The 144,179-nt window shown below is 36.4% G+C and overlaps 11 protein-coding genes, 1 non-coding gene and 2 pseudogenes across 14 annotated transcripts; 6 read left to right on the top strand and 8 right to left on the bottom strand.

Annotated features, from left to right (window-relative positions):
• The first annotated feature begins 9,514 nt into the window (after window positions 1-9,514).
• On the top strand, window positions 9,515-25,315 carry LOC127799297 (bet1-like protein At4g14600). The gene is made up of 4 exons (XM_052333214.1): window positions 9,515-9,864; window positions 10,070-10,193; window positions 24,746-24,802; window positions 24,941-25,315. The coding sequence occupies exons 1-4, from the start codon at window positions 9,806-9,808 to the stop codon at window positions 25,100-25,102; spliced, it is 402 nt and encodes a 133-aa protein (XP_052189174.1). The 5' UTR covers window positions 9,515-9,805; the 3' UTR covers window positions 25,103-25,315.
• Window positions 14,082-24,739, top strand: LOC127799296 (uncharacterized). The gene is made up of 2 exons (XM_052333213.1): window positions 14,082-24,265; window positions 24,439-24,739. Exon 1 carries the CDS (start codon window positions 16,891-16,893, stop codon window positions 17,791-17,793), a length of 903 nt encoding a protein of 300 aa, XP_052189173.1. The 5' UTR covers window positions 14,082-16,890; the 3' UTR covers window positions 17,794-24,265; window positions 24,439-24,739.
• Window positions 25,316-25,661: 346 nt separating the features above from the next.
• LOC127799295 (serine/threonine-protein kinase PEPKR2) lies at window positions 25,662-32,998 on the bottom strand. The gene is made up of 4 exons (XM_052333212.1): window positions 32,747-32,998; window positions 31,704-32,586; window positions 26,601-26,897; window positions 25,662-26,170 (listed from the first exon to the last, which is right to left on the bottom strand). The coding sequence occupies exons 2-4, from the start codon at window positions 32,464-32,466 to the stop codon at window positions 25,797-25,799; spliced, it is 1,434 nt and encodes a 477-aa protein (XP_052189172.1). The 5' UTR covers window positions 32,467-32,586; window positions 32,747-32,998; the 3' UTR covers window positions 25,662-25,796.
• An 11,471-nt stretch (window positions 32,999-44,469) lies between these two features.
• Window positions 44,470-55,250, top strand: LOC127800245 (phosphoribosylaminoimidazole-succinocarboxamide synthase, chloroplastic). Of its 2 annotated transcripts, XM_052334753.1 has the most exons (12): window positions 44,470-44,898; window positions 45,436-45,537; window positions 45,739-45,868; window positions 47,517-47,609; window positions 47,771-47,859; window positions 51,327-51,407; window positions 52,230-52,319; window positions 52,395-52,484; window positions 52,716-52,766; window positions 52,847-52,893; window positions 54,538-54,595; window positions 54,699-55,250. In XM_052334753.1, exons 1-12 carry the CDS (start codon window positions 44,584-44,586, stop codon window positions 54,756-54,758), a joined length of 1,206 nt encoding a protein of 401 aa, XP_052190713.1. In that variant the 5' UTR covers window positions 44,470-44,583; the 3' UTR covers window positions 54,759-55,250. The 2 variants fall into 2 exon arrangements, 1 of the variants encoding a protein (XP_052190713.1); XR_008022753.1 differs by lacking the exon at window positions 52,716-52,766 and having other exon boundaries at window positions 52,813-52,893; window positions 54,699-54,742.
• A 481-nt stretch (window positions 55,251-55,731) lies between these two features.
• LOC127800246 (glutathione transferase GST 23-like) lies at window positions 55,732-56,788 on the top strand. Of its 2 annotated transcripts, none has more exons than XM_052334755.1 (2): window positions 55,732-56,172; window positions 56,288-56,788. In XM_052334755.1, exons 1-2 carry the CDS (start codon window positions 55,855-55,857, stop codon window positions 56,621-56,623), a joined length of 654 nt encoding a protein of 217 aa, XP_052190715.1. In that variant the 5' UTR covers window positions 55,732-55,854; the 3' UTR covers window positions 56,624-56,788. The 2 variants fall into 2 exon arrangements, with proteins under 2 accessions (XP_052190715.1, XP_052190714.1); XM_052334754.1 differs by having other exon boundaries at window positions 55,741-56,172; window positions 56,255-56,788.
• Window positions 56,789-59,835: 3,047 nt separating this feature from the next.
• Window positions 59,836-60,011, bottom strand: LOC127800878 (small nucleolar RNA snR44). The gene has a single exon (XR_008022896.1). It is a non-coding gene; the product is annotated as a small nucleolar RNA snR44 (small nucleolar RNA).
• A 449-nt stretch (window positions 60,012-60,460) lies between these two features.
• LOC127799682 (uncharacterized) lies at window positions 60,461-64,953 on the bottom strand. Its single transcript, XM_052333905.1, has 10 exons — window positions 64,817-64,953; window positions 64,507-64,708; window positions 64,197-64,438; window positions 63,920-64,120; window positions 63,754-63,843; window positions 63,544-63,648; window positions 63,124-63,453; window positions 62,945-63,046; window positions 60,573-60,815; window positions 60,461-60,475 (listed from the first exon to the last, which is right to left on the bottom strand). The coding sequence occupies exons 1-10, from the start codon at window positions 64,919-64,921 to the stop codon at window positions 60,461-60,463; spliced, it is 1,635 nt and encodes a 544-aa protein (XP_052189865.1). The 5' UTR covers window positions 64,922-64,953.
• A 950-nt stretch (window positions 64,954-65,903) lies between these two features.
• On the bottom strand, window positions 65,904-68,506 carry LOC127799683 (uncharacterized). The gene is made up of 2 exons (XM_052333906.1): window positions 66,276-68,506; window positions 65,904-66,180 (listed from the first exon to the last, which is right to left on the bottom strand). The coding sequence occupies exons 1-2, from the start codon at window positions 68,504-68,506 to the stop codon at window positions 65,904-65,906; spliced, it is 2,508 nt and encodes an 835-aa protein (XP_052189866.1).
• A 5,139-nt stretch (window positions 68,507-73,645) lies between these two features.
• Window positions 73,646-76,008, bottom strand: LOC127800053 (purine permease 3-like). The gene is made up of 2 exons (XM_052334454.1): window positions 75,094-76,008; window positions 73,646-74,250 (listed from the first exon to the last, which is right to left on the bottom strand). The coding sequence occupies exons 1-2, from the start codon at window positions 75,805-75,807 to the stop codon at window positions 73,894-73,896; spliced, it is 1,071 nt and encodes a 356-aa protein (XP_052190414.1). The 5' UTR covers window positions 75,808-76,008; the 3' UTR covers window positions 73,646-73,893.
• Window positions 76,009-96,689: 20,681 nt separating this feature from the next.
• On the bottom strand, window positions 96,690-99,057 carry LOC127800055 (purine permease 3-like). The gene is made up of 2 exons (XM_052334456.1): window positions 98,260-99,057; window positions 96,690-97,090 (listed from the first exon to the last, which is right to left on the bottom strand). The coding sequence occupies exons 1-2, from the start codon at window positions 98,971-98,973 to the stop codon at window positions 96,734-96,736; spliced, it is 1,071 nt and encodes a 356-aa protein (XP_052190416.1). The 5' UTR covers window positions 98,974-99,057; the 3' UTR covers window positions 96,690-96,733.
• An 8,831-nt stretch (window positions 99,058-107,888) lies between these two features.
• On the bottom strand, window positions 107,889-108,780 carry LOC127799684 (cytochrome c biogenesis CcmF C-terminal-like mitochondrial protein). The gene is given in 2 exon segments (XM_052333907.1): window positions 107,889-108,143; window positions 108,145-108,780. Coding segments are annotated over 2 exon segments (789 nt in total). The 3' UTR covers window positions 107,889-107,990.
• Window positions 108,781-130,184: 21,404 nt separating this feature from the next.
• On the top strand, window positions 130,185-132,666 carry LOC127799685 (14-3-3 protein 7-like; annotated as a pseudogene).
• A 2,504-nt stretch (window positions 132,667-135,170) lies between these two features.
• LOC127799686 (uncharacterized) lies at window positions 135,171-135,881 on the top strand. Its single transcript, XM_052333908.1, has one exon. The coding sequence runs from the start codon at window positions 135,171-135,173 to the stop codon at window positions 135,879-135,881; it is 711 nt and encodes a 236-aa protein (XP_052189868.1).
• Window positions 135,882-138,491: 2,610 nt separating this feature from the next.
• The window catches only part of LOC127799687 (purine permease 3-like), a 9,822-nt pseudogene continuing 4,134 nt past the window's right edge, over window positions 138,492-144,179 (bottom strand).

A 144,179-nucleotide genomic window follows, 5' to 3' on the forward strand; every position in this document is an offset into this window, starting at 1 on the left:
CATGTCTCAAAATTCTCATCAATACCATATTGATTTCCTTAGACATCTTGGCTCTAGGGCACTCCCTGCAGTCGATTTGGTCATTCATAGCGGTAAGAAATTACTCTATATTCTCAATACTTCTGAAATTTCTATTTTTGCCCCAAGATAATTTACTCATGAGTCCTTTAGAAATTCTCAGGCATTACACGCACACTCCTGGACCCTCTAGTGACCTTCATCCAAGGGCGTAAGGCACCCCTGATCACCTTACCTAGGGTGCCCCGCGTGACCCTGCGCGACCGTGCACATGCTTGCACCCCCGAGTTCCCTACGCTCGCACCCCCGAGTGACCTCATCTAGGAGTGTCCTGCACGCCCTCATGTGGCACATCCCCAAGTGACCCTCACTCAGGGGGGGCCATGGGTGCACTCGAGTGCCCACGCTTGCAGTCCATGCCCCATCACCCTTGCGAGATTCGGTCAAAACTACCTCCGAGAAAATCGGGTCACTCAACACCTGGTAGCATTTTCCATCGCTATAATAAGGGGTCTTCCCCCCATTCGGTATGCAATCTCTAACACTCACACTCACTTCTTGCATTCAACTATCCCATACTTTCGAGAGGATAACTTAGGCATCAAAAGGTCTACGCAATGATCCTCACTCTCACCCCTAACTGATTCTCTTTCCAAACAGGTCACCCATCACTTAGAGAGGTCATCCATCACTATCACTCTCCCCCAGATGAGTCATCTATTGCTTGGAAGGGTCATCAACCACTATCACAGTCCCCCATGTGAGTCATGTATTGCTTGGAGGGGTTATCCATAGTTGTCAATCTCCCCCATGTGAGTTATCCATTGTCCGGACAAGCCATCCTTATGCCATCTTAAGATTGTTTCCCGTACATAAATTCATTATTGTAGCCATGCAAGAACTACTTGATTAATATATTTTTTTAGTTGACTAATGATACAAGTATAGAGACTTGTTATTTTGGTCCCGATTTTTTACTTAATTAAAAAATATAGTTACTCGACTAATGTATCACTTAGTTGATTAACTTATTGACTAATCGATTAATGCTATTTCATCACATATTCGAGCAATACAAGTAGGAAGAGTGGAGGCAGGGAGGGTAGGGATAAGGATGAGGCAAGTAGGATACACGGGGATAAAGAGGAAGAGGAGGAAAATGAGAGAGCGGAGGTTGGGTAGGATGCAGGACTCCTTTACAGTCCTCACTGTGGACATGAGGCTGGATATGATTATTATAATAATATTTTTAAATATATTTTTTTTTGTAATTTTTTATATTTTTTCCTTTTACAGATCACCGAGATGTTGACTCGAACGCTGGAGCTATTACAAAGGATGGATGGGAAAATCAGTCAAATGAGCACATGGTTTGATAAGGAAATGGGTGAAATAAGAACACGATTTGACAAGAAAATGGGTCAAATGAGCTCACGATTAAGGTGACTAGAGAGGAGGCAGGCAACATTGTTCACTCATTTACACGTCCTGCCTATTGATAATTCCCCAGATCACAGCAATGATGACGATCATCAGCATCGTGGTTGTGATCAGATAAATCCTGATTACCACGATGAGAAGGACCATGCATCTCCATCTAGAGTACTCTCCAAATTCATTTTTATACATTTTACATATCATTTTGAAATACCATTTTGTAATAGTTAGTTTTTGTATAGTTGCGGAGGAAGTGGATAGGGCTGGCAGGTGAACTGTGCGAGACCGATTACCATCGCAATTTCGTCAACCACCTTACACTGATCCTACTTGATGTGTATATGCATTATGGTTGCATTAGTTATACCAACTCTTGATGATGAACAACAACTAAAGAGTTTATTATCTTGAAAAAAAAAAATAAACTGTGGTTCCTTCACTAGAGAGGTCGACCGCTCGTAACTACATTAAATAACAAACATAATAATCAAAGTAAAGTAAAACCATGATACCTACCAACATCAATTGCATGAAGACACGACAGCTGATCTAGGTCCCACTTACGACAACTACATGTCTTTGCAGCAATATCAACTATCTCATCGCCTTCTTTAGCATGTTTAACAAGGTACTTGTTCCTGTGTACTACAGGAACTACACTACATTCTTGCTCCAATGTTTTGCATGAGCAAAGTTGATATGTATCATTACAGCAGATGTAACATCAATTTCGATTCTAGTAACAACAACACACCTATTACTGAATAATTTATGGAGCATATGCCTAAAAAATTCATGTGCACTTGTTATTGGCAACTGACGTGCTTTCATCATGTATTTGTTGAGAGACTCGACAATGTTGGTGGTTATCATGAAATATCTTCTTCTAGAACAATGTGCACATGACCACTTTTCTAGCCCATCTTCGACCAATATCTGATTCTTCATTGGATGCATCTATTGAATTTCTATCAAGTATGTATCACACTCTATTGTGGTGTAGCTATATGCTGCATGGTAGAATACTTCCATCACATCCCTTCGCTATCTACAAAGTCTCTTTAGGTTTTGCTTCAAGTGGAAGAAACAAAAGACATGTGGGACAGAAGGGAAGACATGACTCATTGCATTTGCAATGCTTGGGTGACGATTGGATATGATAAACAAATCATCCGGTACACCGATAATCTCTCTCAATTTCATAAGAAACCAAATCCATGATCTGTCCGACTCTCCATTGTCGAATCCAAAAGCAATTGGATAAATCATCTCTTCCTCATCTTTGCAAGTAGTAATGAAAATCACCCATTTGTATTTACCTTTCAAATGGATGGCATCAACAGCAACAACGGGTCTTATGTAAAATCGAAAACCCTGAAGGGAAGCTCCAAGCGTAAGAAATGAATAAAAGAAATGATTGTTTTCATCCATCTCGATTGTCGTGATAGTGTCGAGATTTGTTTCTTTTAGCATGTGAAAATATGAGGGTAGCTACTGAAACGACTCATCTGCATTTTCACATGTTAGTTTATTTGCATACTGTAAAGACCTCTAAGCTTTAATGTACATGATTTGCACATCATGTTGCTCTAGTAATTCTCTCATCACCATTTTAGGTGTATAATCACTACTCGCCACTCTTTCCGAGAACAAACTTCCCACGACAATAGCCTTCACACTCTGAAAATGTGAATTGTAGACATCCAGAATACATATGTGACTCAGCATAAACTTCACCACATGCCAAAATGAACAACCAAGTCTGCATCTTGCATGAATCAAAAACTTGCAGTTCACATCGTTACAACCGGCCTCAAATCGAACCTTGCATGAACGTCTAATTCGATATTCCATTTTCACATCAACGTAATAGTGTCCAAGGGCCAAATTCAGTTCCTATTTACTTTTAAAAAGTGTGTTCTAGTAAAATATTTCACCCTGGTAGGGGGTCAACACTTCGGGTCATGTTACCTCAATTGCATAATTTTCTATATTTAGAACCATCCAACTTTCTTGTAAAGGATTGTCTTCAAATTGTAAACCTGAAAATCTAACTTTTGGGTACTCCTGGCTGACTTCTCCATCATCATCATCATCACTTGTCTCATTATCATTTGTATCATCATCACCTGTCTCATTATCACTATCACCATCGTCATTATCATCATAGTTTTTCAAAAGACTACGTGCAGATATAAGTGGAACAACAGCAACTGAATCCCGATTACCACCACTATATGAACGAAATTGGTTTTCTGGCTGACTATGTAAGTTACCAACTCCAACATCTTTACAAATCGTATCAACATAAATCATTTTATATCTGTTTTCATCGAACATAATAAACCTGACACCATAGTCATCCGTGATGGGGACCTTACTACCTCGAACATTTCCCGAGACTTCGATTACATAATGAATGATGATGTTGTACCTTGTTTTATCAATTCTTATCACCGTGTAAACAATGTTAGCTAAATTGAAAAAATTTGCATTCTTGAAAGTCTCGACACACCTCCTATTACCCCTAACATAGTTATTGTCATTCCATTCCCCATTCCACTGGATGATCATTGTCGTTACATCCATCGATGCAAGATTCAAATGAAGAAATTAGTCTTATCATCACCATGGATGCAACGGGACACACATAGACAAAAAAGAAAAAAAAAAACAAAACAAAATCGGGGACCCATACACATAACTTGTTCGTCCCAGTAATGGACCACTAGCTGTCTCAAGGGTTATTCCCTTAACAAAATGATTTGTCCAACCCAAAGCTAAAGGGTTGCAATATTGTCAAATGACTACCATGAGAAATAAAGTTGCCCACGGTCAGCCTTATAATACAATAATTCAAACCATAAAATCAAAATAGCAGCAGACAGATTGGCATAAATGGTCATCCCGATTTTCTATCATCATAAATTTTAACCATTTAAGAAGTCAACATCCACAAGCCCATACTCAGGATCGCCCATTGTTGGTTCCTAATGATGGCTATATATGTTTCGAAATATAGCTCACTGTTTTACAAGTTTTGAAATATGAAATGTATGTTTCGAAATCTATTTCACTGTTTTGCTTGATTCGAAATCCTTTACCTTGTATTTCAAAATAATGATCTTTGGAAAATATGATTTATATATTTAAGAGTATACCAAGGATGTTTGTATATCAAAGATATGTTTTCTATGTATATGTATAAACTTATGCTTATGAAAACCTTGTTTTAGACTTTGATAACAAAGCATATGAAAGCATGTGCAATAGGCAATAATGATAAGCGAAAGTTAAAGAACACTTGCACACAAGATGTATAGTGGTTCGACACCCGCCTAGTCCACTACTTTCAAGCTTACCCACTTGAGGATTTTTCAATCCCAATAACTTTTTACTAGTGATCACCACAACAAGGGTTTTATTATGGTTCACCCTAAAACCTTACAAAGTGAGTTTTTACGAGCTTAACTCAAACCTAGCATCAAGTGAGTTTTTACGGGTTTAACTTAACCCTTATACCAAGTGAGTTTTAAGGCTAAACTCAAACCTTTGACACAATGAGTTTTAGGCTCAACTCAAACCTTTACACCACAATGAGTTTTAGGCTAAACTCAAACCTTACAACAATCAAGATAAATAAAGTTTATCTTTACAGCCCAACAAATGTATAGCAATAGAATGCCTTACCAAATGGCTGTACAAATCTATTAACTTGAGGTGATGAGAGCTAGAAGGATGATACTTTGGATTTCAGCTTGCTTCTCATTTTCACACTTGCGATGCATAAGAATAGGATGTATGTGTGGATCTTCTTTGAAAGCTCAAGCAAACATTTTAATCACCTCTTGTGCTTGAGTATGTGTCTCTAGTGTGTGCTATCTTGTTCTTGCTTGATCAATCTCTCAATTAATCTCTTGTTGTCTTCAAATACCTGCTATTTATACCAAGAGATAGAAATCTGGCCGTTTATAGCCGTTAGAGACAAGACAGAAAAGTAGGTTTCAAAACATACTTAATAGGTTTCGAAACATCACAATTTAATACATAGGTTTCGAAACATACTCCTCATGTTTCGAAACATACAGCCTTTCCAGCTGGATATGCACCAAGAGACAACAATGAGTGGGAGACATAATCTATTCCCACTTTGAAAAAGCACTCACATTCAAATTCAAATTTGAATCTCATAGCATGGAGAATGCATTAAACAAATGATTTTGAAAGAAGCAAAATTGCAAAACAAATGCATCTCGATTTTCAAATGATCTGCTGACAAAATGTCAGAGATTTCGAAACATACCTCTCTGGAAATGAGGTTTCGAAACATGCCATCATAGGTTTCGAAACACACCTCTTTGGAAATGAGGTTTCGAAACATGATATATAGGTTTCGAAACATAGTTCAAAACCTGAAACAAATGCTAATACATAGATGTTTCAAAATAGTATATGCACTTGAAAACATTGAAAACATTTTCAAAGGGGTTTCGAAACATGCATAGGAACATGATAGATATTCAGAAACATTTGCATGAAAGCACAATCCACAGCATGTATACACAGCTTATTTACATTTTCTTTTATTTATATTTTACCTTCATTTACTTTAATACATAAATGTAAATAACGAAGTATCCCCTATTTGGATTTAATAAAAATATCTAGAAAATCAAAATCCAAAACAATAAGAAAGTAGATTTTGGGTTTTAGTACAAACTCAAGATTTTGCGATTTAACCACCTCCAAAATATATACTTTCTATTTAATGAAAAATTCATTAAAAATCGTTTTAGTACTTATGAATGTTAGATATCAAATTACCGGGAGATAGTTTTCTAAAAAGAAAACTCTTTCTTATATGTCTCCTTATAAGGTGCTAATCTTCCAGATTTAGTCAAAACAAGGTTTTCATGTTCATAAAGTGATACATGATATTGAAATTGATATATATTGAAAACTACACACTTGACACATGACTTAGAGATTAAACCAATATATGTTTTTCATCATTAAAACTAATGTACAAAAAGTACAACAACACCCATGGTTTGGGGAAAGTTCCCAATATGCCAATATGAGCTAATATCGAGTGCAATCACCAAGTTCATGCCTAACACTCTTAAGTGGATTTGAAGACCTTTCTTGTGAAGAATTGAGTCCTCAGTAAGCATTACTAGAGTTAATGAGAAAAAGAGCCCCCGCCATCTCAAGAGTCAGGAGCACATGAAGGAATTGTGTCTATGCTCCTAGAGGATGAAAAATTGAACGCATGAACCCCTGTTATGAGAGTAAAAGCTTCAGCACGTCATGCGAAGCATTTGCCTCGTCATCTCTAATCCATTAGCACTTATGAGAAGTCGAAATACGAAAACGCCAAAACTACAAATGACACAGAGACGTGAAAAGTTGCCTACATGGAGAAGAGCTAAAAGAGAAAAAAAAGTAAAGGGAAGGCATGTATGAGATTAGCAGGACCAGATATTTTTCTGTCTGAGACACTCGAACAAAAGAGTAAGAAGTAATTGATATGCCTTGCAAAATAAATGGATAAAGTGGATTAACGAAAATAAGCAAAAGAATTGGAGGAATGAGATAACGCCACGTGGCCAAGCGAGGAGCCCCTGCGCTCATGGTCGCAACCCGCCACGTAGGCGTTGTAACACCTCCGTGTGTACTCAAGCCCATGCGCACTCCTGCACCCCCGGGTGCCCTGTGTGGCCCTGCACGATCATGTGAGCTCCCGCGCCCGTGCTTGCACCCCCGAATGACCCTTACTCGGGGCTTCCCCATGCCCACACCCTCGAGTGACCTTATTTGGGGGTGCCCCGCGCGTCACACCCCCGAGTGACCCTCACTCGGGGGTGCCATGGGCTACTCGGGTGCCTACGCCTGTAATTCGTGTGCCATCACCGCCGCGAGACCCAATCAAAACTACCTCCAAGTTACTCACCGAGAGAATCGGATCACCTAACACCTGGTAGCCTCTTCCATCACTATAAATAGGGGGCCATCCCCCCATTTGGTATGCAATCTCTGACACTCACACTCCCTTCTTCCATTCAACTATCCCATACTTTTGATATGCTAACTTAGGTATCGTAGGGTTTGCGCAAGGATCCACACTTGCGCCCCTAACCGATTCTCTTTTCAGACAGGTCACCCATCAATTAGAGGGGTCATCCATCGTCCGGACAAGCTATCCTTGTGCCATCTTAAGATGGTCTCCATACATAAATTCATTGTTGTAGCTGTGCAACAACTTGATTAATACATTTTCTTAGTCGACTAATGATACAAGTATAGAGACTTGTTATTTTTGGTCCCGATTTTTTACTCGATTAAAAAGTATAGTTACTCGACTAATGTACCACTTAGTCGATTAACATATTGACTGCTCGATTAATACTGTTTCATCACATATTAAAGTAATACAAACATGTAATCAGTTAATTATTTGAAAGTTATTGATCTTACTCTATTAAAAAGATAGATTAGTCGAGTAAAACACTTGTTACTCAACTAAAATAATTTTTTACTCGATTAAAAGAATGTTACTCTATCAAGCTCAAAAGTTAGTTGATTAAGCTTCTAGTCCTTACTCTATTGCAAATATGCAATTAATCTTTGTGTTACTTGATTAATTTATGACTTTTGCATTTATATTCTCATCATCAAAATATTTTAAAGTTTCACATTTGTATTCATCATCAAAACATTTTCAAAATCAAACTCAACAATACACAAATAAACCAACCAATAAACTCTGATACCACTATTACAAAAACTAGAATCATGTAGAAAAGCAAACACAACATAAAATAAAAACCAAACTAACAAAATTAGCAGGCAAGATATGCTTCTAACATTACTCATAAGGAACACCAAAGTTTACGGGAAAAAGCCCTCAATATGGAGGGAAAAATCACAAGACAAAAGTCCACTTCAAAATCTTCCACTATGTCAAAATAATTGATCTTCATAACAAAATAATCACTGAGAAAACAAATTTTTGGGAATATAATCGCAAAGAGCCCATTACCAACACTTCTTCAAAATCTCACCATCCAGATTTTAATGGACTTCTTCAAGAACAATTTCGTAAAAAATCAGCTCAATCGAATATGAAATTCCACCCGATCAGTTGCCGAAATCTACTGGATGCGAAGAGCTTTTGTGTAGAATTTGCCTTCTCTTTTTTTTTTTTAGTGGCTTTTTGTCTCCCTCTTTGAAATGGTTCTTTCTTCCCTAACCCAACAGTTGGAATTTATTCTTATATAAGAAGCCAATTAAAAACCTAAAATATTTCTCCACTTGGGCATTGGGCCAAAGCATCTAAGTAAGTATCACAACAACTACAACTTGAGCCATCCTCAACCTAGCAGGGAATACCACCCAACAATATTTATATAAATATAATAGTTTATATATGGTTTATTTATAAAAGTATACATATAGTTTATACATATATATATATATAAACTATATAAATATATTGCTGGATATATAAAAGTTATAATTGCTTTTTAATAAATTTATTTGTACAAGTAAGTGACATATTATTTTTAGTTATTTTACAACTTTTCAAAATTTGTAAGGTATTCTTTTATTAAACATATATTTTTTAATTAATAATTTAAAACACATTTTATTCAAACACTTCAATAATTTAAAATACTAATAGCTTAAAATTTAAAAAGAAATTAAAATTCTTTTTTAAAAAAACCTAGGAATCATTTCTAAACATGAGTGAGAATTTCTCGGAATGTAAACTTTATCCATGGAGAGCACCTAATTTAGTGCTTATAAGCCATTTAATTTTATTTTCAAAGTATTTGGATGATTGTCTTTGTGTGATTTTTAGTGTTCATAGCTTTGATTATATTAAGGGAGATAAATTATAGATTGTGTCTTTCATCTTTACACAAAATAAAAATTAAATTTACAATTCACTAAATTAATATTAATATATTCCACCGCATGAATACTTTATTTACATAGTACTTAATACTTATATCAGAATGTTCTAAAGCTCCCGCATTACACGAGCGTTTAGAATTCCTGAAAACAGTCACTGGACAACCGTTCGATCGCCAGATCCGACGGTGGATCACCGGTTTGACAGCGTCACCCTTCCACATAAATCCATCCCAACGCGTCGTGCGATTTCCATTTTCGTTTTATCAAAATCGAACGACTCGTAGATCGTCGTAGCCAGGGATTTGAATTCAATTCCTCGAGCAAATTCGTTTATCCGATCTAGGGTTTCTTTCGCTTCTATTAGTTGATATCTGATTCTGATTCAAAGCCTCGATCGATCATCTCGAGTTCGTCTTCTCCAAAGACTTAAATGGCTTCCAGTTCTCGTAGAGGCGGCGACTTCTACGGTGCGGCTCCGTATAGATCGAGGTATTGATATTTATTTTTTGTTCTATTATCGTGAATCTAGAAGAAAAATTAGGAAAGAACGTTTTGTTCAGAATTTTAATTTTTTCACAGAATTTAGCCCTAGCATAATTAGGATCGGTTTTTTTCCCCCTTTCTTCCTGTATGGTTGCTCGCCAGCCAAAACGGACTTCTAACTATATGTATTATTTTGGCATTTCGAGTGCAGAGAAGGGCTTAGCACGAGACAAGTTGCTAGCTCCGATGAAATCCAATTGCGGATTGATCCCATGCACGGGGACTTGGACGATGAAATTACCGGTCTCCACAAGCAAGTTAAACTACTAAGAAATGTAAGGTTTTGTCCCTCCCACTCAAACCAAACTGTGTTTTATTTTTGCATGCCTATATTGTTTTTCTGTGTCTGGCTAAAATTGTCATAATATTTTCCCTCTGAAAAGGGATGGTTGGCAACTGACGCTAAAACAATCCAGGAGGTTTCAACTGATATGGTCAGAATTTTATCTGGAGAATAGATAGGAGAATTATACCTTCCAATTTTCGGACTTGAAAGAAGAAAAAGGAACTAATTATCAAAGATGGTTATATGATTTGTTATGGGCCTGGTTTACAAATTTGGCTAGCTATATCTTGAAATAACACAGCACCACCAAGATTTTATTGGCTAATTGGGTCTTACTATTTGAATTCTTTAAGATCATTACGACCCAAAAGTTTCCCACCAAGTGTTTTTTCTTTCTCAACATCTTTTCTCATAAACTTATTTTCTTCCATCCACTTTCTTCACTGATGCATCTATCGGTTTGCTTCTTGTGCATCTGACCCATTCTAAATCTTAACCATCAAGAACGTATCAAGTGTTCCCACCAGGTGAAGTCAGCTATTTGAATTCTTTTGGTAAATGCTTGTTCCATTCCATCCACTCTCCTCATACACGCATCTATAGGTCTTCTTCCCACATAATTAAACCATTTTAATTATGTCTCGAGCATCTTATTTTATTTATTATGAATATTCTCATTTTTTACTTTTTATCTTTTTCTTATATGGTCGCCCATCCACTGTAACATCCTTATCACTATTATACTCATATTTTGTGCGTATTGTTGCTTTACCATCCAAAATTCTATGACACGCAATAAAGTTGGTCTTATAGTCGTTTTATAAAAAAAATTCTTTTTGCTTTAATAAAATCTTACTATCACATGATACATTGCCTACACTTCCCATTTTAACCATCCTGCCTTAATTCTATGGTAACATCATCATTAATCTTTCTATACTTTTCAATGATTGATCCAAGATATTTCTTTTTTTGGGATGACTTGATCTTCAAGTTCCACCATAACATCATTCACATTTATATTATTATTTATTACTTATATTTTGTACATTTGGTTTTCAATCTTTTCAACTTAAAACCTCTAGATTCTAAAGCATTCCTCCATATACTGAGCTCAATATTCTCGCTTTCTTGTCTCATCCACCAAGACAATGTCTTTTTCAAATAGTAGATGCCAAGGCACTTCTAGTGTATATGTTTAGTGAGTTCATCCATTAAAAGAGATAAGGGTTCAATGTAAATCCTTGATATAATTCATTTGTAGTTGAAATGTCTCATTATCTCCTCATGTTTTGACATATGTTTCTACTCCATGATAGATGTATTTACTAACCTGTATATAAGTAATTTGAACTCCTTTCTTCCTTCTATAAGATCTCGCTCTAGAACTTCTCCAGGGAATTTGTTATATAAGTTTTTTCTTTGTTTTTGGAAAAAAATCTATAAGCATATATGTTAAATGTTTTCGTTTATCTGTATATCATGCCATTAGGTGCCTTGGCAAGTATATAGATTTCATCGTTGACCCACCAGGCATGAAGCCAATTGATTTTCAGATACTTTGATTTATCTTCTTAACCTTTTGTCAATCATTCACTTCCAAAGTTTTTTGCTGTAGCTCATAGATTGATATCTTTATAATTTCTACAGCTTTGAACATCTTGTTTATTCTTATAAATAGGCACTAAAGTGTTCTTTCTCCACTCGTTCAACATCCTTTTTAATTTAAGGATCATATTAAATAATTTTTCTAACCAAAAAATGCCCTCTTCTCCCATTCATTTCCATGCTTCTATCAGGATTTATCTAGTCCAACTGCTGTACTATTCTTTATCTTTTCAATGATTGCTTTATTTCATTTGGACATATACATTTATAGAACATGTAACTCTCATCTCTTTTAGAGTTACTAAGATGTCTCAATTTGACACTTGTTTCTCATCTTTCATTGAATAACATTTAGAAATACTCATTCCATCTCTCTTTGATTGCTCCTCACTTGTTGTTGCCTTTTGGTTTGTCTTTTATGCACTTCCCTTGGCTCAAATTGCTTGTTTCTTTCTATGCCTTAGCTAGTTTTTATATATATACCCCCCCCCACACCTTTCCCTATCTTTTGTGTCAAGTTGCTAGTATAAATTTTCACAAGTTTTTGACTTTGCTTCACTAATTGCCATCTTTGCTTCTTTTTTGGCCAAAGAGTGTATATAAAGTCTTGTAGCAAGCTCTGTTAGTTTTGATTTTTTTTTCTTGTATGTCTTCATTCCACTACTAAAACGCTTTCTGGCTTGTGACTTTTTCCTTCAACTTGCCTAGGACCATTGGTTTCGTAGTTTGAATAACAGTAGCCACTTCAGTTCATATTCGGTTAGCCTTTCCTTCTTCAGTCCAATCTCTTCTGCCATGTAATTTATTTTATATATCTTATATTTATATTTACCGTAGCATCCTTAACTTAATTATGCCCATATTTTGTACATATTAGTGTTTAATTGCTCAACATTCTATACCATACTATCCTTATTTCGGTTTTAACTTAAAAGGAATTTTACAATTACATAAAATGTACAAGTACTTCTCTACTTCAACTATTTGAACTTATTTTTTCTTGGAATAATTTGATCTTCAAGTCCTGCGATAGTACATATATTTGGTTTTCAACCTACTATGTGCTAGTGTGACAAATTTTTTAAGGAATAACTCTATTTGGTATTTACCAACTTGTTACATAGAAACCATAGATGTTGTTCCTTAATTATGACTTGGCTACTCACCCTGTTCATAATTATCAAGTTTCACTTTCACAACTCGTATTGTCATTCAATCAAACAATAGTTGTGCATTTAGTTTAACAAAGCCGTTTGTGCAAGAAATAGAATTAATCTCTGTACTAGGGCATCCTTACTTCCTGGAAGATTTGGTGGCTAAAGAAGATTTACAGTTGTTGTTAGTATTTTGAAATTTATAGGAAAATGAATTGAGGTCTAGAGATAGTCTGAAAAGGCCATAAGAAAAGTTACCTATAGAAACAAAAATTATGTTTTAATAGCATACAGAGTGTCATTGGAGTATGGTGGTTGTACTCCAAGCCTTTTGGTAACACTTGAAACAGAAGAACAGGACCCAACACTTAATGTTGTTTCAGAGTCAACATTGTTGGTTGTGAAGCAACAGAATCACAGAGGCATGTCAAGCCACTGTCTGGTCATAACAATCATAATTGTAGGTTCCATGCAAGAAAATTATCTTCCAAAAACTCTCTCACCTCCTATTTACTCGAGTAGCAAACTAGATGATAAGGAGAAAGAGAATAAGAAATGCAAATGTCACATGAAATTCATTAGCTTTAACTCCGTATACACGTGGTCACTCTTAGATTTCAAGAAATTTCCTTGTTCAATTGAAAATGGGCATTCAAGTGCATGATAATTTCACTACTAAGAATTTGCAGAGCTACCCTCATGTATATATATATATAGAGAGAGAGAGAGGGGGGGGGGGGGCTTAGAATTTCTTGATCGGACAAGGTCACAATATTCTTGCTTAGAATTTATGGGGTATTGTACACTATTTTGGAGATGGGAAATAAAGAAAGATTCCTAGATATTAGTTTTGCTGTTCCCCCCCGCTCCCTGGGTCGCCCCCAACCCCACCCCACCCCACCCCAACCCCACTCAAATGGTGACTTGCTATGTACTGACCACTTAGTGACTTAGTTATGTGGCTTGATAGGATTGAAAAACATCAACTCTGAGTGAATTTGAATTTGCTTTGATTTCTATTTACCTAATCCTTTATCAAGGTTATTTACCTAATCCTGGCTATTGATGGTGATTGTTTCCTCCTTTCACAATACTCTACCCCCCTCCCCCCCGCCCCCCCCAAAAAAAATATATATATATATATATTTTGATCCTGCCAAAATGGTGGTTGTTGCTTCCTCCTCATGATCCCTCCTTCCAAGCAGGGTATTTTCTACATCTTCTTTCTTGTCTATTTCTTCTACACCGATGCTGCTTCTTTCATCTCTATTCTTTCAACTATTATTTCTTCACTACTGTGGTTGCATTCTGCTACTGTTGTTGTTACTTGATGCTACAAAGTATTCTTGTTACTCTTTTTCCTTCTCGGCCATTACTTTTTTGGTTGAAAAATGTTTATAGTGTCATGACCCTAGGAGCAATAAAGGGTTAATACGGTAATAGGCTTATAATTGTTGTTAGGGGATATTTTAACAATTGGTTAGAAGCACATGGGTGTTGTAATGCATTCAGTTAAGAGCTAGATATGCCTATAAAAGGCTACTGTAAATGGATGAGATCATTATGTTGAATAATAATTGAATTCATTCTCTCTCTCAAACTCTATGATTTCTTCCTTCTGTTCTCTCTCTCTCTCTCTCTCTTTGTTCTGATTTGCAACTCTCGCCCTCATTTCTATCTACTATCTTCCCCTATTTCTATCCAATTTTCACCTCCAATCATTCTGTTCTTGGTCCTAACCCATCAGAATCTTCCAATTTCCAATCCAAACCCTAGGTATGTGATAAATTGGTATCAGAGTAGTCATTCCTTAGCTGTGAGTTCGGTAATTCAATAGCATCCGTCGTCCGATCTGATTCGAAAATAATCAAGCTAGATTCGAAGCAAAGCTTGTAAATCACTACGGAGGTAGGCAGTTTGTAGAAGTGGTCTTAGTGTCGAAATTCTGGTGAATTGGAAGCTAGGAAATCAATGGCGAGCCAGCTAATTTTAGCAAACTTTAGTGGTGAGTCGCGAAGAAGATCCTAGTCTGAGTATTAAAGGCAAAGCTGACCGTTGACTCTTGGTCGAAAAATTCAAGAGGCATCGATTGCATCAGAGTCGTTCAATGTGTCAAACTGGCACCAACTGAGTAACAAAGCCAATCGAAAAAGGTGATTGGGAATGTCATTCGACTTTTGGAGGCGAGCGAGGATACAACTCTGTTATTGATCTCCAATGGTGATTTACGTTAGTGATTAAGTGAAGCAATTCCGGTGAATTCTGAAGCCGAGCTAGTGGTCACGGCCATTGGATGGTGATTGGGGTGGGTCGCGGCCGTTGTACATCTTGATTGGCGATGAATGCAACGATTCTTAGGCTGTTGATTTCTCCATTTTGTCGCTGCTAAGTTTCTACACAGTGAATCTGGTCATCCTTGTTCAAAAAGTGAAAGGTGAAATAGAACACAATAGTTTTGGCTCGAAGCGGTAGGCGGATTCTATTCGTAGAGACAGATTTTGCTCGCGAGATCCAACACCCTAGGTTGCCAATTTCCGATCACCTCACGATCCGAATCGGAAGGCATTTGAGGCGAGTATAGGAGACTTTTACATCAAGCGAGCCAGGAGGTGGAGTCGGACCCATTGCCTAGCAGTTCATTTTGTTGGGGAATTGAAGATCGTTGATCCATAATGAAGTGGATCTTGAGCGATAGCTGATTCGTAGTGACCGGCTATAGTGATTTCCAGAGATCGGCTTGGGTTAGGAAATTGTTGAGTTGCAGTTGCTTTCAGTCTTGATCGGCGATCAATTGCGGATCAAGGGAGCCTGATTGAGTTGCAGATCAGACGGGCAACTCAGTACAAATCAGAGCGAGGCGACTTGTTGGAGGTTGAATTGAGCCGATTAAATCTTCTGCTATTGAATTGGCTTTGGACAAATCTAGGTTGAGTCGCTTGAATTCCCGAAGCAACTTGAAGTAGTACATGAGATGGTTGATTTTATTGTTGTGTTTGCCTTGAGTTTGTGTGATAGGAGATCAATAAAATATTGGAGATGCATTAGCTGGAAGATTAGATCAATTAGTTTTAAATACCAAGTGTAATTTAGTTAGTATTTTGGGGGTCTAATTGTAATATCCCAATGATAGATGTCTGCCCTTTCTATAAATAAGAGGGCCTAGGGGGCAGTCGAGAGGCAATCCAATGAGAGTTTCTATTCATCTGTGATCAAGTACTGATTTCGTTCTTGAGAAAAGAAAGGCTAAGTGATTAGAATTTAGTCTTGTGCATTCTTGAGAGAAGAAAGGTTTGTACTCGGGGATATAAATGAGGGCCAAAAGCTGATGTACTGATCTTATTTCATCTGAATAAAGATTGTTCTGTGTGGGTGTTGGATTGCTGGATGTAGGTTTGCCTAAGGGCATTCCGAACCAAGATAAATCTCGTCTCTTACTGGTTCGATTTTATCTTTTTGTCATTGTATTTCATTATGTTATATCTGATTACTTAATTGGTTTCTAATTCCATAAGTGTGTAAGGATTCATGTGGAAGTTCTCTTCGGATTGGTCCATGGTTTTGTAAGTCCTAATATCAACATTTTGGAAATTGATTCTGATTTCTGGGGTGATAGACGGTTGTCGTAGCACTAAGGTTTGGAGTTCGGGATGCGAACTTCGTTGGCAAGCTTGCCAGGTGAATTTTGATTCATTTAGGCTATTGCCGGCCAATGTGGTTAACTTCCAAGCGAAAGAGCAACCCTCAATTTGGACGTTTGAATTTGGTAGGTGAAGCAGGGTGGAAAGAGCTCTAATTTCTGGGCCTGTGGATTGTTCCGCCCGTGAAAGTTTTGTCAAGATAGGCAATGCACACACGAGGCCATGGGAGCCTCAATTGCAGCAGAAGAATGTTGTATTTTTAGTGGGATCTCCTGCTTGTGAGGCTATGGGAAGCAGTGCACGCATGATACAATTGGAACCTCAATTGCAACAGAAGAATGCTGATAATCAGTTCAATCAAAGGCGCAAGGAAACAAGCAGTGTGATACATGAAACGTGCGAGGGGTTCGACCGTATGTTACACGAGCAGCTACAGGAATTTGCAATGATACTGATTAAGAAGTATCACTCCAGCTTTTTCGCTGAATTCTTCGATGATTATTGCGGAAGTTTTAACCCAGAGGAATTCCTTAAAATGGAGCAATCGAATGAGAAGTCAAGGTGGCAGGAAATCGATTTGCTGCTTACCTTCAATGTGGAGTGGAAGAAGTATACCGGTTTAGGCGGAATTGACAAGGAAGGTGACTATAACAACAGTGCTGGCAGCAACAACAACAATTCTGGGGCTTTGGTCCAGGGTGTGTGGGCAAAAGGAGAATTAAAAGAACACACCAATTCCTTTGGAAAAGTTCTTGATGAGGATGTTCCAAATGATAATCATGGAAGTCCAAAACTAGAGCTGAATGACGCAGTCAATCAGATGACAGGGATAACAAGAGGCAGCAAGGGGTTTCTGGAATTGGAGAGGAGTTCTCCTACTGAGATGGAGAAGTTAGAAGAACAAATAACACCTCAAGATGCACCTACTAAAAGGTTGCAAGGGAATAATGGGGAAGCATTTGATGAAGCGAGGGAGGAAGCCAAGACCAACTTGTTACCCCTGGTGGCTCGTGCATGGGCCGAAGAATTTGGTGGTGTTCTGGATCAGAAGTTTGTGGAAAATGGAATAGCATTGGATCAGGAAAATCTGACTAAAGGACCATCAATCTATACGGATATTGGTGCTGGAATCCTTCCTCCGATTTTGGAACGAAACATTGGTCCATTGGATAAGCTGGTTATAAAATAGGTTGGAGCTGAGAGTGGTAATACCTGCAACATCTATCCTAGGTTGGGTCCAGATTGTGATGGACCACATGCCGTTAAAGAAGGTCCTAAGGACATTGCTCCTTTGACTCTGGTGCTGAAGCAGGCTGAGTCGTCCTTGACAAGGGTTAAAGTAGGCCTCAAACAGTCTCCAGTGCTGGTTTTGGTAGGGAAGGAATAGCTTAAGTGGACAAAACAGAAGGATTGCCATAAGGTCTGGGAGAAGATGGAAGAGGAAGTTGCTGCTGGATTGCATGTTATTACAACTCACTGGCATGATCTCTATATAAGGACTCTTGAAGAATACACTCTACATTGGCACGAAAGGCAAAACAAAAAGAACATAAAAGTGAAAAGAAAGTGTCCTAGAAGGAGAGAGAAAGAAAGAAGGATAAACCAGATAGAGAAGGTTGGGATTAGATGTAGAGCAAGGCTATTTGCTGTAAGTTCTTGGGGACAAGAACTCTCTTAAGGAGAGGGGAATTGTCATGATCCTAGGAGCAATAAAGGAGTAATATGGTAATAGGATTATAATAGTTGTTAGGAGATATTTTAGTAATTGGTTAGAAACACATGGGTGTTGTTATGCATTTAGTTAGGAGCCAGATATGCCTATAAAAGGCTACTATAAACGGATGAGATCATTATGTTGAATAATAATTGAATCCTATCGTCTCTCTCAAACTCTCTAATTTCTTCCTCCCGTTCTCTCTCTCTCTCTCTCTGTGTTCTGATTTGCAACTCTCCCCCTCATTTCTATCTGCTATCTTCCCCCATTTCTGTCCAATTTTTCCCTCCAATCATTCTGTTTTTGGTCCTAGCCCATCGGAATCTTCTGATTTCCAATCCAAACCCTAGGCTAAACCCTAGGTACGTGACATATAGTAGATACTGATTCCCACAAGGAAAATTGCACACACCACAAAATATATATTATCAGTGAATATGAATTAAGCTCTAAACTGTCTGTAGAATTGTTGCCTAATAGATCAATAATTTACTTCAACAACCTGCAGAATTCACACAAGAGATGCCAAACTTTAGATGGATTCCTCTGGAAAGGGTGGAAAACAAAGTGTTTGATACCATGACCAAGAAACAAAACATAATGATTGGCAATTACAAATTATATGAAAATATAATTACACTATAGATGTTATATCAATCATATCCTATGTCTTTTTGCTTGCATTGCAAGATAATTTCCCATGCCTGATTTGCCATCAACACTTCTAGTGATTGCCACCTTGATCTCAAGTCTCAAATGTGGTGAAGCACTCACTCAATTTGGCAAAATAATCGACCCAAGGATGGTGGAGGTTACCCAAATAGCACTATTGATCTCAAGTAGTATTATAAATGTTCTCTTGGAGTATTGTAACCACATTAGATCTAATTAGGTCATTTATATTTGCTCAAGTGAGTGGGAATTCATAGATTGGATACCAAATTGAAACCAAGATTAGTGGGTTTGGTTTGGCCTAGTTCTACATCTCCATGATTCCAGATGTTGGTGACTCCCATAACTCCTGTTTGGTCTAGTTCTACAACCCCATAGGTTAGTCTTATTTCCAGGCTCCTGATAATATATCCTAACAAGTTACACCTTCGGTTGTTGGCTAGATATACCAACTCAACCTATAACAATGGCTTCCTTTATGAGTAGACTTCCAGCTTCCCAATATCAGTCGTTTCTATTTCTTCTCTTCCACAGTTTGCATGGTGGAATCTTGGAAATTCTCTGTAAATTCCTTCCAGAAATCAGTTTGCAGGTTCCCATCTCCAAGCTTCCAGTGAGAGTTACCTTCTGTCCTCCCTTCTTGAAGGTAACCTCCATTTTGTTGAAATCAAATATTATTGGACTGAATGTTCTCATTCAATCCACTGCTAACACCATGTCACATCCATCTAACTTTAATAGTGGTAATTCAGTGATATATTCTTCCCCTTGAATTTCCCAGCTGAAGTCAACACAGTTGGATTTTCTATACACCTTGCTTCCATTTGCCACAGTGACCGACAAAGGAAACGTTTTGTGCAACTCACACAACCCAAGTCCTTGGCAGTTTTCTCATCAAGGAAACTGTGTGTATTGCCACTGTCAATTAATATCATTAACTTTTTATCCCTTACCTGACCCTCCACTTTGATGATTTTGTTTGTGGGACACCCCTTTAAAGCATGTAATGAGATTCCTCCTCCTTCTCCCTCATCAGTGGCTTCCATTTCTTCTGTTCCTTCTTCATTTCTGCCTTCCAGAAGTAACAGATGCTTGTTACAGTGATGACCAGGAGAATACTTTTCTCCACATTTGAAACAAAGTCCCATCTGTCTCCTTTGTTCTGTAATATCAGCTTTTATCATATTTGGATGATAGGATGAGGATGGGTCTTGGGGAGGTTTTTGTAGGAGTTTTCCCTTATTGGTTCCATAATTTGAATTTCTAGCAACCGAGGACACCTGTGCTTCCCCCAACTCAATTCCTTTGTATGGGATTATGTTCTTTCTCATTAAGGCTTCTACTGTAAGTTCTTGCAGCCTAGCACTCTCTGCTGCCTGTTTTACTGTTCTTGGCTGCAACATCTTCATTGTTGGCCTTAATTCTTCAATCAAGCCACTAATGAAGCTTGAGACGAAGTAGGCTTAAGTGAAATGTGGGTTGAGGTTCAACATTAGGGATTTCAGCTCCTTGAATTTCAGTTGATAGGCATGCACTGAATCTTCTTGCCTTAATTTGTAAAATTCTTCGACAACTTCCATCATACTTCGGTCTCCGAACCTTTCACACAAATCTTCTACAAACTCTTCCCATTAGCAGCCATCTCTAACCTTGACCCGCCCTGGAACCAGGCATCCCCTACATCATTGAGGTAAGCAGAGGCCAATGTGACCTGCTGCTGCAGAACATTGTACAAGATAAACATTCTCTCACATCTTCTCACCCACCATCTCAGGTTTTGGCCTCCGAACATCAGAATGTCTAGCTTTTGCATAGGAAAACATGGCTGATTTTGTGTAACCAGTGTTCCCTGCCGCCTTCCAACAACTCTCTCCTCTAAATTCTCTCCAAACACAGCAGGTTCCACCTCCAATTCCACGGAACCAGCTGTCCTAGGATCTGGTCCAAATCCTGGAAGGATTGGATCAGCCTGTTCCCTGGGAGGAAATTCAAGAGATAGCCTTACCGGATTTTTCCTTGTAAACATCACCATGAATTGCTGCAGTTGTTCGTGAATCTGATTTCCAACCTCACACATTTGACCGACAGCACTGTCCAACTTCTGTTCAAGCTTCCAATCCATGGAGACAATTGCCTCATGGTTCCTGTTTGATTCGATCTCCTATGAATCAACCCTGGTTTGCTGATCAGAGATCATTGAGTGGAATTGGTGCAGCTGGGGCTTGAAATTCTTCGTCCAGGTGCCATCTGCCATCAGGGTTGAGATCGCAAGTAGGAATCGCCAGCTGAGGATGTGCTCTGAATTTTCTTCCCCATTCACTGCAACTGTTCGCCGCTGATTGCGATCGCTGCAGATCAACAATCCTCCAGTTCTGAAGCCTCAATTTGTTGGAACCACCTATCTCAGCATTGCCCTTCAAATCTGAACAAAATTACCAACACCCACAGCCGAGAGCCAATTCTCTTGCTTCGCCTTCAAAATTTGATCAATCGCCCCAACAATCGCTGTTCCTCACAACAATTGCTGAGTGATCACTGCACAATTGCCCGGCTCACAGCCAAAGAACGATTGCTCTGATACCACTTTGTCAGGATCTTGAACCTGACAGACCAATTCTCTTCAATTGATGAGAATCAGAACAGAATTTGGGTGAGAAATGAGAGAAGAATGGAGGGAGATAAGAAGAACAGGAGGGAGCGAGAGAGAAAGAAGGTTTGGGGTTGGGAGGGAGAGAAGTTGAGAGAGAGAGATCTGGAGTTGATCGGAAGTTTTGGATAATTCTCGATACCTCTCATTTAAATGGGTTAGTGTTTATATACTAAGCCTAGTTGCAACATGACGTTGGCACCAAGCCAACTACAAGCTACACTTCAAGCAGCAACTTGAAGGTACAATTGCATACAACTTCTATGCAAAAATAAATAAGGAATCCCTTTTTAGAACATGAGGGTTCCTGACAGCCATATAGAAAAAGGGAAGAAAGAAACACATATAACGTAGACATGGATTTTCAATTGTGCATTATCCTTCTAGTTTTTTATGTGTCTATTAGTGGTGTGTGATATGTTCCACTTCTATGCAATCATGCTCTCATGTTGAATGCTCAATAATCTATGTATAACAGTGGACAACACCTATATTATGGGAAAAAGAAGAGGAAAAAATAAACTACAACCATTAAAATACTGAAGAAAATAATATAATAGACTGCCTCCTGATTCTTTCTAGAGACAATTGGGAGACGGTATGAATTAGATCAAATGGGAAATAAAAGTCGGGAATACATAGTGATCCATCTTTTCATGCTTTTTACTTATGAAGGTCAACAAATCCATTTATTGCGCTTTTCATCAAGATAAGTCAAGTCAGTAGAGATTACATATGAGGAAGAAGGCCAAGCGTGTGGAGAAAAATGCACTTCAAAGAATATGAGAAACACCAATATTTTACTCTGAATACTCTCATGTAGTAATAAGAAAATCTTAACTATCTACAAACAATGATTTAAACTAAAAACAATTGCACCTATTTATAGACTAAAATAATCTAAAACTAAATCTAACTAGGATCCCACAACTATTTATAGTTATGATCTTACTCTAACCTGGAATCATTATCACATACCAAATAGTTGGCATCTCTAACTTATCAAAAAATCAACTTGATCAATTCAATGCTCCTCCTTTAAGTGATTTTTTGAAAGCCAGGCTAAGATGGACATGAATGGACTCAAATTGACTTTCTCCCAGCAACTTGGTGAAGATGTCAACAACGTTGTCTTTGCTTTTTACCTCCATAACGCTGATGGTGCCTTCAAAAACCTTCTCTCGAATGTAATGATGCTCCAATTTGATGTATTTGGTTCTAGTATGACAAACTGAATTTGTCACCAATTTTAAGGCACTATTATTATCTCCAAAAAGTGTAGTCAGCTCCTGAATCGGTGGATGAACATCTTTCATAAGTCTTCACAACCATTTACACTCTTTGAGCTGCAAGAGTAGCAAGATATACTAAGTCTGCTTTGGTTGTTGATTGGGAGACCAAGTCTTGCTTCTTACTACACTAAGATATACCATCTATCTCCACAAAAGAAGACATTACCTAGATGTAGATAATCCAAGACCCCACCAAGATCAACATTGATGTACCTAAATTTGGGGATATTAACTTCCTTCTTGTAATGATGTCATGAATCGCATAAATGGGTGTCAATCTCAACTACTTATAATAGAGATCACACCTAGAGAGTAGGAAGATCTGAAGAATGCAGATTTTTCTAGAGATATCTAGAAAAATTCTAGAGAATTCTAGATGCTTCCAATTATTTAGAACAGTCTAGAATTATCTAGAATATTTAAGATGCTACTAGAAGGTTCTAGAAATTCTTAAGATTGCTGGAGTTATCTAGAAGGTTCTGGGGTTCCCTAGAAGATCCTAGAGAAGAAGTATTAAGGTATTGAGATGCTTTTAGTAGGTTGTGTGCAAATATCTTTAGCTATACCATTTTATGTTGACATGTGACACAATTCTAGCCACATAATCTTTCCATGGATGCCTATAAATAAAGGAAGGCCTCATTTGTAAAGGCATATGAGAAAGGTGTACTATTTTGAATTGTAATACAAGAGCCCTTTCCAAAACACCCTTGAGTGTTTCCTTTGCCATTCTCTTCTATGTTCTTTTAATCTAACACTACATTTTGAAGAAGTAAGGCTGAACTTAGGCCTTTTCTAGTGAAGGAATTGAGAAGCTTCAATGTCGCATGGGTGCTAGAAAGTTAAGTCTGCTGCAATTGGTATCAAAGCCAAGGTTTAAGACTTTGTGAAAGAGATATGGTAGATTTGACGGCTACCGAACATGGTGAGGTTTTGGAGGCACCAACAACAATCACTATACCTCTCAAATGGGGAGGATGGGGATGCTCTAAGGATGTCCAAGCATACACTAAGTCACGATTTGAGAGGATGGAGAAAGTCATGGCACATATAATGGAGAAACTCAAGGAGTACCCAAGCAATGAAGGACTTGAGACATGGGGAGAAGACCTTAAGGGAGAGTTGCAAGGGATCCTCAATGCTTGTATGGACACCCTTAAGGAGGAGTTCCAAGCCAAAATGGATGGAGTTTTGGCATAAGTTGCAACTCTCAAAGAGAAAATGAAGGTTATTCAAGAGGATTGGACTTTTTGCAAAGTAGCAGTTGCAAATAAGGCAATGAATGCTCCTAAGGAAGTGTTGCGGATAGACCCACCCAAGCACAAGCCATACATAGGTAAGAGGGATGCCAAAGAACTTGACACATTCTTATTTAACATAGAGCAATACCTTAAACATCTTTGCTTGGAGGATGAGCCATGAAGGTGGAGGCAACCACATTCTTTCTCATCAATTCAGCATATTCATGATGATCCTCCTTCACTATGCACATGGAAAGTTGTTTTGCAGGGCACATCAAGTAATGGTTCTTTCTTGCCCCCGTTTGAATTGAGTATAATGGAACAAGATGCCAGGTTTTGGATCTATCTAGTGCATTTAGACAACTCCATTGGGACCACTTTCAAAATTTTTGGTTGTACACGTTTGTGGATTTAATGCCCTATCATTTTAGGGGGCCCAAAAAGTTTACCAAATTGGAGAAGAGAGTTCAAGTCTCATCAAATTATCTATCATAACATGAACTATTTAACAACACTTTCAGTGTCGTCATCATTTACTATCATTCAAAATTCTTATCCAAATTATGATGTTGCAGGTAGCTCAAGAGATAGAATCGGAAGCTAAGTTTCAGAATGACTTTCTCAATCAGCTGGTATGGTATCAATTAACAACACGCCCCCCCCCCCCCCCCCCCCCCAAAAAAAAAAAAAAAAAAAAAGAGCTGCTTTTCCTGTTTCTTTAATAGCGTAAAATAGTTGTTGGTTTGACAATCTTGTCTCGTACGTGACAGCAAATGACATTGATAAAGGCTCAAGCTGGGGTGAAGAACAACATGAGGCGGTTGAACAAGAGCATAATCCAGCAGGGGTCAAATCATGTTATCCATGTGGTTCTTTTTGCACTTCTCTGCTTTACAATTGTCTACTTCTGGTCCAAATTTTCAAGAAGATGAAGTTTGCAATCTGCCTAAGCATTTGGCACGACAAGAATCTTCTCCTGTGAAGGTTAACAACAGGGTGTACGTAACTTTCTTAACATCCGTCCTCTCTCTCTCTCTCTCTCTCTCTCTCTCTGTAGAGACATACCCAAGGTTATCCATGAAAATATGGTTATTGTTTTCTCAGAATTTACTTCCCCTAATAGACAATACAAATTCTTTCTCTGAGACGGAGACCGTGTTGGTAGCAGAGGCGATGCTGTATGTGAAATATGACAACGCTTGTGAATCTTATTAGAGGAATCCATTTGCCCTTCATATTTGATCGCTTGCATTCACAACACTTCTTGAGTGATGAAATGCCTGGTATTGGCAGTTTGAATAACGTCCACTGCACTTCAATATTGCGTACTAATGCTGCAATGCGCATAAGACTTTAAATATGCAATAGAATAATGGGCTGGTGATGCAATTATCCGAACGCACTATTTACACATTACCTGTACATCAGATTATTCAATTGTCAGGTTAGGGAAATTGCCAGGTCAAGTAGGTTACTACTACAAACACCAAATGAAAATGGAACAAACATATTCCAAGAGGGGTAATATTCAGATCCCCAATTAAAAAGGGGGCGGTGGCCGTGGCGGGGGGTCTCGGTTGGAGGGCGGCAGCATCAGTTGGTCAGCTGTCTGTCTATGTGTCAGAATCAAAATGCTTTGCAGAGATTGTTAGCCTTCATGTTAGATGAACACTGCTCTCTTATAGGGTTCGTTGGGCTACACAGCCTGCTCCTCTTCGGTTCGGAAATCCTCACGTGTGAAATAGCTACTGCAAGTGCATCGACTAAATCACCGTCCTCCTCCTCCTCCTCTTCTGTCCTGCAACACGAAATGCCAGGCGACAATGACGATGTACTAGCACCGTCCCTGGAAAATCCACGGGCTGTCCTGCTTTGATCCTGCCCGAGTCTGTTTGTATGGGATAGTTGCTGGGACGGTTGTATCGACTGACCTTTTGATTTTGATTTGATAGATAGTATCCTTAACGTGCGCTCAGTATAGAACAATATCCATGGATGCCCTGAAAGAACACAGATGGATCGATGGGTAAAGACCTAAAAATATCATAAAGAACTGAGTGATGCTTAAAGATGTTAAACGCAAGTGGAAGTGTATGAGGCAGCCAAAATTACTCGGCAAAAGGTGACGCCAGTTATTTTTCATTCTCATACTTGCCATGTTAAGTGAACGAAAGCAGCCTATTCTTCGTTTAAAATGATAAACTGGTCAGTGGAGGTGAATGAGGTGAGCAAAATGGCTTTGGCAAGAGGAGGGGTCAGTCCTTTTCCGTGCAACTTGCCATATTAAGTGAAACAGGTGGGCAAAATGGCTTTGGCATGAGGAGGGGTCAGTCCTTTTCCGTGCAACTTGCCATATTAAGTGAAACAAAAGCAGCTTGTTCTACACTTGGAAGTGAAAACATGGCCATCAACTAAACAAAAGCAGCTTACTTAGCACTTCATCTGCAGTTATCCTTGCTGCAACATCCCTGGTAAGAATGCGCTCAATCAGATCCCGTGCAGGTTTAGATATAGATTCCCATATCCCAGAATGGAAATCAAGCTTCACATTCTTGATTGCCTCAAAAACTGCTTCTAATGAGTCTCCTTGAAATGGGAGGGCACCAGTCAGCAGCACGTGCAGCAGGACACCAGCACTCCATATATCCACTTTCTCAGAATAATTGCCTAACAACACTTCTGGGGCAACATAAGCAGGGCTCCCAGCCAAACCAGTCAATCTCTGGCCTGTAACGTAGAAACCACATCATTTTACAAGCAAGTTGGAGAGGAAAAAAAAAAGGCAGAGCTATTCATTAGATGGGAAAATACGGAGCCATGTAGACTGGGTTTATCCCCATCTGTAAAATTTGTTAACTGACTTTATATTCAAAGTATTAGCAGTTTATTGATGATATTACCACAAGTATTATCTAAGATCTTCTATAAATGAACACTAGAAGACTGAGACAAGACATTGTAGTGCAAAATATGTTCAAAAACAACAATGTACAGTTCATGAAGCCCATATCCTACACAGCACATATCACAAGACAGCCAATGGGAACAATAATAATAGCTTGTACAGCATAAAACGCATGCGATAGCCTGTACAGCATTAGAAAGATTCATAGCAGATTAGCAAATAAAGAAAGTAAGAAACCCTTTCTCCCCCAAAAGAATTCAATGTGCATGATAATGCTGAACCAAAAAAAGGTAGAAATATGCATGCACAAAGCTACACTTAAAAAAAAAATAAATGGAAAACTAATACAACCACACTCAATTTCCTAAAATTTGGTCATGAACAGAGACCCTGACATGGACTTCTTGTTAACGGATAAGGGGTGCCCACTCTTGTCAATATAATGTTAAGAACATACCGAGAACAGCTTAAGTATACTTTTGTTCCTAAGAACATATGTCACAACTGCCACAGTGATGCAAGGAGAGGACAGCCTATCTTCAGTTGCTAACTCTTTAGGACTTTAAAAGCTTCTGAAACTTCCTTGTAGCATAAACAATTTTCCTAATTTTTACAGTTTAACTTTGGGATCCTCAATTTAAAGAGGGCCAAGCAAACTCAATCCTGTCTCTATTGGATTCTTCGTGATCACATAGCACCTCTTCATTTCAAAATATACAATGATTACCACTTATTTCCAAATTTTTTAACAGTTTATCTCCCATTAAGGAACAGTCAATTGACCAAATGATATTCACCTAGTCAGCATACAATGTTTTTATAACTTCCAAATCTACCCTACAAAGTATAATTAACCAACAAAATCTTTTAATTAACTTATGAACTAAAAAACTAACCAAAATCATCATCAAAAACTCACCAACAATCATAATCGCTCAACCCAATGCAGCACAGATGGTGGGGTTCACCAAAAAGAAGAAACAGTAGCAGCAAATAAGCAGGAGGATTGGCCAACTGAACCCACATCTAGTATGCCAGCAGTGGTTAACTCTTAAGTCTTAACACATCCAAATCGGCATCTAAGCTTGCAAACCAGATCATCGGGATTTGGGTTCAACCTGAATATGCAATAGGAGTTCTTTGTGAAACTAGATCAGGATCTAGGTCCAGCTAACCCACTCTGGGTTCTGAGACAATGAAGAAAAAGATGAAAGAAATGGACAAGGGACAAAAACAGATGAGAGAGAGAGAGAGAGAGAGGATCTGGTTCATACTTGGTTTGCTGGCAGTGGAAATTTTAACTGGAGGAAAAGAAGGTGAAGATAAAATAATCAATTAAAATGTATTTTGTAATTTTTAAATACTTTTATGTTTCTCAATCTTATATGAAGCCTAATAAGGGCAAAATAATCTTTTCATAGTTGCCATTAAGTCCATCAGTCAACAAACACTAACAAGCATGGTTAATTTTTGAAGACGAAGGGGTGTCGTGTAATTTGGCCATATACCTTAAGGGTACTTTATCTAATTTACACAATAACAAAATATAGACTCCTCTTATGCATTTTTCAAAGAAAATTGAAGAGAGAAGGAGGAGGAAAGGGAGAAAAACATATGAAATGAGCATGCCAGTGGGACTGGACTTCATGGCAGTCCAAAGGTTCCTGAATTTGGGAGATACTGAGGAGAAGGTATAGAAAAAACAGATGTTTTATGTAGGGACCATAAAAGGAATTAGGTATATGCTGGTAAGAGCATTGTGTAACTAAAGAAACATCTCACTCCTGCAATCTCAACAAAACACCCCTAAGCTAACAACCACTAACCCCACAGTAGGGAATTTAAAGGAAAGGACAGGATATTCATACATTATTCACAGGAAGCAACACCAAAATGATGTGAAAATGACATTTTTGTAATTATGAGGCACGGTCTCTCTTTTGCAGTAAGTGGATGAAATAATAGCCACATCATTCCAGTTGGAAGTTTCTGCAACATCCATACAGAAGGTTTATTGTTGGATACATCCACGCTAAGATGACAATTTCTCTACAAAGGATAGTGTACATAACGGACTTATTTGTGCACTAAGACTGCACATGATAACCAAGGTAAACAGCTTGAAGCATTGAACTCTTAAACATGTCACAGAGGAGATGCAGTCTATAGAAAAGCAAATTATCATTTCCAATTGCAGCCACTCCAGGATTGCTATTCCATCACATTGCTTTTATTTCTTTACTCCAGTAACCCTTTAAGGGGGAGAGATTGTCAGAAATCAGACCATAACACCCTCTCATGGCTTGTGTGCCGTATGCTAGCATGCATGCTAAGAAAAAAAATGGAGTGCTAGCCACAAGATGCTTACTTAATGTGTTAGCTTAACTTGTAGGCATGCTTGCTTGAGGTGCTTGACATACTTGTCTATTACTTGTGCCAAACAAGTACAAATATGAGAGACTTCATGCATATTTTCCCAAGTAACCCAGGCCTGTTAGATTTAAGACTTTTTTCTGTATATAAGATATAACTTAATTTTAGCACACCAACAATATTGCAAGCCTTAATTCCATTAGGCTAGGTCAGCAACAAAATTCTAACTCTCTGGTTATCTCTATACATTGTTGTATCTTCCATAAAGCCATTTTAAGAACATTTTTCACCAAGACTTTTTCTTGGTTTCCTCTACGTGTTTTACTACAAACTTTCCTATTCCATCCACTTGCCGCATAGGTACAACTACTGGTCTTCATTCTCAAATAGCCAAATCATCTTAATCATGTCTTACATTTCTTATCTTCAATAGATGCCACTCTAACTTTATTACAAATAATTTTTTGTTCATAATTTTGTCTTTTCTTATATGGTTGTACATCCAATAAAACATGTCCATATTAATTAAACTTATATTTTGTGAGTGTCAGTACTTAATTACCCAAAATTCCAAGTCATACTATAAAGATAACTTTATATAACTGTTTGATAAAACTTCTAATTTAACTTTAGAAGAATTTTATTATCACATAAAATTTTAAATGCACTTTTTCATTTTAATCATCCGATTTTGATTTTTCAACATCCTTTTACTATACCATTCCTTTCTTTTTGAACAATTAATTGAGAAACTGATTTTCTAAGAACAAATCTTCAAGTCTTACCACAAGTTTACAACATTAACCACACTTCTAATTTCATTATACTTATATTCCATATATTCAAGTTTTAATCTACTTACCTTGCATTATAAGGAACACTTCTTAGATGTGCTTTATGAGTTCATAAATCACAAAAGCAAAAAGAAAGGTCCAATGCCAATCCTTGATGTAATCTAATTGTAATTGGAATAGTCTTAGTATCTCTTCTACAAATTTTAATACACATTTCTAAACAAAGGTATATGTCTTTACTAACGTGAATATGAGCAATTTGAAAGCCTTTCTTCTCTAAAACCCTCTAAAACTTCTTGGCATACTCTGTCATAGAATTTTGTAATTCTGTAAACACCATTTCCAATTTTTTTCAACTTCTCTGAATATTTCCATTCAACGCCTTAGTAAGTAGAGAACCTTCATTGTTGACCTGCTACGCATAAAACAAAATTAATCTCTAAATACCCAAGTTTTTCTCCTCAACATTTGCTCATCATTCCCTTAAAGTTTCACATGCGGTTCATTAGTTTGGTCAGTTTATAATCTTTACAAATTTCCATCTCCTTTATCTTCATAAATGGGCATTAGAGTGCTCTTTCTCCACTTGTCAAGCATCTACCTAATTTTGAGCTTTATATTTTATTTTATTTTTTGAAGAGTCATATGATTCCTTGAGGAAGGGCATCTTTTGTTCTTGTTACTCTTGGAATAACTAAAAATGTTATTAATGGAGAGTGTAATGTTTGAAACCCCTCTTCACCAATTGTACTGTTTTTATTGATTTCTTTTTATAAGAGTTTGACAACCTTGTTTGATGTAAATTATTGGTTCTTTGTATTATTTTCCTAGCACTGCAGTTATATCATAATCCCAATGTGCATATGTGCTTGCTGGCATACTAGGAGTTAGAGCTGATTGGCAAGTGCCACATGTAGCAGTGCAAGTGACACGTTGCAGTCTTGCTTATGCTGGTAGAAAATGAAGCACCTATAGCTAAACTTCCACCTTCAATAATATAAAAAATGCACAAAGAAATGGAGAACAATACATCCTGCCAAGGGTAAATGGAGAATAACACACACTCACCAGGGTTAAAATGACAAAAATCCTTAGACCAAATAATGATTTCCGTTGTGAAACTTCTACTGTCAGCTTATTATCCAAAAGAATCATATTAAATTACATAACTCAGTGGAATTTCAGTTGAAGGCTCCAAAAACTTGTAACACTTTTCTTAACAGCAAGTCACAGAATATTTTATTTGATTAATTGATAAGAATAAAATGCAGAAACACTAAAATGACCCTAGGGGTGCGGGATGGGGGAAGGGGAGAAAGAAGTGGGCAAGTGCAACGGAAAAGAATATTAGTCATATTAAGATCAATAACCAGCGCCCAAAACTGCAGCTTGCAGAGTGTTAAGAATATCAAGAACAAGAAAATATTACAACATTATGTAAGGGAGGCGTCAGATACTTACCATTTGCAACCCTCATGGCCAAACCAAAATCTGCAAGCTTTATCTTCCCTGAAGTTGTGAGAAGAATATTCTCAGGTTTTATATCCCTGTGTACAACTCCCATCTCATGACAATACTTAATCACCAGCATCAATTCCTTGAATATATTAGCAGACCGGTGCTCAGAATATTGAACCTCCTTGGCGATCTGATCAATCAACCGACCACCCGAACACAACTCCATCACAAGATGAAAACATTCTGAATCCTCATAAACTGCCTCCAATGTCACGACACCTGGATGGCCTGACAAATGTTGCATAATCTCCACTTCACGGTGAACTGTCTCCTCCCCTTTTATAAGAGTCTTACATGCAAATTCCATTCCGGTAGCCCTATTCGAACACAACGAAACAGAACCGAATTTACCTTTCCCAATTGTGGCACCCATTACATAATCATCCTCAATCTTATTTTTGTTACCTATTTGAGTGGCCACATCAATACACCCTATCTTCCTCTTCAAGCCCCTTCCTGGCAAGACCAATGAAGATGTTCCACAAGGTGGAGCTGTAGCAGCAATACCCACGAGTCTACTTTTACATGATCCAGCAGGCTCGTCATCCACATCTTCCTTGCACCTCTTCTTCAACCTTGCATAATCTTCCAAGGAATAATGGAACTTCAAATTCGATAATGATAATCGCTTATCACGGATTGATTCAAAAATTTCCGCCTCTGGATTAGGGTTTAAAATTTCACTGCCTTTCCTCTTCTTCCTCATAATCGCATAACACTTCGAATAATCGTCCGACCAAATGAAACCAACTTCAAATAGATGTCACCAATTCAGTTCCTTACAGAAATCTCCCATGTATGCTAATTTTCTACCATTTCTGCTAACCTGAAATTAAGGGTAAAGATGATGATTAAGTACATTCATTCAAAAACACCACAAAATTACCCCGTGCGTCAAGAATAGAACAAAACAAAAACGTTGATCAATGTCCAGATACACCGAATAAATGAAGAAGATGTGAAAAAACTAGGGCAAGAGAAAGAACCTTTCCTGGCAGATCGAGAAGACGCGGGATGTGAAAACGCTGGTGGGATCGAAAATCGGCTGCACGCTGGAAGATCGACGAACCGGAGAGAGAGAGAACAGTAGAAATCTCCGAAGGCTGGTTTGGAGACTCGATTTATCATCGGAAATGAAGGGGCCTGTATAGGGTTTGAAGGTTTGGTATATTATTTTCTAGAGAGAGAGAGAGAGAGAGAGAGAGAGAGCGACTCGTGTCGATTACATGTTTTGTCCTTTTGGGGATCATTGTGTCTGTTACGCCTTAAAAGTGACTCATTCTTTTTATAAAGTATTAAACTTTTATACAGTAGTAAGTATTATGACAATAATAACTATTAGGATTAGAATTTTAAATAAGTTATTATATTTTTTTTTATTTGAGGTTAAATTGAACATTACACATTAAAAATAATAAAATAAATCATTATATTTTTAAATTTAAATATTAATCATTAGATATATGTCTCAACATCATTCACAGTATTTTAACCATATTAATCTCAAATGTTTAAATTAAACTCTAATTTAGATTTAAATAACCATACACTGTCACAATCACCCCAATCCAACTTCAAAGGACTCACACGGTCATAAACACATAAATTATTGAACCCCAAATCCAAATTTGAATGAATCTCACACACTTGCAAATGTTTCATAACACAAAAAGTCTAGATAATGATCATTAACACCCTCTTATCTAGTGGATTTGGAAACTTATTTCAAGTCTTATTTTTGTAATAGGGTTTGATTATAAATAGAGTGGACATTCTTAATGCCGTTAGTGACATTAAGATTATATCTATCATAATTGTCAATGTGATTTTAAATTTAAAATATAATGATTTTACTTGATATTTTATCTTATAATATATGCTTAATAATAAAAAGAAGCAACCATCAACACGATAATTCAAATGACATGTGATATGCCCTACAAAATAAAAGATACAAAATAGATAAGCAAAAAATAAGTGGAGGAATTAGAGGAGAGAGACTGCGCCACATGGCCGCCAACGAGAAAAACACAAGCTTGTTGCCTCACTAAAAATCTAATGAGATGAAAACTAAAGACTTGTTGTCCCGTTAACAACTCGACAACGAGGTAAAAACAAAAAAACACGTTGCCCTACTTATATCCTGTTAATGAAGAGAAAAACAAGCCTATTGTCCCGTGCATAGCCCGACAATGAAGGAAAAATAAAATCGTTGCCCCGCGCACAACTCGATAATGAGGAAAACAAAGTCTACTGTTCTGCACATAACCCGACAATGAGAAAAGGCAAGCCCATTATAACCCAACAACAAAGAAATGGAACATCAATAATTTCATAAGCAACATACTTTGCTTAGCCCTGATGAAGAGTTAAAAATGGCCCTGCCAAACAACATACCTTATTCGTCTTAGTAATGAACCACTAGTTGTCTCAATGGCTCTTTTGTTAACAAGACGATGTGACCAACCCAAAGGCAAAAGGTCGCAAAATTATCAAAGGACCACCATAGGAAATAAAGTTGCCCATGGTTAACCTTGCGGTCCAATAATTCAAACCCCAAAGTCAAACTACTGGTGGATAAATTGGCATAGAAGGTCATCCCAATTTTCTATCGTCATAAATTTTCGATCATTTAAGAAGTCAACTAACATCCACAAGCGCCTACTCAAGATCGTCCATGGTTTGGGGAAAGTTCACAATATGCCAATGCCCATCCCAACGAAATATAGACATGTATATGAGTCAACACCGAGTTCAGTCACTAAGTCTGTGCCTAATACTTTTGAGCAGATTTGAAGATCTTTCCCGTAAAGTATTTAGTCTTCAACAAGCATCACTAGAGTTAAGAAAAAGAAGAGCCCTTGCCCCCTCAAGAGTCGGGAGCGCATGAAGGAGTCGTGTCTATGCTCTCGGGGGATAGAGTATTGAACACGGGGATCTCTACTACGAGGGTAGAAGCTTCAGCACAACATGCATCTTCCAAAGCATCTGCCTCATCATCTCTAAGCCATTGACGTTTATGAGAAGTTAAAATACGAAAATGCCAGAGCTACAAATGATTTAGAGACTCAAAATGATTTAGAGAACTAAAATGACCATGAGACCTAAATAGTTACTTACATTGAGAAGAGCTAAAAGAGAAAGAAGTAAAAGGAAGTCACGCATGAGATTCACAAGGCAAGAAACTTTTTCGTTCGGGACTCTCGGACAAAAGAGTAGGGAGCAATTGATATGCCATGTAAAATAAAAGATACATAATAGATCGGCAAAAAATAAGCGAAGGAATCGGAGGAAGGAGATTGCGCCACGTGGTCATTTGCCCTTTAATTAGGGTAAACATAACCCCCATCAAAAAACTATCGGGGCCTCTCATCTCTTCTCATATTTCCTCTCTTTTCTATCCTATTCCCTTTTCTTTTCCAACAAGCCTATCATCGCATTTCTCTTGTCACTGCTTTGTCGTCTCTCGCACGTCGACTGCCACGAAGAAGGAGGATGCAACGATGGTCAGCAAGGATGCAATGACGAGACTAGGTGTGATGTCCTGGCCCTACTACCAGGTGCCACCGTAACTCGCGATTACAACCCCGGCCTATCTCGAATGACGGTTATGCCCTGTCGACATAAAGTATAAAAATAATATGGGCACCCTGGGTGGGGTCCAAGCTTTGCCACCTTCAAGTGTTGAGAACTCAGGTGTAGAATGCATAGGTAGCGAAAATTCACCCGATTCTCGTACCCGATTAGGCCATTAAAATATAAATTCAATTTCAAATAAAATAAATAAATAAATACCAACACGCCCAAGAAAATACTCCAACAGTTAAGCATATCTTATAATTCCGACCGCGGTTGATCGGTTCACACACACACTTTGAATTACTCATAGTGGGAACCTTAACTTGATCTTAGGAAAATTTCATTTAAATCGAAGTCGTCACCTGTAGTTAAACACAAATCAAGTTAAACACAAATCATTTATATATTACATAAGTGACACAGGAATTCAACCCACGTTCTCACCGTTTGCAATCACAGTTAACCGATTACTCTTCTACCAACACCGTCTTCCTTTCCTAGACCCTGAGCCACTTGTTGGGTTAGTGGGGGTAAATGGAGTGAATTTGGGGACTCAGTAAAGGCAATATGCAATGTAGTAAATTAATGAGCATGACATCATAGATAAAAATGAAGTGCAACATGGATACAAGCCTGTCCACCGCACCTTGGTCCGACTTTTGGTGGCCCCACCAATTCCATCTAGGACCTCATCTCGAGACTCACACGATCCATTATCTATAGCCCCATGCCTAGACACTTCCTCAATGTCTTATGCAAGTCATGATTAAAGCAATTTACACACAAAGCATATTAAACCCTTACCTCGATCAATCTGGTGAAGAAATCGAGAAAACATCCACTTGGCGCTGCCTTCTAAACTGCCATCTCGTGTCCAAATCCCTATTTTCGAGCCTTTGGCACGTTCCTCGAGCCTCAAATTAACTTCTAGAATTTTTCTCAATTTTTCAATTTCTAGTTATTTTTCCATATTTTTTTTCATTTTCTTTTATTTCTTTTTTCCTTTTTCTTTTCTTTCTTCCCTCTTCTTCTTCCTCCTACGCGTGCACCAGTCCGCTCGCACCCTGCCACCGCGCGACCATCAATCGCAGCTTTGGGTTGCCGTCGGCCACCATTGACTGCAGCCTTCTGCGCATAGCAGTGCACTGCTGTTCGACCACCTCTCGCGGTGGCTATGGCCTCTGCTGCCCTTGCTGCTCCAGCCACTGACGTCGCTACCACCACAGGCCACCACCATCCTGAGCTGCTGCTCCACCCAGCATCATCGTCAGTCATGGCAGTTTCCAGCGTTGCCTCCGGCTATCACCTCACGATCGGCCAGCCACCAGCCTCTCCAGCTTTATCACTCTCCCTCAATCTCTCATCTCTCATGGCCAAAAGCTCTGCCTGAGCCTTTATCGCTCTCTCTCTCTCTATTTAAATTTCAAGAAAACTTGGCCTCCAAGTTCATGCACCGCCATACATATATATATTTTACACTTATATAATTTATATAATTCATTATATAATAAAAATTACATATAACCCATAAATTAGTTATTTTAAAGTTAGGGGTGTTACACTAGGTAAGACGGTGAGGGGCTTATTGGAAAAGAAGAGGGAAGGGGAAAGAGAGGAGAAATGAGAAATGAGAGGAGAGAAAATGAGGAAGAATCTTAGTATTCAAAGCATTAGGCCCCACAAATTTGACGGAGGTTATGTTCACCCCCGTTAAATGGGGTGAACAAAATTGCACAGTATGTCGTCTCTTATACTCATATTTTCTTTTTGCATTCAATTATTCCATACTTTTGAGATGCTAACTTAAGTATCGAAGAGTCTGCGTGGGGATCATCACCCGCGCCTCTAATTGATTTTATTTCTCGACAGGTCATCCATCACTCGAATGAGTCATCTATCATTATCGTTCCACCCCGGGAGAGTCATCAATCGCTCCAGTTAGTCACACATTGTAATATCCAGTGTTCAATATTATAAGCATTTTTAGAAATTATGAGATCAAAATCGGTATTTATTAAAGTTTCGAGCTTTTGTGTAATATTCAAAATGAAACCGAAGGATGAGGGACTATGTCAAGCAAGCCAATAAAGGTAAAATTGTTCAAATAAGTGATATTCGACAAAATCAAGAGAGTTTTGAAGGTTTGAAGTAAAAAAACATGCAATTAGGGGCATTCGGGCAAAAGTGCAGATTTTGTAAATTACCCGAGGGAGGTCGAAATGGCAAGTTCTTCAAAATTTTTTAAGGAAAATGAAAAATATGGAACTTATGGGTAGTAGTGAAAGTGTTAGATAGTCTAGAGGTATCTAGGATTGGGAGAAAATGCAATTAAAAGTTAGCTAGGGGCTAAAATGCAATTTTTCAAAAATTGCATAGTGTGAATCCGACCGGCCGCACTGTGGCCATCGGCCAGCCACTTGGGGGCATCGAGAAGGTTGCCTGGAAGGGCTAGGGAGGTCTCCAAGTGATGATGGGGTGGTTTGTGGCTACCATTGGCCGAAAAATGGCCTTGATGTGATTGGAAATAATGGAGAAAAGATTTCTGATTTGGCCGAATTTTTCGAGAGTTCTAGCTCTCGATTTGGTGCTTCTTAATTGGTTAGGAGGCTAGATCTAGGGTTAAGGGGATAAGAGCAATCGATTGGTGGTGAAAAATTGGGTCGGGATCGAGTATAAAAGCGGGAGGAGGCCGAGGGTTTCAAAATCAAGAACGACCAAAATTTCTCTTGTTTTTGCTTGAATCGAGCTTAAGGGATAAGGGGCTTTTGATCATTGGGTTGTGAGGATAATTTCTGGGAAATTTGGAGGCTTTTGGTATAGGATAAGTGGGGTTTTAGGGGGTTGGCCAAAAAATTGGGCTTCGCCGGACCGCGGCCTGCAACCGCCCTTTAAGGCATTTTCCTGCGACTGTTTTGGCCGTGCAAAGGTTCCATCGAGGTCGCCTCTCCAAGAGCTTCAAGGCCTTGCAATCAGATCGAGCATCGGTCACCGTCGCTGGAGAAGAAGGCCGGAAAAGACGACTTGAAAAACCAGACGCATGTGTGCACGTGCGGGCCCCAGCTACACCTATGCACCAGCGCGTGAGGGCGCGTGAGATCCAAGTTTTCATTGATTTTAATTTTATAATTTTTATAAAATTATTTTAGGATGGTTTATGTAAAAATATTTGGAAAAATTGGGTGTTTGGTATTTATTATAGTTTTCTGAGAGGGAAAAATGTTTAAAAAAAGGAGAAAATAGGAAAAATTAAGGAAAAAAATAGAAATATTGATTTCTAAGGTCCTAATGGTGAATAGGAGACGATTGCTATATTGAAAAGAAGGATTGCACGATTTTCGAGGAGTGACACATTTTTCGAGGCAAAATCCAGACTTTTCCAAATTGAGGTGAGTGGTTTGATTCTAACTTTATCTTGTCTTGAATATGTTTTGGAGTGTGTGTAGTGGGTTCTAGTGAGTGGTTTTACTCTCCCGAGCTTAGGATTCACATGATCGGACCGGTTTTAGTGAGCGGTTATACCATCCTGAATCTGGGTTGTTTTACAAAGGCGTTACACTTATGTACATTGTGGCGTCATTTGCATATTTAACATGTGATATATTGCGTCAATTGTCTTTACTTTTAAAAACGAGTCGGTGCATGGCGTGTATTTTCATATCATCGGGGTGTCGATTTTCGTGTCGTTGTTGGGTCCGTATGGGACGGGATGAGGTCTTCTTGAGAATGAGACAAGGTTAACCCTGGTGAACGGGTGACACGGTAGGGCACCCGAGGGATTAAGTATGTCGCGGCAAGGTCAACCCCAACGGTGTATGGAATGGATTTTCCACAGGAGGTTGAGTATGTCAGGGAGATTTCTCAAGTTAGACATGTTGCATGTTGTCATTGTCTATATATGCCATGCTCATATATTATTCATGCATAGTATAAACTGTTTCATGCCATCACTTAGATGTTTTTATCATCTAACTTGGGTTATGCCCCTGAAATATTCAATTTTCCAGTCAGGGACAGCTGCGAGGTCGAGGATATGGCCGGTGGGGCCAACGATGTTTAGTGGACAATCTTTGTACCATTTTGGGAGTGTTAGTATTTATTTTGGTATATGTATGAACAGTTGTATGACAACGCTGTATTATTTGATAGTTTGTATTACATATTTCGGTATGGGAACACCTTGTATGAAACTCGTGGTAGGCCACGACATTTTGATGTATTTATTCCACTGTGTTATATCATATCTTGTTTAGTTTTAAGTCTATTGATCTTGTTAATTAAACGAGTAAGACTGAGGTTCTCGGGATTTTTACCTGCATGTGAAAATTACTCTTGGAGTCATCGCGGGTGTCGGCCATTGTATGTGACGGGTGTTTCATTTGCATGTGAAGATTGTTATCATGGCGCCGTGTGTGACAGTCTTTAAAAAAAAAAGATTCCCAAAAATTTCCTTATAGTGACGTGCCCGTGTAAGGCGGGTGTTACACACAATCATCCGAATAAGCCACCATTGTGTTATCTTTAGATCGTCTCCCATACGCAAAATTCATTATTATATTTTAACAACAACAACATGAAATTCAAGATATTCAAAAGTGATCTTATCTTTGAGTTTCCTCTTAGTAGCATTTTTTTACAACTTATGCACCTATTTGATTGTTTGCCATGAAACTCTAACAAATTTATATAACCCAATTACGGGTACTATTGGTATTGTAGATATTCCCTAGGTTAGGTATGTGAATGGATTTGGTATTTTGAAATTGATCTTGTTGGCCCAAATAATGAGGCAACCCAAGAAAGGATAAATTAGGTTTTTGAAAATTTTGCTTTTCCCTCAAATATTAGTGAAAAATAAGTTTGTGATGAGTAAATTATAGAAACAATAAAATTAAGTATTCAAATTTAAGGAATGAGTGGATTGTGCTTCAAAAGATTTTACAAGATTAAGGTAAGTAACAAAAATGAATAAAAAAGAAAAAATCAAGCAAAGACAATACAATATTTATAGTGGTTCAGCAATCTGCTTGTATCCACTACCTTGACCATTTGTCAAGGATTTTCAAATCCACTAACAAAGTATTTTTGGAAAGGGTAAACACTATTTTCTATACAATCACTTTTTAGTGATCTTATGCTTTTTAACATAGAACCAAGCACTATCATTCTTTATGCTTTTTCTTAAGCTCAAATATTAACCTTTACAATACTCTTTAAAAGGATGAAGCAATAACCCACATATAATGTTTTTTCAAGATTGAAGTAATAAGCTTACAAGATAGAACATGAAGTACAAATTGAGAGACAAACTCTCAACACTTTAATCCTAGAAAATAGACTCAACCCAAATAAGATAATACTTTATGTATCTCATAGAGAAAAAAATAAATAAAGTTGAAGAACTCCCTTTGTGGATAAAAAGTATGAGCATCAGTTTGGCTCTTCTTCTTTTTAAACTTTTTTCTTACTTCCTTGTTCTTTTTTCTCATTATCTTTTTTTGTGCAATTAGTATGGATAATATATATGTGAACTTTCTTTAACACTTTTAGAAAACAAATTAGGAGCAACGACTCTTTTCCTTTTCCTTGGAGATGATTTGATAAAATATTTTTTTTTTTCAAATAAATCTTGTTAATGCACTTAATCTCAAGGAAATCAAAGGCACATTAAAAGGAGTGTGATATACTCAATTTCGAGAGCATTAAATGCTATTTCAGACTGTATTAAGTGAGACCTAACAGTTATAAATACAAAATTTCAAGTTTCATGAGTCGTATTATTCTAGTAATGTATGAGTGTTATTCAATTAATATCCTTAACACAGTTTAAGTTCTTTTCAACTTAATCGAGTAAAAAATATTTGTTATTCAATTAATCTTTTGATGCTTTTTGTTTCTCTACAGGTTACTCGAGTATAAATACATGTTATTCAACTAGTTTTTTGAGTCTCTCGGTTTTTATAGATTATTCGAGTATAAATATATATTACTTGATTAGTTTTTTTTTTTTGCTTTCAATTTTTATAGGTTACTTGAGTAATCTAAAATTATTACTTAACTAATACAACATGTTACTCGAGTAATGTAAAACATTACTCAACTAATACTCTATGTTATTGAAATAATATAAAATATAACTCAACTAATTCTTTTTCTGTTGCTTTGTAACCTTAATTTCTTAATGCAATTACTCAACTAATAAACTTCGATATTTGAGTAATGTCCTCAAATGAAAACTACGCTATATTTTATGGACAATACTCGATTAACATATGATCAATTGTTCGATACTTGATTAAGTTATTAATCTTCTTAATTTTTTGTTAAAATACTCAAGTAATATGCCTTAATACTTGAGTGAGACTTTACTTTTATAACATTTATCTCAAAATTTGCCTAAATTACTTTAGTGATATATTTTTGATTTGGGCAAATACTCCAGTAGCATTTATTAAAGTCTTGATATGTGAGATTATCACTATTGTGCGGTCCTCCCCTACTCGTGTTCTTGATTTTATTAGAGGAGATAAATTACATGTGGAGACTTTATCTCACTGCGTAAGGTAAGGAATCGAACCCATAACCTATTGGTGCAAATCTCAATTTATCGTGACTCAACTACTTAACCTGCACCCTGGGAGCATTAGAGTCATGATACTTGATTACATGATCAGATGCTTAGTATCACTCAAATTGTTAACAAGTTATGAGAATAACAAAGATTAAACCTTGAGAGAGTTTGTTTCATAGCCTTTAAATTTGTTTTGTTAAACACTAACCACCCTTCAAACCTATAATTCTTAAGATTTAATAAGATAAGTTGAGTAATAATGTCTAATATTCAAGTAATAAGTTAAAAATCAAGGTTAACATATGTCTTACTCGATAGATATAGATTCAAACACTTAAGGTGCGTTCTCTTTGTTTTTCAATTTTCAGTTTTGAGTTTTGAATTTATTTTCAGTTTTCTGTTTTGCTAGTCTGTTTTTAGAAAATTGAAAACGCGTTCTCTTTATCATTTTGAAAAATTATTTTTCAAAACAAAAAAATTAGAAAACGCGTTCTCTTTAAAATTTTGAAAATATTTTTTTAATAATATTTTATTCAATAAATTTGATTATTAAGTAAATTATAAATATTTAATGTTAATATATTATTAAAAATATATATACATTTTTAAGTTAATAAATTTTATAATATTTTTTTCCCATTACAATAATAAAATATAAATAAACAAATAAATAAATATGTTTTGAGTTTTGAGTTTGTTTTGGATGAGAACACTCAAAACAACTTTTTTTTTATTTTGAGTTTTCTTTATTATTTTTTTTTTGTTTTCAAAAATATATTTTTAAAAACAGTAAAGAGAACGCGTTTTCATTATTTTAGAAAATTAAAAATTAAAAATGACTTGAAAACAATAAAGAGAACACAACCTTAGAATTTCATTTCAAATCATTTACACGTGTCTTTAAACATGTTCTAATACTCTTAACTTGTCATAAGACACTCAATTTTGCTTTTTAGTTATGGATACATAGGTAATCTTGAGAGTTCATTTAAACACTAAACAATATTTTATTAGGTACCAAAATCAATCTAATTAGGGGTTATGCAATGAATTTGACATATTTGTCATTGATCTATTTACAAGAGATTTTAATACTAAATATATTTTCAATTACCCTAATTTTATTTTAAATTATGTTGCAAGTATAATAAACAATTCATGTATTTTGGCCCAATTAGAATTCATAAATTTTTAAAATTAAATATATAATATATTATAGAAATGTATATTATCTGAGTAGTAGTAATAATAAATATAAATAATTAAAAAATGAATAACCCATTGTGACTACCCGATCTTAAACTCAAAGACTCAAAGCCATTAAGACATAAAAAGAAGAAAATTGTTATTATCTCTCATTTCAAACTCATCGTTTAAAGTTTAAATCCCAATACATAATTACTGCCTATCTTTCTTTGGCTCTCTCTACAATACACAATCTAAAATTTCTTATTCTTACTCACCTCTCTCCATATCTTTATAATGATAAACATCACCCCCCCCCCCCCCCCCACACACACACACACACACACACACTCTCTCTCTCTCTAATTTTTATATTTTTTAAGACAATTTGAAAGAAAGTAAAGTTAGTAAAATATTAAAATTTAATATTTTATATTCTTAAGATAACAAGATCAAATTTCAATGACTAAATTTTATTTTTAATTTTTTAAATAAAAATATAAAAATTATTTTAAGAATTCACGTATTTATACCCCTAAAATGTTCAATTTACTTACATAATAGTATAGAAATATATTGGCTGTTACAATTATGAACCCAAACTCCGTTGACAAATTAAGAATAGATCTAAACTGAATCTAATTCTAATTTATCATGAGTGTGATATTAAACATCTATTCAATTTTAATTATATATGTAATAAACGATCAACTATGATTTATTAATCTCAACCCAATTAGCATTCATTGATGGGGCTACCTTAGGTGTGAGGGAGAAAGTTAGTTAACTATAGTCTTTCGGAGCCTATCTTGATAGGTGGGCACAAGATGTTAAGTCCACTTTTTATAAAAAAAATGACTTAAAATTTTAATGTAAAATAATATATTCCTTTAAATTGACAGACAGGTTGTATGATGAAGCATTTATCATCTGATTAAAAGCTTAAAATCTTATTTTGTAGCAAATCATCACATTATAGTTTGACTGTGACTTGGCCTCACTGTCTCTACCATGATAAAAGTTGGACTAGATCCAACATATATGTACTTTTCATCTTTAAATTTAAATCACAAGGATATTAAAAGGCATGTGTAAATGGTTGGGTTGACCCAAGCCCGCCATTTCATCTTTATTGTCGACCCAACTCGTTAATAGAATGGAGTGAGCTTGGGCCTAACCCATTAGTCCGAATTTGCCCCATGCATCTGCCTTAACTCGATGCATTGGGCTCCTGAGTAGAGTCGGACTCCGCCTTGTGAGCTTTAACCGGTCGGTTGCCTGAGCTTGTTTATTTATTTAATTAAGTAAATAAATGAAAAAGTGAGTAATCAAATAACCAAAATGTAGACGGCTTGTACCGAATTTATGCCATTCCCATATGTTCATTTCCATTGAATCCCTCTGCCCCCAATGGCACTGTTGCTAACGAGTTGGCGCCCGCGGTGGCTCGTATGATAAACGCTAAGCACAGATAACCCAGAAACGAAAACGATGGCTCGCTCTGTCCCAACCCCAAACCCTCCTAAAACCCTCAACTCGAATTTCTCATCAACCAACCACTCATTCCCATCAATCTCCTTTCCGTTATCATCATGTAATCCAGGTTCGAAATCCAAAACTTACCCAAAAATATCTCTCTCTTTGATGTCAAACCCCCATCCGGAACAGCCGTCGTTGGTCGATTTGAGTGGCGGTGCCCGCAGAGAAGAAGTTATTGAAGCCGTAAGAAGGTCGATGTCAAACTGTCTCTCGGAAACCAATCTTGATCTCAGTGTCCCCGGACTCAAATCCAAGACCAGAGGCAAGGTAATTTACGTGCCGTCGCTTATTCAGTTCAAGAAGATGGTTGTCCGTTGTTGGTATGTTTGTGTTTTGTTGTTTCATTTGGTTGCTGGCAAAATGCAGGAAAAAGAAAAGAGAAGTGAATGTCTGAATCTTTTCTGATTCTCCATTTTTATCGAGCAGAGATCATACATTTTTGGTTGTGAAATTGAAGAACCTTTTCCTTTTATTTCCTCTTTTTTTTTTAATTATTTTTTGCTTGGATTATTTCCTTTTCAAAAGTTGGATGCTTTTTTTTAGCGAGCCAAAGAAGTATTGTTGTTTATAATGGAAAACCTACCGTCAGCAGAATGCAAAATTGGTGAAATCTTGAATCTTGCATAGTTGTCAGCTCGTGACTGGCAGAACTCAATTATTTTCTTTTAACTACATTAACTAAGGACTTCACTTTTTTTTCTTTTACCCCTTTTCATCTTCAATCAATTTTGGTGCATTTCTTTAGCAACTCAGAAAAGCATTTCTGTATATAATAGAACATTACTATGAGCTTGATTCTTGAAGGTCAGAGATATATATGACGGAGGAGACTATCTTGTTCTGGTTACAACGGATCGGCAGAGTGCATTCGATAGAGTTCTTGCTTCAATTCCTTTCAAAGGCCAGGTGATGTCCCTGTTTGATTTTCTTTCGTCCTTGTTTTTTTTTTTTCACTGAGTGACCTGAATCAAGTATGTGGGAACAAGAGTTTGGTCTGGAAGTTAATTATGAATGTAATTACATAGTACGCGGATAAATATTCTATTATGATTCATATTTGAATTTTGAAGGAAATTTTGTGTTTGATTTGGGTTATATGACTTGCAGGTTCTTAATGAAACAAGTCTATGGTGGTTTAATAGAACTCAGCACATTACTCAGAATGCAGTAGTGTCAGCTCCAGATAAAAACGTTACAATTGCAAAGAAATGCTCAGTTTTTCCTGTTGAATTTGTTGGTAGGATGTTATCATTGCAATAAAATTCTTCTTAATTCTCCATCACTTCTCTCATGGCCTATATGGTTTGCAGCTCCTATGGTCTACTTCATTCACATAACCAGGATGTGTAATGGGACCGCATAATTTACACGTGATTTCAATCTCTGCAGTTATCTTTTAGTTAATCATCATGCAAAAAATATGGTAATATGTTTTTTCTTCTCATTAGGATTTTAATTAAAGTCATGCTTATCCAAAAGCCATGGATGTTGATAGTTGGAGGTCTAAAATTCATATAGCTGACCAACCTAGTGAGATTTAGGCTTGTGATTGTTACTGATGTTATCCACAGGCTACCGATACTGGTGGTACTAGTTTAAAATGTTTTACCTTCTGTATATGCACATGCATATTTTCAAGCTTAAGCATCTGACTTAGATGGTTCATGTGGAATCCTGATACCATTCTTTCAATCCAATGATCTTTCTGAAAGTGCTATTTAACCTTTAACTTGGATGCCATTCATTATCAGCTAGGCATGCTGTCATGCATGCATCGTGAGTTGATAACTCACATTGCAGTTGTGAATGGATGATGGGATAGGTTTGACTGGACTGTTATGTAACACATTGCATTACTGTATTGTTGATGAAGCCATTGGGATTGAAAATCTTAGTTGAAGTTGTTGAACCAACTCTTGCAGACTGTTATTATACATACTATGGCTATTGGGGGGAAAAGGTTCATTTATGTGCATCATCTTTTTCCATATTCTTTAATCAAAAGATGCAAATATTTTTCTTGTCAGATATCCAGTTGGAAACTACTTTTGTTGGATATGGGAGGAGATAATAAGGTTTTTCTAGTTGCAATTAGACCACATCAAGAATTTGCAGTAAGAAAAATTCAGTGGGAAACCCCTAAACATGACTTATGGTATAATGGCTTTAGAAATTATATGAGTCATATGACCATGGATAGAAATAATTGGAAAGCAAGAACTTATGTGGCCGATCTCACCTAGTGAGACTAAGGCTTGAAGTTGCTGTTGCTTCATGTGCCAAATGGTCTTTGAACATTAGGGAACATGCATTTCTATTATTTAGATACACAAGAACCGTGTTACAAGTTTGAGGAAAGTAAATATAGAAGATGGAAGATGATCATGTACAAATACGAAAATGTATTTATTTGTTGACAATTACGTAACCTTTTTCTTTTTCTTTTTGAAAATTCTGTATTGATTTGTCTACATTTCATCGTTTTTGTGCCTTGCTTTCATATGTTTCTCGGTACTGTGCTTCACAGATCCCAAGTGATTGGTCTCCATGTTTGACAAGTGGAGTATACAAGTAGTACATGGGCAGATTTTATTTATTCTTGTATTTAATGTTAATAAACTGTTGTTTTCAAAGCTGTTATATTCTCTATGCTAATCATCAGTTTCAAATTTTTTGTGTACAGTCTATCTTCCATTGAGAAGTGTTTTTGTTTTGTTGGGTAGTGAAAAGATAAATGCTATTTCTTGCCTGTTATAATATTTGCATGTTGCAGCATGAAAGCATATGATGGTAGTGATATTTCTAATTTATATCAAGATAAGAATACTTTAGTTCATTTCGGGCATCAATTCTTTGATGGCTGCTAATTATGGCCGCATATGTAGTCAGAGGTTATGTGACTGGAAGTACTGATACATCGCTATGGACTGTCTACCAGAATGGTCTGCGCAATTACTGTGGCAATATACTCCCTGATGGTACATTTTATGATCTATTTGTTTTACTTCAATAAATAGCCTTCCATTACCAAAGTGTAGTCTTGAAGCACAAAATTATTATTATCTATTACTACGAAAAAGATAGGGTCCTTAATGACTCTAGGTTTTTGCTACATGATGATCTATATTAACTTTAATAGGCTTGGTGAAAAACCAAAGACTGCCTGCAAATATACTCACTCTGACGACTAAGGCTGTGGATCATGATGTTCCTGTAACCCCAGATGAGGTTTGGCTCACTTTTTCCCTTAATTTTTATACTTTCCAAATTATTTTGTGCCCATTTCATTTTAGTTTTTATTCTTTATGTTAAGTTATGATGCGGTCACCAATCAGGACTCGGCCCAAGGTCGACCCAAGCAAATCAGAACAGTATCACCAAAATAGTAGTGCCATAATGTTATTTTAATACTTCTTAAGTTTTAGAATTCTACTTGATTTAGGATTCTACTTTATATTTCTACTTGATTTAGGATTCTACTTCATGTTTCTACTTGATTTAGGATTCTAGTTCATGTTTGATTAGGGTTTTATTTTTATTAGGATTCTAGTTTACTTTTATTTAGGATTTATTTCTATTAGAATTCTAGTTGGATTTTGTTTTCCAAATATTAGATGGATTTGGATTAGCCAAATACTATAAATATGCCTAGAATCTAGAGTTTGTAATCAGGTTTTAATCAATCAAATTTCAGCAACCTATTTGGGTTTTCTTAGCAAGACAGTCTTGTTTTTTCGTCTTCTTGAAAGCCAAGTTTCGGCCATTGAAGTTTGCTCTTTCAAGGGTTTATTTTGGTGTGTTTTTTCACACACGCGCTACACGCTGCGTCAGGTGGTATCAGAGCGGTTAATCAACCAATCAGATGGCCAATCTTGAAGGTAACGGTAGCAACCAGTCTCGTGACGGTGATCAGGGGTTGTCCGCAGTTTGGAGAGCAATCGAAGAACAGCGGGAAGTAATTTGTACTATCCAACAGCGATTGGAGCAACATAACAATCAATTAGGCACCTTACTACGAGTTGATGATGACAAGAACCTGAATAATGGGGTGAATCAAGCCGGAGCGGGAAGACCACCCATTAATCATGTCCTTGTTAATCCTAGAAGACCAGTGATTAAAGATAGCGATGAAGAGGAAGATGTTGTTGAAGAGGAAGTATATTGCGGGCCTGATGGGGAGGATGACGAAGAAGATTATGGACATGGGCAATATACTTGTGTAGTGAGGAAGTCAATGCTATCTCAAAAGAATGAAGATACTACTCAACGGCATAAGCTTTTTCGCACGAGGTGTACGGTGAAAGGAAAAATCTTTGAGTTGATTATTGATAGTGGAAGTTAGGAGAACATCATAGGAAAAGACGTGGTGGCAAAGATGCAGTTAACTCCTGAAAAACATCCAAGCCCTTGCATGATTGGATGGATCAAAGAAGTTGGTGGCATACATGTGGATGAACGTTGCAGGGTGCCTTTCTCTATTGGTAAGTACTCCGACGAAGTCTATTGTGATATTGTTGATATGGATGCTTGCTATATTTTATTTGGCCTCAGGAGGCCTTGGCAATTTGACTTGGATGCTACGCACTCAGGTAGGAAGAACACATATCAGCTTGAGAAAGAAGGTGTGCGTTATACTTTGTTACCCATAGTGGAAAAGAATCAAACCAAAGCTTCTAAAGTGGAGCTTGATTTCGAAGATTATGTTGTCCCAGCAACCTCAACGTTTGCAAACTCATGTCTGATTTATGCTGCTAACATGACAGAAACTCCAAGGTTATTGACTCATACTGGGGTATTTTCCAGTCCCGATGGCTCAAGCATTGCTTCGCAACCCAAGGATGGTGGTGTTTATTTTGATTGACTTGCGACTGTAAAGGAGATGGAGGTCATGGTAGCAAATCCTTCTATAGTTTATTCAAGATCTGGCACAGTTGAATCGAAGGCAATAAGATCTACTAGATTAGAGAAGCGCTCAAGATGGAAGGTTCAACGTCCTCAATCTAACAGTAATAATGCAATGGAGGCAGAAGGGAACAAACATGGCAATGATTGGACCCATGCCAATGCTGATATGGCTAAGAAGGGGAGGAATGTCTTTGCTCATGTTCCCTTAGCAGAAAAGTTCAAGCGGTTCAGGAAGATGTCAAGTAAAAGTTGCACAAATAAGAAATATAAGGCGACAGCTGACAAGCATAGGAAGCACAAGGTATTTGAGCTTGGAGATGAAGTCATGATATTCTTGAAGAAGGAGCGGATTCCAGCAGGAAAACAGAACAAGTTCAAGCCAAAGAAGTATGGTCCTTATAAGATTCCAAAGAAGACCAACGACAATGCTTATGTTGTGGATTTACCTAATCATATGGGTATTTCTAAGCATTCAAAGTGGCTAATCTCTCTTCGTACTTATCGGATGTGGATTTATCCAAACAGGATCAAAATTCGAGGCCGAATTTTTTCTCAAGTGAAGGTGAATGATGCGGTCACCAATCAAGACTCGGCCCAAGGCCGACCCAAGCAAATCAGAACAGTATCACCAAAATAGTAGTGCCATAATGTTATTTTAATACTTCTTAAGTTTTAGAATTCTACTTGATTTAGGATTCTACTTTATATTTCTACTTGATTTAGGATTCTATTTCATGTTTTTACTTGATTTATGATTCTAGTTCATGTTTGATTAGGGTTTTATTTTTATTAGGATTCTAGTTGACTTTTATTTAGGATTTATTTCTATTAGAATTCTAGTTGGATTTTGTTTTCCAAATATTAGATGGATTTGGATTAGCCAAATACTATAAATATGCCTAGGATCTAGAGTTTGTAATCAAGTTTTAATCAATCAAATTTTAGCAACCTATTTGGGTTTTCTTAGCAAAACAGTCTTGTTTTTACGTCTTCTTGAAAGCAAAGTTTCGGCCATTGAAGTTTGCTCTTTCAAGGGTTTATTTTGGTGTGTTTTTTCACACACGCGCTACACGCTGCGTCAAGTTATGACTTAATTTGTTACTTTGAATAATCCTGCTTGAATTTAGCCAAAGAAGTGTGTCATGTCACATTATAGTTGTGATATTTATATGAAGTACACATCCAAAGGTGGATCAGAGAAAGAAGGAAAAAAGTAACAAAGGGGAAAAAAAAGAAATGAATGAAGCTGCGGTTTCTAAGGTCTATGCATATGAACAAATATTTTCACGCAGACTTTAGACTTTGTTGTTGTTTGATGCTGATTTGAGTTACCTATCTTCCTAGTTGCCGAAAAATAGCAGATATATTGACTAATGCCAGCTTTACATCCCCCCCCTACGGCCCTACCCCCCCCCCCCCGGCTGCTGCTGCCGCACGGCACAACACACACCCTGTATATGAGGATGAAACCATTTTGTAGTCGTTGACCCAGTCCATGAGTTTAGTTCAGTCACTCCTGGATGTGCTCCATCCGAAAGCTCAAACTAATATAACTATAATGTGTGTGTGTGTGTGTATATATATATATATGTTATTGCTTTCCAACCAATCATGGCCTAAGATCCTTAAGTTAAAGAATTGATGATGAATATCCTTTTTCTTTGTTTATACCTTAAATAGGTATATTTGCATGTGTAAAGGAATGTCGATTAAGTTCTTTTGGTGGTTGTAATTTTTGATCTCACGTCAACCTCTGACCTGCATGTTTACTTTTTTGATTTGCTTTTCAGATAGTTCAACGTGGGTTGATGACTGAAGCTGATTATGATGAAGCAAGTAGAAAAGCATTAAGCTTATTTGAATATGGGCAGGTGCACGTCTTATTTTCTGCTTCTTTGGCATTTTCTTTCTTCCATTATGAAGTGAAAGCTTGGAAGAATTTTGCCGGACCACATCAATGGTAATTGAGTAGTTTCTTTTAAATTGTTCACCCAACAGAATGGTGGCTGAAATAATAAGCCACTGGAAGGAGATCTCAAAATAGAATAATTCTTAACAAAAAAGTAATTATCAACTTAAAGAGGTATAATGTTCCTGTCCTGCTATAATTTTTTTGTTGTGTTTTCATGTTGTATTGGGTAGATTTCATAATATCAACTATGTTCTGGAACACTGCCATATTAGTTATCTTCATTCATTGCAATCTCATGAAACTTCCCATATGAAGGTGGTATTGAAGCTTTATCTCATCATGCCATGTCCTTGCTAGAAGGATGTGTCAAGATGGGCATTTTGCCACATTGTTCTTTTGCATGGATTTGTGGATTTGTAATGTCAATGTGACTTTTAGAAGTTACATTATGAATGCCATGCCAAGACCTAATTTGGTTAGGATAAGGTGTAGTTAATTATGAAATGCAAATAAATCTTGAATTCTCAATTAAAGAAAACAGAAAATAAAAAATGAAAAATTAAAAGCTTCTACAAATGTGGATCTCTATCTGGCCACAATGCAGCATGGTGGTTGTATCAGTAAGTTACCATCATTATTGTGATTAGATACTTTGGATTTCTGGTCTGGGCTTCTAGACATGGAACTTTGTTTGGTTTGTTAATATGGGAAGGACTTATTGTTTTACATGTGCCCTAATGACATCAACATTGTAATGAGCGATGTGCATCTGAAATTGCAGCGTGTGGCTTCAGAACATGGCTTGATACTGGTAGACACGAAGTATGAGTTTGGAAAGGGAGGTGATGGTGCAGTGCTTTTACTTGATGAGGTAAGTGTTAAAAGCTTTAGGTGTTCTCTCTCTCTCTCTCTCTGATACATTAGCAGTATCTTTGTGCAATTCTAGGTGCATACACCGGACTCTAGCAGATATTGGATTGCCCATTCTTACGAGGATCGGTTTCAGAATGGACTTGAACCTGAAAATGTTGATAAGGTCCATCAGCTTCTCATGATATTTGCCTGTTCTTTTTTATGTTTACTCATATATTGATTTTGTCCTAGTAAAAAAAGGATGGTTGGTAAGTCATCATGTCCCCCATGATGCACAGCACTTTGGTCCCATTTTCCTTATAATTAAAAGCCCTTTAATCAGTAGAAGAATTATAAGATCCTCCATAGACAATTGGCAATTTGCTGACTACCAGTTTAATTGAATCCTTGTTAGGAGTTGCTGAGGTTGTGGTTCAAAGATAATTGCAATCCATATGAAGATAAGGTAAATCACATCCATATATATGATTGTGTTTGCTGTTGTTTCATAGTTTCAGGTCATAACAGAGTCATATTTGTACTCAGATTCTCCCTAATGCTCCGGAAGAACTTGTCTCAGAATTGGCTTGGCGGTATGATTTTATGTTATTTTTTATGAATTTTTTTTTGAAATAATAATTAAGGACGATTAGAAATGGAGAACAAAGATGTGGTGAATGTCCTTTTTGCTGAAATTACAATTCATTTATTTTGGTAATTGGCTACTCCCTACTGTGGTAGTTCTATAGAATAATCATTTAATGCTCCTAATGAAATTTGCTAAGAAGCTATTTTCCATGAATTAATTTTACTGCTTCTTATATTGCACTTAGTTTGTGCGTCCACTTAGACAAGCCACATCAAATTGCCCAGTTGCTCCTTAGCTGGGGCCCTCCTCCCCCAAAAAGAATAAATAAATAAATAAATCTTCTGGCTGGTCTAGGTGTTTAATCTTTCTGAGAATTCTCATTTCTCAGTGAACAATTTGTTCTGTGTGAAAATGTCTTAATCATTGGTTGCTTCTTGGTTGTTAAAATAACTATTGGTACTTGGAAAATTTGGATTCATTTTAATTCATGCTGTCAAAGGCTTACGGGTAACTAAATGCGGTACAATTGATGACTGACTTTGAATTATCCCCAAAATAAAAAAATATCAAACCATGATTTATTTTCGCGAAATCTGTACCTGACCAGTCTTATAACCTTCTGCATGAGATTTGATCTCATTAATTTAACTTGGTGGCTAGAGTTCAGAATTAGGAAAGGGTTAATATCCTCTCTTTTGTCTTGGCTGCTATTACACAGTGATATCTGAATAGAAATTCTCCAGACAAAACCCAACTACATGGTGTTCTCTACTTTAGGTGCTTGCCTCACTTCTACAGCTTTGAAATGTCTTGTACATATCAATGCTAAGGTCAGCTGAAGCCAGCTAGTCCTTTGATACATCAGGAACATGGCCACTTTGAGCTGTGTTCATGGCATGATCAATCTAGTTATAAGGCTTCTCCCAATCTCACAGTAACCTTCTTGTTTTGAGACATTGATTCAATTCCAATATCTCAATTAACCCCCTCCCCCAACACACATGACACAAATAAATAGATAAATAGTGTGCATATTTGAATGCCGCCTTTTCCTTTGTTCCTTTGTTCCTTTGTTTTGCTTGTTTGTTTGTTTTTTTTTCAAAGAGGATGCCCTTGACCTTCTGGTAAACAAGAAGGGGGCTAATTTTGGTCTCAGCGGCAATCTGGGTGATCAAGCGTAGCTCAGTGCTGGTCATACTTCGCCAGAAATCTCAATCCACAATTCAACTCACCTTAACTGCCAAATCGTCCTTTAGTCCCAAGAAGTTAATTTGGTCACTTGGTTTGAAGCTTAGTAGGCATTACCAAATTTCTTTTCGCTTCATTATGTTGTTCATTTTTTGTTTTATATATATGCCTTTTAAATTCACTGTATTGGTGGTGCATCAACTCTCGCTGGGGTGGTGTATATGTTGCTCATCTGCTCATTTCCTTCGGAGTGTGACCAAGTGTTGTGCACATAATGCAAACTGATTCGGTCTTTGATTGAATTGGTGTTTGTGTTTTCGTTTTTTTTTTTTTTTTTTAAGGTTTATGATTTTGGCCATTTTGTTTAAGATTCCAAGTATTTGTTGGAGTGCTTAATTTTTGCATTCAACATTATGTGTAGCTTGCTACTTCTGAGTTTTGCATTTCCCTTGAATAACAGATACATTTTCTTGTTTGAGACAATTACAAAATCGAAGTTTGAGATACCACTAACCGAGGTAAAAGGCCCTACGCAAGATTCATTATTGTTCTGATGAAGGGCGTAAAGATGCTTTAATATTGTAGAATATAAAAAGGGCCCTTGTTAATTTCTTCTTGCAGGAGCCCGTACATGATCGAATCTCTCGAAATGTTTCACTTGCACTATCATCTCTACTTTAGTTCAATTGGACGCCTGGAACCATTGGCCTCATCATGGGTATGCTAATATTGTTGTGAGATGATCAACTCAAATTACAGTTGAGTCGATGCAGATGGAATAAAAGAGAGAGATGTCTGATGAGTTAAAGTTGATTCCACCAAGCTTGGTATATTGTTGAATTCTTTGAAAAAGTTGTGGCAGGTTAGATCTTTGCCTGGAAAGATGAATGCAATTTGTGTCTGTCCTGGAGTAGTATTTAAAACCTGATTGATTGTGTTTCAGCCAACCCGCAAAACACATGTTTTGATTGCTTTAGCCTGTTGAATTTTCCAGGAATCCTGATTTCTTGTTTCCATTATTCCTTTACCTTGTTAGTTTCATTTTCATTGGTGGGACCGGAGACAGCGCTGCGGCGTGCCATGGTTAATGTTGTAGACATTGATATATTCAAATCTTCGTAGGGCTCCTCATTTGACAATTCAGACTTTTAATTACATAGATCTTTTAATTAATCTATTTACGACGTTATTGTCCCGCCAGCTTCTTTTCTTCCAACAGACTTTTCTGGGTCTATATTGGCGGCCTCATCATGTCACATCTCAGCCCCAATTTTGATTGAGCTCACAATATCTTATAGGGATATTTTTAATGTTGTAATTTAGAATATTTTGATTTTAAAATTTGTCATTTGAAATGACACTTATACATGTAGGTGTAATCCTAAATTTTTTTATTTCTTAAGTTCAAATTTAGAGTGAATTTTGAACTCAATTTCAATTTCTTTCCATAATCACATAAATAAATTTAAATAATAGATTTCAAATTGACAAATAATCGGACCAAATCACCCTATCAAACAAAAAAAGAAGTGATTTTTTTTTTTATATGAAAGATGCTATTAAATTAATTAGCATCATTTTAGTAAGTATTTTTTATTTAATATATTATTTTTGGGTTAATGAAAATATTACAAAAAGAAAATTACAGGAAAAATTCAAAAATAACCAACCAATTCCATCCCCTTCCCCAAAAGAGAAAAAGAGGATATGTAATAATACATATATGCTATGCGCACGCGTTTGTATGTAATTGTAGTTGTGAAGTAGGAAGTCGAGGATGGCTACAGGGGAAGAAGTGAAGGTGCTGGGTTACTGGTCAAGCCCCTATGCCCTGAGGGTTAAGTGGGCTCTGAAACTGAAAGCAGTGGAGTTCGATTACATGGAAGAGGATCTCACGAACAAGAGTGCCCTCTTGTTGCAGCTCAACCCCGTCCACAAGAAGATTCCGGTGCTCCTTCACAATGGCAAACCAGTCGCCGAGTCGCTCGTAATAATGGAATACGTCGACGAGACATGGAAGCAAAACCCTCTCCTCCCTCAGCATCCCCATCAGAGAGCCATCGCAAGGTTCTGGGCCAAGTTCGTCGATGAAAAGGTATATATATATTTCAAGTAAGAATTGCTAGGCGTTGAACGCCTACGTACGTCTCTACCTTTTAATGACGTTTATACGATAGTGTGTGCCGGCTCTCATGGCCACGTTCTCCAAGGAGGGAGAAGAGCAGGAGAAGGCTGCCAAAGAAGCCAGAGAGCATCTGAAGACGCTGGAGAGCGGGCTGGAGGAGGGGAAACCATTCTTCGGAGGGGAAAGCATTGGTTTCGTGGACATCGCAGCGGCTTGGATTGGGGTGTGGGGAGAGATCACCGGAGAGATAGTGGGCATCAAACTGGTAGACGAAGAAGCCATGCCTTTACTCACTGCGTGCTTCCAAGCTGTGCTTCAAACTCCCCTGCTCAAAGAATGCTTGCCCCCTCGAGCCGAACTGCTGGAACACAGCAAACGTTTCCGTCAGAAGTTGATGGCCGCGGCGGCGGCTTCGACTTGAACACAGCAAACGTTTCCGTCAATGCTCCCTCGTCGCTGTAGTGTAAACCATAATATTGGTTATATAAATAATAACAAACAATTACACGTTATGCTTATAAATCGTACAAATCTCATATAAATTATGTAATGCAGATAAATAAATGTCTACCTAGATCTATCAAAATTTTAAGTCATAAGAGATGTTATATTTATGTGAAGCTTCAAAACATTGCATTTAACGGAGGGGCAGGATGGTCATTTTGGCAACCCTCGGGACCACCCAAAATGGCAGCGTTTTGGGCCTTGGGTAGATGGCCAAAACGGCAACCCCCTTTGCCGTTTTACTTGGCGTGCTTACCTTGTCGTTTGCCTACTACTTACTTGATCGTCGATGTTGCCTGCTGTGCCTTTATATATACGACTTGATCTCCACCGTTGGTGTCTTCTTTATATCCTCTACAGTGGCCTCGAGATCAGCAGCGCGCACAGCCTTCGATTACATTCCTCGTGTTTGCTTTGCTCAGTTCATTCTCTGTGTTGTTTTTTCTCTCTCTGTATAGTTTCGAATGTATATTTTCTCTCTAGGGTTTGTGCTTCTAACCTTTAATTCTGTGGTTATGGGGTCGATTTAAGGTGAGAATTGTTTTCGTACAGTGAGATTTGAGAGTGAATCTGTGTATACTGAGGTTGTAATCGTTTTTGTTCCATAGTGGACTGAGCTCTTTTTGCCGGAGCTCAACGTGGACGTAACCCTCATTAACGGGTGAACCATGGTAAAAATTTTCTAGTGTTTTGTGTTTGCTTTATTTTGTTTAGTGCATGCTTGCAGGGTTGAATCTTCTGTGATTAATGCTTTGAGTTTTTTGGCCGAGAGTTATCTTGTCAGAACAGTGGTATTAGAGCCATTTCTCTAGTATTCACCGTTAGGGTTTTCAGAGCTTGTGCTATTTCATCTTCCGAGTCATATTTTTCCTTTACTTGTGTTGGTCTAAGGCTCTAGGGTTTGCTGTGTGAGTCTCTGTTAGCGTCTAGGGTTTTAGGGTTCCTTCGTGTAGAGCGAAGATGACAACAACCCGATTTGGAATTGGTATATTTGATGGAAAAAGCGACTTCGATAGTTGAAAAAAGAAGATGAGAGTCCTACTCTCTCATCACAAAGTGCTTATTGCACTTGAGCTTGACGACAGAAAATGGTCAGCAGATCAGTTGGCTAGAATTGATGAGGTAAGAGAAGAAGCATTTAATCTTATTTTCTTACATCTTGGTGATAGTGTTATTCGTAAAGTTGATGGCATGAATACCCCTATTAAACTGTGGAACAAACTGGAATCATTATATTCTGTATTGTCTGCTCCTAATTTAGTTTATTTAAAGGGTACGTTATTCAACTTCAAAATGAATGTTTCTAAATCTATGGATGAAAACATAGATGAGTTTACTAAGCTTGCCTTATTATTAAGAGGAACATATCAAGCCCTGGGTGATACCAGTGATGCTATGATTCTTTTAAACTCATTGCCTGAAAAATATAATGTAGTCAAGCATGCTCTTCTATATACTGGAATTGTACCTAATCTAGACTTAGTCATATCTGGAATTAAAGCTAGGGAGCTTGAATTAAATGCATCTAAGAGACCTGTTAATAACTTGTGTGAAAGGAAAATTTGAAAAGAAAAACAACATGGGTAATGGAGATCAATCTGGGGGTTTTGGGAATAAGGGTAAAAACAAAGAAAAGAAGGGCAAACAAAAACCTAAGTGGAAGTGCTATCATTGTGGGAAAGAGGGATATATTAAAAAATATTGTTATGATCTTTTACGAAAACAGAAACAAGGAGGTAATGCAACCATAGCTGCTAGTAATTCTAACACTTTAGTTGAAGTTCTGACTGTGTCTGATGAAACTGTAACTAATGAGTGAATTATGGACTCTAGGTGTTCTTTCCATATGTGTCCTAATATTGCATGGTTTCAAAACTTTAGTGACAAAGAATCTGGCACTGTTTATATGGGCAATAATCAATCATGTAGTATAAAAGGAATAGGTGACATAACCCTTAAAATGCATGATAATAAAGTTAGAATGCTCACTAAGGTCAGATATGTGCCTGGTCTAAAATGAAATTTAATCTCACTTGATACTCTTGATGAATTAGGCTATTCTTATATTGCTGAAAATGGTTTCATGCATGTGTTTAAAAATAATGACCTAATCCTAACTAGTACCAAAAGGCATGGCTTATATGTGTTAGATGGTTGTTCTCTTTACCCTGTTCCTTCTGCATGTATTGTTAAAACTGATAAGACAAATCTCTGGCATTTGAGACTTGGTCACATGAGTCAGAAAGGTCTGCAGGCACTCTCTTCTCAAGGTTATCTTGATTCAGTGACTGTAGAGTCCCTAAACTTTTGTGAGCCTTGTACTCTTGGCAAGCAACACAGGCTGAGTTTCCATAAAGGAACTCACCTAGTGAAGGTATGCCTAGAGTACTTGCATGCAGACTTATGGGGTCCCTCTCAAACACCAACTCTTGGTGGCAACATGTATTTCTTATCCATTGTTGATGACTTTACTAGAAAAGTGTGGGTATTCCCTCTTAGGATCTAAAGACCAAACATTAGAAAAATTTAAGGTATGGAAGGCCTTAGTCGAGAATCAGACAGGTAAGAGGGTTAAATTTTTAAGAACAGATAATGGGTTAGAATTTTGTAATAGAGAGTTTGATGAATTATGTAATTCACAAGGCATTACTAGGCATAAGACTGTCAGGAACACACCCCAACAAAATGGGGTTGTTGAAAGAATGAACAGGACTCTCCTAGAAAAAGTTAGATGTCTAATGTTCACAGCCGGTATGCTTAAAACCCTTTGGGGAGAAGCCCTATCCACTGCTGCCTACCTAATTAATAAGAGCCCTTCAATTGTGCCTACCTAATTAATAAGAGCCCTTCAATTGTTTTAAATTTGATATGCCTTGAAGAAAAATGGTTAGGCAGAAAATTGAATTTGAATCATTTAAAGGTCTTTGGGTGTCAAGCCTATGTTCATCAATCTATAGGAAAATTAGACCCTAGGTCCTCAAAGTATGTCTTTGTAGGGTACTAAGAAGGAACCACTACAAGAGATTTGAGTTTTTCCGGCGGTTAAAAAACCGCCGGAAAAAGTAAAAAAACCGCCGGTAAAATTTTTACCGACGGTAATTATTCTGCCGGAAATACCTCCGTCGGAAAATATTACCGGCGGTTTTTAACCGCCGGGAAAAAAATTTACCGACGGTTTTGTTGAACCGCCGGTAAAAATAAGAATTCCCAGCGGTTTTAGAAATCCGCCAGCAAAGTTTTAATTTTGCCGGCGGTTTAAAAACCGCCGGTAATGATATTTTACCGGCGGTTTTAAATCGCCGGTAAAATTAAAACTTTGCCGGCGGTATAAAACCGCCGGTAAAATATCATTACCGGCGGTTGAAAACCGCCGGCAAAGGTTTTTCCTTTGCCGGCGGTTTAAAACCGCCGGTAATTCTATTCCAAAAACGTTATTACCGGCGGTTTTTAAACCGCCGGTAATACTAAAATTTTTTTTTTGCCACCCATACACTGTACATTAATAAAATGCAAAACCTGTATAACAAAAAACTACTAACAATTTTAAAAGATTCACCCACTACACAATAAGTATAACAATTGTATATAATAAATCTATTTAAATACCATTACAATTTTAAAAGATCGATCTTATCTCGTCTCATTACACAATACCATTTTTATACATACAAATCAACCCTAAACTAAAACATGTCCAAGTGACCTCAGATAACTATTTATTACACCACCATGCTGCTCCAACCAAAATTGTATATCATATTTTTTCGATCTGCATTGAAAAACAATAGATTTATAAGTATGGACATTAACTATGAAATTGCATAAAACATGATCAAAATTGCATAACTATATATAAAAACACTTACATCTGAGACCCTCCATGGTATCGTAGTTTTACTGTTATTAACATCCCTCAAAACACGCATCCCAGAAAATTGTCGAGGCAATGGATATAAAGGCTTAAGCACTTTCTGAATATTAATTTCAACAAATTCATTACCTAGCTCTACTCCCCCTACAGACTTGGTTGGATCAATGGACACAATAATTGCCTCAGCAACAATGTGGTGAGGTATTCGTCTATTCATCAAGTGAACAAATTCACTAATCTGATCATACAGAATAATAAGAATTACTTATATAATATCATGAGTATCCATGAGAACAAAGCAAGGTTCAGTTTTGATTTTTCCAATTGAAAACAAAAACTAAACACAAAATTTGAAAACTTAAACTAAAAATGGATACAGTTTTGTGTAACACAGAAATAAACACAATAATAATGGGATAAACATTGCATATTATACAAAATTTGTAAAACAGTAACGGCAAAGTCATGTTGTTATTGCTGTTTCAAAAAGAACATAAATTTCAAACTTACAATGGGCTGTTGGCAATAGTATATTGATATAAACTTCAATTTCACAACTATAAATCATTCTGTTAATTAAACTGTTTCTTCCATGTTAACCCCACGTGAATTCAAGATAAATTTCAAACTCACATCTCTCTATATATATCCATCCCATTATAACATAACCTATATATACATACACGTATATGGCATTACCATTTGCAGGCTTGGAGCCTAAGTCTTCCAATTTCATCTCCTCCCAGGCGCTATCATGCACTTCTGCCACCTTCTTTTCCTTCCAACTCTTCACTGCCTTTTCTATTTTATGTGTGGAAGAAACTTCCAAAGAAACCCATATATATATATATACATATATCCACTTGATTTTTATGTCCCTTAATTCAATAATATATATATACACAAGGCACACATATATTTTTATTCAAACAGCAGCTGACTACATACAGCTAGCTTTCCTGGCAATTCGAAAGAAGAAAACAAGCAGAAAATGTTCAGATCATGATGCGTTATATGTATAAAGTCATGTATTCAATCAATTAGTAGGTCAGATTTTAAGGGTTGTGCATCCACATGCAGCCAGGAAACTGCACCATACAAATTAAGAATCTTATACTATATAGGAATAAAATCATGTAAGGTTGGAGAGAAGAGATAGGCAGATGGGATAAACATGACTTTGTTTTCTTTTTAGAGGGTTTTGACAACTGCTTATGAAAGGAAGCTTTTGTTTGTCATTTCTATGGTAAAATCATTTATAGACAATGATATATATATATAGAGAGAGAGAGACAGACCGAGAAAGAGAAAGAGAGATCCATTGACTTATTTCTGGATCTTGTGGGCCAATTGGAGTGCCAAACATGTAGGTACTTTGGCTCGGGATCTCTGGCCGAAACCAACAAGTTGGAAGGATTGAGATCGGGTCTCTAGCTGCTTGTAGCTAGTAAGTTGCAGCAAGTAGCCTAGTAGTGTTGAATGACTGGAAAGTAAATGGAAGTGCATGTGAAAATCAATTTTGTATATGATTTTGGTTGCCCCCCCTACCATTTACTGTGTTGGCCTATTATGATTGCCTCATTTTGTCATGTTGTAATGCTCGTCACTAGTGAACAATTGGATGGACCACCAGATGCGATGCTTTTTACTGAAAAAACATGGCAGCTCGGTGGTCAAATTCAAATTTGCTCTCCTAGTATATTCATGGGTACATTTAAAATATGTACGAGGAACAGCATATTTATATGGAGGGAATTCTTATTTTATCCACTTACAGAGGAAGCGTGCAACACCTAAATTAGATGCCAATTGCTAGGAGGAATAAAAAATGTAACTAATATGCAATATGCTCTTTTTAGACACTGTTGCACTGGATATGAATGATGTGGTGTCTATTTGAGCTATACTAGCTGTAGTTGAACTACAGCTAGATAAGAAGTATCCTTTTTCTTTAATTTTCAATCTTGTTCGCAAATAGATCACAAGACAATTGCCAATTTCTTATTATCCCAAGCAGTCAAATCATTTTGCTAAAAAAGAAAAGTGCAAAACATAAACAGCATCACATTAATGGGACAAAAAGAGTTTTGAGTATATGAATAAGTCTAAAACTAAAAAGTGTTTTGAGATAAAATGCAGAAAACTAAAAGTGTGTTCTTCAGCCCCTCCAAACAAACCAAAACGAAAGTGAAATCCAATTGCCAAATAAACAAATCAAAATTACCAAATTTCCACAAGCACAGATTATCAAAGCATGATTAAAGTTAATGGGTTTTAATAGTGGCAGGCTTGGTTTTTGCAAGGAATTGGGCAAGATCAATAGTGCATTTGATTTTGAAGTATATTAACTATTTGATAGCGAATTACCTCTAAATGATGATCACATTCTGGTATCGATAATCCAGCGCATTCAGCTTCGGGTGATGGTGTGCTTGCATGTGTGGCAGAAGCACTAGCATATGAAGATGGCTATATTTCAAAATAGTTTAGTTAATATATATAGTAAACATGTAATTTTAAATCAAATGCACTAATGAACGACATACCTGTCTCGGTTGTGGTGTATTGTCTGGAGCTGGTGGTATATGTCCCATTGCCTCAAGTATTGCACGAACTTGCATTTGAACTTGACTTTGGATTTGAACTTGAAATTTTTCTTCTAGCTCGGCAGTAATTTGTGCACGCATTTGGTCATATTGCTCTTGAGGCACTTGATACTGTTGTCTTTGTCTAACCTTAGTTGGGCATGTTCCAAGTCCTCCCATCCTTACCCTGCCATGCCCATCTTTGCCTAGTATTTGAGTAAAGACATCCTCTACCGAATCTGGGGTTTGTTCATCTGTGGGTATTTGTGACAACCTTTCATCCATTTGTTCCTCAAGAAACATTTCACAAGTTAGTTACATCAGTCGACAAGTAAAAGAAACAAAATATATCTACAACTTTCAAATTTTAAAAATACATACGATTATATATGAAGATGTAGAGTCTACTATCTCTCCGCTCTTTTTGGTGTGTGTCTTTCTAAAGAGCTTGATTCTATCTGGCTCATCTCCACTTTCAATAGTCATCTAAAAACATATATAAGATATGAAATATATTAAATGTTTAAAGTTTAGGCATTACTAATTAAATTATCAATAAATATATATAACTAATATCCATTCTATTCTTACCTGGTGTCTAACCTGAGGATGTGATCGCCTACCGCTGGTGTGACCCATCTTTTGCTTATCTCGATTGGCACGATTTGTCACACTACGTTCCTACTTGTAATATGATATTAGAACTAGGCATAGAGAATCCATCTGATATATCCACCCATACATAAATCATACATACCTGTGCTTGCTCACATCCCCAATACTCCACAAGAACCTTCCACTGTTCTGGGTCCACCCCAGGCGGTATTTTTGACAGGCGAGCCTTATCTGTCTCATGACAATCATAATGCCTCTTCAAGGTGGCTTTGTATTCTCTCCACTTCTTGGAAGCATGTTGCAAGCAAATTGATCTCCATGTTGTGGGTACATCAGTGTTATCCTACAATGATATCCTTATTAGAGTATAAAAGTTTAGAGTCAAATAACTAAGAATCAGAGAGACGTTATTTACTCACCAAGACCTCTTGCCAGATGCGCTCCTTATATGGTTCCATCCCCGGTGATCTCCAATCAGTAAATGTAAGGGGAGCAATATTCCTTACCATCACACCTAGTTGGGTTTCCAACTTAGTTGCCATCTCCCCAACTGGTTGTCCTTGAGCATCAAATTCAATATGAATCTTCTCCTTTCCCCACTTTGAAATTTGTCTTGATATTCCTCTTCCTTTCTTGGCAGTAGATGACATAGAGCTTGTACCTGCTAAAACATAATACCACAATAAATTCAGATTGAATTAGGAAAGAATAATAATTTTTGGTATTTACCTTGCTGACTATGTGAGTTTTGGGGGTTGGATTGTGAGTGGATCAAGTCCTCTTCGGGATGATGTAGATGTGGCGGGACTGGGTTTGGGTTTGGATGATGGGATGGAACTGATTGTGAATCATCGTGGTGTGAATCTATACTACGTGACATGGATCCAAATGGCCAACGAGTCTGCCTCTTAGGTGCCATCAATGTAATTGCCTATTATTGATTTGAATGTAAAAACAATCTGTTAGCATATCAATTTAGGTTAAACAAAAATAACAAATCAAAACATAAAAAGCTAAAAACATAAACATATATACATACCACATCATTAAATATTATGCAAGGAAGACATATACATGCCACTTCAATATTAGAAATCATTATCATCACTGTGTGCAGTATAAGGAATGGAATTGTCGTCATCATCTGATATATCGACTAGCATACCATCCTCATCAGATTCTCCAGAAGAGTAGTCTTCATCAGATTCTCCTAACTCTGCATGTAAGGACTGATCATTGTTGATTTCAACATGATTACTAATTAAAGCATCTTCCTCGTCACAGCTCCCTACCACATTTCTTTTACCCATGTTATACAAATCTCTAGGTGTCATCTTCATGACAACATACCATTCTTCATCAAGAGGATCAGCCACATACCACACTTGTGATGCTTGAGTTGCAAGTATAAAAGGTTCGTCTGTTGGTTTATTCTCTTGATACATTAAACAATTAAAATTTACAGTTATGAAATTCAAACTGTCAACCTTCATCCCTCTATTATTGTCAACCCAATCACACTTAAACAAAACAAATTTGAATTCGTTAGAGTATCGTATCTCAACAACATCTGTTAGGACTCCATAAAAGGTAACATCACCACTGATAGGACGTTTATCTTTTGAACTAGCATAACTTTCAGTATTTGCATTTAATAATACTCCACTGTTTTGAGTCATTCTTCTCCTTTCTCGACGCCTCGTGTGGAATTTGAATCCATTTACGATGTACCCAGAATACTTCCATGCCCATGAGTGAGGCCCAGCAGCTAATGTTTTCACTTCATTGGGTACATTGTGACCACTTACTTGCAATTCATAAACCTGTTTTGTAACATGTTTATAATTCATTACGCAAATAAATATATGCAAATTCTAAAATGAGTAGATATGGATGTTTAGGGTGTGGTGGCAGCATGTTAAGACTTACATGTTTTTGAAACCATGATGGGAAGTTTTCATGGTGTTTTTGTGTAATTTCACGATTGCTAGCACATCTTCTTTCCAATCTAATGGATTGTAAGTGTGTCCTGCATTGTATGCAAATGATAAGAATTATGAAATTAAAGTACACATTTTTTTTTATTATGAAATAAAATTGATTAACCAGATTAAGTTATAATAATCTTACTCTCGATAAGATGAAATTGTACTACAATTTGCTAGCACATAACGATGGGCTTGTTGCAATGAAATCTCATCCAATGTGACTAATTTCCCCTTTTTTGGGATAGGTTGACCATGTGCACCCTCATAATTTCGAACCGGCCTATTAAACTTTGTTTCCACATCATCCAAATACCTTGCACAAAAAGTCAAACACTCTTCTGCCAAGTAACCTTCAGCAATAGATCCTTCTGGATGACTTCTAGTCCTTACATACTTTTTCAATGTCAATAAGAACCTACATGATAAGTTACATTATCAAGTAAATTCACAATATTTACTTAAAAACGAACAAACAAATTCACAAATTAAAAAAATCATGGCTTAATATACCTCTCGACTGGATACATCCACCGAAACATTACCGGTCCCGCAATTTGGACTTCGTCAGGCAGGTGAACAACTAAATGCTCCATTATATTGAAGAAGCTCGGTAGAAATATTTTCTCGAGGTGACAAAGCACCAATATAATGCGTGACCTCAATTGGTTACACTCGTCAACTGTAATGTTTTTAGAACACAACTGTTTAAAGTAATTGCATAATTCAATCAAAGTTTTACTGACATACTTTCTCTTGAACACCCTCCTAATTGCCAATGGAAGCAAATGTTGCATCAAAACATGATTGTCATGGCTCTTAAGTCCACTCATTGTGTGTTCTTTGAGTTGGACACGACGTGATATGTTTGATGAGAATCCATCGGGTGATTTTATACTTTTCAATACTTTCAAAAATATATGTTTTTGTTCTCGATTCAACGTGAAAGATGTAGGAGGTAAATACTTCTTCCCACTTAAACGATCTTCAGGATGCAACTTTTTTCTTATCCCTAGTTCTTTCAAATCAAGACGTGCTTTCAAGTTGTCCTTTGATTTACCTGAAACATTTAATAACGTCCAAATTATGTTGTCACAAACATTTTTCTCAATGTGCATGACGTCGAGATTATGTCGGATCAAATTGTCTTGCCAATATGGAAGCTCAAAGAATATACTATGTTTTTTCCAACCACCCATTCCTCTCCCAACACTAGCGCCAGAATTCTCACGGTTTCCATACATCTTCTTAACAAATTCAACATCTTTGAATACATCGTAGCCAGATAACTGAGGAGGAGCAACACGGTTTTCAATAGTCCCATCAAAATTCTTCTTGTCTAACCGAAAATGATGACTCATGTCCTCCAAGAATCTACGGTGACCCATATAACAAAACTTACCACCATGTTTTAACCATTTGGACTCTATCTCTTTCATGCAACAAGGACAAGCAACTCTTCCTCGAGTACTCCATCCAGATAAATTAGCATACGCAGGAAAATCATTAATCGTCCACAACAATGTTGCATGCATGTGAAACATTTCTTTTCTTGAAGCATCATAAGTTTCTATCCCTTCGTTCCATAATTCTTGTAACTCTTGAATCAACGGTTGCAGAAACACATCAATATTGTCTCCTGGTGCACGAGGTCCATCAATCAATAAAGACAAGATGAAGTAAGGTTGTTTCATACATAACCAAGGCGGTAGATTATATGGCATTAACACAACTGGCCAAATGCTATAGCTAATGGTCATTGTTCGAAACGGATTAAACCCATTAGAAGCCAACCCAAGTCTAACATTGCGACTATCTTCAGCGAATTTTGGATGTTGTTCATCAAAAGATTGCCAAGCTAATGAATCAGCAGGGTGCCTCATTATACCATCCTTTGTTCTACCTTCTTCATGCCACCTCATTAACGATGCTGTTTTGTTAGACATAAACAATCTTTGCAGTCTCGAAATCAAAGGAAAGTGTCGTACTTGTTTAGAAGCGACTTTTTTCATCTTCGTTATATCGTCGTCCACGTGCACCTCGTATTCTTTATACCTTGACTCTCCACAAAAAGTACATATATCCAACTTTGATGCATCTTTCCAAAAGAGCATACAATTGTTAGGGCATGCATCGTACTTATAGTACTTAAAACCTAAATCCTCACTCAATTTCTTAGCCTCCCGATACGATCGTGGCAATGACACTCCTTCTGGAAATGCCTCATTCAACAACTCAAGCAACATATCAAATATTTTATCCGACAACCCACCCAATACCTTCAAGTGTTGTAAACGAACAATAAATGATAATGTCGTGAAGTTCTTACAACCAGGCCATAACTCTGTTTCTGCCTTCTCCAACAATTCATAGAATCTCGTAGCTTCTTCACTACTTCCAGCATTGTTTATGGGAACTCCATGTGCATCATGTATCATTCCCACCATATCATCTCCAATATTACATTCCTGATCTTGAAATTCTTCTCGACTATGACGAGGCACATATAACTCTCCATGAACCGTCCATATTATGTAATTAGTGTCAAACCCATTCAAAATGAGATGTTCCTCCACAACATCTCGTTTATGAAAATATCTGTTAACACATTTAATACACGGACAATATATGCTTGCCCCAGGAGACTTATGTCTATAGGCAAACTGAATAAACTCCTGAATTCCTTGTTCGTATCGAGGATCTAGCCTGTTTGATATGTTAATCCAACTCTTATTCAGCTCCATTAAAATAATTTATATATCAAACCTGCTAAAAATAAGGATTCAAAGATTGAATTATGCAACTTTTATAAGAATAATATATTTGAAAATTAAACTATTATTTAAAAAATAAAAAAATGTTTAAAAAAAATACTTTATTGACATGACAGACCACCCCCCCACTTTTGAGATATCCTATCCGTGAGCCACCAAATCAAGAGCCAAACAAGGCCTAAAACATGCATGAGCCACCGAATCAAGGCCTAATTAGGAAATTTGCGAAGAGTGATTATGGGACCCAATAATATCTTTCCAGGAATATATAGGAAAGGCATTATTGAAATAGAGGCAGTGCCCTCAATCAAAAAAATCCCCACTGAAAGGAAGAGGAGGTCTCCCTCCCTGCTGACTAATAATAAAGAACCTATATATATAGTTAAGGTAATTGAAATCTATATATATATAGTCTTTTATTTAAGAATCAACCTAATGGTGACGATGGTTTTTGCTCCAAGGCAGCTGTGAGGATGAGATAGGATTAGGAAGCCGCCTTTCATTTTTTACTAAATTACACTTAGCCCTCAAATTTTGGTACACCTTCTGAGAATTCCTCACCTTTCAAAATAATATTACCTTCCCTTACTATTTAAGAGTTCTGCAAAATTACCTTTTGATATTAGCTTTTAAGTTAAAAGAAGTTTTACAAAATCTTATGAATTTTTAAACATTTATTCGATCGAGTCGAATGGGATATCAATTTGGTAATGCATATAATTTTCAAAGATCATTCACTTTCATCTTGCTCAAGATGCTCTAACTCAAATAAATTAGAGTTACATGTGCATTTCAAAATAATAATTTTTCAGCTCCATTAGTGCGCATTCATTAATGTTGCTGAAAAAAAAAATTAATTGGGCCTTTTGACTGCCATTTTTAGGGTTTGACAATGCCCGAATAAGAAACTACTGCAAACGTATATCATAGCATATCATAGCATCACCACTAACTGGTAAAACAAAATCAAAGCACAAAGCAGAAGCATATCATAGCATCACCACTAACTGGTAAAACAAAATCAAAGCACAAAGCAGAAGCATATCATAGCATCACCACTAACTGGTAAAACAAAATCAAAGCACAAAGCACAATCAAATCATAACATAGATGATGCTACTGATCTGGAACGGAGAAACAGAGGATCTGGGATAACACGCAAGATTCATACGTATAGAGATACATTATACACAAGCTGGAGACAAACCTGATCAAGGAAGAACAACTATCGCGGAGCAATCGAACTGTAATTTACCCCAATTCCAATCACCACTTCTCTGATTGCATGTGCGACTGATCAGTAAGCGAGGGAGGGCGAGGCCGAGGGCGATAGCGCCTGAGAGTGAGCGAGGGAGGGCGAGGCCGAGGGCGATAGCGCCTGAGAGTGAGCGAGGGAGGGCGAGGCCGACTGAGAGTGAGCGAGGGAAGGCGAGCCAAGGCGAGCGAGCGAGGGAGGGCGAGGCGAGGCGAGCGAGAGAGCGAGGGTGATCGAGGGAGGCAGCGAGGCGCGAGGGTGATCGAGGGAGGCAGCGAGGCGCGAGGGTGATCGAAGGAGAGAACCGGTTAGGGTTTGCAGGGGGGGGATTTTGGAAGAAATCGAAGGGGTTAAGGACGGGATTATATAGATACTATCCCCGGCGGTTTTAAAACCGCCGGTGAAGGGAAAACATAACCGGCGGTTTAAAAACCGCCGGTTATGGTCAAAATCACCGGCGGTTTTATAAAACCGCCGGAGATGTGTATGCTATAACCGGCGGTTTTATAAATCGCCGGTCATGTTGACTCCATAACCGGCGGTTTTATAAACCGCCGGTAATGCTAACGTTTTACCGGCGGTTTTTAAAACCGCCGGTAATGGTGATGTTTTCCCGACAATTCATAAAACCGCCGGGAAAACTTCGCCGCCAATACCACTTTTCCTTGTAGTGAACTAAAAGCTATAGGTTATGGGATAAGAGTTCTGGAGGAGTAAAAATAATTATAAGCAGGGATATTATATTTAATGAAAGTGTTTTCCCTTGCAAACTAGAAAACATAGAAACAGATCCTAAACCTAGTATCCTAGAAGATGATGTGATAGGAAGTAATACCCACTTTCAGGTGGAGCAACCATCAGGAATGCCTGATTTGCCTGCTACCCCAACCTCTGTCAGTCCCAACCCTAGAAGTGACTCATCCTCTGATCATGAAAGTGATAAGGAGGAATCAACTAAAGTCCCTGAGGCTGAGGTGGAGCATCATGACTCCCCTTAGCAAAACTCAAGGGACTATCAGTTAGCCCGAGATAGGAGTAGGAGGTCTGTAAGTCCCTCTACTAGGTATGCATATTCAGACCTTGTTTATTGTGCCTTGGTGGCAGGCATGGAATTGAGAGGCAATGAGCCTACCTCTTATGAGAAGGCTATCAGGTCTCAAGACAGCCCAAAGTGGCAGTATGCTATGGAGGAAGAAATGACATCCTTGATAACCAACAACACTTGGGAGTTGGTCCCAAGATCTTAGAAACAAAAGCTGGTGAAGCGTAAGTGGCTGTTCAAAATCAAAGAAGGTATGTTACCCACTGATCCCCTTAGATTCAAAACTAGATTAGTTGCTAAAGGTTTTACACAGAGGGAAGGCATTGATTATACTGAATTTTTTTTACCTATTGTTAAGTTTAAAACCATTCGTATGATGTTTACAATAGTTGTCCAGTATGATCTAGAATTAGAACAGCTTGATGTTAAAACTAGCTTCTTATATGGAGATTTAGAAGAACTTATCTACATGGAACAGGCTGTTGGTTATGTTAACAAAAAAATCCTGATTATGTTTGTTTGTTAAAAAAGTCTCTGTATGGTCTAAAATAATCCCCACATCAATGGTACAAGAAATTCGATAATTTTGTAATTGGGATTGGCTTTGTGAGGAGTGAATATGATAATTGTACTTTTTACTACATTCTCTCTGATATCCTTGTATATTTGTTACTGTATGTTGATGACATTTTATTGATTAGCAAATCCAAGTCTAAGATTGATGAACTAAAATCAATGTTCAACACAAACTTTGATATGAAAGATTTAGGATCTGCTAGGAAAGTTTTAGGGATGATAATTGAGAGAAACAGAAGTAAAAATTGTCTAAAGATTCACTAACATGATTACTTATTAAAGGCTGTATAGAAATTTGGAATGTCAAATTGCAAACCAGTAAATACACTTTTAGGAGGTCACTTTATTTTGTCTAAAGCCCAATGTCCAACGTTAGATTCTGAAAGATTAAAAATGGAATCCATCCCTTATGCTAATGTAATTGGAACTATCATGTATTCCATGATTAGTATTAGGTTAGACCTTACTTTTTCAATCTCTTTACTTAGTAGATATATGTTTAATCCTGGGAAACATCATTGGGAAGCCTTAAAATTTCTGCTAAGATATATTAACGGCTCTTTAAATGTTGGTTTAAATTACATGAAAAGAACTGATGCACTTGATTTGGTAGGGTTTGTAGATTCTGATTTTGCAGAAGATCGAGATTCAAGGAAGTCCACTACAGCTTATTATTTTACCCTAAGTGGTAATTGTATCAGCTGGAAGTCTCAGTTACAGCCTCTGATGGCTCTATCCTCTATTGAGGCTAAGTATGTCGCTGTAATTGATGCTTTTAAGGAAGTTATTTGGCTTCAAGGCATCTTGACAGAAATTCAGATGTTACGTGGTAAGGTGGTAGTTTTTTCTGATAGCCAAAGTGCTATACATTTATGTAAGAATCCTGTTTACCATGAAATGACAAAACATGTAAATGTAAAATATCATTATGTAAGGGACCAAATGGCTAAAGGAAAGGTAATTATCCAAAAGGTCCCTACAGAAAACAACCCAGCTGATATGGGAACAAAGATTGTGACTACAGCCAAGTTCAAACACTGTTTGGGCTTGCTGCATGTCACAGTTGGTTGAAGGAACAACCAACATGAGTAATGAAGGCAAAGATTGTAGCATACTGCATTGTTGTGGACTTGTCCCTAAAAGGTTGAAGCTTCAAGGTGGAGATTGTTATATTTATGTGAAGCTTCAAAACGCTGCATTTAACTGAGGGGCATGACGGTCATTTTGGCAACCCTCGGGACCACCCAAAACGGAAGCGTTTTGGGCCCTGAGCGGATGGCCAAAACGACAATCCCTTTTGCTATTTACTTGGCGTACTTACCTTGTCGTTTTGCCTGGTGCTTACCTGATCGTCAATGTTGCTTGCTGTGCCTTTATACAACTTGATCTCCACCACTGGTGTCTTCTTTATATTCTCTACAGTGGCCACGAGATCAGCAGCGCGCACAGCCTCCGATTACCTTCCTCGTGTTTGGTTTGCTCAGTTCATTCTCTGTGTTGTTTTTTCTCACTCTATATAGTTTCGAATGTATATTTTCTCTTTAGGGTTTGTGCCTTTAACCTTTAATTCTGTGGTTATGGGGCCGATTTAAGGTGAGAATTGTTTTTGTACAGTGAGATTTGAGAGTGAATCTGTGAATACTGAGGTTGTAATCGTTTTTGTCCCAATAGTGGGGTGAGCTCTCTTTGCCGAAGCTCAACGTGGACGTAGCCCTCATTAATGGGTGAACTACGGTAAAATTTTTCTGGCGTTTTGTGTTTGCTTTATTTTGTTTAGTGCATGTTGCAGTATTGAATCTTCTGTGATTAATGTTTTGAGTTTTTTGGTTGAGAGTTATCTTGTCATAACACGAGAATTATAGGTTGGTGAGGAAAATATCCGGAATTTGATTTTTCGCCTTTCAGACAAACTTTAATGATAGATGTAAATATAACTATAATTTATTTTTATGTGTCGACTCGAATTGCTGAAACACAACAAACGTGTCCATAAGATGATGGCCGCGGCGACGGCTTCAACTCGAACTACTTTCAATGCTCTATCTCGCTATAGATCTAATTACCACTCGGCTTGTAATGGATCTTTTAAGTATCGGCTTAAAAGTTTTGTATTATTTTTTAAGTTATTAAAGTGTTTGAATAAAATATATATTTATATTTTTACCGAAAGACTTATACAAGCTATGCCATCTCCAGCCACCTACTTTTACTTTTCCGTGCATGGTGTTGCACAGAATAAGAAATCCATAGACACGATATGATATATAAAGATATAATTACATTAGGGAGGATATGACCGCAAACACATATGGTCATTAATTACTTTAAGGCTTGTGATTATCTGTATTTTGAATTAATTTAGTTGTGGCCGGAATTGGTCTTTTACAAGATACCCTTCCGATACACTCGAAAAAGTTGCTTTAAGAACTTAAATGGCTTTGTTCTATATTCAATGACACGACAAGACAGGATCCAACCAACCGTTCATGGGATATTGGCCACAGTGCTCTGTGACATCTCAGTCTCCAGCGGTTGAGTTTCGGTACTCTTCTGATTGTCATGTTTGATCTCGCCAAAGAAGTAGGAAACAAAACCCCACAGAGACAGAACCAGAGAAACGCCTTTCTCCGCCTGAAACTTCTCTTTGTAGAATATGACGGCCAAGACTTCTGTCACCGGGAGAAGAACGGCGATAACGATTGCAGAGAGTAGAGACGAGCCGGAGAAGATGACTCCTATTGCGCCTAGGAAGAAGCACTGCCAGATTATGCCACTGAAAAACAACACCACGTAATACTTGGTCTCTCCCAGCTCAAACCCTCTTCCTTCTCTCGCAATGGCCTGCATTGGATGGGAGATCGAGGCTAGGTTGTCAAGACAATTCAAAACTCTATGAATTCTTATTAATAAAAAGAAAAACTTTGTGTTAGCTAAAACTTCACCTCTCGTAAGTGTGAGAAAAGGTTACTCAAGTGATAAAGTAATTATAATGACTTCTTCTAGATAATTTTACTTAAATATGTGCAAAGGCAAGTGAAGCAAATTAACAAGTTCTGATAATCTAGATTAAAATGCACGGGCAAGCTTCGCCATTGGGCTTGCTTAAAGAGACCCAGTGCCACTTCCACTGGTGCTCTTAACTCGTAATTGTTTTATTTCAAGGTGTCATCCCACCTTGCACTACCACTGCAATTAGTGATTTGTTATAATTTTTTCCCTCATTAAAATTGAAAAATTAAAGAAAAAAAAATGTTGCAATCTGTAAACATATAAAATAACATATAACTACAAAAATGTAATAAAAATAAAATGTAAAAGTATCCGTAAACAAAAATTAACCTAAAATGTTACAAAAATGCTGCAATCCGTAAACAAAATTTGTAAAAAGTATCCCCATTTTCAGCATTTCCCATTTTAAAAGATTTCAATCAGAACTCATATTTTAGAATTTATCTTTAATTAATCTGTTTTATTTTAACATTAAAAACATTATGTCACTCAAGGTATAATGGTAAACATTAAAAACAAGTAAAACTCACTAAGATTCCAATTTAACATCTTGGGATTATGTTTTTTTGCGGACGTCCCACACCACTGAATTCCAATAGATAGTGCAGGAGATGAATTAGGAAATTTGGTAGCTAGAGAGAGAGAGAGAGAGAGAGAGAGAGAGAGAGAGAGTACCCTGAAGTCATTGTTAATGGCCATGCCGACGGTACAAACAAGAGTGGCAAAGAAACACATGACCACCTGAATTTCCAACACCAGCGTGTAGGTCACGGCCTGCTTCGCCTTCTTGTACGTCAGCTCCACCATCGGCAGAATCAGCCCGTACAACGCCGACGCGGCCACCGTCATCGCGAACCCCATGGAGTAGTCCTTGTTCGACTCGCCCTTCGGCCTATCGCCGCTCGTGTGCAGAGCCAAAACTCCGGCACCGATGGTCAGCAACACGATGGCGTTCACGGTGTACGACGTGAACTTCTGCTTCACCAGGAGGAAGGCGAAGAGCGCCGTGAAGCCCAGCTGGGAGGCGATGATCAGCGACGAAGTGGACACCGGGAGCTTCGCCAGACCGTAGGCGTAGAGGTAGTCGTCGAAGCCGGTGAGGACGCCGATGACGGCGGCCGCCCAGAAGACGGGGGGCTTGATGAGGACGGCGGTGGCGGCCAAGCCTTGCTTGCGGCGGCGTTGGAGGTAGGCGGCAAGAAGGGGGATGAAATTGATAGGCCAGCCGCCGGTTTCGAGCCAGCTGGAGAGCCAGATTCGAGCGCCGCCGTGGAGGAAGTAGAGGCGCATGATGAGAGGGCCGCCGCAGTTGCCTATGGCGAGGAGGATGACGTTGAGTACGAGGAAAACTCTTCTCATCTTCCTGCTGAGGCCTTGATCCATCCCCATGATTAGTGTATGATTAGTTAATAAGAAGAACAATTAAGAGGCAAAGGTAAAGCTGGCAGAATGCACGAAGAAGAAGAAGAAGAAAGAAGAAGAAGAAGCAGCTTAATTTAATATCTCTATCCCCCCGGCTCTGGCTATGGAACTTCTCTGCCGCTTCAAGTTAAAAATTGTTAAGACATGTAGGATCTAATGTTTAGGGGGCGTTTGCCTTGCTTTTTTTAGAGGGCTTTTTAAGTCTTTCTAATTGAAAGTCTTTTAAAATTGATTTTAAATTGATAATATATTTGAATAAGTTTGCTTTAAATTATCATTTATATAGTTATGTATTTAATTTAAAAAATCTAATAAAATTATCAAAACTTAACAAAAAGACTAAAAATGATATATTACTGAATAATACAAATAAAATTTATAAAATATTATTTTTAATAAAAATAAATTATAAATTGATGTTCAATTGATACAATTTTTACCATTAAATGTTGATAAATTATATATAATTATTAAAAATATATTAATATGTTTAAATTTAGATTTAATTTATAAAAACATTAAATATATATGTTGAGATATTAAAATATATATGTTAAATATAATATATATACACATACACATAGAGAAGGGTAGGGGAGAGAGGAGGTGACGATGAAGGCAATGACTGTGACGGAGGCGATGATTGCGATAGAGATGGGTGGCGATGGCGATGGACGAAGATTGAGGCGATGGTGATGGGGATGAGGTTGGAGGTGGCAGCTGCCATGAAGGATGTAATACCCCCAGAGCCCAGAGAAGGGTAGTGTAATACCCGAGAAATTTGGGTTAATTAAAAAGAAGCAATTTATTAGAGAAATGGGATTTCAGAGAAAATTGGTATCTGAATAGCCCAAAAAATTGACCAAATCGACTGCCGGGAGTGCTCTGGAGCCGAGATGCCAAAGGAAAATGATGTGGCATTAACAAGTATCCCGAGATAGGATTTATGGTGCCGAAAAAAATTGGATCGGGAACAGTTTTCGGTACAGCAAAACTGCAGCTGCCAATTAGGCTACAATACCGAATTGTTATAAACGACTTCCTGGAAGTCAACGGAAGCTTGAAGAGGCTTCGATTTTTCATAAGAAACAACCCTTCAGTGGTTTCAGGAAGAAACGAAGAGGTTTAGGGCCAAAACGAAGATTTAGGCCTAAGTGTAATTTCTTAATTTTGCCGGAAGGAGGTCGAAATGATATTTTTTTCAGAATCTTCGGGGATGCAATGAAAAGTATAGAATTTATAGGTCGCAATGGCAGTATTGGGAAGTTTAGGGGCGTCAAGGAAAGGACCAAAAGTTCAAATGAGAAAAGATAGGGGTTAAAGTGCAATTTTCAAAAGTTGAAGATGGAGCAAATCTGCCATGGCCGACCAAGCTTTCTCTATCACCTCCCATCACCGAATTCAGTGGTGAGAGACTCGAGGAAAGTGGCCTAGGATGCTCTTGGGTCGAGTTTAGGCCGACATTGACCAAGATGATGACTAATTTTGCATGATTTTTGGCTGTTTTGTGGATGAAATTCCAATACGTTGAATTCATGTTTGGTGGCGTTTTTAGACTAATCTGGGGCAGGTAGAAGCCTCAGGGAGGTTGGATCGACCAACCATAAGCATTTGGAGGGTCAGGGTTGCCTATAAATAGAGGTTTTTGAATAAACCGAATGGAGTGAAAAATTAAACTCTCAGATCTGAGAGTTTGGGCAAAAATTGAGAGCAACAGATAAGGGGCTTTTGTTCCCCATGTCCAGAGGATCATTCCTGTGAATTTTGAGCAATTTTTGTTGAGAGATGAAGGAGATATGGAGCTTCGTCGAAAAAATCGCCGGAAAATAGCTTCGAGCAGTCTGAAAATGGCTCTGTTTGTGGGATTTTTTGGTATCATCTTGTAGAGGATTAAAAGAGGAAGCCATAGGTTCAAACGGGGGGTCAATCGGAGGTCGGATGAAGGAGATATGGCCATTAAACGAAAGGCAGCGCACCAGTCCGACGAGTTGGATGTTGAAGAAGACTGGCGCGTGGGGCACACGCGCCAGCTGGGCCCTGCGAGTGGGGGCACGTGGAGAACCTTGTTTGGGCGAGTACGGGCGTGTCCTGACTCCAAAAATTCTGAAAAAAATTCTAAATTCCTCTAAAATCGAGATTTAGGTCCTGTAAAAACATATTTCAATTTGGAGTTCTATAGGTCTCGATTCTAGCATCAAAGTTCCTTATTTTGCATGAAAACGCACCATCCAGGTAAGTCCAGTATTTTTCCTTTGAAGTTCATAGCATATTATGAATTTTTGTGAAGATAGATTTGAGGAAATAGTCTTGATATAATTATTGGGACTTTTAGAAGGAAAAATGAAGGAAAATGAAGGAAAATAGGAAATAAATGGAATATTGAGGATATTTAGGGATTAAATATTATTTTATGATTGAGGTGATCGAGATGATGTGATTGGTGCAACTTTTGAGAGTTGGCACAAAAATCAGGGCGGGGCACGCATATCAAGATGATGCACGCTTTTCGAGAAAATGTAAGTTTATCTCAAAAGGTGAGTTGTTCTATCCTAAGTATGATTTAGTGAGTGGTTTTCTCACAAGAACTTATATTTATATGATTGTTATATATGCATGCTATTTATGAATATAATGTTCATTTTGTCATATTACATTGAAAGTCGTGATAATTACATAGCATGATATTATTGTCATATTGATATCTGTGCATGGGAATGAGATGTCGCCCCTAGAATGTAGCCGTAATTACCCAAGAGCGTTGAGGGAATAACGTTAGGCTTATCCTACAGAAGTTCGGGATTTGCCTAGGATTCCTAACCCGGCTTGCGGGCTAGGAAAGTTACACTAAGGGCAAATGTCGTTCATGTTATTACATCATGCATTCATATATATGTTTTAGACCCTCACTAGAAGTTTCATCTTCTAATGGGTTATGCCCCTGGAACATTCCACGTTCCAGTTTTAGACTTGCAGTTAGGGCAAGGAGCAGGTTGAGATATGACGGCATGTGATGGCGTAGCCGATGGATTCAGAGAGCTGGCTCGGATATATTTTAGCTTATGCTTTATTGATGTTTAGCCTTGTTAGAATATTATGGAATCTCCATGTATTTATGTATTTCAATATTGAGGATATGATGTTAATTATGGTACGAATTCTTATGTTATAAATAAAATGAGTTGATTATGTACCATATCAGGTTTCAATTATCGCTTCCGCATTTTTAATGATTTGCTGGGGGTTTTGTTTGAAACTCGGTACTTAAGGTTTAAGTTATGTACCGGGAAAGAAAGAAAAAAATAAATTATGTATGTTTTGGGCCCCAGCATAGTGACACTCTCGGTAAGAGAAAAGCGGGGTGTTACAGGTAGTATATATCGAAGATAAGTAAGGAAGAAAATAACACTATCTAAATATTTTTTGGGTTGAATGTAGGTAAAGAACTCCCTGATGAAGCGTGTTTGAGTTGGGGAAACTCAAGAATAGATGACCCTCTGGGAAGTTCGCGTAGGCTCATCAGGGTAAGTTGTTCTGTTCCTTCATATCGCTCGATACGGGATGTTACAGGTGGTATCAGAGCTGACTTTTGGGGAAGACGGTCCGATGAGGGTGGGGAGTGGCGCCGGGGCTCGAGGGCCTATACAAGGAACGACTTCTGGCATGCTTCTAGGATGGCAGCCCCCAAAGGGGAGAAAATATGGGACCAGTTGTAAGGTCGCATGACAAGGACGTCATGTATTTAAGGGGGGGAGAATGTAATACCCCAAGAGTCTAGAGACGGGTAGTATATATTGAGAATAAGTAAGAAATAAAATAACACCAACTGGATACCTTTTGGGCTGAATATAGACAAAAAACTCTCGATTTAAGCGTGCTTGAGCTGGGGAAGCTCAAGGATGGGTGACCCCCTAGGAAGTTTGCGTAAGCCATCAGGGTAAGTTGTTTCGATCCTTCATATCACTTGATGCGGAATGTTACAAAGGAGATGGAGACGGTGACGAGAAGGAGATGGGGGAAGGGCATATAGAGTTTTGAGAAATACGGAGGGAGGAAAGATGGAAGGAAAAAGAAAAGATGGATAGGGTTGGAAATATGTTTTGAGAAATATAGAGGGAGAAAAGATGGAAGGAGAAGGAAGAGATGGATAGGGTTGGAAATATGATAATTGTTGGGGGGCAAAATTGTAAAATACTTGGTTAACTAAATAAGCTATGAACAACGTTTTGAGAAAAACTAGGGGGAGCTTTTCTAAAATGTTGTTAGATAATATTTAAGCTCTTTAAGATAGTGTTTGGCTTAGCGTTTTTTAAGATGGCTTATAAACTTTTCTACTTAAAATCTAGGTAAAGTTTTTAAGTTAACTAGTGTTTAAGTTGATAATATGTTTAGATAAATCTATTTTAAGCTATTATTTATATAGTTATGTGTTTAGTTTAAAAAATCTAATAACTTATCAGAACTTAACAAAAAAAACTAAAATGAATATGTTGCTGAATAATACAAATAAAATTCATAAAAATACTAATTTTTAATAAAAATAAATTATAAATTTATGTCCAACTAATAAAAATTATACTATTAGATGTCGATAAATTATATATAATTATTAAAAAATATATTAATACAATATTTTATGTTTAAATTTAGGTTTAATTCATAAAAATGTTAAATATATTAATACAATAGATATTAATATATATATATAGAGAGAGAGAAAATGATGACGGATGGAGATAGAGAATGCGATAATGCAGGTGAAGGCGACTTGGTGGAGGCGGTGATGCCGCGATGGAAGCTGGAGACGGCAATGGAGGTGACAAATAAGGAGATAGAGGTGACGACGATGGGTTGAAGGTGGCAATGCTACGATGGAAGCCGGAGGCGATGATGGGTTGGAAAATGTTTAAGGGCAAAGAGAGTTGGAAATATTAGAGTTCTTGTAGGGTAAAATCATAAAATATTTGGTCAACGAAATAAGCTGGTAACAACATTTTCAGAAAAGTTGGGAGGCGGAGCTTTTCTAAAACGTTATTAAAATAGTGTTTAGGTTCGGTAGTGTTTAATCTCTTTAATTTTTAATAAGCGTGTAATTAAATAATCTATACAACATTTAACCTGAAGGGACGACTTATAAGTGTTAGTGATGTGCCCTAATACTAGAGTTGGGTAATACCCCATGTTTTCAAGAGGTTGCCACGTAAATTAAACGAGTTTGTATATCGAAAAATTGGTTTAATAGAAAAATAAATTGCCGAATCGGTGGCAAAGAGTGCCCTGGAACTTAGATGTCTAAAGAAAAGGACATGACATCAACGAGTGTCTCTAGACGAGATTTATGAAATTGAAAGCAATTAGAATAAAGACAGTTCCCGATACAACTAAGCTATAGCCTGAAAGACCAAGTGATGGTAAGAGACTTCTAAACAGTCCACGGAACCCTGAGGAGGCTCTAATTTTGTGAATAGAATAATCCTTAAGTGGTTACGGGATGAAATAAAAGGGTTTGGGATCGAAACATGCATTTGGGGCCTAAGTGTAATTTTGATTCTAGTTGAAAAGTGGTTGAAAATGATATTTTTCTAAATTTGTTGGGCCAATTGAGAAGCATGGGACTTAGGGGTTCACGTGGTAAAAATATCAAAGCTTCATGACTTAAAATAAAGGCCTAAATAGCATTGGGAAGAAGCTTGGGGTATTAGCGTAATAAATTACCTTGAATTTCAAAATTTATTCCAATATAGTTTTGAATCACTTTGGATTTCAAAACTCATTCTGATATAGATTTAGATTTCAAACAACATTCCATTATAGGTTTGGATCACTTTGGAGTTTAAACCTTATTTAAATCAAGTCTAGAGATAAGTGGTGACGCGTGGTTGGCCCGAAAAATCTATAAATAAGGCCATGAGGTTGCTCACAAACCATTCCAAGTGAGTTTGAGGATTGAGAAATTTTAAGGTGAGGATCTTATTCTTGAGGGGGGGGGGGAGGAGAGGAAATTCTACAAAAAGAAGGGAAGAAATCGGAGGAGAAGCAAAGGAGAACGAGTCTCATTGGAGTTTTGGGTCTTCGTTGGAATTAGTCCCAAATAATCAGAAAAACAACGAGATAAGTTTGATTTTTTGTAATATTCCTATAGAAGGGGAAAAGAGGGACCTGTAGATTCAAATGGGAGGTCAAATTGGAGTTATAATGAGGGAGTTATGGTCGAAATACAAAAACTATGCAAAGGTGTTCGAAATATAAGGGCGACGCGTGTAATACATGTGTCGGGAAGGGGTTGCATGTGAAGGCGCATGGGCAAACTTCTTAGGGCATGTGAGGGGTTCTCTTGCCTTGAAATTTTGTAGTTATGTCCCTCATTTAATATCCTTCAACCTTATGTAGAAAAATTGAGGGTTTGGTTTATCGAAACTTATATTTTTTGCAGAAACCTAGGTCCGCTGGCTGTGAACAATAACTTCCAAAAGTAAACCTTCAAGGTAAGGCTCCTATACTCCAAACCTTATTTTTCTCTTATGTGAGAGTCCTATTGCATGAAATGTGTTTTGTGTAAAGACTCCTGTATGCAAATTCCTATTGTCCTTTTTACGTGAAATTGTGTGGCATATTCGAAATGTGTTTTCTTGAAAAATATATGTTGCTGGCTTTCAAATTGTTGCATTCATAAAGTCCGTGTGGCTATACTATTGTATCTATCTGTTGTTGCCTGAGGGTAAAAGTCTGGATATCCCTCAAGATGCGCTATGCGTGCACTGTGAGAAAGTTCTTGTGAGAAAGAATGTGAGTCTAAGGGATAACGGATGTGGTGTTATGCATGAGTTTTGTAAGGTTGGGCCGAGGTGACATGATTAGGGATCTCCCGAGAGGTGCTATGCACGCGCCATTGAGAAAACTCTCGTTGGAGGAGGTTGACACGTTCACGAGGCACTTCGAAATAGTTATTGTTGTTTTCTCGTACATTTTATACATGTTCATGCATGTATATTGATATTTTACTCTTAGTAATAAAATGGTTTTGATAATGACTATATGAAAATCAATCTCTACAATATGGATTATATAAATGAGAAAATAACTTTTTTAATATGTGAATTTTGAAGCAAGGTATGGATTATATAAATGAGAAAATAACTTTTTAATATGTGAATTTTGAAGCAAGGTATGGATTATATGAATGAGAAAACAAATTTGTAATACATGAATTTTGAAGCAAGATATGAAATCCTATAGAAGAAATATTGAGTTTGGTTGAGTGATGTTTATTTCAAAATATACTTTTGATAATCTCAAATTGCTTTCAAAAAGATCAAAATGAGGATTTGTTAAAGTTTTCTATGTTTTCAAAAGGATAGTTGATTATATGTTTCATTCTGTTGACTATGCCTTAGAATAGTCGACTATGCTGTTAAGGATAGTCGACTATGTATAAGGATAGTCGACTATGCTGGTTTGATCTGTCGATTATGTGAGGCATCTGTCGACTATTTTTTAATCTGTCGACTATCAAGTAAGGATAGTCGACTCTGGCTTTTCATCTGTCGACTATTTTTGTTCTGTACATTCAAAATTTTCTTCACATTTTCACATCTGTCGACTATACATTTGTATCTATCGACTATGGGATTTTTGTATTAAAAAATAGTTGACTATCACTTTCTGTCTATCGACTATGCTTAGCTTTATTTGATAAAATAGTCGACTAACCTATTTTCTCTGTCGACTATGTATCTCACAGAAACTTATAACGGCTAGTTTTTAGCGCATTAAATGCTCGCCCAACCACCCACAACGGTCCAAATTTTGAACTTGCCCACCATCAACTATAAATAGGTGGTTGAAGACGCATTGAAGGCTGCTGAATCTCATTGAATATCTTAAACGACTGTGCCTTCACTGTTACATCGAGCGTTTTACTTTTTTCTCTCTGTACTTCCATTTAAGAGGTTTTGATATCTTACTGTTCTATTCCTTTAAGCCTCGATCATTTATTTAAAGAGAGAGCTTGTAACTAAGAGTTGTACTTTTAGAATCTCTACTTCATTTTCTGTATTTTTCCTAACAGTAGTTAGAGGGCCCATTAAATTAGGAGGTTGTAACTCTGCCTAGTCAAGGATTAGAGGACCTGCTCATATTGAGTAGGGGGTTTGATAGTGAAATTGTTTATAAAATCCTTAGTGGATAGCTAAGGTAGTGGACTAAGTTTGGAAGGCTGAACCACTATAAATCTGTGTCTTCACTGCTATTGATCTTTTCTGTTTTATGTTTGCATCCTTGCTCTTTTGACTTAGTTTATTCATTGATAAATTTTTCTTTAACCAATTTTTGTTTTTACTTCTCAAAAGAATTTATTTAATTATACCAATTCACCCCTCCTTTTGGTGTGTGCCATATCAATTCAATTCTATGATATATAACCTGTTTCGAAGTTCACACTAGAAGATTAATCTTCTAATTGAATTGTGTTCTTGGAATATTCAAATGTTCTAAGTTCGACAAGTGGCTCTAAGGGAAATGAGATAGTTGAAGAATAAGCTCATTTTGCTGAATGTAACATATTTTAGCATATATTTAAGTATTTCAGTTGATGCAAATCTTAGTATGTTTTCGATCATGTTTGAGATGTTCGATTATCGTTTTCGAGAGATGATATCCATGTAATTCGTTTTGTAGATGTCTTGAATGGTTTCTCATATGATAAATAAAGCGTTATAGTTATGTACCAATCAGGTTCGATTTAGTTTTTGCATTTGTTAAGAATATGTGATAAGACTTTCTAATAATGAGATTTTTTAAATATTCCTAATCCTTAGATTAAGCGGATGGGGACTCTAATTAGTTGAGTATGGACTGATACAATGTTTATTACCTTGATTAGTATGAGATACTAATGGTTAAGAGTGATGAGTCACATACCATATGACGTGAGGATGTCTTTAGTAAATTCATGGGTGATTGTTGGAGAACAACGCACTTAATGTAACACTGATGATTGATCACATGGCATTTTGGATAATGATATTGTCATCAAGTTGCGATTGTGTAACTAATTCTTTGACTTGAGATGACATAGTTGTCTTGTGTATTGCTGTGAGGGATTTACTAATGCGTTAAACCATCCAATTGCAAGATAGAGATGCTCATCTATGTGGTTCCATATTGTTGGTGCATGAAGACAGGTGCTTAGGGATAGGATTTGTCACATTCATTTTAGTGAGGCGAACGTCCTATGTGATCTATTGTTAGTATAATGGGAAAGTTCTTGGCTAAGACAATATGATTAATTAGGAAAGTGTTTTTCTAATGTGTCATCTACTCATAATGATAAGATTTGACACATAGTTATTGAGTTTGTGAGTTTATCGTGCTATGACTTTCACTTGGTTGGGACGTTGAGTGAGGGAAGGGTTATATTATACAATAATCATCAATTGTAATAGGCTCATTTTAAGTTTGACTCCATTACCTTATATATTGTGCTGGGTAGTTGCTAATAGGGTTGACAATGGTTTGATTTGGTTTCAAATTTTGCCAAAACCATAACCAAACCAAGCTTAAACTACTAAAACCAAAACCAAACCATTACCCATTGATTTTAAATATTAAAAACCATAACCAAACCATTTGGTTTCGGTTTTAACCATGATTTTTTTAGTTTGATCCATACTAACAAACAAAGACAAACTCTTGTAAATAGTATTCATAAAATTTTTTTATAACTCTACAACAAACAAATACAAACTCTAAGAGCAATCCAAGAAATACACCATTTCCAGTGCCAACTTCAATTTGACGTTGAAGAGCTCTCTAACGAATACACCATTTTGATGTTGGGCACAATTTTCAATTACCAAATTTGGTATTGAGTGAATAGTATAACACCAAATTTGGTGTTATACTATTCACCAACACCAAATTTCATTTTTTATTTTATTTCCAATTTTACCCCTCTTTGTATAACTTCAAAACAACTTATTCCCTTTATATCCTTTATCACTTTTATTATATTTGTATATTTTGATTAATAATTAGAATATAAATTAAATTTTTATAAAAAATATATACATATGTAAATATTTTATTAAGATCTATAAAATGAATATAATATTGAATATATTTTATTAATACCATGTTAATATAAAATGAACTATTTTTGTTTATGTATATGAAAGTTTTTTATTTTAATAATTACTTAATAGAAAGAAAATATTCGTAATGCAAAAACTCAATATTATAATAAAAAGCAATAACATTTCCATTAACTTAAATTAAAAATATATGATGAAAATAGAAAAAAAAGTTTAAAATAAAAACAACAACAACATGGCTTAAAAATAAAATGTTTTCTATTCTTATATTATACTAAGTTAAATAAATTAATTTATATTTATTAAATATTTATTTATAGAATATTCTTTAAAGATTTTCTTTTACACCAATTTAGTGTTGAAAATTTTGGTGTAAAACACTATTGAACATCAAATTATGGTTGGATTTGATGTCCAACATTGGAGTTGCTCTAATAAAGTTACATTCTTCTTGCATAAAGTTACAAATTAACTTGAAACTTATTGGATATAATTATTTGATTTTAAAAAATAAAATAATTTAAGATTAGGTTTTATTTTTATTTGTTAATTATTTTATAAATGTTAAATATTTTATATATTCGTAATGCATTAGTTAAAATACTTGTAAAAAAATGCATTAGTCAATATATATATTGTGTATATATAATATATTAAATAAATAAATATCTATTATATATATATTTGGTTCGGTTTGGTTCGGTTACCTACATATTCGGTTCGGGTTTCAATTTAGATTTAGTGAAAATTATAACCAAACCATACCCATTGAAATAGTATTCAATTTTTCCCCAAACCAAACCATTATTCAGTCAAATGGTTTTTAACCGTGTTGACCAATTTGGTTTCGGTTTGGTTCCCCATGGTTTCGATTGCAATTGCCATCCCTAGTTGCTAGGTGATTCCCAAGACCTTTTAGAATGTTGTCAAAACATGGAGAGATTCTCGTGGTGGGTCGAGATGATTTGGCCAACGTTAAAAGGGTTTTGCTATTATCTGTCAGCTATTAGGTAGTTAATCTAGAAAGTCACACACTATATAATATAACATCTAGTATTGGCATTATGCACTTGTCATGTCTCGATTATCATTAATAGTTAATGGTGGTGTTTGATATATCATTAAGTGTTAATGAAGCAATTCATTAAAACTTAGTGAACCGGTTGCAATTTCTTTGGAAACAACACTAACAGCTAACTGGTTTAGTTCAAGCAATCAACTTCCTTGACAGTAGATTGGCTTGGGGAGGAGAGTCGGCTCCTAGTGGCCCCTCAGCCAAATGTAGTGCCTTACATGTGGCATGAAATTGGAGGGTAAGGGTGGCAAAATTGGAAGCTTCTGTAATTGGTTTCTTGAGGTAGAGAATTGGGAGGAATTAATAGAGGTTGCTTTGGCTTTTCTCTCTGTTTTTCCTCTACTTTTGCTTTTGATAATCTTACAATACTATGTAATTGTTACGTGAAAATTTTTTGAATAGCTGAAAGGAGACAGACTGGCACGAGTGAATCAACGTCCTTAGGCTAGAATAGGATGAGGATTGCAACGTAGTACCAAATAGCTTGCTAGCTGTGGACGGATTAGGCCTTCCATGCAGCGAGGAGGATTTGGTCTCAGTGTAGAAACAATTTCTACATTCACCTGATATCGAGCTATATGTATATTATTTATTGTATTTCATATGATAAAATATCATATTGCTTAAATACTCAAATTGTGTATGGTAGGTGTACTAGTTACTTCCGCTACGTATGTCTGATATTCAAAATTTTTAAATTTTACCTATGCCACCATATGTCAATTCCAATAATAAGTAGTCAAATTGCTAAACCAAAACATCTCCTAAATTTTAATAAATGTGTAACTAAATAATTTATACAAGATTTAAGTTTCACCAACATTTATAAGCAGTCAAACCCACACCCAAACACCCTTTTAATTATAGACGCTAGTCGTTGTCCCCAATCTCCCTATGTACCCTCAGTTATGCATGCTAGTTGGAATCAAGGAAGGACTCCATGGCCATGATCAGGGAAACTCCTACTTACACCGATTATGATCCCATTTATAAATTTAAAAGTAAAAATTAACTAACCAACCCAATTAAAATTAGATCAATTGGTTGGTGGGTTAATTTAGCAAAGTATTGTTGGAAAATTTAGTATATTCATATGTCCAAATTAATAAATGGGTGAATAAAAAATTATTTGAGGCATGTGTAATATAATATATAATTTATATTATTATAAAAATAAAAAAATATAAAAAATGCATTATGCGCTAAATTATGAGGGTGCACTATACATACACTATACAAGGTGAGAGATTAATAATGTAGAATACTATATAAATTATTATTTTAATTATTAATATATATATATATATAAATAATTGAGGGAGGCAGCAAAGTCTCCATGGCTTCTCCCTGAGTAGCCGTCTCTCCAATCTTTTCTTTCTTTATTTTCTCTTCTTCACTTTGTATAAATAGAGAGCTTTCTCCACTTGAAAAAGAGAGAGGAGAATTTACAACAAATTTTTTTTTTAAAAATTTTCTTACTTTTTCAATTTTAATAGTGTTTAACTAATGTTCTAGTTTGCGGTTAGACTCTAAAATTTATGCTAATTTCTCAGGTCGAATGGGCAGAGTTGTCGTGGAGCATAAGGTGGATGTTGGACAAACCATCGAGACCACCTTGAGGCGTTAGAATACACTTGGTACATAGAGTTCTAACACTTATGCTTTTATTGTACATAGAGTTAGCCACGCATGGGGCGTTACAATACACTTGGTACATAGAGTTTTAACACCTATGGTTTAACTATACATAAAGATACAATAAAAACATTAAATTATAATTTTGTTCAAATATACAATAAGATAAGAGTAGAAATTTCAAAACATTAAATTATAAAGATGCAAATTGAATTTGAAACTCTAAGGAACAAATTTGTTGTCTGCGTGTAGCGTTCATTAATTAAATTTTTTTTTTTGAGGATCATCTGTTATATCTATATATATATATATTCATTTTTATAGGAGAAAGTACATTTGGAGGTGCGTTATATGTTCCAAACACATATTTGTACTAGATATTTGATATGAATAACCAATTTTATCAGATGAAATAGTATCAGAATATCACATATTGTACATTCACATGACCTTTTCAAAAACAAAAATTGATACACGTAAGATATTTTTTCACACTTTATCTCTTATTATTCAACAGAATTCTATGCAATCACATATTTTCATGTCAATTATGCAAATAAAATGCTCATACCCTATACCTTGATTATGTCTAGAGAAAAATTAAAAAAAAAAAAAATTCTTATATCGACCTTAGCTTCTAGCTTCTTGTTTATGGCTTTGATGTGCTCAAAAATATTTTTCTGAGCCTTGAATGTTTTCCTAACACTTGTTATTTTTTTCAAATATTTTTATTTAATTTTTGTAATTTTTTCTAATTTTTTGAGTTTTTCTTTATTTTTTCTATTTCTTTATTTTTTTCTTTTTTGGTGTGTGTATTGCATGCCTCCTGCCTCATGCACGCTAAGCCTCTAGGAGATGTGTTGCACTCGCTTGACACCCCTCTCATCTCCGTTGTTTTTTCTGGCCTTTTCTTGTCATCAAAAACTCTGTGATCGTTTTTTTTCTTTTTCTTTATGTATTCTTTTTCACTATTTTTTTCTCCTAATCTTTTTTTTTGTCCTTCTTCCTTTTTTTCTGGCCGAAAACCCCCTCCGAATCATTGATTTGTGCCTTGTTTGGTTTTTCCAATAAGGTGTGATTTTTCAACAAGTTTCAAAAATGCTACATTCCCTGTTGCACCCAATCTCTTTATTTTCTTTCGATATATCACCTTGGTCCTTCCATTCACTAAAAAACCCACCGCAAACCCTTAATTTTTGTTAAAAAAGTTGTGGCTCTATTGAAGTCCGATTTTCTAGCCAAGCAAGTATCTTTCTCAAATCTCAACCTAAATACCATATTTTTGTCCCAATCCATCCCTCTTGAACCTAGAAACAAGAATCCATTATCAAATTCTCTTAAAAATAATCAAAACATGGTTGATTTGTTCCCCAATTTTCAACCAACCCCTTCTATCTTTATATAGTTGAAATCCATCTTCCACACTGCTAAAACCCTTAGATCCTAGCTATTCATCACTCTTTTGATCATCCATAGGTCAAATCCTCAAGATTTGGCCACTGCGATAGTGGTGCAAGTTGGTCGGCAAATTGCATAAGTTTTGGAAATTATACCTTTACCCATTGAGTTTGATAAATTCCAATTAATTCAACCCCTTTATTTTATCCCTCTATTTTTTTATATATTACACTTGTGACTTTTGCAAATTATATTCAAACCCATTGCAATTTAAGTTTTCATACTTAACCCTAAAAAATTTCTTGGAATTACACAAAAACCTTAACAATCTTTAAAAAATTACACTTAAGGCCTAATTCTTTAGGAAAGTACACTTGTTATGCCTAATAGTGAGCCAAGTATAATGAAATGGGCCCATAACACATCAAGTGAGCCCACTAGGAAAACCCAATTGGATGGGCTGAGTAATTAAGTGGGCAAAGAGACTTAAGGGAGAGAAAAAATTTAATTGACCCTAATTGACCGAGCTAGTCAGTTCGGTTAAATTTTCTTAAAAGTTCGGTTTTCGATTTTCGATTTGATTTTTTGTCTGGAATAATCAAACTAACCAAATCGACCAAAATTATAAAACGATGTCATTTTGGGCATGGTATAAAAGAAAAACCGATAGAATGATAGAAATCGATCATTTTGCCTTAGCCTTCACTTTGTTCTTTCCCTTTCTCTTTGTTTTCAACTCTCCGGCGATCACATCTCTCCCCCTGATGCTGACCCTGACCCTTATTCTCTACCTCCAATACTGACGACGACTAGCTCTGTTCCTATCGGCCGTCACTACTAGCATCTCTATTCGATTTGCATCATCGTTCTTGCCCATTGATGCCACCTCGGTAGCCATCATTGCGTCAAACTGCCTTTGTTTCCTTCAGATATTCACAACATATAAGGTTGGCCCAATTCAGTAAGTTTTTCGGCAACCTCATTGTGGGTGAGTATTTTACATTAAAACCTAAATAAATATACTGAAATCCAATCATTAGATCCTTTTGATTTTTGGGTATGTGGCTTACTGAGTCAATGCTAATCTGATGGTCAATTTTGATCGTTGATATTCGCTATGGATGGTGGCCAACGACATTTTTCCAGAAATGAGTTTTAGATATATGAACCATCGCGGTTAAGGGAATTTGACAATTAATTTCGATCATTGGAATTATCGGCCGGTGGAAATAGTAAGATTGAAAATTAGTTCAGTCTATTAGGTTATTTTTGGATTCGTTTGGCTAGTTTGATTTTTACAAATTTTGTTCGATTTTTTGGTTAGTTCGATTTTTGAGTTTGTTTAGTCAGTTTGGTTCGATTTTGTACAATAATTTATTTTTTTGATTATTGAATTTCAGTCGGTTCAATAATCGAACTGACCGTTTGTACACTCCTAGAAAGACTATGGCCGAGTGATTAAGGCTGGGTCGAAAGACCATGGCTAAATGACTATGCGAGAGACCATAACTGAGTGATTATGCGAGAGACCATGCCGAGTGACTAAACAAGAGATAGATGGCCAGGTAAGATGATTGCCATGATTGTGCATAGCCGAGTGAGGCTTAGTGTTACTTGAATAACTTAGTTGATGGAGGTCTTTTATGGGATGGCCAGTTGAGTGACTAAAAGGTTGATGAAACTCGAGCAACGCTAAGTAATACTCAATATGGTTGAGGGACCCCCTGGAAGCCTGTCTTGAGATACCATTAGGAGACCCTTCCAGAATACCTCATAGGACACTCATTTGCAAGAAGACATCTGGGAGACTTTTATGGGTTGTCCAAACTCGGGAATCTCTTTTCAAGCCATGCGAGAAGCCTTACGGGGAGATTGTAGACCTGTGAGACTTGATCTCCAAGCATGAGACCATGAAAAATAGATCAAACTTATCACTGAAATCTCCCTCAATAAATTCAAATGAGTGTCCAAGATGCCTGTCAAAAGATGCGACATTTTTGTTATTCTCTTCTTTATAACTAGAAGAACCATCCCCTTTGTTTAGATATGGTCAAAACTCTGATACTACAACAATTCTACTTTCTTTCAACTCTTTACACTAATTCTAAGATTAACTTAAGTATAAGAGGGTTTGCGCAGAACATTCATTTGTGCCCCTATTTGATTTCTTCCTTATAGGTCACTCGCAATTAAGCTATTTGTGAAAGGGTCACTCATTACTTTATCGAAACGCTTTCTCGTATTTACAAATTTATTCTTGTATTTAGGCAACAACACTTAATAAAATCCATTGATAAATTACAAAAATACAATCAAATCAATGTGAACTTGCCATTAAGCCTTTTTTTTGGGTTTATTTGAAAAGAAAATCCTAATTTTCTAATTTATCTTAAAATTTTGAAGTATTACGGGGTCACATCGGAGGAGAAGAGCTGGCAGAGTACAGATGGGGCAGTGTTGGGGAAACATTGAGCCATGCAGGGACTAACAAAGATAGAAGACAGGCGACACTAGGCCATGTGGTTTGGGAAGAAGACGAGTTGGAGTGCAGTTCATGATGGACTAGCCAAGGAGTTAGCAAGATTTTTTGGAGGAAAAGGGTGGGAGGGGCCAGCAGAACCTTATTAGGCGCTGTATGTGCACAATATGGCTAAATGTAAGACGACACGAGCACTTGTTAACCTCCAGGTCAGGTCAGGTCGTGACAATGAGCCATCGCCATCCTATCGGCCATGATAGCAATTTCCGAGGAGCATTTTTGTCTCATTATTATTGGGTCAAGGATCCTGAAATTAATTACATTTAAGAGCATGTGGTTATAGAAATCGTGTCCAAAACACACCCTACATCCCGGAAAAGAAAACCTTTAATTAGGGTTCAAAATTCTTTGTTATTTTCAATTTTTAGAAATAATTAAATATTTTTATTCAAAACAAAGAAAGGAAAAGAAAAACACAATCATTTTCCTTTTTATTTTTTCGCATTTATGGGCCCAATTGTGGCGGTGCCGCCTTATTGACTTGCTTGCAGCATTAAGGCCATTTGGAACCATAACACTCCAACTCAGTCGTAGTAGACGGGACAGGACAGGATAGGATAGCATGGGATGGGATCGGATCGAGATGGGGCACAATTATTTAATCATCGTTTGTTCAAATCTGCCACTGCCTCCATCATTGGATGCCGTTGCCTTCGTCGCTCTCTATGATTAACAACGCCACCACCACCACTACTACTACTACTCACGTTAAGGTGCTTTGAATATGTTATTTTGGGTTCATACGTTTGTCATTCGTGTTTGCGGACGGCATCCTTGAACTTCAAACGTCCAACGTCAATCCTCACAGAGAGTGAGAGACTCTCCCACTTACTAATTTTGACAAGAAGAAGAGTATAATAATAATAATATATTTGAAGATTTGTTAATCATAAAATTATTAATTTAAAGTTTTAAAACTTATTTTATATCAATCATTATTGATTTGTCTGTATTTGGGCCGCCAATTCAGACTTCCATCTTTATAGAATCATGAAGGAATCAAAACTTTTGGATACCCCTAAAAATTAAATGATATGTTTTTTCACAATCATTGAATTAGTCAGTAGTGCAGCAGCAGAAACATATGGAAAGACTAGAGAGTCCATTGCTTGCCTTGTCACACAAAATAACAAGATGGTGCAAGTAGTGTTGAAATGGGGCCAAAAGATATTTGAGGAGTCTGATCTGAAGTTGTGATAAGGAGAAACGAGTGGCATGAAATGAAAGAATATACTTATTAGGGCTCCCCAAGCACCAAAAAGCTGGTAAGTGCTTTTTAAGATCCCATTCCCTAAATCAACAACCCATATATTCAACTTTTAAAAATTTTGTATTCATAACTCTGTTTTCGAAAAAAACTACAGTGTTATCGCAATCGATCAAAGCAGTGGTGTCGGTACCATTCAGCTTTTTCCCAAGCCAAAGACACCCAAAACCAAAAGTTGGATCAACTTATCAAAAGACATACATATAATAATTTATTTATTTTTAATAAACATAAATTGTACAACTTTTAAGGTGAATGGTTGAATCGTTGTGCTATTTATAAAATATTTTATTTTTAGATCACTGCCTTCGAGCTGCATAAGATATGGTCATGTGATGCGCTTATTAAAAGTCTCATATTTAGTATGCTATATATTAAAACATGAAACGGCTAAAAAGATGCTGCTTAAGGGGGGAGGGGCCGGGGACTTAACTTTAGCCCCGAGACATATATGCACATACAAAGAGCGCAAAAGCTTTGTGTTGTTTTATTAGTTTGTTTTTCATTTTTTAAAACTTAAACAGAGAGTCTTTCGTGGAGATTTGCGCACTGATGTTTTTATATATAAATAAATATTTCTATAGACGATGAGGATGAGATTGAGGGTTTGGTCTCGTGAGGATTATTCTAATACCAACAGCCACCCATTAAGGCTATGAAGTTGATTTGGGGCTGTAAAATATGAAAATCCCTAGTCAAGAGGTGATGATACGCACAGCCTCACTTTTGTATCCATTCATCTTTAGATATTATTATATTATTATATCTATATATATATAATAACTGTTGTCATGACTGTAGACTAAATCCAGGATGACATCTTATTAGCTTTGAAAGACTACTCTATTGAAGATTCCCTAGGGTCCTATATCGTTTTGTCACACGAAAACCTATTCAAGTACAGAGAAGATTTTGAAGATTATTCCAGACTCAGGCCTTATTAAATTCCAATTCTGACCCAATCCAAATTCGTTAAAGCCTTGCTAATGATACCCTGGACTATTGACATTGATTAATACTTTTATTCAGACGAATTCCTAGATGAATAAATATTATTGTTATAACTTAACAACAATAAATAGTATTTACAAATTTATCTTACATCTCTACTTTTGAAAATAATAAAGTATTGCCATTAATTGTTTATAATGTTAATTATAAAAGGGGTAATGGTTAGATATAATAAGTGTATTTTATTTTTATATAAGTTATATTTATTGTACTTTTAAATAATTTTATTAATTAAATAAATATTTTAAACCAAAATTACTTAGAATTAAAAAATAAAATATAACTTAAACTGTGGATAACATTATTTTTAATTTAATCATAATAAAATAAAAATTCCCAGATTCAATTATTTTTTATTTAATTGCAATAAATTCATTCTCTCTTCCCGAAAACTTGGTCGGTCAAATTAAGAAAGGAGCCATACCCTGTCGGGCAGTGGTTGGGGGGTAACGGAATTGACCGGCCAACCCTAATTAATGTAATTATTTTGAATCTTATGATCCTACGTGGAGACAGATTCCATTAAAAACGAGCACGTGGATATAAGTAAAAATTAAAATGATTTTAAACGAAGACTTTATCTTTAAAATAACGAGTGACACGTAGATACTTAATAGTTACAGTTTAGCATTTCTTGTTTTATAAGTTTAAATAAAAATTAGTCTTAATGTAATGGCTTTTATTATTTTTTATTATAACAATCTTGATGTAGTGTTAGAATTCCTTTCAATTTCAACTTTATTTTGACACAGATATTCTCAGTTCAAGTTCAAAATTACTTTTTTAATGTTATAATTTTTAACTCTTTACAAAACATATAAAAGATATTTTAAATTTATTTTATTTATAAAATTCCAAACACCAATATTTATTTATTTAACTACGAGTAATGTGTAATTATTGTCCTTTAACCATTGTTAATGATTATTCATATGGAATTTTACTAATTATAGAGTATTTGTTAAAATATATTTAATATATTTTATTTTTTGCATTAAATAATTTTATTAATTAGTAAAATATTTTAAAATATGATATATTTATTATCATTGAATAAAAATATTTAAATATTAAAAATAAATTATATTAAATATACCTGGACTATTTATATAAAATGATCAATATCAAACTAACAAAGAAAGCTTCTGCTCAGTCTCCCATCCGTACAAATGACGTAAAATATAAATGAAAAATGGGGAGCCATATCCCTCTCTCAATCAAACCAAGTGGCCCGTGGGCTAGCCCATTTAACAGCTCTACTTGCAGCCCAGGCTGTAGTTGGGCCACGGCTAGCATGGGCTGTCACTGTTCATTTTGGGCCCTGTCAGTACTTTAAATAGCCCACAAAGATATAATTACATTAGGGAGGATATGACCACAAACACGTGGTTGGAGATGTTGAGCCCACGTAACAAAATTTAAGGCTTGTGATTGCCTGTATTTTGCATTAATTTAGTTGTGGCCGGAATTGGTTTTTAACAAAACATACAGCAATTTCAAACGGCCCAAGAAATTAGTGATGATCCATCCATCACCTCACACCACAATCTTTCCAATCTCTTATCTTTTTTCAAAAAAGTTCTTCTCCCACGACTCTTTGTTTCCTTCCTAATATGTGGATACACAAGGGTTTGGGATCATTAAACGTTGATGGATGTTTTTCAGACAATTTATTCATTAAAAATAATTTGCTAATTGCTTTGTGAGTGTGTTTAGAGACAAAAAATAATAATTACAAAGAATACATTCTTTATTTAATAAATTCTAGCATAAACATTAAAGAGATGAACCCTTCCGATACACTGAAAAAAGTTGCTTTAAGAACTTAAATGGCTTTGTTCTTATTCAATGACACGACAGGACAGCATCCAACCAACCGTTCATGGGATACTGGCCACAGTGCTCTGTGGCATCTCAGTCTCCAGCGGTTGAGTTTCGGTACTCTTGTGCTTGCCATGTTTGATCTGGCCAAAGAAGTAAGAAACAAAACCCCACAGAGACAGAACCAGAGAAACGCCTTTCTCCGCATGAAACTTCTCTTTGTAGAATATGACGGCCAAGACTTCTGTTACCGGGAGAAGAGAGGCGATGAGGATTGCAGAGAGTAGAGACGAGCCGAAGAAGATGACTCCTATTGCGCCTAGAAAGAAGCACTGCCAGAATATGCCATTGAAAAACAGTACCACGTAATACTTGGTCTCTCCCAGCTCAAACTCTCTTGCTTCTCTTGGAATGGCCTGCATGGCATGGGAGATTGAGGCTAAGTTGTCAAGACAATTCAGAACTTCCAAACAGCATAGGCTATGAATTCTTATTAAAAAAAAGAAAACTTTCTTAGTTAAAACTTCACCTCTCGTAAGTGTGAGCTTGGGTTACTCACGTGATAAAGGAATTATAATGACTTCTCGATAATTTTAATTACATATGTGCAAAGGCAAGCGAAGCAAATTAACAAGTTCTAATAATCTTGATTAAAATGCACGGGCAAGCTTCGCCGTTGGGCTCCTTAAAGAGACCCACTGTCACTTCCACTAGTGCTTTTAACTTGTAATTGTTTTATTTCAAGGTGCCATCTCTTCTTGCACTACGTACCACTGCAATTAGTGACTTGTTATCATTCATGCATGTCTTGACTAGTAGGATGGCAAATCTCTCAGTAATGAGGGGCGTATGGTGTGTTAGTTTCTTTGTTTGTTGTTTTCCTTTTGTTTTGGGTGATATATTATATCAGCAGTGTGGTTATTTAGTTTAATTAATTTAGAAATATTCATTACACTTTAGTGCAGACTAGCTAAGAAATATTATATCTCCATTTTTGAATCCCTGAGAGTTTATGCATGTGTACATATATATATATATATATATATATATTAGTCGAGCAATTTATAAAGACTAAATTAAATATCATTTTTCCCTCAATAAAATTGAAAAATTAAAGAAATAAAAATGTTGCAATATCTGTAAACATAAAAAAGAACATTATACACTACAAAAGTGTAATACAAATAAAATGTAAAAGTATCCGTAAACAAAAATTAACCTAAAATGTTACAAAACTGTTGCAATCTGTAAACAAAAATTGTAAAAAGTATTCCCATTTTTCAGCATTCCCATTTTAAAAGATTTAAATCAGAACCCATATTTTAGAATTTATCTTTAATTAATCTGTTTTTTTTTTTTTTTTAATATTATGCCACTCAATGTAATGGTAAAAAGTAAGAACAAGTAAAACTCACCAAGATTCCAATTTAACATCTTGAGATCACTAACACTACTAACCAACTAGTAACCTAGGTTGCACTTAAAATTAACCTTATCCTCTACTACTAAGAATTTTGGTGCGTGTTGATGAATAATATGCCAAGCCAGCTACAGAGAGAGAGAGAGAGAGAGAGAGAGAGAGTACCCTGAAGTCATTGTTAATGGCCATGCCGACGGTACAAACAAGAGTGGCAAAGAAACACATGACCACCTGAATTTCCAACACCAGCGTGTAGGTCACGGCCTGCTTCGCCTTCTTGTACGTCAGCTCCACCATCGGCAGAATCAGCCCGGACAACGCCGACGCGGCCACCGTCATCGCGAACCCCATGGAGTAGTCCTTGTTCGACTCACCCTTCGGCCTATCGCCGCTCGTGTGCAGAGCCAAAACTCCGGCACTGATGGTCAGCAACACGATGGTGTTCACGGTGAACGACGTGAACTTCTGCTTCACCAGGAGGAAGGCGAAGAGCGCCGTGAAGCCCAGCTGGGAGGCGATGATCAGCGACGAAGTGGACACCGGGAGCTTCGCCAGACCGTGGGCGTAGAGGTAGTCGTCGAAGCCGGTGAGGACGCCGATGACGGCGGCCGCCCAGAAGATGGGGGGCTTGATGAGGACGGCGGTGGCGGCCAAGCCTTGCATGCGGCGGCGTTGGAGGTAGGCGGCAAGAAGGGGGATGAAATTGATGGGCCAGCCGCCGGTTTCGAGCCAGCTGGAGAGCCAGATTCGAGCGCCGCCGTGGAGGAAGTAGAGGCGCATGATGAGAGGGCCGCCGCAGGTTCCTACGGCGAGGAGGATGACGTTGAGTAGGAGGAAAACTCTTCTCATCTTCCTGCTGAGGCCTTGATCCATCCCCATAATTAGTGTATAATTAGTTAACAAGAAGAACAATTAAGATGCAAAGGTAAAGCTGGCAGAATGCACGAAGAAGAAGAAGAAGAAGAAGAAGAAGAAGAAGAAGGAGGAGGCTTAATTTAATGGATAATGCTATATGGACGAATGCCGCAGCGCATGGGTTGACAAACCTAAATTATCGTGAGATTTTAATGTTAAAATCTTGCGATAACCTGATTTTAATTTTGAGTTATTTTATAGTTGTCCGCCCATTTTCAAATCCACAATCTCTCTCTTTTCTCTCAAAACCATCCGCTCACTGTGTCTCTATCCCACTCTTTCTCTCTCAAAACCACCCCCCTCAAACCCAATATCTCTCAAACCCACCCAGTGGGTGCAGCGTTTGCCCCCCACACTGTTCTCACACCTCCATCACTGTCAACCCCGCCACTGCTGCTCGCACCGCCGTCACCCAAAGATGGCTCCACCGTTGTCTCCCTCGCCAACATCGCCCGCCATCGCCCCCCTGCTCACATAGCCATCTGCCTTACCAACACTGCAAACACCGCCGACCATTGCCATCGCCATCGCCATCGCCATCGCCGTCGCCATCACCCCCCACCGACCACTGACCACCGTCGCCTTCCCTCACACAGCTTCTCGCACAACCTTGCCCAAAGATGGCTCCACTGCCGTCTCCCTCACCAACACCGCTCGCCGTCGCCCCCTGCTCGCATAGTCGTCTCCCCTGCCAACACTACAAACACCCACTGCCCGTCATCGCCATCGTCGTCACCCCCCACCGACCACTGACCACCGTCGCCCGCCCCCCACACCACCTCTCGCATCGCCTCGCCCCCCTGCCCCGGCCACTCGAACTGCCCAAACTTCACCCACTCTCTCTGTTATGTTTTTTTTTTTATTTAAGAAATGTAATTTTAATACAAAATAAGAGATGATTTTAATATATAATTGATGCTGTTGCAATAAGTTGGAAAGTGAACTTAAATGAGAAAATAAATTATTTAATTACTTGTGTGATTTTATTATATATATTAATATTAACATTTTTAATAACAACCATCAAGATTGCTGTTGTTAAAACTGATTGTAAAATAATAAGAAAAAAATTGTTGTTATATTTAATAGTAAAATAATAAAAACATATATCTAATTATATTAGATTTGATCTTAAAAATATTAATTTTACTCTAATCTTATTTTACACTGATTTAAGTAATTTTATCAAGTTATAATTTTACTCCAATCTTATTTTACACTACTCCAATTTTATCAAGTAATTTTACTCCAATCTGATTTAAGTAAAATATTAATCTTATTTTACACAAATATTATAATTTTATAAGTAAATAATTTAAATTAAGTAATTTAATTAATACCCTCAAATTGAAGAAAAATTAATAACAGAGCATGAAATAAGCGAAAATAACACAAGCAATATTTTTTACTCAATTGTCAAATATAAAATCGAAATAAATTATGTTATTTCATAATTTAAAATAAATTATATTTTTTAATTTTTATTTCAACAGTTAAATCACCATAAAAAAAAAGAGATGCAAAAAAACCAATAGCAAAAAAACAAAAATATATAAATATATATAAATGTATATATGTATATGTAAAAAATTAAAAATATTTATAAATGTATACATAAACGTTATTTTTACAGTCACGATAGGGGCCTGACGGTGGCGGTCCGAGCAACGCGGGGGGTCGACGACAGGCGACGATGAAGGGGCCATCCTTGGGCGACGGCAGTGCAAAAGCGGTGTGTTGGGAGAGGACATTGCAACTCGCAGGGGTTTGAAAGAGAGAATGGAGTGAAAGTGAGAGAGTGGGAGCTGACAGTAAAAGAGATAGTGAGAGCTGAGGGTTAAACTTGTAATTTTGGATAAAGGGTTAAATTGTAATTTAAACGGGTTTGTCAACCCGTGCGTCACCGCGTTCGTTCGTCTAGCATTATCCTAATTTAATTTCTCTATCCCCCTAGCTCTGGCTATGGAACTTCTCTGCGGCTTCAAGTTAAAAATTGTTAAGACATGTAGGATCTAATGTTTAGGAGCGTTTGCCTTACCCTTTTTTTTAGAGGGCTTTTAAGTCTTTCTCTTAAAGGTTTTGTAGAGTTTTAAAATTGGCTTTAAATTGATAATATATTTGAATAAATTTGTTTTAAATTATCATTTATATAGTTATGTATTTAATTTAAAAAATCTAATAAAATTATCAGAACTTAACAAAAAGACTAAAAATGATATATTATTGAATAATATAAATAAAATTTATAAAAGTATTAATTTTTAATAAAAATAAATTATAAATTGATGTTTAATTAATAAATTTTTTACCTTAAATGTCAATAAATTATATATAATTATTAAAAATATATTAATACAATACTTTATATTTAAATTAAGATTTATTTTATAAAAATATTAAATATATATGTTGATATATATATATATATAAACACATAGAGAATGGTAGGGGATGGAGGAGGTGACGATGAAGGCAATGACCGTGATGGAGATGGGGTCAGTGGCGATGGCGATGAGGTGGCAATGACAATGGAAGAAGATGGAGGCGACGATGATGGGGATGGGGTTGGAGGTGGCGGCGGCCATGAAGGAGATGGAGATGGTGATGAGAAGGAGATGGGGGAAGGGTAAAGAGAGTTTTGAGAAATATGGAGAGAGAAAAGATAAAAGAAGAAGAAAGAGATGCATAGGGTTGGAAATATGATAATTGTTGGAGGGCAAAATCATAAAATATTTGGTTAACTAAATAAACTATGTACAGTGTTTTGAGAAAAACTAGGGGGAGGGGGGGAGGGGGGAGTTGTTCTAAAACGTTGTCAAATAATATTTAAACTCTTTAAGAGGGTGTTTGGTTTAGCGTTTTTTAAGATGACTTATAAGCTTTTCTACTTAAAATCTAGGTAAAGCTTTTAAGTTAGCTAGTATTTAAGTTGATAATGTGTTTGAATAAATGTATTTTAAGCTGACATTTATATATTTATGTGTTTAGTTTAAAAAATCTAATAACTTATCAGAACTTAACAAAAAAAACTAAAATGGATATGTTGCTTAATAATACAAATAAAATTTATAAAAATACTAATTTTTAATAAAAATAAATTATAAATTTATGTCCAACTAAGAAAAATTTTACTATTAGATGTTGATAAATTATATATAATTATCAAAAAATATATTAATACAATATTTTATGTTTAAATTTAGGTTTAATTCATAAAAATGTTAAATATATTAATACAATAGATATTAATATATATATATATACAGAGAAAAAGGCAACGATGGAGGCGATACTGCTGCAATGGAAGCAGGAGACGGCAATAGAGGTGACAAAGGAGGAGATAGAGGCGACAAAGGAGGAGATAGAGGCGACGATGATGGGTTGAAGGTGGCAATGCTACGATGGAAACTAGAGGTGACAATGGGTTGGAAAATTTTTAAAGGCAAAAAGAGTTGGAAATATTAGAGTTCTTGTAAGGTAAAATCGTAAAACATTTGGTCAACGAAATAAGCTGGTAACAATGTTTTGAGAAAAGTTGGGAGGGGGAGATTTTCTAAAACTCTATTAAAATAGCATTTAAGTTCGGTAGCATTTAACCTCATTAATTTTTAATAAACGTGTAACTAAATAATCTATAGAACATTTAACCTGAAGGGGCAGCTTATAAGTGTTAGTGATGTGCCCTAATGCTAGAGTTGTGTAATACCCCGTGTTTTCAAGTGGTTGTCACGTAAATTAAACGAGTTCGTAATATTGAAAAATTGGTTTAATAGTAAAATAAATTATCAAATCAACGGTAGGGAGTGTCATGAAACTTAGATGTCTAGAAAAGGGTATGGCATCAATGAGTGTCTCAAGACGAGATTTATGAAGTAGAAAGCAATCGGAATAAAGATAGTTCCCGATACAGCTAAGCTATAGCCTAAAAGACCAAATGATGGTAAAGGGTTTTCGAAAAATTCAAGGAACCCTGAGGAGGCTCTAATTTTGTGAATAGAACAATTCTTAAGTGGTTACGAAATGAAACAAAAGGGTTTGCGATCGAAACATGCATTTATGGCCTAAGTGTAATTTTGATTCTAGTTGAAAAATGGTTGAAAATGATATTTTTGTAAATTTGTTGGGCTAATTGAGAAGCATGGGACTTAGGGGTTCAAGTGGTAAAAATATCAAAGTTTTAGGACTTGAAATAAAGGCAAAAATGGCATTGGGAAGAAACTTGGGGTATTAGCGTAACAAATCACCTTAGATTTCAAAACTCATTCCAATATGGCTTTGGATTTCAAACAACATTCCATTATAGATTTGGATTTCAAACAACATTCCATTATAGCTTTGGATCACTTTGGAGTTGAAACCTTAATTAAATCAAGTCTAGGGACAAGTGGCAATGCGTGATTGACCCGAAAAATCTATAAATAAGGCCATGAGGTTGCTCACAAACCATTCCAAGTGAATTTGAGGACTGAGGGATTCTAAGGTGAGAATCTTATTCTTGAGAGAGGAGGAAATTCTACAAAAAAGAATGAAAGGAATCAGAGGAAAAGCAAAGGAGAACGGGCCTCGTCGGAGTTTTGGGTCTTCGCCAAAATTCGTCCCAAACAATCAGAAAAACGGTGAGATAAGTTCGATTTTTTGTAATATTCCTAAAGAGGGGGAAGAGAAGGACCTGTAGATTCGAACGGGGGATCGAATTGGAGTTAAAATGAGGGAGTTATAGCCGAAATACGAAAACTGCATAAAGTTCTCCAAAATATAAGGGTGACGAATGTAATACATGCGCCAGGAAGGGGTTGCACTTGAAGGCGCATGGGCAAACTTCCTAGGGCACATGAGGGCGCATGTGGGGTCCCCTTGCCTTGAAATTTTGTAGTTATGTCCCTCATTTAATGTCCTTCAACCCTATGTAGAAAAATTAGGGGTTTGATTTATTGGAACTTGTGTTTTTTGCAGAAACCTAGGTTTGCTGGCCGTGAACAATAACTTCCAGAGGTAAACCTTCAAGGTGAGGCTCCTATACTCTAAACCCTATTTTTCTCTTATGTGAGAGTTCTATTGCATGAAACGTGTTTTGTGTAAAAACTCTTGTATTTAAATTCCTATTGTCTTTTTACGTGAAATCGTGTGGCATATTCAAAATGTGTTTTTTTGAAAAATATATGCTGTTAGCTTTCAAACTATTGCATTCATAAAGTCCGTGTGGCTATACTGTTGTACATATCTATTGTTGCCTGAAGAAAAAAGTCTGGATATCCCTCGAGATGTGCTATGCGTGCATCGTGAGAAAGTTCTTGTGAGGAAGACTGTAAGTCTAAAGGATAACAGATGTAGTGTTGTGCATGAGTTCTATGAGGTTGGGCCGAGGTGACATGGTTAGAGACCTCTCGTGAGGCGCTATGCACGCGCCATTGAGAAAACTCTCGTTAGAGGAGGCTAACATGTTCATGAGGCACTTCGAAATAGTCCTCGTTGTTCATGCATGTATATAAATTGTTTTGGAGTTCTCACTAAAAGATTCATCTTCTAATTGAATTGTGTCTCTGGAATATTCAAACGTTCTAGGTTCTACAAGCAGCTTTAAGGGAAATGAGATAGTTGAAGAATAAACTCATTTCGTTGAATGTAGCATGTTTTAGCATATCTTTAAGTATTTTAGTTGATGCAAATCTTAGTATGTTTTCGATCATGTTTGAGATGTTCGGTTATCGTTTTCGAGAGATGATATCCATGTAATTTATTTTGTAGATGTCTTGAACAGTTTCTCATATGATAAATAAAGTGTTATAGTTATGTACCATATCAGGTTCGATCTAGTTTTTGCATTTGTAATTATAACACCTGTCATAGCTATTTGATCGTTGGGTTTGATAGGCTGAGAAAGTGAAATTAAGATTTTTAGGAATTGTATGTTGTACATCAGTGGATGTGGCGTGGAAAAAAAAAATTCCCGAAATCCTAAGTTATAACATGCCTAGGAAATCAGGGGTGTTACAATTTGAATGATGTATAGCGTGTGTAATATAACTACATCTGATGTATATATTTTATAAAAAGACAAGTTTTATCATCATTCATTACTCTTCACTTTTATTGTATGAATGAGTTTTTGGATTTCCGTTTTGAGAGTTATATTCTTAAATTTGTTAAGAATATGTGATAAGACTTTCTAGTAACGATATTTTTTAAATATTCCTAATCCTTAGATTAAGCCGATGGAGACTTTAATTCATCGAGTATGGACTGATACGATGTTTACTACCTTGGTTAATAATGGTTAAGGGTGGTAAGTCACATACCATATGACATGAGGTTGTCTTTAGTAAATTCGTGGGTGGTTGTTGGAGAACAACGTACTCAATGTAACACTGATAATTGATCACATGGTATTTTGAATAATGATATTGTCATCAAGTTGCAATTGTGTAATTGATTCTTTGATTTGAGCTGACATAGTTGTCTTGTGTATTAGTATGTGAGATTTACTAATGTGTTGAACCATTCAATTGCGAGATGGAGATGCTCATTTATGTGGTTCCATATTGTTAGTGCACAGGGATAGGATCTATCACATTTATTTTAGTGAGGCGAACGTCCTATGTGATCTATTGTTAGTATAATAGGAAAGTCCTTGGTTAAGATAATATGATTAATTAGGAAAGTGTTTCCTAATATGTCATCTAATCATACTGATAAGATTTGACACATAGTTATTGAGTTTGTGAGTTTATAATACCACGACTCTCGCTTGGTCAGGATGTTGAGTGAGAAAAGGGTTATATTACACAGTAATCATCAATTGTAATAGGCTCACTTTGAGTTTGACTCCATTGCCTTATATATTGTGCTGGGTAGTTGCTAGGTGATTCCCAAGACTTTTCAGAATGTTGCCAGAACATGGAAAGATTATCGTGGAGGGTCGAGGTGATTTGACCAACGTTAAAAGGGTTTTACTATTATTTGTCTGCTATTAGGCAGTTAATTTAGAAAGTTACACACCATATAGTATAACATCTGGTATTGGCATTATGCACATGTCATGTCTCGATTATCATTAATAGTTGATGGTGGTTTTTGATATGTCATTAAGTGTTAATGAAGCAGTTCATTAAAACTTAGTGAATCGGTTGCAATATCTTTGGAAACAACACTAACAACTGACTGGTTTAGTTGAAGCAATCGACTTCCTCGACAGTGGACTGGCTTGAGGAAGAGAGTCGGCTCCTAGTGGCCCCTCAGCCAAATGTAGTGCCTTACACGTGGCACGAAATTGGAGGGTAAGGGTGGCAAAATTGGAAACTTCTGTAATTGGTTTCTTAAGGCAGAGAATCGAGAGGAATTAATAGAGGTTGCTTTGGCTTCTTTTCTTTGTTTTTCCTTTACTTTTGCTTTTGATAATTTTACAATACTATGTAATTGTTACGTGAAAAATTTTTAGATAGTCGAAGGGAGACAGACTGGCGCAAGTGAATCAACTTCTTTAGGCTAGAACAAGATGAGGATTGCGATGTGGTAAAAGATATCTTGCTAGCTGTGGACGGATTAGGCCTTCCATGCAGTGAAGAGGATTTGGTCTCAGTGTAGAAACAGTTTTTATACTCACATGATATTGAGCTATAGGTATACTATTTATTGTATTTCATATGATGAAATATCATATTGCTTAAATACTGAAATTATGTATGGTAGGTGTATTTGTTACTTTCGTTGCGTATGTTTGATATTTAAAATTTTTAAATTTCACCTACACCATCATATGTCAATTCCAACAATAAGCGGTTAAATTGCTAAACCAAACATCTTCTAAATTTTAATAAACGTGTAACTAAATAATTTATACAACATTTAAGTTTCACTAACATTTATAAGTAGTCAAACCCCACACCCAAACACCCTATTAATTGTAGACGTTAGTCGTTGTCCCCACTCTCCCTACGTACCCTCAGTTATGCATGAGGACTCATGGTCATGGTTAGGGTAACTCCTACTTACATCGATTATGATCCCATTTATAAATTTAAAAGTAAAAATTAACTAACCAACCCAATTAAAATTAGATTGATTGGTTGGTTGGTTAGTTTAGCAAAGTATTGTTGGACAATTTGGTATATTCACATGTTCAAATTAATAAATGAGTGAATAAAAAATTATTTGAGTTATGTGTAATATAATATATAATTTATATTATTATAAAAAGTAAAAAAAATACAAAAAGTGCATTATGCATTGAATTATGAGGGTACACTATACATATACTATATGAGGCAATTGATTGAGATTAATAATGCAGAATACTGTACAAATTATTATTTTAATTATTAATATATAGATATAGATATATATATGAAAGGGCCTACTTTATTATATATTATAAAGATATTATATATATATATATAAAATTGAGGGAGGCAGCAAAGCCTCCATGGCTTCTCCCTTATAGCCGCCTCCCCATCTTTTCTTTCTTCATTTTCTCTTCTTCATTCTCTATAAATAGATGGCTTCCTCCACTGAAAAAAAAAAATAGGAGAATTTACAATAAAATTATTTTCTAAAATTTTTCGTACCTTTTCAGTTTTAATAGTGTTCAACTAATGTTCTAGTTTGCTGTTAGACTCTGAAGTTTGTGTTAATTTCTCAGTCTATAAACCGTTGTAGGACAACTATGTCCCCATCTCTCCTAAACTTCATTGGGACCTAACAAAATTCTGCCAATTCCTTCCAGCCTTACTCAAATAGGGGGGAGGGGGGAGGCTCGGGTCATGCGGCAATGCAAGCTGAAAAACGGTTGCTTAAAAATGCTAGCGCGCATTTTATGAATAACATAGAAAGTCAAGGCTTGGAAGCAAGCTACTAGCGCCTATCGACGAGAACTAGGCTGGCTTGGTTAGTAGTGCTCGCTTATTCTGTCTCGCCCGCCTGCCGGCCCATGAATTCCTCAGAGCGGGCCGGCCGGTCGGGCGGACGGGGACCATCGAAGAAGTGCCTCAACGCGCCACAACTACTACTTTGACTCCTTTTGCAATTATGAACTCCACGGAACTTTCTTGATTCCAACGCAACTTATCCTTTTGGAGCTGACATAACAAACTACGCGAGCCTCCCAACGAAGCCAGCATAAATCCTATACAAATAAAAAAGAAGAAAAGGCAATTTCATTATGGTGGTATACCAGCCACCTGTTCTGGAACTTCCAATTCCAATTGAAGCATATAGATCCGTAAATGGATTTGTATGTATAGCCACTTTAGTCGTACTCGTCGTTTCTCGAAAGTATTTTTTTTCTGGGAACATGGCTAGCCATAAATTATTATGTTCGCAATTCTTCATCCATGGATGAAGAAAATGCTCTAGTTTTCCATTCTCATATGAGGTCGGAAAGTTTATTGGCAATAGGTTAGCATGAAGTGATTCATCATGCTCAAACATGAGCCGCTCGTTTGTTAAGGACGATTTATAGATCATCAAGTTCCCACAAATGGAATGAAAAGTGGGTCCACGTAAATGATCGAGACCTCGCAAACAACAACGCTCCTTCCCCATATGGAGTTCGGAACCCAAAGGCAATCGTTGAGTGAACTGTATCTTCTTTGTGTTAGTTGACCTAAGCCGCACTCTTACTGCTGGGGTGGGGCTCGGCCTCCGAACCGTACATAAGACAAGTTTCTGTCTCATAGAGCTCGGGTCGAAGACCAAGGGAAGTTTAGGAGAGATGGGGAGACCCAGCAGTTGCCGGTCGGTGAAATGAATCTGTTTTAGGACAACTGTGTTACACATGTCTCGATTTTATCATTTCTTTATATATTATTGTACTTTTAATTTTTTTTATACAGTATTATATTATTTTAATATTTCTATATGATTAGTTTAAATATAATATTATAATAATTATATTTTTGAACAATAATTACAACATTACAAATATAATTATTATGTGACTAATAATATAATTATTTTATTATAATTGCCTAACAATTTTAAAACAGAGAATGAAGGTAGGGAGTAGGAGTATATATGTATATGTAATGATATCAAAATTTTATATCATAATTTAAAAAAATAATCAAACAGTCATTTGTTTAAAGTTCAAAAATTAATGTTTTAGTGATAGTAGGGTTTCTATATCCGCAATCACATGTTGTTAGTTTCAGTTTGAGGTTCCAAAGTTAACCCAGAAAATATTACCTTATAATATTTTATAATTTTAAACAATTATAATTAATTAATTACGATTCAATTACTACTGACTTAATTTAATTAAATTATTATATGAAGTGTGTATATAGCACGACACTTCACAGTTAGATTCAATCACTAATTACATGTTTTTGCACGATTATTTACCACTGGTCGTTAAAAAACTTCGTGCTAATAATTGAAACATTATCTTAATAGAGATTACAGGTCTTTTACAATAAATTTTAACAATTAAGGGATAAAATTAAACTCCATCTTGCCTAGAACAAATTTTAGATTTAGACTTTATTTAAAATAAGTGTCAAATAAGTTATTATATTTAAAATGATTCAAATAAATTATTATATTTTTACACTTGTAGCCAATTTAATTACTATATTTTAAAAAATGTCAAATAAATAATTGTACCTTTAAATTTATGGCCACGTTAGTCATTATGATTAATTTTTTTAACTTCATCTCATAACATTTTAATTCTATTAATAATACCAACTCTATCCCCAATTAAAATAATTCTACCCAGGCAAAAGTATGACCCATACAATTGTAATTTGTTCTTTTTTTTTTTAAGTTTAGTGATCAATTTGATCCTAACTCTTAAATATACTGATTTATTTAACCCTTCTAATTTAACCTCTAAATTAAAGTCTAATAACTTATTTAATATTTTATGCATTTATTTATGGAGAACAATAAATGCATAGAAAGAGATGAAGGGTGGTTTGGCCATCACACATATGAGTGTGACCTATAGTATTTAGATGGACAATAGAAAATAGTGGGTAGATATACTAAATAAGCCCATCTTGGCACCAATTTACATGAATTGTCTTGAAAGAATCATAGATCACACTTACTCTATTAAATTTGAGATTAAAATAACACTAAATTATAAGAAAAAAAAGTGACAATACTTTCAAAAAGAATTGAACATATGACTTTAAAATAAACATCATTAATCTAGTACAACACAAGTATTGCCATCACCATCAATTATTATTCTTTAAATATGCTTATGGACAATATATATAGATATACTTACGTACCATGTTCATTTATTATTGTGTTTAGTTATTTGTTTCTTTTTTGTATAAAAAAAAAAATTAAGTCATTATCTTACTCAATTATTTGTAAAGCTAGTGTCTAGAGTAACCATCGTGTCCTACCCCTATTAATGTTTGTGGTGTTTGGCGTGCTTGACAAGGCAATGGATTGATAATTGAGTTGAATCAAGGGGAGGCTAGCTCGTGGGTCGGGCATGGCGAAGCATGAATTGATCCATAACATTTTAATTCTATTAATAGTACTAATTCTATCCCCAATTAAAATAATTCTAGCTAGGCAAAAACATGACCCATACAATTGTAATTTGTTCTTTTTTTTTTTAAAGTTTAGTGATCAATTTGATCCTAACTCTTAAATATATACTGATTTATTTAACCCTTTTTAAATCTAATTTAACCTCTAAATTAAAGTCTAATAACTTATTTAATATTTTATTCCTTTATTTATGAAGAAAAATAAATGCACAGAAAGAGATGAAGGGTGGTTTGGCCATCACACATATGAGTGTGACTTATAGTATTTAGATGGACAATAAAAAATAGTGGGTAGATATACTAATTAAGCCCATCTTCGCACCAATTTATATGAATTGTGTTGAGAGAATCATAGATCACACTTACTCTATTAAATTTGAGATTAAAATAACACTAAATTATAGAGAAAAAAAAGTGACAATACTTTCAAAAAGAATTGAACATGTGACTTTAAAATAAACATCATCATTAATCTAGTACAACACAAGTATTGCCATCACCATCAATTATTATTCTTTAAATATGCTTATGGACAATATATATAGATATATTTACGTACCATGTTCATTTATTATTGTGTTTAGTTATTTGTTTCTTTTTTCATAAAAAAAAATTAAGTCATTATCTTACTCAATTATTTGTAAAGCTAGTGTCTAGAGTAACCATCGTGTCCTACCCCCCATTAATTTTTGTGGTGTTTGGCGTGCTTGACAAGGCAATGGATTGATAATTGAGTTGAATCAAGGGGCGGCTAGCTCGTGGGTCGGGCATGGCGAAGCATGAATTGACCCATAACATTTTAATTCTATTAATAGTATTAACTCTATCCCCAATTAAAATAATTCTACCTAGGCAAAAACATGACCCATACAATTGTAATTTGTTCTTTTTTTTAAAGTTTAGTGATCAATTTGATCCTAACTCTTAAATATACTAATTTATTTAATCCTTTTTAAATCTAATTTAACCTCTAAATTAAAGTCTAATAACTTATTTAATATTTTATTTATTTATTTATGGAGAACAATAAATGCACAGAAAGAGATGAAGGGTGGTTTGGCCATTACACATACGAGTGTGTCTTATAGTATTTAGATGAACAATAGAAAATAGTGGGTAGATATACTAATTAAGCCCATCTTCGCACCAATTTATATGAATTGTGTTGAGAGAATCATAGATCACACTTACTCTATTAAATTTGAGATTAAAATAACACTAAATTATAGGGGAAAAAAGTGACAATACTTTCAAAAAGAATTGAACACGTGACTTTAAAATAAACATCATCATTAATCTAGTACAACACAAGTATTGCCATCACCATCAATTATTATTCTTTAAATATGCTTATAGACAATATATATAGATATACTTACATACCATGTTCATTTATTATTGTGTTTGGTTATTTGTTTCTTTTTTCGCATAAAAAAAATTTGAGTCAGTATCTTACTCAATTATTTTCAAAGTTAGTGTCTAGGGTAACCATAGTGTCCTACCCCCATTAATTTTTGTGGTGTTTGGCTTGCTTGACAAGGCAATGGATTGATAATTGAGTTGAATCAAGAGGCGGCTAACTCGTGAGTTAGGCATGGCGAAGCATGGATTGACCCATAACATTTTAATTCTATTAATAGTACCAAGTCTATCCCCAATTAAAATAATTCTACCTAGGAAAAAACATGACCCATACAATTGTAATTTGTTCTTTTTTTAAAGTTTAGTGATCAATTTGATCCTAACTCTTAAATATACTGATTTATTTAACCCTTTTTAAATCTAATTTAACCTCTAAATTAAAGTCTAATAACTTATTTAATATTTTATTCATTTATTTATGGAGAACTATAAGTGCATAGAAAGAGATGAAAGGTGGTTTGGCGATCACACTTGTCAGTGTGACCTATAGTATTTAGATGGACAATAGACAATAGTGGGTAGATATACTAATTAAGCCCATCTTCTCATAATTTTTATAGTCACCCTTTACATTACTTCTTGCACCAATTTACACCAATTGTCTTGAGAGAATCATAGATCACGCTTTCTTTATTAAAATTGAGATTAAAATAACACTAAATTATAGAGAAAAAAAAAGCGACAATACTTTCAAAAAGAATTCAACACATGCCTTTAAAAGTAAACATCATTACTCTAGTACAACACAAGTATTGCCACCACCATCAATTATTATTCTTTAAATATGCTTATGGACAATATATATAGATATACTTACGTAGCATGTTCGTTTATTATTGTGTTTGGTTATTTGTTTCTTTTTTGTATAAAAAAAGATTGAGTCATTATCTTACTCAATTATTTTCAAAGTTAGTGTCTAGGGTAACCATCGTGTCCTGCCCCTATTAATTTTTGTGGTGTTTCATGTGCTTGACAAGGCAATGGATTGATAATTGAGTTGAATCAATAGGCGGCTAACTCGTGGGTCGAGCATGGGGAAACATGAATTGACCAAGGCATGGCGGATGACAAGGTTTGGAGGAAGTAACGCAAACTGGATTCAAGTCGAGTAGGCCTAGGTTGCACGGAAATGAAAACGTAAGACATTTCCGATAGGAAACGGAAATGCGGAAGCAACATTTTTCTAAAAAAGTAGGAAATGGAAACGTGGGATAAACTGTAAATTTAAAAAATATAGGGGATTTTTTTGCAAATATAATTTTTAATATAAAAAAAATATTCAAACAATTGCATCGCAGTTGTTTATGTCATCCTTTGTGGCACATTCAGTAGAAAAATGCAGATTGACTTGCCTTAGGAGAACATCACTCTCACTGGTGGTTTTTAAAGTTTCAAGGGATTCCTAATAAACTGGGTAATGAAGGACAAGAGAGTTTTCTTTCATATACTGAAGTATTTTATTCATTGCCCATCTTTGCCCTGTTTTACAACATTTCTGAATCAGAATATTGCAAGTTGCTTTGTTGGGTAAGACACCAGCTACTTGCATTTTATTAAACATCTCCAGAACTTCTTTATATTTTCCTGACAAACGTCTCAATCAAAATGGTCCAATGAAGCTGGGAGATTACTTACAAGAGGGAAGCAGCCAGGGAACATGTTTCTAGAAGAAGAAGAAGAGAGGGAAAAAGAAAGGAGTGTAGGGCTTCTTTAAGTGGCGGAAACATGTTTCCAACAAATTATGTAAAATGTTGAAATGGCCCATAAGTTTATGAAAATTACACAAACGGCCCGAAAAAGTTTCGGATCGTTTTTTCCGTTTTCGAAATAGGAAACAGTTCGAAAACGCTGAAACGACGCGTCCGAGCTATTTCTGTACTTCATAGGTGTGGACAGAATTGTCGTGGAGCATAATGTGGATGCTAGATAGACCATCGAGAACACCTTGGGACGAGTTAGCCACGCATGGGTCGTTAGCGTTACAATACACTTGGTACATAGAGTTCTAACACCTCAGCTTTTACTGTACATAAAGATACAATAAGATACAATAAAAACATTAAATTATAAACTTATTCAAATATACAATAAGATAAGAGTAGAAATTTCAAAACATTAAATTATAAAGATGCAAATTGAATTAGAAATTCCAAGGAACAAATTTGTTGTCTCTGTGTAGTATTCATTAATTAATATCTGCTATGTTGCATGGAAACACCTCATAAGAGCAATTTTCCCATTTCTGAAATGTTTTCGAAACGTTTTCTATTCTCGTTTCAGACCCTATTTATGCCTATTTTTTTAGAAGAATGTCCGTTTTCACGTTTCCATTTCCTATTAAAAATATTTCCCGTTTCTGTGCAACATAGAATATCTGTATATATATTCATTTTTATAGGAGAAAATACATTTGGGGATGAGTTATATGTTCCAAACACATTTTTGTACTAGATATTTGATATGAATAACCAATTTGATCAAATGAAATAGTATCTGAATATCACATATTATACATTCACATGACCTTTTCAAAAACAAAAACTGACACATGTAAGATAATGTTTCACACTTTATCTCCTATTATTCAATAGAATGCTATGCAATAACATATTTTCACGATAATTATGCAAATAAAGTGTTCATACTCTATACCTTGCACTACAAGATAAATGACATTTAACGACGAAAAAATCCGTTGCTAAAACATCAAATTCCGTCGCTAAAAAATTTAGCGACGGATTTAGCGACAGGCATCTTCCCGTCGCTAAATTTTAGCGATGGACTTTGTGACGGGTCAAATTAGCAATGAAACTTTTTGTCCCTGATTAAAAAAATAAAAAATAAAAAATTTTAAAATTATAAATTTCGTTGCTAATACATAATAAAAAATTAAATATTAAAAAAAATTTAAATAAATTTGAATTAGCGACGAAAAAATTTCCGTCGCTGACCTTTATTTTTTTAAAAAAAATAATTAATTTATGGACGAACACGTGTGTGCGCTTCTACACGACAAGTGGCGCCCCCTTAAGCCGCCACGTGTACGCTGGAATTAGTCCCCCCAGCGCAACCTCCTTTTCCCCCTCCTTGGTTTCGATCCCAGATCCCTCACGTGAGTGCGCGCGAGCGCGACCATCCGAGCTACAAGCCATGTCATTATATAAACTGCACATAGTAATTGTATACTAAATTTAGCTGCAGTCGTTTTAATTTTATTTTAAATCTTTTAAATTCATAAATTAATACTTAAAAAAATAAATACTATAAATTTTTAAGTCAACTAATGTACCACTTAAATGTTGTAATTAATTAATCTCTTAAATATTTAAATTTTATTTGATTAAAAATCAATTTAATACATTTTTTTCTTATAAATTTTACAATATCATATCAATTTACATATTTTGGTTTGTAAATAAAATACATAAAATATGCATTTAATACTAATTTTTTTTATTTAAATTTTATAATTATTTAGCAACGAGGTACTCTCGTTGCAAATAAAATTTAATTTTTAATTATATATTTAATTTAATTTTAATTTTTTATTATTTATTTAATTTTTTTATTATTTAGCTATATTCCGTCGCTAAATAATATTAATTTAATTAAATAATAAATTAAAATTTAGTGACAGGGCAATTCCCGTTGCTAAAAAATAAAAAATAAATTAAATAAAAATAAAAAATTTAGCGACGAGGCAACACACGTGGCTAAAAAATAAAAATAAAAAAAATAAAAAATATAAAATTTAGCTACGGGGTCACACCTGTCGCTAAAAAAAAAAATAAATAAATAAAGATGAGAAATTGAGTGACAGGTAACTCCGTCGCTAAAAAATAAAAATAAAATAAATAAAAAATGCAAAAATTTAGTGACGAGGCAACCCCCGTCACTAAAAAGTAAAAATAAATAAAGAAAAAATGTAAAATTTAGCGACGAGTCACACCCATTGCTAAAAAATAAAAAATAAAAAAAATAAAAAATACAAAATTTAGCTACGGGGCAACTCCGTCCCTAAAAAATAAAAAATACAAAATTTTAGCGACGGGGCAACCCTATCGCTAAAAAATAAGAATAAAAAAATAAAAAATACAAAAATTTAGCGATGGGGCAACTCTCGTCACTAAAAAATAAAAATAAAATAAATAAAAAATATAAAATTTAGCCCCCGTCGCTAAAAAATCAAAAATAAAAAAAATAAAAAATCCAAATTTTAGCGACGGGGCAACTCCCATCGCTAAAAGATAAAAAATAAATTAAATAAAAATTCAAAATTTAGTGATTGGGCCCGTCGCTAACAAATAAAAAATAAAATAAATTTTTTTAATTATTTAGCGACGGAATATTCCGTCGCTTATTCCGTTGCTAAATTTAAAAAAAAAAATAAAACATTTGGCGACTGAATATTCCGTCGCAAATCCAAATTTCCGTCTCAATTTAGCGACGGAATTTGTCCGTCACTAAATCCGTCACTAAATTACGGATTTTTTATAGTGTTGATTATGCCCAGAGAAAAATTAAAAAAAAAAATTCTTATATCAATGCTAGCTTCTAGCTTTTTGTTTATGGCTTTGATATGCTAAAAATTATTTTCCTAAGCCTTGAATGTTTTCCTAACACTTGTTATTTTTTTCAAATATTTTTATTTATTTTTTGTAATTTTTTTCTTAATTTTTGATTTTTTCTTTATTGTTTTCTATTTCTTTTTTTTTTCTTTTTTGGTGAGGGTATTGCATGCCTTTTGCCTCATGCACACTAAGCCTCTAGGAGATGTGTTGCACTCGCCCGACACCTCTCTCATCTCCGTTGTCTTTTCTAGCCTTTTCTTATCTCTGGAGACTCTACGTTCTCATTTTTTTTCTTTTTCTTTATGTATTCTTTCTCACTATTTTCTTCTCCTAATCTTTTTTTCTATCATTCTTCCTTTTTTTCTAGTCGAAAACTGCCTCAGAATCATCGATTTGTGCTTTGTCGAACTAGTTTTCCCAATAAAGTATGATTTTTCAACAACCTTCAAAAATGCTCGAACTCTTGCCAAACATTCCCTGTTGCACCCAATCTCTTCGTTTTCTTTTGATATATCACCTTCGTGCCTCCATTCGCTAAAAACCCCACCATAAACCCTTAATTTTTGTTAGAAAAGTTGTGGCTCTACGAAGTCCGATTTTCTAGCCAAGCAAGTATTTTTCTCAAATCTCAACCTAAATATCATTTTTTTGGTCCCAATCCATCCCTTTTGAACCTGGAAACAAAAATCCATTATCAAATTCTCTTAAAAACAATCAAAATATGGTTGATTTGTTCCCCAATTTTCATCCAAACCCTTCTATCTTTATATAGTTGAAATTCATCTTCCACACTAAAACCCTTAGATCCTAGTTGCTCATCACTCTTTTGATCATCCATAGGTCAAATCCTCAAGATTTGGCCATTGCAATAGTGGTGCAAGTTGGTCGGCAAATTGCATAAGTTTTGGAAATTATACCTTTACCCATTGAGTTTGATAAATTCGAATTAATTCAACCCCTTTATTTTATCCCTCTATTTTTGATATATTACACTTGTGACTTTTGCAAATTATATTCAAACCCATTGCAATTTAAGTTTTCACTTAACCCTAAAAAATTTCTTGGAATTACACAAAAACCTTAACAATCTTTAAAAAATTACACTTAAGGCCTAATACTTTGGGAAAATACACTTGTGATGCCTAATAATGAGCTAAGTATAATCAAATGGGCCCATAACACATCAAGTGAGCCCACTAGGAAAACCCAATTGGATGGGCCGAGTAACCAAGTAGATTGAGAGACTTAAGGGAGAGAAAAAGTTCAATTGACCCAAACTGACCAAACTGGTCAGTTCGGTTTGATTTTTTTCTTGCATTGGTTTGGTTTGGTTTGGTTAGTTTTCTTAAAAATTCAGTTTTCGATTTTCGATTTGATTTTTTGTTTGGAATAATCGAACAAACCAAATCAACCGAAATTATAAAACGATATCATTTTGGGCATGGTATAAAAGAAAAATAGACAGAATGGCAAAAATCGGTCATTTTGCCTTAGCCTTCACTTTGTTCTTTCCTTTCCTCTTCGTCTTCAACTTTCCCGCGATCATATCGATCCCTCCGATGCTGACCTTGACCCTTATTCTTTACCTCCAATACTGACGGCGACTAGCTCTGTTCCTTTTAGCCATCGTTACTAGCATCACTCTTCGATTTGCATCGTCGTTCTCGCTTATCGATGCCACATCAGCAGCCATTATTGCGTCAAATTGCCTTTTTTTCCTTTAGATATTCACAACATATAGGGTCAGCCCAATTTAGTAAGTTTTTCGGTAATCTCATTGTGGGTGAGTATTTTACATTAAAACCTAAATAAATATACTGAAATTCAATCATTAGATCCTTTTGATTTTTGGGTATATGGCTTATAGAGTCAAGGCTAATCTGATGGTCAATTTCGATCGTCGATATCCACCGTGGATGGTGGCCAGTGATGTTTTTCTAGAAACGAGTTTTGAGTGTTTTGACGATAAAATTAATTTTTAAATCTAAAAAAAATCAACTGTTGGATCAAAATCATTTTTAGATATATGAACCATCGCGGTTAGGGGAATTTGACGACCGGTTTCAATCATTGGAATTATCGGCCGGTGGAAATAGTAAGACCGAAAATTAGTTCAGTTTATTAGGTTATTTTTGGCTTTGTTCGGTTTATTCGGTTAGTTTGATTTTTATGGATTTTGTTTGATTTTTCGATTTGTTCGATTTTTGAGTTTGTTTAGTTGGTTTGGTTCCATTTTGTACAATGATTTATTTTTTTGATTATTGAATTTCAATCGGTTTGATAATTGAATTGACCGTTTGCACACTCTTAGAGATACCATGGCCGAGTGATTAAGACTGGGCTGAGAGACCATGGCTGAGTGACTATGCGAGAGACCATGACTGAGTGATTATGTGAGAGACCATGCCAAGTGACTATACGAGAGATAGATGGCCAAGTGAGATGATTGCCAAGATGCTGCATAGTAGAGTGAGGCTTGGTGCTACTTGAATAACTTAGTTGATGGAGGTCTTTTATGGGATGGCTAGTTGAGTGAATAAAAAGTTGATGAAACTCGAGCAACACTAAATAATACTCAATATGGTTGAGTAACCCCCTGGAAGCCTCTCTTGAGATACCATTGGGAGACCTTTCCAGAATAGCTCATAGGACACTCATTTGCAAGAAGACATCTAGGAGACTCTTATGGGTTGTCCAAACTCAAGAATCTCTTTTCAAGCCATGCGAGAGGCCTTATGGGGAGATTGTAGATCCTATGAAACCTGATCTCCAAGCATGAAACCATGAAAAATAGATCAAACTTACCACTAAAATGCCCTTCAATAAATCTGAATGAATGTCCAAGATGCCTATCAAAAGATGTGACTTTTCTATTATTCTTCTCTTTATAACTAGAAGAACCATCCCTTTTGTTTAGGTATGGTCAAAACTCTGATACTACAATAATTCTACTTTCTTTCAACTCTTTACACTTATCTTAAGATTAACTTAAGTATCAAAGGGTTCACGCAGAACACTCATTCACGCCCCTATCTGATTTCTTCTTTATAGGTCACTCACAATTAAGCTATCTATGAAAGGGTCACTCATTACTTCATCAAAACGCTCTTCAGTATTTAAAAATTTATTTTTATATTTAATCAACAACATTTAATGAAATCCATTGACAAATTACAAAAATACAATCAAATCAATGCGAACTTGCCATTAAGCCTTTTTTTTGGGGTTTATTTGAAAAGAAAATCTTAATTTTCTAATTTATCTTAAAAATTTGAAGTATTACGGGGTCACATCGGAGAAGAGTTATCAGAGTACAGATGGGGCAACGTTGGGGAAACATTGAGCCATGCAGGGACTAACAAAGATAGAAGACAGGTGACACTAGGCCATGTGGTTTGGGAAGAAGACGAGTTGGAGTGAAGTTCATGATGGACTAGCCAAGGAGTTAGCTAGATTAATTGAAGGAAAAGTGTAATATTCTGAAATTTGAAAATAAATAATATTTATTCAAATCGGTGTTTGAGAACATTAATGAATATTTAGAAATTTAAGAGGAAGTATTTATTTATGTTGTTTTGAGGAAAATAAGGAATTAAAGGTAATTAATTAAATTATTTGGTTGACAATTATTAATTATTATATTTGTGGTGATTATTGAATATTTGTGGGTTAAAAGGAATTATTAATTTATTTGGGTATTTCGGGATTTAAGAAAAATGTTTATTTATGTTATTTTGAGAAAATAATTATTTATTGGAGAGTCATTAATTTAATTGGTGTTAATAGTAATTATTAGTAATTTGGGAGTATTTATGGAAATAAGAAAATAAATTAATTTAGTGGATTTTCTGAAAATTTGGGGTATAAGTGTATTAAGAGGGAAATTGAATGTGGGGGGTGCAAGTGAGTTTTTCAGAAGTTATGGGTGCTGGTACAAATCTCGCAAAGGGTTGAGAAGTCACTTTAAATTTAATACAATACATATTAATGTTAAGGATGGCAAATAGCGTAGGCGGCACGCGCGCGCAAGGGGCAAATGGCAAGTCGCGGGTTCGAACTCGCGCTGGAGGTTTTTTGGCTGATTTTTCAGCTAAAACCTTGTCCAAAACGACGTTGTTTTGGGCAAGGCGGTGGGCAGCCCTTGGCTGCCACGCGATGCACGCTGGGCCGCCCAATTCCTAGCTTTTTAATTGCCGATTTTCAGCGAATTCTGGGGTTCATTTCGAACAGTTGTAGCGAGTAAATTTAGGAGAAGAAGAAGGCGCACTGGAGTTGAAAATTGAGGAAGAATGTCACGTGGGTCCACCAGCCAATCTGGAAGGCCCAGCTGAATTGCTCAAGGATTGGGTGGGGAAAGGGAAGAGAAGAAATCGGAAGCAGCGGAATTGATCAAATTTTGTCTCGAACGCCTTCGAACTAAACGGTGCCGTCTTATTCGTTTATTACATCTATTGTATTACATTTTATATTCTTTTTGCAGATGCGCTCTAAGGAAAAAGGTATAAATAGTCTGTTAGCTAAGGAGAAACCACGTGAATAGTTGTCGAACCTGACTGTTCTCACCTCGCGTCTCTGTAATTCTCCTTCTTCTCTCATCTTCTTCTGGGTTCTTCTATTGTTTGTTGTAATTTCTGCATTTTCAATACAGTATACCAGCTGGGTAGAGAAACTCCCGCTGAGTTTTGGAGGTTGCGGTGTTGAATTGTGTGAGTGGGTTGTGTATAACCTTGTCGATTGTGACAAAGAATTTGGGAGAAATTAAGGGTTTAATTATAATATCTCGAAATACCCAAATAATAATTCCTTTTAACCCACAAATATTCAATAATCACCACAAATACAATAATTAATAATTGTCAACCAAATAATTTAATTAATTACTTTTAATTCCTTATTTTCCTCAAAACAACATAAATAAATATTTTCTCTTAAATTCTCAAATATTCATTAATGTCCTCAAATACCGGTTTGAATAATTATTATTTATTTTCAAATTTCGGGATATTACAATTCTCCCCTCTTTATTAAAATTTTGTCCTCAAAATTCACGTTCAATCCATGTCCTCAAGATACGCTCACAACTCTCATGATATTACTCAACATCACATTTGGGACATTTCATATTATCATTTTCCAGTTCCCACAAGTCTGAGTCTACAACACATCCTACTGGACGTAACGCACTAGCATATCTCCCCAATTCATCACCTCAATTATACCACGATATGACCACTAATACCTTAACCAACTTAAGGAACATCATCAATCATATTACATACAACAACAAGGTTCACCTATTACAATATCATAATCCAACTGTTCCCTAAAGTTATCTCAACCACACATCAACCTAAAGGCAGCTCGAATTTCAGAGGTATTCAATCCCCAATGATAAACCGATTCGTAGCACAAAGCTCAATGCAAATGCAGCTAACTTCAAATACAACCGGTAATGATAGGAGTAGGGTCATCCTCTTGCATAATGAGAAATTAATACTCGGTAACTTGACTGGAACCTGCCACGTACTCACAAAGCATGGGAACATGGAAACGAGACGGCATACTCAATCAAGAATTCAACAGGAATATCCTTTAGTTTGACTTTTTCCAACTGATTCTTAACCAGGTACACAACATTTTCTCGGCAGTACTTTCTCCCATAATTTGCCGCGTATGCTCGAGGTCCTGTCAATAAATATGGGTAGCCATTTAATCAGGACTATCAAGAAATAAACGTTCTCCACTCAATACATCTCGAGATCTAAAATGTCACCAGATCTCCCCCCTTAAAGGAATTGACATACCTAATTGCTGGTTCCTACTATGACTTATTCAGTGACCACCAACCCTCAATCTTGTCCTGCCGCTGATCTAATTCCAAATAGCTAATTGGCCGTACCTTCTCTTGATCGCTAAATACTAACCCTTACCTCCTCAAAGATCCTATAAGCTAGCTAGGACACGATCTTTAGAACCGGTGTTGTCTGCTCTGAAGCTTGCTTGACTAAAAGCACCTTACCATATCGCCAACCATTTAAATCCCCAAGGCATCTCATAAGTCTCCCCAACAACGAAAAGTAACTGAAGTGGGTTAAGCATTCTTCTGGTTGTCACAACCGACCATCTCATGCTTCCGTCGATGTACCACTTGACCAGCACCCAGAGGAGTCTCATCTCCTCACTCAGTCAATAATCGACCCTAGGGCGTAGAATCTCACAACTTTAGTCCTCGTCACGCCAACCGCGGCGTCGCCTGTACTCCGCTCCACCTGTGAGAACTAATCATCTATACCATATCTGGGTAGCGACGCTGAATCTCCAAGCCGCATAACCGCTATAAGCTCCATTTGAACTTGGGACTTCATGTTGGTGTTTCGATTTACCTATCCAGATTCAATTAAACTTAAGGACGCTACCCTAAACCTCCAAGGAAATGCAAACCCCTTAGAACCTCAATTTGCCTCAATACCTCATCACATAACACATCTCCTGTCCGAATATGTACAGACTGTTAACTATCAACTACACACAAGCTACCGCATTATCCAACCTTCAGGTTTCATCTCGGTATGCCATGTACACCTCTCAATACCTACTCATCTACCATTTATCATCGGACTCCTATAGCACATTCCCACCATGTGGGACCTTTCCGTACCTCTCCTAGCAAAATCCAATCATGGACCTCCAGCTCATATTCTACCATGACCTTATCTCTCATGAAATTGACGCAAGCCTTTTGTAGGGCGTTATCAAGGCCTAGCGAGACCAAAGGAACCCCATATCTCTATCTCCGTCGCCGGTCCCGACCAATCCATAAATACTGTGAAAGCATCGGTCAGCCCAAATGGCATGGCCACGAACTCATAGCAGTTGTACGAGTACGACAAGGAATCGTTAGAAAACACCTTGGAGTTAGCCCGATAAATCATCTGCTCGGGACATTTATGCCTCAAGGCTGCCCGGTTCAATTCCAGGGTCAAATCCTTACTAAGGAAACCTCCCTAGTAAATCTCAAGAAAGTTCAGAGTATCTCTCGCTCACTCACAATCAGGAAAGGAATCCAGCCATACACGCCTTTATCATGAGCAAAGTGTGCCCTAAATGCAGCTTTAAAAGTTCCCTTAATTCACTTCCCTTAGACGAGGTACGTGTTATCTCTAATCCACATCACCAATAGACAATGATTAAGGACCCAACAAGTCCATCACAAATCAGGTATCCGGTCTACTCGGTTTTAGCGAAAACGATCCGCAACCAAATGTCCATCGCAGGTCAAACCTGTGACTTTCCAGATGCATACGATTCATCGCATCAAGTCACTAGGATACCCTTTGCTAATAGCAATAACTACTTGATTCCTAAGAATCCCAAGGTTCATAAGTTCACTAAATACATCTCATTACATACTACCTTTAAACATTATACCTGATGTTTCTCACACCATTCACATCATTACAAAACTCGTAATTTACAACCATACATTTACATTACAACCCCCTAATAACCACACTATCTAGAACTCCCCTCATCACCCCTAGCAATTGAGGTAGCTTCATTTGCCAAATAAACTAAGTCCTCATTGCTAACTACGTTAGAACTGGGTTCAACAAATCCCTCTGGTGGTTGTGACGGTACCCTTACGGTGGCTTGGACTGACTGGGTGTCTGGTAGTGATCCAATCCTGGGCACGTCCGATATCGGCCCCTGATAGGACTCCCAAATGGCAGCTTGTTACCTCACCGCCCTGGCAAAAATATCACAATGGAACGAAGGCTCATATCATTCATCATTACTTCAGTCAGCCGCCTCTACACGTCATTCATGTGCTCACGGGCGAACAAGACTTGTCTCTTTGACAATCCCCAAAAGATCTCGTGGATCGTCTCTTGAAACAACTTATCAACCCGATACATATAACTCACTATAGGTATTCTTCTTCGTCTTGCCCGCCTTCCCTACTAGAAGCAAACTCCTGTTCCCACCAACACCATAAACAATCAAATGTTGGAAGGTCATCCGGATTGGGTAGGGGTACACTGGAATCTAGGCCTCCGGGTTCCATTGGAAATACTCAAAATCTGCAAAAACCAATAAATATTAGGCAAATATATTAAGGTTAAACCAACCTCTTACCCAAACATTTAGGGGTAGGCACAAGTCCTAAATAAATCCTATTCATACCACCTCACGGTCACATCCTAGCGTGCACTTATCACCCCTGCACGAATATAAATTGAGACACGGTCTCTCACACGAATAAACAAAACTCAACTTGACGCAACCTGACCCTATTCGATTCACCTAGACCTCCTTAACTCTACCCGACGATCTTAGTGTACAGGAACTTGTCCCCCAAAAACTGACTCAAACTACGCTCTGATACCAACAATGTAAGTACCCCTACCAGGATATCCCAATCACTCGGACTATCCGAAAGAGAGCACTTACGGAAGGAGAAAGAATGGAGCATACAAGACAAAACTACCCTGGCATGCATACACAAGATTTAAAACAACGGAAGCGAAACCATAAATACATGCATGCACTACGCTTACGCCGCTAGCACAGCGGTCACAAGATAAATAACTGGATACAGATTCTTGTGCCGACATACACGAGACTCGAGGAATAACCTGGCACAGTAAGAATAATAGAGTAAATCCTACTCAACCATCAGAGTTGACAATGACTGACGGGACTGCCTGTACACCATACCGACACTACTGCTAGAAGTTAACTCTCTTGCCCATGGCCCACGCTACGACTACCTGAAATGATGGAAAACAAAGTGAGTCGAGAGACTCAGCAAGCATAAAGAAAAAAGGTTGAAGGATGATCATATCCAAGAGACTCTCCCTAGGACACCAACCCCCAAGAACACACAAGCCATGAGACGCTACCACGCAATAGTATAGCATAATAAAAGCACATACCGGTCCTTGGGGCCCACATAAGACACACGGCACCCAAGTCCCATACCAACATGCCGTTGCCCTGAAAGGAAACATGTATCTCCAACAAACCTGCGCGTGTTGTCCCGGGTTGGTGCTCCCATCACCCGTGTGTCCATGTCGGTACTCCCGACACCCGAGCCATAGGCTCCCTTGGAATGGTCCTCCCGTCCGAGAACTAATAACTACCAGTAACCATGCAATGCACATAAAAATGCAATGGCATAGTGAGTATCAATGTGATACACTGGGGCCCATACATCCAGGCATCAAGCCATGCTCCGCCCACATAATAAACTACATGCGATGCATATGCCCGTGCTGGATGCAACCTAACCAAACTAGAATGTTTGTGTCCAAGCATACTCAATAAATGAATATCGCAACATGCAACTCGTACCCATGTGCACATCAAATCATGAACAATAATATAATGAATCACATACTGGCAGAGCTAGTTAGTAGTGCCTGACACCAGTCAATGGCCAGTGACTAGGAGTGTCCACCCGATGGTCCACATCAAGGCTCACTACAAGAAAACAGTGATTTAGAGACGGATTTTTGAGACGGATTTTGAGACGGGTTTTGAGACTGAAAATTTTTGAGACGGAAAAATTCCGTCTTTAATTTTAGACGGATTTAGAGACGAAAATAATTCTGTCTCTATTTTGAGACAGATTTAGAGACGGAAAAAAAATCCGTCTCTAAAATTAAAGACGGATTTAGAGACGGAAAAAATCCGTCTCTAATTGCAGACGGATTTAGAGACGGAAAGAATTCTGTCTCTATTTTGAGATAGATTTAAAGATGAAAGAAATCCATCTCTAAAATTTGAGACGGAATGTTTTCTGTCTCTAATTAGAGACGATTTTTTTTTTTTACATCTCTAAATCTGTCTTTAATTTGAGACGGAAAACATTTCGTCTCAAAATTTAGAGACGGATATTTTTCCATCTCTAAATCCGTTACTAATTAGAGACGAAAAAAAATTGGTCTCTAATTAGAGATGGGTTTTCTTGGATTTGATTATTATAATTAGAGACTGATTTTTTTCATCTCTAAATCCGTCTCTAATTAACAATTAAATATAATTATTTAATTTAAAATCTATTGAAAGTTTATTTAAATATATAAATAATAAAAAAATATATTAAAAAATGTTATCTAAATATAAAATTTTGTAAAACACACACTCCATTTTAATTAGTAATTAATATTAATAATATATACATTACATCTTAATTAGTAATACACTACATTTTAATATTATAAAACTCTATAAATAAAATATATACTAAACATACATTACATTTTAAATTTTGAGGACGTAAAATGGGGAAATCAAATATTAAAAAATAATTAAATTAAAAGTTAATTAATCTAAAATTTAAGATGATTAATTAATTAAAAACACCTTTAAATCAATTAAAAAAATGTTAAATAAAAAATTATAGACATTCAATAATAAATATATAAATAATTTTCTAATATGAATCAACAAAAAAAAATGGTACTACCTATGCGAGTCGTGTCACATTCAATAGATGTTCAACTAACATTTATCCATATATCTATTATATTCATCTCATGAATATCGACATGTGACTTATTATTCTTTAATATAAATATTTCATACTAATTAAAAATAATAGTCTATGTGTCAGTTTATAATTAATTTATCATATTTTTCTTATGAGAAATCTAAGAAATGTCCATTTATTTAAGGATGATAGGTTTTACTCTTAGCAGTGTTTTTTCACCAAACTTTTTCATCATTTTTCAAAAATCATATTTTACTCTTTTGTCACCCCACCATATTTGATAGTTTATTTTTTATTTATTTACATAATAATTTATTTGATATTTTATTTTTTATTTTTTATTAACTCGACAATCAATTTGGACAACTAATTTTGATGTTATCATTATCCTTTCTATTTAGATCATTGAGATTTTTTTAGTTAAAAAATATAAATGGTAAATATATACATAAATGTGAAAATATTAAAATAACATTTGATATTCAAGGAAGGATATATAATAAAGATTATCGTTGCAAAAATATATCTAATAATAGAAAAATATATATACAAATGAGAAAGTAAAAAGCTATTGTTGTATCATTTATTATTAAAAAGTATATCTAATAATAAATTATGTTATTTTTTAATAAAAATTATAATTTTTTTAATATTTTATAAACCAGAGGCAGTACTTAAAAAATTATTAAAATTTAATTAATAATTAATTATTTTAAAAAAAATTAAAATCCCTAAATCCTCCTTTCCCTCTCTCATTCCCTCTTTCCCTCAAATCCCTATCTCACGAGTCACGACCCCCAAATCCTTTCCCTCAAAACCCTAGCTCCTCCCTCTCTTTCTCTTTGATCTCACGCCCGAGTCTCCGTCTCAGCCTCCGCCTCAGCTTCTTCCTTCGTCTCCCACCTTCGGTCGTCGCCGGCGCCTTCGTCTCCTCCCTTCGGTCGTCGTCACCGCCTCCTAATCGGCCTCCAGTCATCATCGCGGCTGCCTCAAGGTCTGGTTCTTCCACCGCCTTCGGTCGTCATCCCCGCTTCCTAAACTCCCATTTTCTCTCTCACTCTTCCTCCGCTCGCTCTTTCTCTGTCTCTCTCTCTCACACTCTCTGAATTTCCGCTTCCGCCTCCGCCGGTCGCAGCGCCGCAGCCTCCACTTCAGCCTTCGATCGTCTTCGTCGTCGCAGCGTCCACTTCGGCCTCCGCCTCCGCCAGTCACAGCGTCGCAGCCTCCACTTCAGCTTCCGGTAAGTTTTTTAACTTTTTTGTTTTTATTTCTCTGTTTTTTAACTTTTTTGGCTCTTTAGATTTAATGGTTATTTGATTGCAACTGATGTAGATGTCCACAGATTGTTAGATTAAGAAGACACTCATCAAGTTATGGGTTATTTTGAGTCAAAATTTATACTATTTTTAATTGTTAGATTAATTATTAGTTTTAATTAAGATTTCAATTTGGTAAGTTAGTTCAGTCTTCTTGATAAAGATTTATATAGCTTAATAATGCTTGACTGGTCATGTAAGAACTCACAGCACAATACACGTACGTTTAGCAATGGGGCAATGATCTTTATCGATTCGCATGAGATCGATTAATTGGGGGTACCATGTTTCGTATAATTTTTAACTGTTGAATTTGTTTTTAAGATCATAGATTAAGAAAATTGTATAATAATTAATTAAGAGAGTCCAAATCATTTTTTTAAGAGTACTTAGGGAGTTATTTCACCTTATATATATATATATATAGTCGTTCATAATTACTTTTTTAAGTTTTGCGGTATCTATCAAGAATATTCTGCTTTCACTTGCATTGCACCCATCAATTCAATTCCACACACACTTCATGTTGCATTTCATGAATTGCACTAATGCTAGCTACTTCCATTAAAGAATATTTTTTTTTTATCATTAAAATTAAAACATATCCAACATTTATAAGATTTGATTTGATATCAATAGAATAGACAGACTGACTGCCTTTCATATCTTAAAAACTACAATAGAATAGACTGACTGATAGTGGGATTAGAAGTGCATTCATTAACTGGATTCCTATTCCTCCAAGTCCAACACACGGGTAGTAAGAACATTCTCACTCTTTTACCCAAAAGTCTGCCCTAATGGGAGCTGTTTTCAATAAATATTTGGTTTACTGCCTTAGCAGAGAGGGAGAGAGACTTATAATTGAAAAAAGAAAAAAAATAGAAAAAGAAAAAGAAAAAAATAACTATTTCCCTTTTGTTTTGTTTTGCTGGGTATCATTTTCTAATGTGGATAAAAGCAGCAAATTTACAGTACTAGAACTCAAATCAATGTATATCATCCTCCTATAATCTCTCTCTCTCTTTCTGTATATATATATATATGTATATATCTCTACTTCTAAGTCCCTTTGGACCACACCAAGCTGACAAATTACAACTCAAATTCTCCACAACAAACTAGAGATTTAATCCACAAGCAAAGAGAAGAGAAAGAATGAACAAGAAAATTAACTAGAACCAGAGCTACATACCTCCCATTTCTCTCTCTCTCTCTTTATATATATATGTGTGTGTGTGTGCGCGTGCGTGTGTGTGTTGATTAGCCACGAAAACATCTTTGTTAAGCATAATTGTTTTTTCATTTCCTTTTAATTTTTTGGGATTGCTTGGAGTTTTTCACTTGCTAGCTATTAATTTGTGTTCCAGAATCATTGTCCTTGCTAGTGGTCACTTGCTTTGCTAGCTATGAATTTGGTTTTTCACTTGCTTTTAATTATGGTTTAAGAAATTATGAAATCACCATTAAAAATATAATTGATCTTGTCTACCAAAATCAAATTTATTCACCTATTTAATATCTGTAACAAAATAAAATTTATTTCAATGTAATCATTATCGTATTTGATGACAACCGAAAAATATAATTGATCTTGCATTTCCAATTGTTATTTGTGCGAATGATCTATCATTGTGAACATGTTTGTAATTTATCTAAATTTTTTTGAGAAATGAATACTATGACATTTTGAAACATAAAATGTTGGAATATTTTTAATTATAAAATTGGAGTTGAAAACTAAAAAATGTTCTCTAAAACTCAACAGGGCCTAATATTTGGTGGAAATGACTTGAACTTCGATTTATTTGGTTGAGTTCAATGCTTGTATATTTCCTTTGAATCTACGATTATTGTAGAGATGGTTGAAGCAATGAAGAAAGTTGTTAAATCGGATGTGGAAGACTGCTGAGGAGAGGAGTCTGGTATCCATGTGGTACAAGAATGTTACTGGGGTGAGAAGGGCCTCTTGGTGCATATTGTCTTCGATTGAGCAAAAGGATGAGCAAAAGGAGGGGGGTAAGGGGCATGAACAAAATGTGAAGAGGATAAAGGATATTGACAGAGGGTTGAAGAAGAACTCACAAAGATGTGCAAAGACATCTTGTCTGTCATTGATGACCATCTCCTCTCATCATCTTCAACCAGAGAATCAAAAGTTTTCTATTATAAGATGTGAGTTCTTTTTGTATCTTTTTTGGGTTAAATATATTCTAGTTCTCATGTTATGAGCTTTCCATGATTTTAGAGGCAGATGGATAATATTTATTATGGTTGAGATTATTGGAGAAATTTACTTTGAGAGTCTCAACTAAGAAGAGATTAGGTCCTCTTTGATTGAATCTTTCAGGGGCTCACTAATCCCCAACAATTGGAATAATCGGTATATGCATATTGTGTGAATGTAGCAATTTTAGGACCACAATTGTGATGCCCATTGAGAAGCACAAACACTTCAGGAATGAGCCACATATTTTTTATAATTTTCCAAAATGCGCAGCACACTCATCCAAACATTGTATTAATATTGTGTGAATGTAGCAAGTAGGACCACAGTTTTGATGTCCATTCAGAAGCACAAACACTTTAGGAATGTGCCACATATTTTTGATAATTTTCCAAAATTCGCATCACACTCATCCAAACATTGTATTATTTTTTATTTTGCCCCCCAAATTTGGACACCTCTGTGAACATTTGTATCCATAGTGGAATCTTGCATATCCATCATTTGAACAAATTAGAATCACATTTTATGTTTAAAAGAAATAGGAAAGTTGAAAAGTAATTATAAAAGTAAATCAATGTAGATGTACATTTATTTGGCTTTCCTTCTTTGAACTTTTTAATTCAAAATTCAAAAATATAGAATTTAAAATTTTTATTTGTTTATTAATAGACCTTTTTATATACAACACGTATGTGTGAAACTTGTAATAACACTTGTTTCTTCACTTAGCTATTTCATGTTCTTGGTGCAACTTGGTTGTTTTGCATTTTTTGGTTACATTAAACATACTTTAAAGATTTCACAAAAAATTATTTCAAATATATAGCCTGATGAGGAAAAGCTTCTTTTTTGCACGAGCATGTATTCCTAAATCCCACAGTGCTTGAGGTGGATATACAGTGTTTGATAGATTAAGCATGCATGAGTTCGTGACATATATTTCAATTCTAAAGTGGTGATTTGCAATATATTCTTTATGGCATTCCAGGAAGGGAGATTACTTTCGTTACTTAGTTGAGTTTAAGACTGGAAATGATCATAAGGAGGTGGCAGATAATTCACTCAAGGCTTATGAGGTTTTACATTTATACTTCCTTGGTGGATTGCCTTTTATGTCTTGAGTGTCACTTCTTTCAAGGTTCTAAAATTTGTTCAGTGTACCTTTCTTCTCTTTGTTGTGGTTGTGGTTACCAGACTTGCAATATTTGTTGATATTTTATGCTGCAGGCTGCCACTAGTATTGCTACAACATATCTGGCCCCCAGTCATCCAATCAGACATGGCTCTTAACTTTTCTGTTTTTTATTATGAGATTTTGAATTCCCCCGAGTGGTTGTTCTCTTTTCTTGTCTCTATTTCTATATTTTCCATTAAAGCTTTACATTTATTAGCTTTAAAAATTATAACATTCTGTCTATTGCTCTTCTTCTTCATTCTTGTTTTGTCTTTGTCTTCTCTGTTCTGCCTTCATTCTTCTTTTGGCTTCTTTTTTTTTTTTTTTTTCAAATTTTCACTGTTTTGTTCTACATTGTGCATGGAGCAGTAGACTATTTTGTCCTTTGCAGTCTAAGCTACTTGGTCGCCCACCTACACAGGCCGAATTATTTATTGCGACACACCAAAGGAAGGATAAATCAGGATTTGTTGATAGTAGATCTGATGAAACTTATGTAAATATACAACAATACTTGTGTCTTATATTCTATTATTCTTAACTGACAGTTTTGATAGTATAACTTATTCCATGTACTTGCAGGCTGACTTCCAGTTGCGCCAACATGATGCATCATTACAATCATCAGCAGTTGGCCCAACAGAAGATAGTGACGCTGCCGGACAGCCCTCGCAGCCAGCTTTTGATGAGACATCATTATGGTTAGAGGTTGCAGGCGGGAAAAAGAAGGGTCGTGTATATGGGATGGGGTCAGAAGCATACGTTATTCCCGGATCTTATCATATGTTGTCACCATCGCCATCGCCTCCACAGTCGTCGTCTATCTCACTTGCTGACCAAATTCAACAAGCTGTTAGCACAACTATACAACCATTGACCCATCGTTTGTTAGACATAGAAGAAAGATTACTACCGCCCTCAAATCCTTCGGATCATTAGGAGGATCCGCCATTGCCATGGATAGATATTACATTGTATTATTTTTATTGTTCATGGACAATGTGTTTTATTAATGTTGTATGGATTTCTTGTATGAATTTAATATTGTACGGATTTTTTGTATGAATTTAATATTGTATGGATCTAATACTGTTTATATCAGGTTTTTGCATTATTTATACTGTGTATATCAGGTTTATATATAAAATTTTATAAAGATATTTTTTAATTAAATTTAAAATAGAGACGCATTTTGAGACAGAAAAAATCCGTCTCTAAATCCGTCTCAAATTGCTTCAAGAATTCCTCCCCAAATTCGTCTCTAAATCCGTCTCTGATAGAGACGGAAAAATCCGTCTCTAAATCAGTCTCAAACAGAGACGGAAAAAAACAGTCTCTAAATCCGTCTCTAACGTTTGTCTCTAAATCCGTCTCAAATAGAGACAGAAAAAATCCGTCTCTAAATCCGTCTCAAATTGCTTCAAGAATTCCTCTCCAAATCTGTCTCTAAATCAGTCTCAAACAGAGACGGAAAAAAACAGTCTCTAAATCCGTCTCTAACGTTTGTCTCTAAATCCGTCTCTAACGTCTGTCTCTAAATCCGTCTTTAAATCAGTCTCAAACAGAGACGAAAAAAAACAGTCTCTAAATCCATCTCAAACAGAGACGGAAATAATCCGTCTCTAAATCTGTCTCAAATAGAGACGAAAATAATCCGTCTCTAAATCCGTCTCTGATCGGTCTCAAAAGCCATCTCAAATTTACCGACGAAGGTTTTAGCGACGGCCCAAAATCCGTCTCTAAATCCGTCTCAAACTGTAAATCCGTCTCAAATTGACTGTTTTCTTGTAGTGGTTGTACAATAGTCTACCCCAACGTCACCAATAACTGACCCCTGCCCTACTGCTCGATAGCTCTAACCGAACCATAAATAAATCCAAGAAAAATCGTAAATAAACCCGCACGTCTAGGAACCTAGTCCCCAAGTTGGGTTCAGCACCATTCCGAAAGGACTGGGGCGGCACAAACCCCTGTAGGCACACAACAAATAAAACTCTAAAAGTCCCGGATTTAATTTAAATTAAAACAAATGAATAATAATTCAATAAATAATGCTAAGCGCCGAATTAGAGTAAGAGAAGGGATAAAATACGAGAAACTACGGAGTCTCTTACGGGAATTAAAGAACAAGAGGAGAGGGTTAGGAGCTTGCCTTTACACGGTCGTTTCTTTCATTTCTTGCACTCCCACTGCAAAGTAAAACGTTTAATAGCAATTAATAAAATCGTGGCTCACATTAATAAAATCTAACCGTGTAATATAAATAATTAACCGTCTAAAATCCCACGTAGGCACACCGTAAATAAAACCCTAATGAGTCTTATATTTAATTTAAATTAAATCATACTAATAAAATCCTCAATTCATATAATTAATACGTGACACCTGATGTGGCATTACCTAAAATTACTAGAATACCCCTACGTGCTAATAGTCTTGCTCGCCACGTGGATTACCCAAGAGGATGACATATCGTAAGTCAACAATCTTGTGCAGAATCCGAAAGATCCGGACCGGTCCTCATCAGGTATAAAAAGCTCTACAGCTCTCATAGTTAGGACTACTTACATTTATTCTACTGATTTAAGCGTCGAAGTTCACCCCGGAGGACCCTAGTCCCGCCACTCTGTTGTCTTGCAGGTTCTATTACCGAGGTCCGACATCGTCAAGTCTGAGGTTCAATTCTCGAGGCCCATTTGCAGAGGCGGCACGTGGTGGTCGGTCCCAAAAACCATTGTCATTTGGCGCCCACCGTGGGGTCGACGTCCAGACTCGCCAGCCTCTTCTTTCCCTACCTTGCGCTTTGGACTTCAACTCCTCACCTCGGACCTCGGTCTTTCCACAGGTATCACACGACTTTCGCTCCTGGCCATAACTACCTACATGGCTCCCCGAAGGGATGTGACTTGAAGCCAGGCTAGGGCTAATCTAGAGGCCCTACCGCAAGGGGAGAATCCACCACCTCCGGCCAATCCAATGCCAGAGGATCGACTCACCAGGCTGGAGAATCAGGTCAACAGTTAACAGAGTTGTTGACTGGTTATTTACACCAAAATGAACAACATTGTCCGCACGTGCCCTCTCAGAGGGCGGAGCACCAGTCATCTCCTCCTACTTAGGAGCCTCGTCAATCTCGCCAATCGGGCCAGGAAATCCACCCCTCTGAGGTGGCAGGATCTACTTCTTCCCCCTTACGAAAAGGAGGGACTTCGCAGGAGAGGCGATTGCGTTTCCTAGAGAGGCAAGTTCAGGAACTCAAAAAAGGAAAGGAAGAGTTGCCCCACCTTTGCTCTAACCAACCCTTGAGCAAGGGTATCATGTTGGAGGTCCCACCAGAAAGGTTTCGTATCCCATCCATCAAGCTCTATGACGGAAGCACGGACCCCTATGATCACGTAGAACTTTTCTCCTCTCACATGTTGGTGCAATCGGGGTCCGACACGATGTGGTGCCGCGCATTTTCAGCTACTTTGGGAGGTCATGCTCGGACCTGGTATTCCTGTCTTCCCCATTGTTCCATCAACAGTTGGGAAGAGCTAAAGACCTGCTTCCTAGCCCATTACGCTCCCTTGAAGCGCCACCAGAAGTCTTCCATGGCTCTGGTGGACATCAAGCAAGACCAGGGTGAATCCCTAAGGGATTTCGTGGCTAGATTTAATGAAGAGGCATTGAGCATTGATGAGTTCGATCAGCGGATCGCAATGGTGGCTTTCCAGAATGGCTTGAGGGCGGGACCATTCGTTCAGTCCTTAGCCAAGACTCCATCTCGTACTTTCACAGAAGCCCTTACATGGGCTAATAAGTACATCAATGCGGAAGAGATGATGAAGGTGAAGCGAGCTGAACAACCGGACAAGAAAGAAAGAGAAAAGGAGATGAAAAAGCCAATGGTGGAACACAAGACGGACTATCGCCCTTCTCGAGCTCTTGATCGCCTGGGCTTTGGGGGTGCCCATGGCAACCCGACGAGTTATACTCCCCTTAACGCCAGTCGAGCAGAAATTTTACTGGCATTAGAGGATAAGAATTATCTGCGGTGTCCTCCATCGCTGAAGTCTCCACCCAACACTCGAAGCAAAAGAAAATATTGTCGTTTCCACCCCGACCATGGTCATGTTACAGAGGACTGCATCCAGTTAAAAGAAGAGATTTAGGTTCTTTCATCGAGGCCCGACATCGCCAAGTTCGAGGTTCGATTATCAAGGTCCATTCGCAAAAGTGGCACGTGGCGGTCGGTCCCAAAAACCATATATCCCACATCGGTTGCTCAAAGGGCAACCACTGAGGGGCTCATAAGTGTGGTGGGCCTCCTAGTCGTCGAATGACGACAGCTGAGAGCTAACCCGCAGTTGTGGGCCCCATGATGATGACACGATGTGTGTAACACCCCAAGAGAGCCCAGAGAAGGGTAGTATATATCGAGAATAAGTAAGGAAGGAAACAATACCAGCTGGATATCTTTTGAGCTGAATGTAGGCAAAGAACTCCCAAATTAAGCGTGCTTGACCTAGGGTAATCCAAGAATAGGTGACCCCTTTAGGAAGTTCGCGTAGGCCCATCAGGGTAAGTTGTCCCGAACCTTCCTATCGCTCGATGCGGGGTGTTACAAAAATGTGTGTCAATATTTGGCGTCGTCTGTGGGAAACCCCATAATGCTCCCTACAACCCCGGATAAGGGAGGGGCCGATAGAGCCCCACTACACCTGCCGGGGGGGATGGTGTGGATGCACCGGGTATGTCCCACATCGGTTGCCCAAAGGGCAACCACTGAGGGGCTCATAAGTGCAGTGAGCCTCCCGGTCGTCGAATGACGATAGCTGAGAACTAACCCGCAGCTGTGGGCCCCACGATGATGACACGATGTATGTAACACCCCAAGATAGTCCAGAGAAGGGTAGTATATATCGAGAATAAGTAAGGAAGGAAACAACACCAGCTGGATACCTTTCGGGCTGAATGTAGGCAAAGAACTCCCAAGTTAAGCGTGCTTGACCTGGGGTAATCCAAAGATGGGTGACCCCCCTGGGAAGTTCGTGTAGGCCCATCAGGGTAAGTTGTCCCGGACCTTCCTATCATTCGATGCAGGGTGTTACAAAAATGTGTGTCAACAACATCGAAACGAATTAAGGGAAGACGAGGGGTTCATAAAAGGGAAAGAGATCGCATGGGTAGAAAGAAGCTTGTATCTATTTAGCCATTTAAAGCGTTTTTACGTTTGAACACTACCAAAATAATACACGCTGCAAATTAATATAAACGCCCAAAATTAATAAAATCGGACTCAAAACAAAATTCCAACCGTACAAAATGTTTAATACATAATTCTCTACTTACCTAGCTAATCAAAACTTAATTAAACCTTGATTGAACCCTTAATTTCTCCCAAATTCTTCCTCAATTTTCAACTCCAGCGCGCCTTCTTCTTCTCCTAAATTTACTCGTTGGAACTACTCGAAATGAACCCCAAAATTCACTGAAAATTGACAATTAAAAAGCAAGGAATTGGGCGGCCCAGCGTGGCAGCCAAGGGCTGCCCACTGCCTTGCCAAAAACGACGCTGTTTTGGGCAAGGTTTTGGCTGAAAAATCAGCCAAAAAACCTCCAGCACGCGTTCGAACCAGCGACATGCCATTTGCCCCTTGCGCGCGCGTGCCGCCCGCGCTACTTGCCATCCTTAACATTAATATGTATTGTATTAAATTTAAAGTGACTTCTCAGCCCTTTGCGAGATTTGCAGCAGCACCCATAACTTTTGAAAAATTCACTTGCACCCCACATTCAATTTCTCTCTTAATACACTTATACCCCAAATTTTTAGAAAAACCATTAATAAAAGGATGGGAGGGGCCAGAAGAACCTTATTAGGCGCTGTATGGGCACAATATGGCTAAATGTAAGACGACACGAGCACTTTCAATTTCAATTTTATTTTGACACAGATATTCTCAGTCCAAGTTCAAAATTACTTTTTTAATGTTATAATTTTTAACTCTTTACAAAACATATAAAAGATATTTTAAAATTATTTTATTTATAAAATTCCAAACACCAATATTTATTTATTTAACTACGAGTAATGTGTAATTATTGTCCTTTAACCATTGTTAATGATTATTTATATGGAATTTTACTAATTATAGAGTATTTGTTAAAATATATTTAATATATTTTATTTTTTGCATTAAATAATTTTACTAATTAGTAAAATATTTTAAAATATGATATATTTATTATCATTGAATAAAAATATTTAAATATTAAAAATAAATTATATTAAATATACCTGGACTATTTATATAAAATGATCAATATCAAACTAACAAAGAAAGCTTCTGCTCAGTCTCCCATCCGTACAAATGACGTAAAATATAAATGAAAAATGGGGAGCCATATCCCTCTCTCCATCAAACCAAGTGGCCCGTGGGCTAGCCCATTTAACAGCTCTACTTGCAGCCCAGGCTATAGTTGGGCCTCGGCTAGCATGGCCTGTCACTGTTCATTTTGGGCCCTGACAGTACTTTAAATAGCCCACAAAGATATAATTACATTAGGGAGGATAAGACCACAAACACGTGGTTGGAGATGTTGAGCCCACGTAACAAAATTTAAGGCTTGTGATTGCCTGTATTTTGCATTAATTTAGTTGTGGCCGGAATTGGCTTTTTACAAAACACCCTTCCGATACACTCAAAAAAGTTGCTTTAAGAACTTAAATGGCTTTGTTATTATTCAATGACACGACAGGACAGCATCCAACCAACCGTTCATGGGATACTGGCCACAGTGCTCTGTGGCATCTCAGTCTCCAGCGGTTGAGTTTCGGTACTCTTGTGCTTGCCATGTTTGATCTGGCCAAAGAAGTAAGAAACAAAACCCCACAGAGACAGAACCAGAGAAACGCCTTTCTCCGCATGAAACTTCTCTTTGTAGAATATGACGGCCAAGACTTCTGTTACCGGGAGAAGAGAGGCGATGAGGATTGCAGAGAGTAGAGACGAGCCGAAGAAGATGACTCCTATTGCGCCTAGAAAGAAGCACTGCCAGAATATGCCATTGAAAAACAGTACCACGTAATACTTGGTCTCTCCCAGCTCAAACTCTCTTGCTTCTCTTGGAATGGCCTGCATGGCATGGGAGATTGAGGCTAAGTTGTCAAGACAATTCAGAACTTCCAAACAGCATAGGCTATGAATTCTTATTAAAAAAAAGAAAACTTTCTTAGTTAAAACTTCACCTCTCGTAAGTGTGAGCTTGGGTTACTCACGTGATAAAGGAATTATAATGACTTCTCGATAATTTTAATTACATATGTGCAAAGGCAAGCGAAGCAAATTAACAAGTTCTAATAATCTTGATTAAAATGCACGGGCAAGCTTCGCCGTTGGGCTCCTTAAAGAGACCCACTGTCACTTCCACAAGTGCTTTTAACTTGTAATTGTTTTATTTCAAGGTGCCATCTCTTCTTGCACTACGTACCACTGCAATTAGTGACTTGTTATCATTCATGCATGTCTTGACTAGTAGGATGGCAAATCTCTCAGTAATGAGGGGCGTATGGTGTGTTAGTTTCTTTGTTTGTTGTTTTCCTTTTGTTTTGGGTGATATATTATATCAGCAGTGTGGTTATTTAGTTTAATTAATTTAGAAATATTCATTACACTTTAGTGCAGACTAGCTAAGAAATATTATATCTCCATTTTTGAATCCCTGAGAGTTTATGCATGTGTACATATATATATATATATATTAGTCGAGCAATTTATAAAGACTAAATTAAATATCATTTTTTCCCTCAATAAAATTGAAAAATTAAAGAAATAAAAATGTTGCAATATCTGTAAACATAAAAAAGAACATTATACACTACAAAAGTGTAATACAAATAAAATGTAAAAGTATCCGTAAACAAAAATTAACCTAAAATGTTACAAAAATGTTGCAATCTGTAAACAAAAATTGTAAAAAGTATTCCCATTTTTCAGCACTCCCATTTTAAAAGATTTAAATCAGAACCCATATTTTAGAATTTATCTTTAATTAATCTGTTTTTTTTTTTTTTTTAATATTATGCCACTCAATGTAATGGTAAAAAGTAAGAACAAGTAAAACTCACCAAGATTCCAATTTAACATCTTGAGATCACTAACACTACTAACAACTAGTAATCTAGGTTGCACTTAAAATTAACCTTATCTTCTTCTACTAAGAATTTTGGTGCGTGTTGATAAATAAATGGACAATGCTTGACGGACGAACGGCTTGACGCACAGGTTGACGAACCCGATTTAAATTACAAGTTTAACCCTTGCTGAAAATTACAATTTAACCCCCAATGTTTCAATCCTCGCGCCAAGAAATGCTGTCTAAGGGTTTAGCAACATCCTCACAACATCTCTCACGCTCTCTCTCTTACCGACTGAAAGAAGAAATCTTCCCCTCTCGCCTCACTCGATTTTTCACACTCTTTCTTACTCTCTTACTCTCTCTTATCGACTGAAACTGCCAGCGTCTCCCCCTCTCGCTTGCTCTCTCTTACTCTCTCCGCCGTCACCGTCTAGAACCCTATTGCTGCCGATGACGAGCTTTCTCTCTCTCTCTCTCTCTCTCTCTCTGTGTGTATTTGTTAACCGATCTTGTCTCCTCCTATCGCCGGCGACGAGGTCTGATATTCGGCGGAAGCAAGAACCCTAGGTATATTTTTATGTTGCTTGTATATTTTTATGTTTCAGCCTCTAATGCCTATTTTCCTTTTATATTTTTATGTTTTTATGTATTTTTATGATGTAAGTGATATTATGTTTCTTCTGTATGTGCATTACTTAGCTACTCACAGACATTCTCATATCATCTACTAGAAAGCCAGATGTTGGATGTGCAGATTTAATTGAGTCATATCTGCTGAGCTCACCACCAGCAAGCCTTAATCTCACTGGGTTAGTTCCAACATTCGTATTGTTTCTCATGTTAATTATTGAAACAAAACAATGCCATGTCTTTGTTGCAATAATTGTGAAAACCTGTCGGCATAGCTACCTATTATAATCCTTTTGTTTTTTGAAAGGGCTATCATTTCTATTAATTTTCGTGCTTAGTATTATTATTACGCAGACATAACTTGGTAAATTGTTTTTGAGGTATGGTTGAGATAGATTGCTTGGGCTTGGTTGTCTTGGTTTGCTGTTAATATAAGTTGTAATGGTATGCTTAAAAAGACTTAGGAGTGTTAACGATTTTGTATATTTATGCAGTCTTTAAAATTGTGCAGTGCATTTGCATATTTTAGAAGATAATCAATTTAATTTTAGAAGACGAAGGAAATCAACAATGAGTGACATAGGTATGTTTGATTTTTTCAGTATATTCTAATATGAAGGAAACCAACAATAATATATGTAATATTATATTCTGATATGATATTTTTTTTTTTTTTGAAGAAGGAAATCCTATTGTGCTTGCAGAATCATTTGAAGATAATGAGAAAACTTTCGTTAATAATGAGAAAATTACCAAAAATAATGAGTGTACTACGTTAGAAGAAGAGAGTGATCTTGTCCCAAAGGTTGGAATGAAGTTTAATGAGGAGAAAGACGTTTTTGAATTTTACAAAAGATATGCTTACGATGTGGGTTTTCCTGTTAAAAGAAGGAGTTCGAGGAAGGGTGATGACGGCGTTCTAAGGTATGTGGGATATGCATGTAGCCGAGAAGGAAAAAGAAATATTAAAACTAGCACCTCTCTGAATCCTCAACCAACTGTTCAATTAGGGTGTAAAGCTAGGATAGCAGCATGTTCAGACGTTTTAGGAACATGGCGAATAACCATTGTCCATCTTGAGCATAACCATAAAACAAGTCCAACCAAATCTAGGTTATATCGATGCAACAGACAATTAAGTGAACATGTCAAGCGACAGCTTGAAGTTAATGATATAGCTGGAATTCCATTACATAAAAGTTATAACTCAACTGTTGTTGAAGCTGGTGGATATGAGAACCTGACATTTGTGGAAAAGGATTGTAGAAATTACATTGATCAGGTGAGGAGGTTAAGACTTGGTGAGGGAGATGCTGCTGCTATTCAAGCTTATTTTTCGAAGATGCAAGCCTTTTGTCCGGGTTTTTACTTCAGTGTGGATTTGGATGAAGATGGCAGATTGAAGAATGTCTTTTGGGCTGATAATAGGTGTAGACAAGCATTTAAGGAATTCGGTGATGTTGTCACATTTGACACCACATACTTAACCAATAGATACGACATGCCGTTTGCTCCATTCGTTGGCGTAAATCACCACGGACAATCGACACTATTTGGATGTGGTATTATTTCCAACGAGGACACCAGGACTTTTGTGTGGTTATTTAGGACATGGCTTGAGTGTATGGAGGATCAGGCACCTGCAGGAATAATCACTGATCAAGATAGGGCTATGCAAAATGCTATTGAGATAGTCTTCCCTAACACAAAGCATAGATGGTGTCTATGGCATATATTAAAGAAGTTACCAAAAAAATTTGGTAACTATAGTTGTAAGCCATATATTCTTTCAGGCGTACATGAGATGGTGTATGAATCACAGAGTCCTGAAGAATTCGAGCAGAACTGGAATATCTTCATTGAGAAATATGCACTGCATGACAATGATTGGTTGTCTGGACTTTACAAAGAACGATGTCGATGGGTCCCATGTTTTGTGAGAACTAGTTTTTGGGTAGGGATGTCAACAATGCAGCGGAGTGAGGGTATGAACGCATTCTTTGATGGATATGTACACTCGAAAACCTCATTGAAGCAATTCGTTGAACAATATGAGCGAGCAATGAGGTGTAAAGTTGAAAAGGAGTTTCAGGCCGACGTAAGATCTTTTTCTCAGATGGTCCCATGTGTATCGAGATTGGCCATTGAGAAACAATTTCAAGAAGTGTACACAATCGCAAAATTCAAAGAGTTTCAAGAAGAGTTAACTGGAAAGATTTATTGCTCGATTGTGTCTACTGAAGAAGTACCGCTTGGTACGAGGTATGAGGTGTGAGAAGATATCATAATTGATGAAAGAGTGAAGGAAAAAAAAATTTCAATTTTTTTTGAGAAAGACAGTTGTGATATTGTTTGCAGCTGTCACATGTTCGAGTTTAAGGGAATAATTTGTAGACATGCTGGCACAATATTGATCCAAAATGGTGTCAGATCCATTCCTGAGAGATATATATTACGGCGATGGAGGCGAGATGTTAGTAGATCTTACATGAGGGTGAAGATCAATTACAATGATTGGATTAGTACGCCTAGCCAATTAAGATACGATCAACTGTGCAGTGCATTTGTCAAGGTAGCAGACAAGGTAGCAGACGACGAAGAACGAACCCGGGCAACTATGGAGTGGATCCAATCTCAATTGAATGCATTGAGCATATCCAATGCAAATCCAAGCTATGGTGGTAATATATATGTTCAACACAGTATGCAAGAACAAGTTTGTAGTTGTGGAGAGATAGTAACGGCTTCAAGCAAGCAAATAATGGATTCGATATGCTCCCAGAGAAAAGGAGCCCCTAGGAAGCTTCGCAGGAAGGGCCCATTGGAAACACGTATAAAGAAAGCTAAGGTATGGGTTTTATATATTTTTTCTTGCTTCAAGGAAAGATGTTGTGATTGAATAATACATTTTAATAACAATTATTTTCGTTTGATGTCTAGGTAGGATCCTCAAAATCAAACAAAGCCAATGCCCCGAGTCAAAACATTGTCGAAGATGCTCAAGCTTTCAATCAAACTTTTTCACAAGATGCACAGTATCAAGCGCTTCCCCCAATCTCCCACTCACAACAATTGATGGTAAGTAGTTAGATAAAATTTGGGTCAAAATGTTTTCACATTGTCTTTTAGGTTGATATGCATGCATCTTTTTACAGCTAGTCTCTTGGAATGCTTCTCACGGAGTGCCTATGGTGCCTACCTCTAGCAAGGGTCATCCTTGTATGCCAATATACCCGCCCCATCTACAGCCCGATGACAACCCACCAGAATTTTGAGGTAGGTTACCCTGTTTTTGGTAGTTGCAAATATTGAACCTGTTTTAATTTGACAGATGGTATACTTATGCCACTGAACCTTGAAGCATTATTTTAATTTGACAACAATTCAAAGCTTCAATAGTTACATTTTATTTTGCAAACATCTTCTCTTTTCATGGTCCCTGTGTTGCTGATAATGTTTGGCTGTCAATTCTGAAGTTGCTTATGATCTTTGAGATCCATTTAAATTAATGTTTCAATTTTTATTCTGATTGAAACTTCCTTAACTTACATGAAAACTTACTCCTGTACTTTTACATGAAAACTTCCATCTTTCCCCATTAGATTTCTGGCTTCTTTCATTAACTTACTCCTGTACTCTCCGTCTGCAGGCCATGCATTTTCTGCTCTTGGAAGGAAAGAGTATGCTCTTCAAAACAA

Source organism: Diospyros lotus, chromosome 4 (genome assembly GCF_014633365.1).
Source record: "Diospyros lotus cultivar Yz01 chromosome 4, ASM1463336v1, whole genome shotgun sequence".
NCBI classification, from domain to species: domain Eukaryota; kingdom Viridiplantae; phylum Streptophyta; class Magnoliopsida; order Ericales; family Ebenaceae; genus Diospyros; species Diospyros lotus.

Excerpts from the sequence above, each read along its gene's own strand:
- LOC127799297 (XM_052333214.1), top strand. The coding sequence starts at position 9,806 with ATGGCTTCCAGTTCTCGTAGAGGCGGCGACTTCTACGGTGCGGCTCCG. Across the intron at positions 9,865-10,069 it reads GCGGCTCCGTATAGATCGAG|AGAAGGGCTTAGCACGAGAC; the intron begins GTATTGATATTT and ends TTTCGAGTGCAG. Across the intron at positions 10,194-24,745 it reads AAGTTAAACTACTAAGAAAT|GTAGCTCAAGAGATAGAATC; the intron begins GTAAGGTTTTGT and ends ATGATGTTGCAG.
- LOC127799296 (XM_052333213.1), top strand. The coding sequence starts at position 16,891 with ATGGGAAGCAGTGCACGCATGATACAATTGGAACCTCAATTGCAACAG.
- LOC127799295 (XM_052333212.1), bottom strand. The coding sequence starts at position 32,466 with ATGAGGAAGAAGAGGAAAGGCAGTGAAATTTTAAACCCTAATCCAGAG. Across the intron at positions 26,898-31,703 it reads GGCCATGAGGGTTGCAAATG|GCCAGAGATTGACTGGTTTG; the intron begins GTAAGTATCTGA and ends TCTACGTTACAG. Across the intron at positions 26,171-26,600 it reads AACTGCAGATGAAGTGCTAA|GGCATCCATGGATATTGTTC; the intron begins GTAAGCTGCTTT and ends GTGTTCTTTCAG.
- LOC127800245 (XM_052334753.1), top strand. The coding sequence starts at position 44,584 with ATGGCTCGCTCTGTCCCAACCCCAAACCCTCCTAAAACCCTCAACTCG. Across the intron at positions 45,538-45,738 it reads CAATTCCTTTCAAAGGCCAG|GTTCTTAATGAAACAAGTCT; the intron begins GTGATGTCCCTG and ends TATGACTTGCAG. Across the intron at positions 47,860-51,326 it reads TTCCTGTAACCCCAGATGAG|ATAGTTCAACGTGGGTTGAT; the intron begins GTTTGGCTCACT and ends TTTGCTTTTCAG.
- LOC127800246 (XM_052334754.1), top strand. The coding sequence starts at position 55,855 with ATGGCTACAGGGGAAGAAGTGAAGGTGCTGGGTTACTGGTCAAGCCCC. Across the intron at positions 56,173-56,254 it reads CCAAGTTCGTCGATGAAAAG|TGTGTGCCGGCTCTCATGGC; the intron begins GTATATATATAT and ends TTTATACGATAG.
- LOC127799682 (XM_052333905.1), bottom strand. The coding sequence starts at position 64,921 with ATGATGACGACAATTCCATTCCTTATACTGCACACAGTGATGATAATG. Across the intron at positions 64,709-64,816 it reads GCATAATATTTAATGATGTG|GCAATTACATTGATGGCACC; the intron begins GTATGTATATAT and ends AATCAATAATAG. Across the intron at positions 63,844-63,919 it reads GGGGATGTGAGCAAGCACAG|GAACGTAGTGTGACAAATCG; the intron begins GTATGTATGATT and ends TATTACAAGTAG.
- LOC127799683 (XM_052333906.1), bottom strand. The coding sequence starts at position 68,506 with ATGGAGCTGAATAAGAGTTGGATTAACATATCAAACAGGCTAGATCCT. Across the intron at positions 66,181-66,275 it reads TGGATGTATCCAGTCGAGAG|GTTCTTATTGACATTGAAAA; the intron begins GTATATTAAGCC and ends CTTATCATGTAG.
- LOC127800053 (XM_052334454.1), bottom strand. The coding sequence starts at position 75,807 with ATGGGGATGGATCAAGGCCTCAGCAGGAAGATGAGAAGAGTTTTCCTC. Across the intron at positions 74,251-75,093 it reads CCATTAACAATGACTTCAGG|GCCATTGCGAGAGAAGGAAG; the intron begins GTACTCTCTCTC and ends CATCCAATGCAG.
- LOC127800055 (XM_052334456.1), bottom strand. The coding sequence starts at position 98,973 with ATGGGGATGGATCAAGGCCTCAGCAGGAAGATGAGAAGAGTTTTCCTC. Across the intron at positions 97,091-98,259 it reads CCATTAACAATGACTTCAGG|GCCATTCCAAGAGAAGCAAG; the intron begins GTACTCTCTCTC and ends CATGCCATGCAG.
- LOC127799686 (XM_052333908.1), top strand. The coding sequence starts at position 135,171 with ATGTGGTGCCGCGCATTTTCAGCTACTTTGGGAGGTCATGCTCGGACC.